Raw genomic sequence first — 144,179 nt, forward strand, 5'->3', positions numbered from 1 at the left:
AACAAGGACGATAACCTTATTCTATATGCTCCCTGTGTAGGTTAACATATGAATATAAAGAAGATGGTAGGCAAGACAGGCGCTTCCAGTTACCCAGTGGACCAATGGACAAAAATAAAATATTCGCAGGTGCGTTATGTGCAAAACTGAATTCAAAAATCTTAGATATTTTAGTTGTTGTACAGTATGGGCAAATGCAAGAACTGCAGAGTGACTGTATCCTTGAAGATTCTGGAAAGGAAGGTTAGGCTTTGCCTCCAGAACACCTGAATGGAACTATCTGCATGTGAATGACTTTTACTATAAATTTAAAACAGTTCTGCCAGACAAAACTCATAGGGAGCTGCCTCAATTCATGAACTTCAAGCGTTTGAACAGGCAGGGCTGCGCCAACTCACGGGGTGCCTTCCTGTTAACATCACTGATTTCCTTGTTTTTCATTGTTTCCCTGTTCTGAAAGCTAGCTGTAAGGCATGTGACGCTGCAAACAGACAGACCTAACTGGATTAATTTTGCAATTACAATGCGAGGCACTAGCAAATGCTACCCTTCAGTATGGACAAAGGATATTAAAACTGAACTATTTGCTCATGATGCTACATGAGTTCAGCAGTGGTCAATTATGCTAGACAGAACTTGAATTTGTACTTCCTCATGCTGCGTTTGATGTAATCCTGGACAGTTTCACAAGTGATTAGATGAGTCATTTGCAATGAATGCATTTTTTCCCCCAGAAGACTTGCTCACTGAGATCAGTGCATGAGACACGGTTTTAATGCCAAAGCCCTGCAGCACAGATGAGAACAGACAACCACTTATCTATCTCAGATTGCTTTTGTTTTCACCACACGCTACCGCAAACTCATGCTCATTTGTGATCCAATTATGAAGGTTAGAAGGTTAACCCTCCCTACTACCCAATCTATTATTAAAATATACATATGAGCAAAAATAAAACAGAAGGCATAACCCTCATGAGGATGGTCTCATCTACTGTACCACAAATACAATCTGGATCTACCATCAAATTAATGTGGTAGGGAATTTATTACTTCTTTATTCTGCCAAGAGGACTTGGAATTCAGTTCTTCTGATTTTTCTATCACTGAAACACTATGCACAACTGATGTTCAGTATATTCACATGGATGGCAAGCCAAATCAAAGAAATATGTATTTTCTTCCCTTCCCACAAGAACACACTTTAAAATGCTAAGAGCAACCCGGGAACAAGCGTCACACTTGGCTTTCCATAAGACAGCAAGTGAAATCAGTCATCAATATTTAATGCCTCGCTCATTAGGAGAAGAGAAAAAAGTGAATCTACAGGCTTCCTTCACTGAACAGGTATTTGATAGAACATTTATGTAGTTAATTTCCAACCGCTCACTAATTAGCAGGGATTAACCTAAAAGAACTCCCTAAACAAGATTTGGAAAAATCAAGTTCTCAGAATATTCTCGTAACAAGTTTGCATGATTATAGTTGATACCACTCCTGACAAAGAGACACCTACCTGTTCACAGAACGATTAAAAGCTCTGGATGAATAATTCAATCCAAACACATTAGGAAGTCTTTTTACTGCACAAATATCTAGAGGTAGACATTAAATACTTGGTGCTAGGAAAAACACAAACATCCTCCATTCATTGTTGAATAAGAAGCAAAGCAATAGGAAGCAGGATCCTGAAAAGCATTTGGAAAAGGAGAGCTTTCAAATTAAAACAGAGGGGGGAAAAGGATGAATCAATTAACCCAGCACTTGAAAGCACAGACACATCCATTCTGAAGCCCACCTCATTTAAAGCACCTTTGTTTTCACACAGGAACCAAAACACAACAATGAAGTATTTTATTAACTTCCATACTTGAGCCTCTGAACATAATAGGAAAAAAAGTGTCTACAAAACCAGTACTAATGTACTTGAAGCATCTCTCAGGAGGTTGCAGATTGACAATCACTTAAGCTCATTTTGGTAAGTTGAACCTAACTTCATTGTCCCACACAGCAAGATGCTGTATCAGCCTGCAGTGTGCAATTGGCAGGCTGGAAGAGTTACTTCTCACGCCACCCACAGTTATCTGCTAGAATAATTATTCCCTTGGCACACCCAAATGCCTTGTGCCAGTCCTGCTCTTGAGCTGCTGAGTAGCAGCACTGATGACAGCATTCAGCACTCATGCTCGTAAAGATCACTGGTGCAAATCAGGAGGCATGCATTTATTAGAAGTCATGAAAGCAGACAGACCATCTCCATTGGTGAGCTGATGGTGTAGGGTAGGACTGAAAGCCTGCATCTCCATCCATGCCAGGTAATCTCATTACAGCTGTACCTTCCCAGAGATGAAAGAGTAACCTAACCATTTTAAGCATATGTACTGAAAGCAGTCACCCAATATCCTTCGCTCCAAGGTTGTTCAAAGTACAGAAACCCAAGACTGGGAGTTCAGCTATTAACAGGATTTCATGATGGAACTATGCTCCTCACTGCATGTGTCATGTTTTAAGAGTTCTGAATGCCGAACTCCACCCTCTGATAAGGAAACAAGCAGAAAATTACAGAGTTCAGTGCTCATCAAATTCTGCATATAGAATGCAAATTAAGAGCATGAAGGCTCTAACAGTAACTGCTGCAACATGCTGCATTTGTTTTTGACAGTATTTTATAATACACATACCAGTACTCTTTAAAAAAAGAAATGGTAGCACAGTTAAATCCTTAAATTGAAAACAGACCCGATGAAGATTTCCCACTCACCTCTTACCTAGGATTACTACTGTTAAACAGTTGTTGAAGTCATCTAATAATCATCTATAAAGAATTTAAAGATAGCTTAAAGGTGAACTTGAAAGCTTGTGTTGTCAAACTTCAGCCATCCTTCTTGGTTAAGCCATACACTTGCAGTACTTTCTGCAGTGCAACAAAACACATCCTCTGCCAATGGTATAAAAGATGTTCCTATTTAGTTTACCAACAACTTATTTTTAGGACATTTGAACCTGTGTGTATGAAATCATTTTGTTGTTCTGTACAGAATACAGTCCACAAATTACTGATGACAGATTAGGCAGTACACTGTTGTAGACTGCTTAATCTGCAGCCTTTACTGCCCTCTCCCCACAGGGATGATGAGGCAAGGCAAATTGATACAGGAACAGTCAGGAGATACTGACAGGGAAACACACAAGCTTCACTGCCAGGGGGCAGCAGAACCAGCATGCCTGATACAGGGTTCAAGCCTCACAGTGACATTTCAAAGCTCTGAAGCCCAGTTCCCAGCTTGTTTCCATTTGCACATTGCTTCGTTAGGCCATCTGGTCTATTCATAACAGTGACTAGATGATGGAAAGCATTTCTGAGAACCAAGTCGTTCACAAGCTTTAAGGAAAACAGCCATTGCTTTCTGTATCAACCAAATACAGACAGATTTCTGCATAATTGATCATTTTATTGGAATCTATTAAAATGTTTGTTCAGATCACCTGTTCAGCAGGCAGTTATGCTATTTCTATTCACTGCATACATACTGAGCAGGTTTCCAAGCAATACATAAATACTATTGTCTGACCCCATACATACGCATCTTTACTACAAAAAGCAGCTTCTCCTCAATAAAAGTTCTATACATGGAACCAACAGTCAGTCCTTCCAGCCATGACTTGTCCCAGATCCATATCAAGAAACATAGGTTAAATACATCAATACATGTAATAGAGATTTAACAGTAAAAAAAAAAAAAAAAAGTAGGAAAGTTAAATACTGTAACAGCTTAGATACATACTGTATTTGAATGATAGAAGAACAAAGTCTATTGACCTAGCTAATGATAGTCACCAGAAGACAACATAGAAGCAATGTCAAAAGCCAGTACTAGTCTAAGCATTTTAGAGTTCCCCATTCCCCTTCAAATAAAGAAGGGTTGTTCACATCTTCAATGTGAACTTCAGATATCAATAACCTTATTGCAAAGTTGATTTTTTTTTTTTTTTTTTTAAAGTTGGGTAAATAAGCAGACATGTTAAAGCTGCAGGCCACTAGGTACACACAGCACTTCTGCATTTGAGGACCCAATGTTTACTACAGCACAGGATCACTGTCAGTATTAAATATCCTGTATGTAATAGTAGCTTTAACTGGCAATATTTTTAGTTAGTGGAAAATGGCACATTACTCAAAGTAAGCTAGGTTTTTAATTTTTTTTTTTTGTTTGTTTGTTTAATTGCTGTGTTGAAGGCTAGGAAGTTATTTTAACTGAAGCACCTCCATGAAATCAAATATGCTGACCTACCACTGCTTAAGAGTTTATCCAGAACACAGGAATCAAGTTACAAGTGTTCTATCAGTCATCAGGGACTGGTATTTCAGATAGCACTTGGGTTTTTGAAGTAAGGGCAGCTGAAGAGTAAGCTACACAATGCAACATACCTAAAACAGATGCAAAGATGATCATTAGATTAGTTGTCAGTCCCCACTTTTTACAGTTATGAGCCCAACAACTTTAGGCACACAAGTTACAGCCCAGGACACTACCTTGTAAGTTCAAATTCAACCACAAGCCAGAGACTCATCCAAGAGACTGTTGTGATAATACATTCTGGACTGTAAGAACATGCATACACCAGCTGTCCAGAGATAAAAAGCTGCTAATAAAGTTGCTAGAAAAAGCCATTAAACATATACATGCATGCCAGTTGGCTTCCCCAACTGAAATTCTACTTACAAACCATACTTCATTTTGTAATCTGTAGTTTTCAACCTGACATACTTACAAATATGTGTTCAAGTGCAAAACATCCAATACGTCACTATTTGAAATAGCCAAAGAAAATGAGTGCAAATTACAAAGCCACAATGAGGTTAGCAATGATTTCCTGATCTTCTCAGGTGAAAATTTATCCTCCCAGATAAGAAACACCAGACAGGGATCGAGTCCATAAAGAACATGACCTTTAGGAAACACAATGGTCTTGACCAGCAACGCTAACTCTTTAAAGAGTCTGAAGCTTTCTTCACACCGAGGTCCTCCACAACTTTACTTGATATCTTACTGCACGTTGTAATGTATTATTGCCCCACAAGTTGTGCAGGAACCTACAAGCCAAGAAGCAACTGATGCACAGACATTTAGAAGTTACTGTGTATAGGATACAATTAAGCAGTAACAGAATCTCAAGTACTGATTATGGCTTAGACCTGCATTGAAAGTCAACACTTAAACAAATATTCTTAAGTGAACGACATTGTCTATATGAGAGCAAGACAACTTTGTTACACTGAAGACCTACATGGTTAAGTTATCCTCCTATTCAGAGGAAAAGGCTGACAGAATATACTCACAGGTAACCACACTTATTTTGAATTCCTACAGGGAGAATTCTTGCAACAATATTCCTTGTTACTCATTTTTTTTAAGAGTGTGAATATTTTCAGATGTTAACAGGCTTTTTCTTGAACAACCAGATGCTTGATATTTAATCCTTTATACTCCTTCCCTCCCTCATCCAGATCTGCCAAATTCAAGGCATTGTTCTAGCAGCATTCATGAAATCAATAGTGCAAAGTTATTACAGAAATCTCTTTTCCCAGACATCCTCTTCAAGTTTATATTAGGTCAATAGCACTTCTCTTGTATTTAGAGCTCTGGGGGAAGGCAGAAACAATAGATACATTAAATCTAGCAAGCAAGAAATTTGTTTGCTTATTGAATTTGTCTTTTTCCCATCTGCTGCTCATACTGGCCATTGTTACAGCTTTGGTAAGTAGTTCACTACAACAAAATTCACAGTTCCCCATTCTGATATGCACCTATAACATGCGAGTTGAACTGCACCACGATAATTGTGATGTCATCTCTATACATTCGAGCCAGCTCTTCTGGAAGACTGAGCATCTTGGACAGCCGCTCGTGATCCACAGTGCCAAACTCGTTATTGCCCACTGCGTGGCGTATCAGGTGAGTTGCTGCATTCTGATCTTCAAAAACTGAAGAGATTTTTGCTCTTCTTTCTGTTAAGAGACCGTGCATCTGTCCCAGAGTTACCTTATAACCACCGACAGCTATCGGCTCTTGATGGTGAACACCGGTGAGATACTCCCCAACAATTCTAGCCACATCTTGCCTGTGCATAGTTTCCCACAGCCCATCCGTGGCCAAAACCAAAAACTTATCCTGTGGCCTTAACTTGTGATGTATGACTTCTGGTTCAGCTGTGAGGTATGGGGGAGTGTGATAATTTGGAGGAATAAACTTTGTATATTCATTGTCGTTTAGCTGATCTGGGCCCGATTCAACTACTCTCTTCTGCAGTTCAATACTCCACTTAAACTTCACGTCACCAAAAGCTCTGAAAGGCATCAGAAGGCCTAAGAGACGATCTTGTTTCACAAGGCTTTTTTCTTCAGACTTTGGATGCTCTGTTTTCACACGTTCCACTTCACGTTCATTTTGCGCATTGTGGTCATAGGAGAGATTAACTGCAGACCAAGATCCATCCTCCTCCTGAACTCCAAGCATGGCCCTACTGTCTCCTGTGTTTGCCACGTGCAAGTCAACACCATCCACATGGGCTACACAGGCTGTTGCACCAGAAAACGCTACTCTTAGTACTAAGTAGTTGAGAAAAGAATTTGGGTCTCCTACTTGAGCTTCCAGAGAAATATCGTTATCGAGCCTCTTAAAAGCATTAACTAAAGCCTCTTTCACATCTGTAGTCTCTCCACTATTGAGATCAATGAGCTCCTGCCAGTAAGTTCTTAAACTGTTGAAATAAAGCTTGGAAGCTTCTTTGCTGAAGTAATCATTGGGGTGCTTGTGCCACTGTAAAATAGGTAAGAGAGCTCTACCACTTTCCACAGCATTTTCTATTTCAAGTAAAGTCTCATGAGGTAACAAGGAGACAGCAATGTAGTAAAACAGTCTTTCACTGACAGCTTGAGCACAAGCACAACCTGCATGGCCATCAAACACACCCAGAAGCATCCCTCTTGTCTGTAAGCAAGTGGCAGCACTCCTCCGGTCTTCTATTGGAGCATTAGCAGGCAACTGGTTGCTGTCAAAGCCAAGGACAGAACTTACATTTTTACCATCAAACTCTGGGACTTTAAAACTGTATTCATTTGCCTTCAGAATGCTGTTGACCTGCGGAGGAGTGAGGTAAAACCTCTGTGGTGTAGAAGCATAATCCCTCGCGTGAATAAACTGATAGAAGTTCTCCTTTGGCCTATAGAGTGCTGCAAATTTCTTCTGAGGTGCATATCTGAAGTGACCGTGAGCAAAATGAGACGATAAACAACACAGATGTTTATGGTGGCAGTAGCACATAGTACTGCATATTCTGCTAATCTCACAGTTACGAATCAATGGGAACAGATGAGTTGGTGCTGGCATGGCATCAGATAACAGTGGTAGCCTGGAGCTTCGGACTGGAATTGCTGAAAGGCAAGAGAACAACTGCATTTAGAGAGACAGCTAACAGATATCTCACAGAAGTCTCTGTTAAAGCATTTACAGTCACTGAACAAAGTTCCTCATAATATGAAGTACATAGATTTAGCATGTCTGGGAACAGAAGAGGAAGAGGCATTTGTTTATATACAGTGTGTTGGGCTAGAACAAAGCTACCATACTTTGAACTTCAGCATAGATATGGTAGCTTTTACAACCACTCAAATAGTAGGAGGGCAGTGGAAACAAAATCCAGACAGAAAACAGTTTCAGATGCAAGTTAAAGCAACAGTTAGCATACAACATGCTATAGCTGTGCTACACTCTGCAAGTATTTTATGGAGATTTCTCTTCCTACTAATCCTGAGATTCCAGCTGACAGAACCAGATGTGACAGGAAGAAAATAGTCTTTCTGTAAGGCTGAAGAGATAATGTGTCTAACAAAGATTCCAAAACAACTGAGATAACAGACAAGTGGTTTTAAAAATACATTTTAGGTGATAAAATGCAAGCAGTAAGTAGATCTCAGACAAACAGAAGCCAGCAGCAGGTTGTTTCTAACAGGATGTTTCTTCTCCCCCTTTTCACACACACAATTTCATCACACTTGTGAACATATATGCTATGTTATATCTACATATAGCCACAGGAGTCTAGGCAACAATTTTCTGGCTTATCGGATAAAAGTGGCAGAGAACATCTCTGTTACCAACAGCTCATCAATCCCAATAAGTTTGAAAGATTATAATTTAAAGGTGAAGAACTACACAAGCTGTGTTTTCCTTCATCAATAGAGGAGAGCCATGTACAATAAATCAAAGCTACATCAAAATCCAAGTACTCAAGAAAAATATTAGTACTTTTTCCTAAACCTAAACCTAAATTTTTCATTTAAGTTTTCACTCCTCTGATAACAGAGTACTCTAACATCACATTCCTTATCTCCACTTACATACCCAGTTACAACGTCTGTGCAAGCACCGCCTAAATCTTCTCCATTATGTTTCATTCTCAGGAAGACTCTTACAACACCATACTTCAGAAAAGCAATTCCACAGGGCAAAGAAAAGGGAATTATACTCTTTTGTGGGAAGTGTACAGCTAATGGCCATTTACTTTTTTCCATCTTTCATGATGAAGCTTCAACTTCTTCCTAGAAAGGATCATGACAAATCATAATATACAAGGCTCCCTGGAGTCCTAAGCATTATTCTTCACAGAATCATAGAATGGCCTGGGTTGAAAAGGACCTCAAAGATCATCCAGTTTCAAACCCCCTGCCATGTGCAGGGTTGCCAACCACCAGACCAAGCTGCCCAGAGCCACATCAGCCTAGCCCTGAATGCCTCCAGGGACTGGGCATCCACAACTTAAATTCTTATTCTTAAGCACTAGCTCCATCACTGCTCCTCCATGCTTTTCACAGATTCTGTCACAGAATTCAGATAATCAGCCAAGAAGTATCCAGAAACAGAGGAATATACTCCATTCTTTGTGTTGTAAGAAAGCAAGTGATGATGCTCTAAGACAATTCTAAGAGAATCCTGCTTCTCTAATACAAAGTATGTAAAGTGCTGAAAATCAGTTAAAATAACACTGTCTACTACTCTGGAAGCCTTCTAGCACAATATCTTCACCCCTTACAAACCAGTGTTTATCAGTCTTGACTTGTAGTGACAGAAGATTTTCCACTGACTTATCCCACGTCTCCTATTGACAGCTAAGATGCCTGACTTGCCAGTTTTCTGTTGTTCAGCTACCAGGGAGAGCTTTGGCTGCACTACTGCCAACTCTCCCTATGCTCTGGCTTGAACTTCCAAATGCGTACTAAATTTATGCTAATCATTTGCTTCCCAGAAAGTATATTTCTCTAGCCCAGGCTTCACATGCATACAGCATGACAGAAGTGAAGTGCAATACAGATTTTTAAGGTCGATTACTGCCTTCTAATTATAAAGCAGCTATTTTGGTAACAGTCGTTGCTTTTAAATACCATATGAAGAAATACACACAACTTTGCTTACAGAATGTGAACCTCAGCAACTTACTGGTGTGTCAAGTCTACAGTAGTACCTTGGATTTCACACTGGTCTCCTGCTTGACTCCTGCTGAACCAAGCTCCCCTGCCCACTATATATTCCTGTTCAGGGATGACCAATGGATGTTTCCACAACTGTTGTGACAGCTTCACTGTCAACCCGTGATGAAGAAAAGCTGCAAACATACTGTTGTTAAGAGTGGCTCTTCAGGAACAGAATTCACTTTGCTGATTTTTAGTTATTAATTTAGTAATTAGGCAACCTGATCTGGCTGTGGATTCACTACAGGGGAGTTGGACTAGATAGCGTTCAGAAGTCTCTTCCAACTTTAAGGATTCTATGATTCTTTACAAATCTTCTACAAATCTCATGAGGAGTGTCTGAGGGCGCTGGAATTATTTAGTCTGGAGAAGAGGAGGCTCAGGGGAGACCTCATTGCACTCTACAACTTCCCGAAAGGAGGTTGTGATGAGGAGGGGTTTGGCCTCTTCTCCCAGGCAACAAACAGGACCTGAGGAAACTGGCTACAAGTTGTACCAGAAGAGGTTTTGATGAGACATAAGGAAAAACTTTTTCTCTCAGAGAGTGATCAGGCACTGGAATGGCTGCCCAGGGAGGTGGTGGAGTCGCCATCCCTGGCAGTGTTCGAGAGGTGTCTGGATGAGGAGCTACGAGATGTAGTTTAGTTTGTGGTAGCAATGGTAACGGTTGGACTGGATGATCTTGCAGGTCATTTCCAAGCTTGTGATTCTATGATTCTATAAATATTACTGGAGATGCATAAGGATGCAGCCTCCAATCTTCTATCTCTTACATTCCCTCACAGCAACTCTCTGTCACTTTAAGCTGTCAACTTGTTTTGCATAGCAGATTTAAGTCCTGCTGATCAAGTCGAAGAGAAATTCCAAGTCTGCCAACATCAACTGAAATCATTCCAAGTCTCTCTCATTTATCCCTGCAACATGGATGCCTCTAAATCTAACCACTGCAGTACCCTTTCAGTACTTCAAATCCCCTTGCTAATTACAGCTGATCAAGAGATGAAAGAACACAAAAAGGATGTTAGATAAAAATCTTTACTATCTAGTCAACATCTGTCAGGTGATTAGTATCACAGCAGTCTTAAAAGCCTCTTCAATACTAGAAGAGGGTACAAATACACAAGCACCGTAAATAAAGAGTTGGGTAATTTAAGGACTCAGTAGTGCTACCCTGATGAAACAAACACACAATTCCTTGCTTTAAGGCGAAGCATTATGGCTATACAACGCTAAGGACACTTGATGCCACCGACAGGCTTCTCCAGCACCCGCCTGAGCTGTGCAACGACACCGGTGGCTTTCGGGCACCTGACAACGCTGGCGACACGGGGTAGAAGGAACACGGGCCAGGAGCGCTGAGCCCTCCCTCGTGCCGGGGCTCGGCCCTCCGCCCCGCCCGGCCCCTCCGCCCCCCGAGAGCCCCGCTGCGAGATACGTACCGATGCGCCTGGGCCCGGGGCACACACACATTCTCCTGTCACAACAAGAAGCCGCCAACATCCACAAAGCAGAAGCCCGGGGGAAGGGGGGGAGAAGCAAGGCAGAGAGTTCGTTAGAGAGGACGGACGGACAGACAGACAGCTCCGGCGCTGCGGAGGGGCGCAGAGAGGAGGCACGCACATACGCAGCCGGACTGCGGACACACAGATCCCTCACCCCGCCCGCCGGGCTCCGCTCTCCTTCCGGCGGGGGCGAGACGCCGCTCCCTGCCTGCCCCGCCCCGCCAGCGCTGGGCGTCGCCGCGGCGGAGACCGCTACCCCCCGAGGCGCCGCGCGGGCGCGACATGGCCGCCCCTCCAAGCCCCCCTCCTCCCTGCCGCAACCCTCCGAGGAGCCCCTCCTTCCTCCCGCGCAGACACAGACCTGGCCCCTTCCTGAGATCCTCAGCCCGGGCACCCCGGGAAGCGACTGCGGGAACCGCCCTGCCGGACGAGCACACCCCCCCGCCACCACCACTTCAATGCCGCGGCCGCTGTGCTGCGCGCCGCCTTATAAAGGCCCTGCCGCCCGCGACGCACGTCCCATTGGCTGCCGCGGAGGGCAAGGAGGTCACGTGACGCGGAGGTTCGGCGGCGGCTGAGGGAGCGCAGAGCGGGGAGGAAGAAGAACGGGGCGTTGCGCGCGCGCAGGGGCGGGAAGGCGCGAACGCGACGATGGCGCAGTGCCGCCCCCTCCCTCTCTCACCCGCGCGGTGCGTGAGGCGAGGCCACGCCCCGCTGTGAGGGGCGGGCGGCGGCTGGGCACGGTGTGGGCACGGTGGTTGTGGCGGAGCTGTGCCCTCGCCCCGGGAAAGGGCTTTCCGTCTCCCCAAAACGCTCCGCAGTGTTTTGTCATCACCAGCCCAAATCCGGACAAGGGCAGGGGGCCTCAGGCTGGTCCTCTGCGCTATGCTGGGGAACGCCACGGCTGTGGAGGCTGCTGGGGCACACGGCCCTGCCCAGAAGAGAGCTGCGGCCCCCTGTGTGTTACATCCATCCGCGTTCCACATCTCTGAGTCAGCGTTCACTTTTGCATAAGCTTCACGATGCTTTGAGCAAGCCTTCGTTGTACACATTTTTCACAGCAGGGGGTTGGAGCTAGACTATCTTTAAAGTCTTTTCCAACCCAAGCTATTCCATGATTTCGGAATGCAGAAAGTACATAAATTCAACAAGGTTTAGATTTCCTTTGTCTTCTCTGCTTACAGATGCATGTGCTCTCATGGCTTTTTAATCATCGTGTGGCCAGGATGCCCGCTTTGCTGTGGTGCTGGCAGCAGACATTCACCTGTGAGGTATTGCAACCAGCATTCCATTCATGGCTATAACAAAACCTGGGTCTTTTACCATATTTATGTCTTTACCCAACAACGTTAGGTTGTTTACAGATGTGTGGTGAAATGAGCAGAGAAAACAAAGGAAAATGTCTGTGCTTATTTACCCAGAAGACTCAAAAGGCACATCTGGGATACAGGAAAGTGGGAAGTACTGCCTGATGACCCCGTGTGTGGAAACTGGCTGAGAAGACACTGTGCCATCCTTCAATATACACCTCTCCCACAGCAGCAGTTGAAAGTACAGAATATTCAAATTATCATTGATTGATGTTCGGAGTGACTTTGTTGATATTTATTTCTCTAGAAATGCACATCATTTTCTCTTTGCACCACGTTTTGGAATGAAAAGCAAGTTAAGCATATATGACAGGCACCACTGTACATAAAATATTTCATTGTATGCAATGGAAGATGAGTAATTTTTTAACAGTAGCACATGGATAGAAATAGATTGGCAGAATACTGTAACAGCCACCATTTACATAATTTTCTACTTGCAGCAAGAGTGACTATGAAGCAGCTGAGATTAGAAATGTTCCTAAAGACTGTGTAAGAAGGTACAATTAAGGCATCTTCTTTCTCCATCAGAAGGTATAAGGCTGTGGGAAGATAGACCCATGCCTGGGTCTGTTTAAGTGATAGCTGTATGAGTAGGCATGCAGAAATGGATTGGGATGAAGTCACAACTGATTGCCTCCTATTTCCAATATGGTTTTTGGAGGGTGGATTCCTGTTTCGTATCTGAAGAAGTCTCTTCCTATAGTTGTCTATGGAGGAAAAAAACTCTCAAATTAATTAGCATGTGGCAGTCTTGGTCTTCAGAACATCTTGTGACCATTAATTCAATTCCCCATAACATGCTGTGAAATTGCAAGGCTAGTGTTGTAGCCACCCTGTTTATCTTATCAATCCCCCCCTTGTTTTTTTCTTTTTTTTCCTGCTTTAAGGCCAAAAGAGCTGATACCTGGGTCTGTGGCTCCCTATCTTATACCCTGCTCATAACACAGATATTAAAAACAAAATAAAATACAATAAAACTTGAATTTTAAAATACTGTGTGAGAATTTGGCTTTAGCCTCAAGTCAATCCCACAAATGAAGGATGAAATAGTAAAACTTGGCTGACATTTTGGTCCTAAACTGATATGAGTGAGCTGGTGCGCCAGGAGCTACATGTTGCAGGCTGACTGGAAAGTTATGTGGTTTCTTTTTTCCTTCACATTGGTGCTGCTAAAACCTTTTCATGCACTTTGAGCAACTGTCCATTTTGCTGATTTTAAAGAAAATGTGAGTATAAAAGCAGATTGTTCACTCTTTCATATTTACATCAAGTGTTGATAGAAAAGCAATTGCTTGTAGCTACTCCCAAAACTGTGAAATCTCACCCTGAAAGGTTTACCATGTGAGTTTAACAACACACATCATTTCTTGTTTGCTTTGTCTGTGGCCAACAGTGTGTAATTCTGCACTGCAGGATCAATAAAGCTGTGTATTTCACTGCAGCTTAAGTGCTGCAGCAGTTACTCTCAAGCTTTCTTCACAAGCTTTCCAGTGAAATCTGCATTACAGGTCATTGGAATGCATTTTTGTTTTAAATACAATGCTTATAATAACTTCCTAGTTTAAGCAAGTTTTTGTGCCCAATGAGTAAGTATTTTATCAGCTTAGTTTTACTGAAAGCAGGTCCAGGAACAGAGAGTAATTCCTCCATTGATTTTATGTCCCTAGACTTGTTAACATTTTTACAGTATCTCTGCCCGCGGTGTTCCCAAAATGCTGTTTTGCTCCTGAGCCTGGTGAAAAGAGCAGTCACCTATGACAGCTGGCTCAAAGTTGTATGCACAGATCAAACACTCCCAGCTGGCATGCTGCCTTACCAACCGGGAGCATAAAAGAAGAGTCATACAAGTTTTGAATGCCAGAAGAAAAGCCTAATAAGGGGGAAAACAAGGGAGAGAATTATGGCATGCACTGAATAAATGGGAGGAATAGGACAAGGCTGAACTTACCTTGTCACCTTCCCTGAAAGCACTGCAGAAGCAATGATAGTAATGTAAATCTGATCCAGGATTTATTTTTGACAAAAATCAGGAGCATTACATGGCAAAAAAGAAGTTTGTAATCAGCACTCAAAGCAGACAGAATACCTGCAAGCAGTGATGGCTTGTGATCTTCATTCAGTCTTGCTTCAAAGAAAGGCTTAGGTTGCACATTCATGTATTCTGCTGCCCTCTTAGGGAGTGTTTGCTGTGTATGGTGCAGTCACCCTACTGCATTCCTCCAACACAGCTGGATTTGGCTTTCTGAAGTTTCTGAAGTTCTAAAGTGCTGCAAAAGGTGATGTTTTAAAAACATCTCTTAAGAATGTCAACCTGAGAGTCAAGCAGCAGCACTGAACCACCTTCTGCAGGAGTGTCATAGAGACAGCTCCTCTTTCCCTGCTGTCTTTTTTGATACAAGTGTGGGGAAGCTAATGGGGAATTGCAGAAGGAGTTGCTTCCAGGGGGCATTTTGCTGTCACTGTGGGACCCAAAGATAGTTTGATTTATTTTGTCTCCTTGGAGGCTTTGTATCTTCACTTTTAGTTCCTTTCCAAAATGAAGCCGTGCGTCTGGCAGCTTTTTGTTTTTTGAGAACAGCTGGGATGCAGCATCCCAGAGTCAAAGAACAATCTAGATGGGACCTCAGGAGGTCGCACAGCCCCACTCCCTACTCAAAGCCAACTTCACAGCTCAGTGAGGCTGTTTGGGATCGTGGCCTTTCCAGTTTAGCACATCTCTGAGGACAGACTGCAGTCTTCCTGAGCCCCAGGTCTCATGCTTTCCCACTTTTGGTGTGAAGGGGGTTTCTTTTCCTTAAACAAAGCTTTCCTTGCTCAGAATGAGTCTGCTGACTGTTGCCCTTTCAGGGCTTCTTCTCACTGTCATATTGTACTCCTCAAATCTAATTAGCATGTAATTAAATGCATTTCGTGCATTTGATAGGTGTTGTGCACTAGCTTATGTACTTCCTCTGAGTAGATCTTCCAGGATTTGTTATCCAATTTGAGGAATTCAGCATTCTGGCAACTTGATAAAGAATATACTATACTGAATTGTTAGTGGAAAAGTCTTTTTGGCAAGCTTCAAGAATGATACTGAAGTTGTCATCACTGTCTGTTCTACGTGGAAGAAATCTGTTGGCTCCAAGAATTCTCTTGGCTCTGAAGGGGCAGATCCCTTTTCCAGCTGTTGTTGTGTGCATTTTTACAGATTTGCTACAGCCATTTAAAAAAGCATGAGCATTTACAGTTATGGTGGCTGCTGTGCAGCAGATTCTCCAGGGGAAATAGTGGAGATGAAGTCTGGGAGGGGAGGGGAATCTGCCTGAATTTTGCCAGAAGGAAAATAGCTCACATTTAGCAACAGATGAAACATTTTTTATCTGAGACTGCTAGAACAATGATATCCCAGTTTCATTCTATCATCCCCAGTATTTCTGAAATTAAAGATTTTTTTTTCAGAGACTAAAATTGAAGATGCTTAAGATCACTGCAGTCAAGAGACAGAAAGCCAGTGATGGTGGGTAGAAACAGCCGTCTGATTTTAGATCTCACTAGGCAAATATGAATGTTAAAGAGCAGTAACTTCCCCAGTGATGAGAAAAGCAATCTGCTTCAATGACTGCAATCTTCTTGGCACTAAAGTGTACTTTGGAGTGGGAAGTAGCGTTGGAAATTAAATCAGTTGCTCAGATTTAGAACCAGGAGCAGACTCTGAACTACTCTCTAAGATGTCTTAGGGCCCTGGGTTACACTTCACATTTCCTCGTCTAACAGGGAAGGTTAGAAAGACCGCCAGACAAAAGAGAGCACTTTCACACTTTCCTGCAGTTTATCCTTGCCTAAACACTGGGAAAATAACATCCAGCTCTATCCTTTGGAATTTAAAATTTGTATGTGATGCAAAAATAGAAGCATTTGTTCTTTTTTTCATTAGAGGAAAGATGAGTTAGGTTACTGTTTTCCTTGATAAATAGAGTCACTGTCTCAGTCACAACCCACCTACATAAATATTTACTGATTGTTTTATACCGTATGTTTAGTTTGTATTTGTTTTTAAACAACAAACCAAAGATGTGTTTGTTTCATCCTCTTACCTTCTGCTTGGCTTATCTGCTTGTCCCTGGACAGTGTGCTGCACAAAAGAGAGAAAATACTTTGCTGTTGGCTGTGGAAAGGATTAGCTTAGGTCAAGCCACAGACAAATATCTGACAATATAGTCTAACTAATAAAAACATTTGAAAAGATCTGAAGTTGTAAGGCTAGATCCAGTAAATTACTCAGTTCTTCCAGGTGAAGTACTGTCAGCAGAAGGTCACAGAGCCCTGGTCACAGTCCTGAGTCAAGGAGTGGCAGATTCTTGTGTGTCAGAGACCAGTCTTCGTTGCTGGAGTAAGGATTACCCTCACCTCAGCTGACCTGTGGTCACACAGTCAGAATAGCCTCCTGGAAAAACAGTAAGTCTGGGCAGAAGGTAAAAATTATACCAGTGTTTTCCAGTTAAAGGGAACTGGACGAGGGGATTGAGTTCTGAATGAAGGTATTGAGTGCACTCTCAGTAAGTTTGCAGAGGACACCAAATTGTGTTGACCTGCCTAGAAAGGCCAGGAAGGTAGGCTGGATAAATGGGCTGAGGCCAATTGTATGAGCTTCAACAAGATCAAGTGCTGGATCCTGCACTTTGGTCACAACAATCTCATGCAGTACTGCAGGCTTGGGGCAGAGTGGCTGGTAAGCTGCGTGGAGGAAAAGGAGCTGGGGGTGTTAATTGACAGCCAGCTGAACATGAGTCAGCAGTGTGCCCAGGTGGCCAGGAAGGCCAGTGGCATCCTGGCTTGTATTGTCAGCAGGACTGGAGAGGTGATCCTCTCTCTGTACTCAGTGCTGGTGAGGCCGCACCTCGAGTACTGTGTGCAGGTTTGGGCCCCTCACTACAAGAAAGACACTGAGGCACTGGGGCATGTCAAAAAAAAGGCAATGAAGCTGGTGAGGGACCTGGAACATGGGGAGTGGCTGAGGGAACTGGGATTGTTCTGTCTGCACAAAAAGAGGTTCAGAGAGACCTTATTATTTACAATTGCCTGAAAGGAGGTTGTGGTGAAGTGAGGGTCGACCTCCTCTCTGACCAGTGACAGGATAAGGGATAATGACTTTAAGTTGCACCACGGGAGGTTCAGGTTGGATATCAGGAAAAATTTCTTCTCAGAAAGAGTGGTGAGGCATTGGCACAGGCTGCCCAGGGAAGTGTTGGAGTCACTGTCCCTGGAGACATTCAAGAAGCGTGTAAATGTAGCACTGAGGGACATGCTTAGTGCACGTGGTGGTGATGAGACGATGGTTGGGCTAGGTGATCTTAGTCTTTCCCAACCTTCATGATTCTATGATTCTCTAAGTGTTTGCCACTGGGCTGTTCCGCAGTAAGTTAGGAACTGGAGGAAGGAGCAAAACCTTGCCATAGAAGAGAACTCTGAACTTCTTTATGGTGTTGAGGAACTGGAGATGATCATCTCTGAGAGATCCTGTTGATCTCAGCAGAACAAAGCTATGCTGCTGAGCAAGATTTTAATTGTAAAATAAAGCTGGACTGTGACTATTTCCACCAGGCTTGCTTTCAGAGTGCTGTTCTTGTCCTCAGGAGTTTTTCAGAAGGTCACTTAGGAATCCCAGCTGTTGTTTTGCCACAGACTGGCACCTCTGTGCCACAAGATTCCAGCCCAGTACTGGATTTATTTTGGAACTCCAAATAACCTGACTATTCAGCTGCACAGATCAATGATGCCCTGGTGGCAGCGTTCAGGGAAGCGGTGCAAAATGACAGATTTCCCCATGGATGGACTGTGCCTGTGAGGATGCTCCAGAAAGATCCAGAAGCATCAGAAAGACATTCAGTAAGGCGTCTGGTACGGTGTATTCTGGGAGGAAAGATTATTTCTCCTACTAGCTCCAATACAAAGCACCAAGGCTAAAGAACAACCGCAGCAGGCTGTTTCATTCAAACTTCTTTGAGCTTTGGGTGCATCTCTGCAGCCCACAGCTTTGTATGACTGCAGAGATTTGTTCAATTTGACTGGATGTTATATAATCAGTCTTTTATTTTCTTTTTGCTTGTGATTATGCTATGTAGGCTGCCTTCTTAAATTTCAGCAACCCTAAGGCAGCCTGAGTCATGTGTATGGGCCTCTTTTTTGCACTGTTGTGTAAGTTAGTGAGTTGCAAAGGTCATGGGAATGAGTTATTTAAAAACTGAAACATGCTGGGCTCTATCCAGCTTAGAATAGATGAGCTCAGAAAAGCATTTACGTTTTAAATTACAGCGCTGGTTATCAAGGGCTGCTGGACCTGAAGGCAGTGTTACTGCTTCCTTAACTGCACTGTCACAGTATTCCTGTTTCTTTTATATGCATTGCTGTATCATTTGGTATGTATGCATTATGTAAATACACATCAGACAGTGAATAAAAAAATTACTTTCAGTCTTCAGAAAACAAGTTCATTCACAAATATTTCCATCATAGGCAGTATCAGTGCTTATTCATTTTCAGTGCTCACAATAATTACTATCCCTTACTGTTTTTTCTCAACAGCAAACATGAGGTCCACAGTCGAGGTGTGTACTTGAGTGTTTCGTTCCACCCAATGGTCAACTTGCTTGCAGTGACCACTGTGTCACTACGCTCATGGGTAATCTGGCTTAGTCATAGCAGTGCTGGTAAAAGGCACAAAACCAGAGAACAGAAGTCCTTTGGGCAGGTTTCTGTTCACTCTGTGGTCTGCCTGCTTTATGCCATCCAGCTGTACCTCATCCATAGGAAGCTCTTCCTTGTATCCTCCTTCATGTTCCCACCCTGGCCCTCCAAGTCACCACCAGAGCCAGAGTGCTAACCCCAGTGTCTGCCCATATTTAAAGTATGGCCAAAAAATACTTTCAGGCTTGGATTGTTTCACACAGAGCAGCTGAGGGCATGGCTCCATAGATGGATCAGCAGGCACCAGCAGGGAAGAACATGCACCAGAGCCAAGGGAGCAGGATCTGATATAAAATTAGGCAATAGTAAATCCCGTGCAGATTGGTTCTACAGTGTGCTGGTAGATGGCACAGACAGAAGGTGGTTAAGCCATAAATATGAATCACAAATATGCATGTAAGAGGAAAAAAAGGGACAAAACAACAACAACGAACCACCATAAAAAATGAAAGGGCAAAGTGAATTCAGGGACATGTCACTAAAAACGACAGAAAAAAGGGAACAGTAGGGCAAAGGGCTTCCTGGAAGGGGCTTGAATGTGAGCACAGGTAGGCTCTTGCTGTTTGCCTGGATGTTTTTTGCAGTGCTCAGAAAAACAAGAACTTTGTACGTGTCTTGTTAAATTGAGGGACTGTGTAAAGTTTGCTGCAGTGTAACCAGTGCCAGAAACACAACTAGGGGTGATTGCTAGGATCACACAGGACTGGCCATAAAGAGGGGGTGGTGAAAAGGAGACCAGGGGCTACCGAGCCTTAAGAGATGATAACAAAGAACAAACATACAAACAAAAACTGTTAATTTTCCTAAGTTCAAGATTTGCTATTGTATGTTTGCACATCTCAGCAGGTAGAATATAGAACTGAAAGGTTTATATCTTTCTTGCATGTTGATAATGAAGAAAAACCTTACCCAGGGTCAAAAAGCAATGCCTTGGGTTAATCTAGAAAGCACTGCTTGAACCTGCCATCACTTGGAAATTGGCAACAAACTCACTTTCCTCCAGAGAGCTATAAAACCAAGCAAAAGAGATCTGCACAAAGAAAGCCTGTTCTCTCCCACTGCTGTTACCCTCTTGAACTATCTCAGGTCGAGCAACTAGAAGACGGCATGTTCTGTAGGCAGATGGCTCCTGGCAGGCACTCAGTACAGCTGTGAATGCGACACTCCGTGCCAAACATGAGTCTGTAATTTCTACTACTCCCCAACTGTCATCTTTTTGAGGACACCGTTTAATCATTTCCTGAGAAGACAAAGGGTGCCCATCAGACCTAATGATACTTTACTTGCACGCACATCGATTGTAGGAGGCTGTTATAACGCACCCTTGGAAAATGAGCACTTCTAATTCAAAATGACAGCAATGATACTGCTGTAGGAATGTGCAGTCAGCTCTGAGATCCCACACCCTTTGTCAAACAGGGAGGAGTTTTCTTCTCACTTAATTTCCTCAGCCATCTAAGTGGGAGAGCGTTTCTCTCCTCAGGAGAAATGAGAAGCGTGTTAGTTTTCAGTAACATTTAATTTGAAACCCGTGTAACTGAATGAAGCCACTGTGGCCATCTGGAAATGGTATCTGAATGCCCTGTTGAATCAGAGATAAATCCTTCTCTCTGAAAAGCACATATGAAAAAGGTGCTTTGTGCAGAGACACAGCGCTGGCAAAGAGCCTTCCCTGACTTGAGCAGCAGCAACGGCTCTAGGAAGTCATTTCAGGCTGCTGCGACATTCCCAGGGCCGTAGGAAAGGTCAGTGCGCTGCGTCCTTCAGCCACGCGGGGCTTTGATTAGCAAATCCTCGTTGTCGACAACTCTGAACCGCTTCCAGCCTGCGATTTATTTGGGCTGCCATGTGCCCACAGTGTGGGCTCCCCGTGCCCAGCCTGTGCTTGCAGGCACGGGGCTTGCCACAAAGCAAGGCTCACACCCAAACATTCCGATCGTGTCAGGAAAGAAAAGTTTTCAAATGTTTTGCTTCCTCCAAAAGAAAAAAATAGATAAAGAGGGCTGGGTTTAAATGCTTAAGGATGACCTGTGAAAACAGCCTTACCTCCTGGTCTCAAATGCTGCATGACCCCGCATGCTTGTAACCAGCAGTGCCAACCCACCTGTGAGCAGTGATGTTGTATATGAAGTGAGGAAAACTCAACTAAGGGATAAGGGACTGTAGTATCTTCCAACTCTGCAGGGCTGTTCCTTAAGACCGTTCCTTAAAGGCCACAGCACCAGACCCTCATGTTTGCAGGGTCTGAGCATGCCTGCAGCAATCACAGTGCCTTTTGGACCTCTTCCTCAGGTTTTGTGACCGTGTCTAAGGCTGTTTGGCCTTCCAGCCAAGGCCAATTCATCAGATGAGGTGCTGGGAAGCTGTGACTCTGGCCCCACAAGGGCACTGCTGTTACACTGTGGAGAATAACAGTGATAAGAGCCCTGCCACCCATCCCTGAGGAGTAGAAATCCTTCTTTCTTGCATCCAAGCACCGCTAGTCAATCCTGTGGGGCTAACTGGTTAAGGAGACTGTCACTCTGCTGCTGTTCCACGCCATGCATTGGTATAGTGAACATCAAAGCATCCGCAGCGTTCTTTCTCTTCTTCTGAAAGCTGATAAGCAGCAAGTGAAAGTACACTCAGTGGCTGCCTAAACCAGACAGCTTCAAATAGATAAAGAGTTTTGATTTTTGAAAACTATTATTTTTCTTCCTTTTGCTTTATCGTCTTTCAGCTACAGCCACTTTCTGGACCAGCTGCCTGCAGCTGTTAAAAGCCTGTCTCCTGTAGAGAGCCCACCCCGATGCAAAGGCTTGCTGAATTGCACAAATTACTTCTAATCCCTATTTTCCCTCCCTGGCAAGGTAGCTCCCACCATCTGCTGAGTTTGGGAGCCTTTCAGAAATAGTTCTCTCTGGGAGCTGCCCCCACCAGCCCATCTCCATGTCTGAGCAGCGGGGCAGGACTGGCCATGTAGCTCATGTTGTAGTTGGTCCCAACCTTGGGTGCCACCACTGTTGTGACATCTTGCTGCTGTGGTGGGCACTCCAAAACGTGATCTCATCAGAAATGAGCAGGACGAAGGCCACCCTATGAAGCAGAGCAAAACAATTGTTGTCCACGTGTGTGGCAGCAGCTGGCAAGGGAAGCTGCCTCCTGGCATCAGAAGTTGGATGTGGAAAGGAAAAACATGGAGTGAGAGGAGAATCTGGCTCAGTGCCACCTCTAGCTTTTGTACAGTCAAGGAAATCTGAAATCATTACTGCTGGTAACAATGCCAGCTTTTAACACTAGCTGCACAATCACAGCACATTCTACTAAGATTTATGTTAACACTGAATTTTGGAATTCGCTTTTTTTTTTTCTTTTTCCTTTGCTTGTCGTCTTGAAACACATTTCTCAGAATGCCTGGCTGTTTGGTGAAGATGTGTCCTGTAGCCAATGTAATCAGGGAATACAGAGGTAATCTCAAGTGCAAATTTATGTTTATGCAAATTTAAACTTCTTACCGATTTAATTTTTGTGGAAGTTCATGTCTTTGGAACATTTGTCAGCCAGTGCTGTAGATAATTTCTTCAGGCTCGCCGAGAGCACCATCTTTCTGTCCTCCCCATTAAATACTGTGAATGAAGGTTACCATAGTTACAGCTCACTTCAGAAGTAAGCTTTATTGTAGTGCAGTTCTAGTTTTTTATCTCTCCCCTCTTGCTCAGGTACAATGGAGGACACGTTTCCATCTCCGTAATTAAAAAATTCTGCTCATTCATTTAGAATTGTCTGAGGGGGGACATTTTTCACCCTCATTTTCAGCAGAAGCAGTGAGCTACATGATTTCTTCTGCACCCATAAATTCTGTGCATAACTTCTAATTATTTCTTGAAATTTAGCTTGCTATTTTAATGTGTTGCAGTAATAAGAACTATAAAACAAGCAAGTGAACCTTGACTTCCTTTTTTTGTGAAGGATATGTTGTTTGTAAAGACTTATATAGTATTAGCACTTATTTTGGCCAACAAAAAGAGATGGTAGTGTGACTGGATTCAGTCTGAACGTGGACTTCTGTGCAGTTTGGATTGGGTCTTGAGATGGTGGGTGGTACGAAGGAATTGTCAAGGACTTCATGTAGTATCTACCAAGAAGCAAACAGCTCCTCGTCTAGATGAGAGCTGATAAGGTATCTGTCTGACTGCCAGAACAGTTTGTCTCCAGGAACTGTTTGCTAGCACATCCAGAATGCCACATGAATAATTGGTAATGGTTTGGAGGTTTTGCAGACGCCTGGGTCATTGCAAAGCAGATTGCAAGCCAGGTCAGAGTGCCCTGTAGGCGAGGGCTTGATACAGCCAGGCCTGTCCCCTGCTTGGGGGTCACCCCCTGATGCAGTGCCCTGGAGCTGTGCTTGGGGCTATGGCTGTGCCCAGGTCTGCACTAGGAGCTGGGGCAGCATGGCTGGGCAGACACAGCACACAGGCAGTATATGCTCACTGCACTCCTTCCTTCTACCTGCATCTCCCACTGAGGGAGCCCTGCCCCTCCCTTGTGCTGGCTTTTGCTCTCTCCAGAGCCATTACTGAGAAAGTGCAATTCCCAAAGCTGGAAACAGAGCTGTTCAGTGTTTGTCAGTGTGTTAGATATCATTGCTTTAGTGAGCTGCCTCTGCCCAGCACTGGCACGCACTTGGCTGAGTGCTGCTATTGTCAGGTCCCTGTATAGGGATGTTCTGCACTCTGGGCTGCACTGCGTGGTGAGTCAGTGGAGTAGGATGCACAGCAAATAAGCTCATTTCCCTGGTTACTCAGAGGTAAAATATTTTTGGAATTGAGCCTTATTTGTGTTAGGAATATTAAGGATGTCTCTGTTTTTCTGATAAAGTTCAGTTTAAAAAGGGAGCGAGAGAGAGATCCCTGCTTCAGTTAGCACTGGGTTATCTCAGAAAGCCTACAGCTGAGTTTTCCTTTCTAAATCAGTTTGCACAGCTCCAGAAACAGCACTGCCAGCTTCTGTATCAAACACAAGGATTGCATTTACTCTTTCATCTTGACTTTGTATTAAATACCCGTAGCAAACTGGCATAGAGCCTTCAGCTGAAATGCAGACCGTAGGAAATCGGATTTTCCAAACCTTCATGGAGTAATTAAAAAATGAAAAGTCGTGTGATAAAAAACAATTTCAAAAGAATAAGTGCATGTTTACCTCCATTAAAACTGTTGAAGTTCATCAGAAGAATGAGTAGAATTGAAACTGTTTGTTTTTTTAAATTAAAACCTAACACTGGAAATAATTCCCCTGTAGTGCAAATCTAATGAGACGAAGAGCAAAGTGACACTGGACCTAGAAGTGAGCTGCTAATGTGAGGCACACTGTATGTTCAGGTACATGTGCATGGTGCTGGTGGGCTCACCATGTACCATGTGCATGGGAGGGATTTGAGCAGAGCTTGCCCTGCTAACAGCATATGGAGCAAAAGCAGAAAGAGATCAAGAAGAAGGGAGTGAAAGATTGATGAGTTGTGTCTCTGAGCTCAGAAAACTTGTGTCCATCAGGGTGGGAGAAATGCAGGATGGTCCACCGACCAGCTTATCTCTCCATGTACTGCATCTTGGCTCTTGGATGCCCCGTCCCTGGAGGTGTTCAAGGCCAGATTGGATGGGGCCCTGGGCAGCCTGGTCTAGCATTAAATGGGGAGGTTGTTGGCCATGTCTGTGGCAGTGGGGTTGGAGATTCATGATCCTTGAGGTCCCTTCCAACCCTGGCCATTCTGTGATTCTGTGATTCTGTAAACATTTTCTTTTGCATCATTAACTAAACCATAAAATGTGAATGAACATGTTAGGGGAGTACATCGCCTTGCTGATGGACTTAGTGACAAGCTGGCCAAGTCTGGTGGGAGAACAGACACACCTGTGAGGGACTGTAAGGTACAGTTGCTTTGTACATCAATCACTGTGGAGCTCACAAAGCTGATCTGTGAACTTCCGCAGCACCTGGTGATGAGATGAAGTGCAGTCTGGTTCTGTTTCTAGGGGGCAGCTGCCTGTTTGCAGAGGTAATCGTGTTTTCTGAGCTGCATGTGGTTCTGATGGACCAAGACATAGCAAGACATTGAATGTATGTCCTGGTTTCAGCTGGGACAGAGTTGATTTTCACTGTAGTGTTTGCTACGATGCATGTTTTGGCTTTAGGAGAAAAACAATGTTGATAACACACCAGTGTTTTAGCTGTTGCTGTACAAAACTAAGGACATCTCAGTTTTCAGCTTCTCATACTGTCTTGCCAGTGAGGGGGGCACAAGGAGCTCGGAGGGGGCTGACTTAAACTGGCCAAAGGGATATTCCATACCATATGACATCATGTGAGAAACCAATACAACTGAGGATGCTTGGCCGGGGTCGGGCAGACACTGCTCAGGGATTGGTGATCAAAGTCTAGTGATTAAGGAAAACGAAGTGATAGACCAGGCCAAGATATGTGATGTCATATATCATATATATGTGATGTCAGAAGGTGTCTCATAACCCTACTGTAGGCACCAAGCCTCCATGGTGACAATGGGAAAACTTCTGAAATCTCTTTCCTCATGTTGTCTGCCATGCTCTACATCACTCACTTCCTTTACTTTCTGCAGGCAAAATAAATATGTTTAACGCCTTCCTCAAATGGATCCAGAGCTGCGAGACACCTCCTCAGCTCTCTGCCACCCCTTACAGGTGTGCAGCACCAGGTCTGGTCCTAAATCAGGACTCTCAAGGATCTTGTTGTAGAGAAATTCAAGTCAGTGCTCATAACCAAGTGGTGGTGAGGCATCAGAAGGGCTCTGCTGAGGTGAGGAGGTGGGGGCTGTGGATTTGTTACATGGTGTGAAATGCCTTTAAACTGTACAGTATAACTGTTGCTTCCTTGATCTATTTTACACCTGTCCAATCTGATGCCTGGTTGTGCACTGAGTGATGGCAGGAAGGATCTACCGAGAGGAAAAGAGGGAGCCACAGCCACAGCCAGGTCTCTTATTCCACCGTATCTCTGGATCTCATACAGGCAGTTTCACTCATAAGAGAAGCAACACCTGCTATAATGACACCTTGGACATCATCAGGCAGTAGCTCTTACAAGCATCAAACACCACGGAGAGAAGCAGCTGGGTAGAAAGAAGGAACGTGTGCCCTCAATACAGCAAAGGCTGTGCTGAGGGAAGAGCACTGTCCCATAAGAAATCCCTGGGAAAAATGGCAGTTCCTGCAGTGAATGAGGGGGAATGGAGAGTTACAAAGCCAAAGTGCTCTCTTTGCCCAGCAGCAGAAGGATGGCTGGGTTTGGTGCTCACAGCTACAAAGCAGAGTTTGGGCTTCAGACTGGGAGTTTAGATAAAGCCATGGGCGCGTGTGAGATTTAAACAAAAACCTGGGCATCAGGTCTGTTATTTTGGGTATAGTGTTCCTTCCCTCAGGAATTTCCTATTGATTTATCTGGGTCCTCTTCAATATGTCTGGACTCCTTGCTCCCTGGAGGTGGGCATAGGAATCCTGATAACCTTGGTGCAGAGTGGTGTGAGAAGCAGGATCAAGTGCAGGCTGGTGGTGGTTCTCCCTCCTTCCCATCTCCTGGGCTGGCTGCTAGCAGTGCCCAGCCCTCTGGGCCTGTTGACACAGAGGGGTAGGCAGGGCTCCTGACTCTCTGAGCACCTCCTAATTTGTTTGTTGACATTGACAAAAGCACATTTTTAGTTCTGTCAGCAGTGACAATGCAGCTGTAAACAAGCAGGCTGCTTTGCCTCCGTGTTATCAGCAGAACTGCCAGCTAAGCACTCATTCCTGAGCCCTTTTGTGGCTGATGTTTGGCAGTGATATATGGAGCAGAGCAGCAAAACAAGTCTCCTACTTGCATTTTGCTGTGCTGGTGGTTAGAAAATGTGACTTTAACTACTGAAGTGATTACACTGCAAAAAGAGAGAGTGTATGTACATGCAGGTGGGTATGTGGCCTCAACATACCATTTCATGGATGTGTGTTTCTGATCAGAACGAGTCTAAGAGAACTGAGGGTTTGGTAATATCTAATTGTTTTGCACCAGTGCATACTTTCTAAGTCTGGTAAGATGCAGATGGCAGTAATAAGGAGCTGATGACAGTGATTTGTGTGTTGCTGCATGTAACAGCAGATATGTGCAACGTATGCATGTAACAGTACAATACAACACCTTTGACTCAGAGTATTGTAGGCCTAACATTAAAAAATAACATTAGCTTGAGATCATTCCAGGGAGATTGGTTTTGGTTAACTTCACGACCACGCTTTCTCCCCTGGAAGCACCAGCTCTGCTACTTTGTTCCTTCACCCTCCTCTCTTGGCACCAAGAGAAGGGAAGCAGTGGCTGTGACTGCTGGCTTCACAGGAGGGCAGGGGAATGACACCAGAAAAGATCCCAGAGGAGCAGCACGGAGCAGGCTGAATCAAATAAACATAAGCAAGTTTGTCACAACAAACAAAACAGTGAATATTTAAGGTCATTTCCTGGCAGGGGGATGTTTAAGCAACAATCCTTTTTTTACCTGACCTTTTGCAGTTTTTGGTATGCTTTTTCATCTGCTATTCTCTCTCAGGGAATGATCTTTCAGTTTTACCTCGCTCTTCAGTACCAGACAGAGTCAGTCACAGACAGAAATGGGAGTCGTGCTCTTTGGCATCTTCCAGACTCGTCCCTAAACAGCCAGCTGTGACAGCAGACGGGTGGGACGGTCAGAGGACATCACAGCTCTGCTCCTTTTGAAGCAGCCTGTGTGCTGTTAGCTCTGTGTGGCTGAACTGCCACCCTAATGCTCTCAGCTCTTAGCTCTCAGCCCAGGTATTGTTGGAGAACAGCAGCAAGCCTCCTGCGTTCCCAGGCCGCTTTGCCCTCCTCCCAGCAGCAGCTGCAGGATGCGCTCTCAGCTGGAGCAGCTCAGCCGAGCTGACAGCAGAGCTGCTGCACAATACGTTTGACCCAAAGGGGCTGCGTCTGCCAAAAATGCCTTCCTGGAGGCGGGTCGGCAGCTCGGGGGTGTGGTGGTGCTCGCTGGAGCAGCAGCGAGGCAGGGGTGCCAGGAGCACCTACCCTCCTCCCGCACCCTCGCTCTATAGAAAGGGATCCTTTGTGCCACGCTTTTACACGCTCCCAAAGAGGCTGGCTGCCATAAAACCACCCCTGCCAGCGCTGCCCCACACCCAGCGCCAGCCCCAGCGCTGGCTCAGCCAATTGAAGCGGCTTCCAAAATCGCTTCTGTGAGCTGTGCCTCACTTAGACCTGCGTGCTTCAGAAGAGACAAGAGAGTGAGTGGCGGCTTTGCTGGCACTGCTGGCCCAGCAGGTCCGTGTGTTGGCCACAAGCCCGGTGCTGCCAGACAGGTTTGGGTTTGGAAAGGGCTTTGCAGAGAAGGATATGTAAACTTTTTGAAGAAGTCAGCAGCCAGACAGCATTCTGAGGTGACTGCAAACGTCTTTGCTTGAGGCTGGGCTGGAGTGCAGGTTTCTTTCATTCTGCATCTACAAATGCAAAGGAAAATCATATTTCATTCACAGCATTGTTCACAAGGGCTGCACGTAACTTCTCCGCTCGGTAAATATTTGAGGAGCAAACTGTGTAAGAGCCTGTGCTATCAGGCAGCAATGGGAATTGGCCGTGCTGTGCTGTCAGCATAGGCTTAGTGTTTGTTGATTTTTTTTTTTTTTTTGACCAAAGCACCTACAGGCAGCAGCAGCCAAAGCAAACGGCGATTTTGCTCTAAAATTGTAGCGTCACAAGACTTTGGACTGGGAACGTGAGCTTTGGGACATTTTTACAATTGCTTACAACCTTCCTCTTAAGCAATGCCTTGGGGCACAGGGAGAGCTGGGCCCTGCTGGCTCTTGGGCTTTGGCCATAAACACACTGGGGCCTGGAGCAGTGTTTTTTGGGAAGGCAGTGAGGGGCAGCCTGGGCTGGCGTGCTGGGGCTGGACCTTGTCAGTGGCAAACCAACCCAGCTGGCTGTGTTGTTTATGTGCATGTAGTCCCTGCTGGCTCGCATTCTTTAATCAAAACAATGCTTTTTCCCAATAAATATATTTTCTTAAGACCTGCTTCAGCACACTTGTCACGAATGTGGTCTCCTCAGCTGATCCAGGGACAGGCAGCATCATGCTTTGTGTACAGTTCTGTGAAGCTGTGCTGTTCACCAGGACTGTGGCCACACCATGCTCCCCTCAGCCCTGTGTTGTTCACCAGAGGATGAGGAAAAGGCTCCAGGATGGCCCGGCCCAGGGCTGCACCTTTCTGAAGGAACACGGAATGTACAGGGGCTTCCTGCAGTCTGGGGCTTCCTGCAGTCTAGAGCTTCCTGCAGCTTGTGAGGCTGCAGCCATGCTTGGCTCCAGCCCAGCAGCATTTCTCAGGTGAGGGTGCTGGCTGAGGCCCCATCCCAGCCGTGTTACTGCCAGGATTTATTTGTTGCCTTTTTGGTATTTATTTGTGTATCCTATCTCCAGCCAAACAGGGTTAGGTGGAAAGCTGGGACTGTGGCCCTGAAAGGCTCACAAAATAAAAGCCATTCCCCAGAGGGGATGAACTCCTCTCTGCTCTTCTAGAAATATTTAAGTGCCTCTACTACTTAATTGTGTCTTTAATAGTGCCAGCCCTTCCAGTAAAGACAGCAGTGCCCTTAATGACAAACCCAGCAGTGGAGGAGACCGGGAGCTGAGAGCGCTGCATGGCACACAGTGAGGCTCAGCTGCCTAAAGGCCCCCACTGCCACACAGCCCAGCACTGAGTATTGTTATTTCCAAGAAATATCCTCCAAGCATCGCTCTGCATTTATTCATGTAATCAGAAATAAGCCACTGGAGAGCAGTGCAAGCTCTAAACAGCAAGAGTGGTTCAGGAAGTTGTGGTTTCCTCACAGTGTTGGGGGTGAGGAAGGAAAACTTCCAAGCTGGTAGCTGTTTCATGAAGCAGATAACAACAGCATTGCTGTATGCTCCTGCTGCTTCTGTGGTCAAACCAGATGGGCTCCAGCTCTCGGCTCAGCCTTCCCACGCCGCCATCCTCATCAAGCCCTGCAGTCCACTGCAGCATTCCCAGTCTTCACGTCAAGTTGGAGATTTTGCCTTCCAACCAGAGCATCGCTGGCTGCTCTGCAAATCCACATACACAGTGCCACATAAGAGAAATAACATGCGATCAGGTCAGCATTAAGTCAGGGCTGAGGATTTCAGGTGTCTGCAAAACATTCAGCAATATTCTCTCTCTTTTTTTTTTTTTAATCAGGTTTTGTCTGCATCTGTATGGAGAGGGATACTGCCCTGATTCTCCATGTTAGGGATGCTGTTGGGGGAACTTCAGTGGGTTCTGCACCAGGCTCGAGTATTTTGTGTTACAGTTCACCTCCACAGAGCAATCTCCTCATGGAAAATAGTTCCTGCATATTGTGTCATACATCTGTCCATGCTGTAATGTTTTGCAGTGTTTGTGAGGATAACAACTGCATATAGAGCGCAGATGAGCAGCTTTGGCCTTTCCAGTGGTGAACCTCCTGAGTGTCTGACGAGCATCCCTGCTCCAGGGGGCAGCGACAGGAAGGCGTGAGGTCAGGCTCTGGGAGGCAGCGAGCTGTTGGCCAGGGCCAGAAAGCAGCACAGCTCTTCTTGCCCCAGAGATCAGAGCTTAAAGCTGATGTCTTCGTTTGGCATTTGCAGGGAGAACTGGTGACTTACAGTGCGAGTGATCAGAAGGGCTTTGTTTCCTATTGGTTGAGAAGCAGGGTGAGAAGGCCACAGAGAAGATGACATTACAGGTTGTTGGCTTTTTCCATTTTGGTTCCTTCCATCCTTCGTGAGCTCGCCAGCTTTTAACTTGCTATTTTCTGTGAAAAAACAACCAATAACTTCACACTGTGGCTTTCTGCCACCCCGATGCAGAGCTCAAAACTGGGGCAACAGCAGTGAGCTACGAGAGGGACTGCTTTCCATGTGGCTCCCTGCAGAAATAGAGCCAAGCTGCTCCTTTCCTGAGCAAGCTGCCAACTTTTATCAAAGAGCCAAGGTCCTCAGGCATAAGTAGCAGCAGCTGGTGCAGGAGAGGCTGTATTAATTTAAATTAATTATTAATTCCTGTTGTGATTTAATCTGGCAGGTGGCTGAGTGAGTTGTTCACTCACTCTCCCCCCTTCCCAGTGGGATGGGGAGAGAATCAGAAAAAAAAAAAAGAACTCGTGGGTTGAGATAAAACTACTTACTAAGATAGAGAAAAGGATAAAAGTTATGACTATATATATATATATGTACATATATATGAATGTATATAACAAGTGATGCACAAGCAATTGCTCACCACCTCTGATCACTGCCCAGCTTGCCCCATGAGCAACAGGAAAGAGATGAACTCCTATCCCCTTCAAAACTCCTTTCACATGATGTTACCTGGTATGGAATGTCCCTTTGTCCAGTTTAAGTCCTCATTCTATTCCCTCCCAGCTCAGCTTTGCTGAGAGTGGCCTTGGCTCTGCGCAGCAGCAATTACATTGGTGTGTTATCAGCATAGTTTTCCTCCTAGAATCAAAACACAGCATCATTCCAGACACTCTGAAGGAAACAGTTCTGTCCCAGCTGAAACTTAAACAATACCTTTGCTGAGGACAAGGCATCCTTTTTTTCTTTCGGTGGCCAGCAGCTGGCCAACAATCCGCCTGTGTCATCACAAAAGATGTCTGGAGGTGTCTTAGCTTCGTTCTTTTCCCTTTGTACATATGTGGAAATCATGACCTCACGCTACTAAACTGATTTCTGATGCTGTATTTGGATTTTTATTCTTCCCCCTGTAGAACAATATGTAAAACACACCTTGGTATGTAACTCATTGTAAGGGAATTTCAGCAGGCTGTACAGCAAAGACCTTTTCCCCACTGCCTTCTGGCCAGCCGGATTGCATCTTCCTCACTTGCACAGAAGCACAGACAGGCGGTAACTGCCCAGCCCAGCCGTGCTGCCCAACGTGACATGAAGGGCTGGGTAGGAGCTGTGTGTCTATTGATGATGTGGGGGTGAAGTATGAAGCTGCAGCAAGATCACATGTGGAGGTATTGGTTTGAGGTGCAGGACCTGGGAGAAGTGCTTTTAAACCATGATCAGGCCCCGACCTGGGTTAGAGAAAAGCAGAGATGTAGGAGGAAGCCGTTGTTGAAGGAGGCTGCTTCACAGGGTCTTGCTGATTAACTTCTTCTGCCATCCCAGCTTACTCGGGGTTTTCTTATGAGTAGATTGCAATGTCACCCTCCCTAAGTCACCTGTTAGTCATACTTTGCAAATAAACACACAGAAATACTTTCATGGCATTGCCACTGTGCCTGTGCTGCAGCAACCGGACAGAAGTTGAGCTCTGTGCCAGTTGTACTTCTCACCTCTTGGATGGTTTACCTCAGTGGGCATAAAAGGCAAAGATACAACCAGACCTATCACTGAAATGATTGCCTTACTAAAATAAAAATCAATCATGTCCTCATTGGGAAATGAAAGTGAATTTTAATGATACTGAAATTACTGCAGCTGTTCATGATGACATGTCTGTATACGTGAATTGTAATTATTTATGGAGTTTGCTATTTTGGCAGCTAGCCCAACAGACACCCCTCAATAACCCTCAATCACCCCTCATTCATTCCATCATCCCAAACCCATGTCCCTCTGCTGCCACACAGCCCACAATGTCCCTTTCCTACACTTCTCCCCAGACAGCCTCTTGAGCCAGCAGAAGCCCCTGCCCTGTTCTGAAAGCCCTTGTGGATATGAATGGAATAGAGTGTCATAGGCTTGGGTCTGGTCCTTGGAAAGTCCTTTAATTAAAACATTTATAAAGTTAAAAAGCATTTAATACATAAATGACATCCTGCAACTGCATACTAATTTAAAAAAGCAGAAAACAAAACTGGAAATTCAATGGTGAGCTATTTCTCGAACCCACAGGAGATCACAGGGCAGCCAACCCAGTTCAAGCGCTCAATACACAGCAAGAATGAAGGAAAGCTGCTATGAATTCCTGGAGCTTTTGTCTCCTGTAATTATTTCCTAGATCACATAGAGCAGCAATGTTAGTTACATTAACATCTTAAGATAAATGGCCTGGAAAAGATAAAACACACAGTAGTGTGTGCATCGAGGAGAAAAAGGAAGGCAAGTGACAGAACTGTTAGGACAAGTTCACATTAATTTATCTGTAACAAGAGTTGCCTTTAGCAGTAGGTCCTTCAAATTGCAAGGCCATTCTGAGTTAAAGGCATGTCTAAAAGTGAAAGCACAATTGTGCGTAGAAACAAACCAGCTGAGCAAAAGCACTGAGAATTGGGTATACAGTGAGAAGTGACATGAAGCTGTACCTTCCCTTGTGCTGTTAGCAGACCAATTAAATTAGTTACAGGGCTACAGATGGCACAATCACATCTTCAGTTTGTTTGCAGACACTCCCTATTTTACCGGGGTCTGATTCCTACACATTACTTATTCTGACTGAAGTCGGTCATAAATCAGAACATTGGGGAGGACATATGTTTGAAGTGTGGTTCCATTCCCTGAAATAACTTTGTGACTACGAACACATCATCAGAATCTGCACAGAGAAAAAGCTGCTGTTATCACTGGTGCAGTTATATTGCTGGAAAGCCACAGGAAGACTTCCATCAGGATCAGTTGTAGTCTACTTCCTCATCTACACACCACAGCCACTTTCTACATCCTTCAGTCACCCTGTGGTACATCACCATTTCAGTATCACCTGCAAGATCTGGAAACTGTACTTAGACATAGTTACTAAGCAAAAGCATTAGAGCAACTGTGACCCTGAGATTTAAGTCTGTATTGCTGAAAGTTTGAAATTGAGATATGATGTGGTATCAACACAACACCTTCCTCTTCATGAAGCCAAGAAACAACTGAAAAACAGTACAGTGCTGCTTCAGCTCAGATAAGCGTGTCTGCATTCCAGACGTGCAGGGTGCAACCAAACACATCCTTTGTCTGTGAGTGGAGCAAACACGCCATCCTTGGTTTACATTTTTCTAGAGTTTCTGCTGGTGAAAGTCTGTCGTCGTTATTCAAAGACAAGAACAGTTATGAAAACCAGTGAACTTTAGGAAAGTATGGAAACTTCTCAGAGATACAAATGGGAGGCAGACACCCCACTTCAAGGTGTTTCAAAGGCCATTCGTGATCTCCTTTAACACTCACTACATGGCACTTGAATAATTATTATCTTCTCTACACTCCAAAATAAGAATGAAAGTGAAATGATATCAAAGCCCAAACATTAGACAGCCAGAAGTGCATGATCATATGTAGGCACTTGTGAAAATGCTTCCAACAGATCGGAATAATGCTGCTTTTTCACTTGTGTGGAAACAGCAAAGAATTACTGCTCTGTTTCCCTGGGCATCTCACATCAGGTGAGAGAAGATCAGGACTGAATCCAGAAGTACCTATAAACACCTCTCTGCAATTATGGTTAGACTGCTGTTCTGCATCACTGTAATGCTACTGTATCTCAAACACAAGGAAACTTTGACACATAGTCTACACCCAAGAAAAAACAATGAACTAAATAACTAAACTTGAAGAGAACAGACAGAATCATACAATGCTACGACACAGTGAAGTTGAAAATTCAAGTAGGAAACCCAGTGAGCAAGTGATTTTAAATAGTTCTCTTGAAATATTAATTCAATTCAGAACAAATTCTGGACTGAACAAAACTGAAGTACGGTTGCTAAACATTATATCTCAAAACAAATTGGAAGAAAGGAGGAAAGAAAGAAAAAAAAGGAGGAAAGAAAGAAAAAAAAGGAGGAAAGAAAAAATTTAAGGGATTTTCAGGAAACCTGTGAGTTGACAACCAAACTGCCAACCACAACACTCAAATTACTGCCTCAGTCAGCTCTCCATGTCTTAGGAAAAGCCATTAATTTTTTAAAAATCTTACTCTAATAATAACAAAACTATGTATATTCTTGTCTTATTTCCATGTACCTTTTCTTTTAAAGGCCTACAGTTTGGTGTTCCCAACTTCAAAAGCATCTGTAAATATACCAAAAATAAGAATGAATACCAGACAATATCAAAATGATACATTTCAAAACCATCCCACTATTACTGAGAAGTGCACTGCAGTTAATCTGTAGGTCTGAGATGCTTTGGTCCTGGACACAATCTCCTCCATTAAGCGCTCAAGGTCTGCAGTCTTCTTAATTAAATGAGAAATCTTTCATCCACCAAAGTTTTAGAAGTCAAATTCTTCTGTCCAACTGTATTACGAATGAACCTAAAAATCTAGCAGCAAAAGCAATATGTTAAAGAGCAAGTAATTAAACCAGCATGCTTCAATACCTAGCGCAGAATAACTCCCTACTATATTTAAATCCTAAGGGAGAGAATCAAGTGTTTAATTGTCTTTAGTGATTTTGAAACTTTTCCAGTATCTTTCCATCTTGAAATATGATTCAATTAATTGCAATTAATTTTAACTGTTCTTTTGTGTTTTCCAGTGAAAGCGGATCGTCCTTCTCTTTGTTCATGACATGCATATGAGCTCACTTGGACTATTTAACACCACATACTGTGTCCAGGCTTTCATTATCCAACTATTTAAGCTCTCAGACTTCCCCATATTATTTAAATAGAAGAAGTTTACCTCCTGCTGCAAATAGGTTAGAACAGCCGCTAAAACAAAACTTTGGGTAGCCAGATCCACAACAGAGAAAAACAGGATATCAAAGATGAGCAGCGTCGTCTCATTGCCGTAATACAGAACTTCACTGAAAGAGTGTCCTTCATCTACGGGAAGACAATGGTTTTTGAAGGATTTTTACTTCATCTGCTCCAGAAATCTCAATTAAGTCACTAAAAAATGATGATCAGAGGGCTGGAGCACCTCTCCTATGAGGAAAGGTTGAGGGAACTGGGCTTGTTTAGCTTGGAGAAGAGAAGGCTCTGGGGAGACCTCATTGTGGCCTTCCAGTACTTGAAGGGAGCTTATAAACAGGAGGGGGAACGGCTGTTTACGAGGGTGGACAGTGATAGGACAAGGGGGAATGGTTTTAAACTGACACAGGGGAGGTTTAGGTTAGATATTAGGAGGAAGTTTTTCACACAGAGGGTGGTGTGGCACTGGAACAGGTTGCCCAAGGAGGCTGTGGATGCCCCATCCCTGGAGGCATTCAAGGCCAGGCTGGATGTGGCTCTGGGCAGCCTGGTCTGCTGGTTGGTGACCCTGCACATAGCAGGGGATTGAAACCAGATGAGCATTGTGGTCCTTTTCAACCCAGGCCATTCTATGGTTCTATGAAAAAAGGCTGCTTTGAGTATGAAACAGACAAAACTTCCTTGTCACAGATTTACGGCAAGTGCTAACTCTGGCCCCAGGTCAAAAAAATCAACAAAACGTGCTTAAACCTCACCTAAAAGGTGCTTCAGAGCTTAATGGCATCTTTGTTCACTTAGTAATTAATTTCTCCAGAAATGGGTATTTTAACCTTAAAACACCATTTTCTGTAGCCAAATTAGATTACTTATCCATCCCTTCCTTTTATAAGCAGTGCCTCTCTTAAAAGAGAACATTTAGCAAGTACAGAAAGTGCTCCTCTCTCTCTTTCTGCTTTCTTATTAAAATGTAAAATGAAAGTATGGTGTTGCCAATAAAACTTTCATTAAACATTGCTTATGTTCTGCTTTTATGAAATCCTGATTTGTATCTGAACTTCTGGAGACTGCTGCAGTGTAACCCATCAAGCAAAATATTTATTTCAGTGCTTACACGATCTTTGAAACAACGGCAGTCAAAAGATTAAAAGCTGAACACTGCATGGTTTAGAGACGCCTTCTTGTGCTTCTGCATTTAACTCAAACATGAAGTATGTGAGTAGACCTGAGGACTAGAATAGGGTTTTGGAACAACTGTATGGTGGGGACTGGCAGCCAGAGGCTGCGGAGAGTTCCTACTGTTATCTTGTAACATTCATTACTAAAGATAGTGCTTCCATGTAACAGGGAAGGAGAGCCCAGTCCTTTGATGAATTATACGCAGCTCAGACATCCAGACTGCAAAACCATCAGGCTACAGCCATGGCTTCTATCTGGTTAGAAAGCATGTGCTGTACTCCTGATTACAGAGCAAGGTTTGTGATTCACATGAGGGGTTCAATTTTGTAGCCTTGGTATCGGAGACAGCAGAAAAAGTTCTGCTCCGCTCAATAATCTAACCTGGGGATTGGTATTATATAAGGATGGCATATTTAGGTGTTATGGTCATTCTGTTAGTACCAATGGATTAGATTATGGTTCTGATAAGGTTTGATGTTTCTGAAGAGTGAGACTGGAGAGTCAAGTATTTAAGGGGCTCAAAATGAGCCCCCATCACTGGTTGCTCGTCAATACTTAGTTTTCACTGAAGTGGTGCCCATATTTATGGTTAGGGGTAGAATAAGGGTCTGAACTAAGTTCAGTAGAGTCTCCAAAAACGTGTGGTATAATATATAATCAATTATTATTGATTATATAATCAATATAATAATATAATAATATTATAATCAATTAACCATATATATAACCAATAATATAATCAATTATTTCACTAAAACATCCTAACTGTGATCAATATCTTCTCTAGAGAAATTGTCTTTCTGCTCTTTTAGTTTTTTCCACAGGAAATTTAGTTCTCTACAAAAGCATAGTGCTGAACTATTTAAATACTGAGGATCTCCTTTCCATTTAAAAAGTGGATATCAAGGCAACACTTCATAAAAAACTGCACATCTCTACACTGCATCCTTTCAAGATGCCTACAGGAAAAAAAAAACCACATTGCAATTAAGTGACAAATAGTAAGTAGGACTTCTCTAACCTAGAGAAGACCTCTTAGATACTTCCCTCACAATCATTTTAAGGCCTCTCTTGCTGTAAAGCCCAGTTTAGGTTGGAAACCCTGGAAGTAAATCTACGCTGAAACACGTGTAGTTATAGAAGTACAAATCCCAAGTCACACATCCTTTTACCATTGTAGAAAATACTTTTGTCGATTGGTTCCATGAACTCCATGCCCAGAATCCGCTCAAGCAGCAACTTCTCTTTGACAATGTAATCCATTTCTTTATGAACCTGTAAGAAAAGCAAAGGTGCAACTTCTGTTTTACGACCTCAAAGGAAGTGTAGCTTTTCCAAAGTGGAGCACAGCCACTCAAACCCCTACGAATGAAGAAAGGATCGGTCCATTCCAAGGTAAAAATAAACACATAACAAGAAAGGATTTGTCTTTTTGAAGAGCGGGCTGCATTGTTGCACAGTACTCCACTTTTTTATTTGAATGAAGCACTGTTTCAGTTCCTATGAAATCCTGAACAACGGGTCCTTACGGACATATGCTTAAACAGAAACTACAGGCATGCAGATTCACAATTTTTACTCTATTGTAGTTTTCTTTAATATATTAATATCAATGTACATACGTGATCAATAAAAGAACTGAGGAATTTGTTCATGGTGTTGTATGCCCTCGTGCTCTGTTCAAAAGTATTTGCAGATGAGTCCAAAAACCTAGCAGGACCACGTCTCTGAAATACAGCATGGCCTTGGCTTTAGTGGAAGAAATACAGACTTTAAATAACATTAACAGAATAAAAATGCCTCACTTACTCTCATCAGGGTTTCGTGAATCCTGTCATACTGCAGCCTCATTTTTCTTGAAATGGAAATCTGAAATGTCTGGCCATCTGTGTTTGGTAGCAAACCTCTCTGACTACAGAGGTTTTCCTACAAATTAAAATAACTGTAAGTTAACATTATTCTTGTCATATATAAGCAAAAAAAAAAAAAAAAAGGCAAGGGCTTTTCATTTATTCTCTTTTATGTAGAATCATAGAACAGCTCAGGTTGGAAAAGACCTTCAAGATCACTGAGTCCAACCACAACCTGACCATGCTACCCTAACTAACAGCCCTCTGCTAAATCATGTCCCTGAGCACCACATCCAAATGATTTTTAAACACATCCAGGGATGGTGACTCAATCACCTCCCTGGGGAGCCTATTGCAGTGCTTAACAACCCTTTCCATACAGAAGTTTTTCTTGATATCCTGATATATACATACACAACATGGTATCTCTAAATCTTTGAATTCACTGCACTCCTGATGCTATTACAGCAAGATTTTTTTAGGACATGAAATCCTGACCCCTGCTGTCACAAAGTCATATTCATCTTTTTACCTGTGTTCTATTCATTACCTTTTAAAACATCTTTTAAGGTTCATTCTGAAGCCTTTTGTTTTGCATTTATCATTTATTCTCTATTTTTCTTGCTTTTTTGCTTATGCCTTGGACTCCTGACTTCTCCATACCTTTCTCAGGTCATGCTTCATAGATCTCAGAAAACCCAAGAACACTGAAAATTCATTAATTACATTGGGGAAAAAAATTCCTTGCTTCTCCCAGTATTATGCTAAAATTCAGAAAAAAAACACACAGGGAGACACAAAAATAACCTTTAAAGGATTCCTCTACATTTCCATATTTGAATGTTAATTTTCATGTTTAGATTTTTTTTCTTGTCAGTTAGCATTAAAACAGACACATCCTTTGCAAAGGCACTTTCTTTCTAGTTATCCATACAACGAAGCAAGATGTCATGGAATTTTTTGTGCTCCCAATCATATTTGATATTTTACACTTGCTGCAAAGATACAACTAACGAGAAACATGAAAAAATAATTACTAGGTTTATTAAAATGAATGCTTGTAAAGGGGAGCTGATGTCAGCAGAGGAGGAAGAGATGCAACAAAATAATTTATTAGAAGAGTAGCTGATCCTTTTTTTTTAATATATAGTTTTTCAATATAAAAAAAGATGGTGTAGAAATGCATGGAAAAAAGTAACCTTGTTAGAAAAACAGGAATTTCATGTGTAAGAAATCTGAAGAACAGAAAGAAAAGAGAAAGCAAAGAAGAAAGGTGAAGAGCTAGTTAAAATGTCAAGTCACTTATTTGCAGATTAGCAGCTGGTACCTTTTAAGTACCTTAACTCAGTGCAATATAACATGGGAGACTAGGTCTGTAACTGAAAGCTTTTAAAATATACCAATATTTATTAATTAATTAAAGGAAATAATTAAGAGTAGGTGTAAAACTTCCCTACTTACTGCTTCTCTCTTTAGGTTCATATTCATCTCCTCCATGTTGGTGTCTGCATGTCCATGCACGGAGCGGCCATGGATGTAATAACCAAAGCAGCTGTGTGACAGGAGGAACACTGAAATCTAAGAGAAGTGCAGGAAGAGAAGAATACTTTCAGTAGATACTACCATTTTTTCCACAGTGTAAATCAGCAGATTGAGAACGCAAAGTAGGTACGTATCAAAAGATGTAGGAAAACATTTAGTAACATCTTCACTTATTTCTCTATGCTTAAGTAGGGATGCAGAACAGCTTCAAGTTTAGTTCATGAATGGCAAGGATCACAGAGTCAAGAACTTGAAGAATTTAATTCCACAAACAAAAAAATGAAAAATTGAGAACAAAGTAATCAACTGGCCTTCATTCTGATTCTGTGATACATAACACACATGCGTGATTTCACTTGAGTTTCTAGGAGACTGCATGCAACAGTCAGTATGAAATAATGCTTATGTATCACAGAATTAACTTTCATTGCAACCCATGCACTGCGTGGTATTTTCATGGGAAAGGAAAAAGCAAGGCTGACAAAAGGAGTTTGTACCTATATTTTTTTAAATTTTTGGCCAAATGACTGAATCTCGTGTGTTCTCACTTGGTCTTCCTGTAATACTTCAAGTCTCATACTTAAAGTACTGGAAGTAGCTCAGACATGCATGAATGGTTTTGAGAAAGATGACAGCTATTTCAGGCGGGGCAGTCATCAACATTTGAGGAAGAACCAGAAGATAAGAATGGAAATGGGACATAAAGTTGAAACCAATACGGTTGTGTCTAGAAGAAAAAAGTACTCAAATGCAAAACTAGTAGAAAAAAATGACAAAAAATTACTCCCTATCAAATTTCTGTCACCATTTTCTACTCTTGAATTCTGTATGAGCATTATAACTGATATGATTTCAAACAGCAATGTAAAAATCATGTCTAGAAGTACATACTGACATGGATGATTCCAGAATCGTTTTCAAATTAAAGTAAAATCATCTTCTTGGTTACACCAGTAAATTGAGGAAAAAAATCACCTCCTTTGGTTGTGATCTCTGAACAAATTACATGAATAAATATTACTTAATGCTCTTATAGTGAACTTAAATGTTATTCTAGTGAAAATGTCCCTGTCCAAGTGAGACAAAGGAATACTTACGTTGCTCACACAACACAAATCGACAAATCGGCTCAACTTATCTTCAACAAATCTTTCATAAAACACAGCAAAAAATATAATCTGAAATAAATCAACCGTATTTTATCTTATTATTCCAGCAGATTTTACTTTATTTTCTGAATTGTAAAGCAGTTAACTTCAAAGTTCAGCATCCACAAATTACGGACTTCTGCAGTGGTTATCACTGCATCAAGCTCTTTGAAATAGGACTGACATCCTTCCTCTACAAAGTAAGGATGGAGCAATAATTTGCTTTTCATTTCTTGGTCTTGGTAGATGCTCTAAATTTGCTTACAACAAAAAAAAGGAACTGAGTAAATTCTTCCTTTGACAGAATTAAAACTGCAACAAAGAAAGATCTCTCACAGTTAGGCAGGTTCATTTTTTTATTCTAATCTTGTACCACACTCCACAAGCTGCAAGTCCAGATCAAAAAAGCAAAAAAAAAAAAAACAGCAACGAAAAACAACCTAAACTCCAATACTTCCAATATTTGAAGGGGCATATAAACAGGAGGGAGAACGGCTGTTTACGATGGTGGATAGTGATAGGACCTTGGGGAATGATTTCAAACTGAGACAGAGGAGGTTTAGGTTAGATATTAGGAGGAAGTTTTTCACACAGAGGGTGGGGATACATTGGAACAGGTTGCCCAAGGAGGTTGTGGATGCCCCATCCCTGGAGGCATTCAAGGCCAGGCTGGATGTGGCTCTGAGCAGCCTGGCCTGGTGTTGGCAACCCTGCACACAGCAGGGGGTTGAAACCAGATGATCATTGTGGTCCTTTTCAACCCAGGCCATTCTGTGATTCTGTGATACCCACTGCCATAGTAAGCGGTGTTATTATCACTAGGATGCCGTAGGGATATATTTTACTTTCCAAGAACCAGCAAAACAAAGACCTGATCATTCTGTAGGTGCCTAACATACCTGCAGGAAGGCAATGGCTAACCACAGCGCAGCAGACACACCGAATCTTAAAATGCGGCTCCATGGCGCTATGTAACTCTCGCTGCTTCTTGTAAGACTGGAAGAAGAATCCATTAAAGCCAGGTTTGAAAATCCCACCACCTGAAGAGATAAAAAGGTTAATATAAAAAATGTGAAGTAATAAATAGCATTAGTTATGGCTCTGTCTGTTTCCTCAAACAGGAAATAAGAAAAGAGCTGGGAGTAGCAGCACGTTCATTGTGATATAGCCCAGTCGTGGGATCCAGTATTATTACTGAGAAACACTAAAAACATGATCTGTGCACAGATGTATATATTTATATTATCATATATAAATATTTACAAATAGAAATAAACATACACAGCTAAATCTCATGACAAATCAAGATTTATTTTTCCTCAAAAAGTCTAGAAGAATCTACTGCTCAACTACAGAGAGATCTTATTTCTGCCAAATTCTAGCTTTCTAGTCACACAATCATAGAATCACAAGGTTGGAAAGGAAAATCCAAGATCATCCAGTCCAACCGTCTCCTCATCACCATTGCCATCACAACACTAACCCATATCTCACAGCTCCTCATCCAGGCGCCTCTTGAACACTGCCAGGGATGGCGACTCCACCACCTCCCTGGGCAGCCATTCCAGTGCCTGACCACCCTCTGAGAGAAAAAGTTCTTCCTCATGTCCAACCTGAACCTCCTCTGGTAGAACTTGCGGCCATTTCCTCAGGTCCTGTTTGTTGCCTGGGAGAAGAGGCCAAACCCCTCCTCCTCACAACCTCCCTTCAGGCAGTTGTATAGTCCTACATATATTGAAGAGATCACAGATTTTTGTTTTTCAAGTGTAAGAATCTGAGATGTTTTTTTGAGCAGAAATATATTTTCCTCCACTGTCCCATACAGCTGAATCTATTTTAAATAAACCATCTAAACAAAGTTCCCAAATCAAAATAATGAGAGAAAAACTTGGTATTGAAGCACATGATGAAAATTTGTGAAAATCATTTAGAAGAAAAACTACAACGGAAACATATTTGTGGTGGGATAATCCTCACCACAGAGGATGGGACAGAGAACAGGACGATCAAAAGCAATGCAACTTGTGGGTCAAGGTGGAGATAATTTAATAAGCAATGACAAGGGAACACCAACAACATCCCAAACAACGAAAACAAGTGATAAAAAAGTAGTTGCCAAATACCTCCCACAAATAGACTAGCGCCCAGGAACAGTTACCTGATCAGAAAAACCTATCCCCCTCAGGGCTGGTTTGTTGTGCATGATGCTATCTGGTCCCTTTGAGCATTTTGGGTCAGCTATTGAGGTTCTGTCCTTTCCCAATTTTTTGGGAAGTTGTGTCCCTTTCCCTGCTTGCTAAGGGCCATATTGTGCAAATACTGCCGAGCAACAGCTAAAACACCTTTATGTTATCAACACTGTTGCAGCCACAGATCCAAAATACAGCTCCGCATGGAGAGCTAGGAGAAAATTCAACTCCATCCAAGTCATACCCCATGCAATACTCAAAACCTTAGTGACACTGCCAACGTTACCTTCAGTACCCATAGAGTCACCATTGCAATGGTGACCAGTGCCAGCCACAGGCTGCTTAGGTGCCAGACACAAGCCTTAGGACAAAGGAGACTCCTTTAGCACTTTCCAACTTCCTCCAACCAATACTTTGCAGGCTTCTATACTAATACCACACAGCCTGTAATTGTGATGAATGAGAACTGAACAGCTTTTGACCAATACAGTTTTCTTCTGATAGCAGCTGATAGCTCTATCTATCCAGCGCGTTTTCCTTCCAGAGAAACTACATTTCAAACTCCAGAACAGCAATGAAAGACATTAAAACTACTGGAGGTTTTCACAAACACCAATTTTAGTCTATTCAGGTATCCTTCACGACTTCCATCACTATCAGTGTCAAGAAAGGGACTCTTCCAGAGCATACTCATAGCAGGAATTATCAAGTAAAATGTAAAAAAAAAATAAATAAATTAAAAATTAAAAAAATAAATAAATAAATAAATTAGTCTTTCCCTACTAGTAATAACAGGAGCCTAAGAATATTCAACAGAGGCTAGTTAAGTTTTGGGAATACTTGCTCTCCTCTCACTCCTTCCTCGTATCATAGCGCTGAAGCTGATCTGGCCAATATTTACCAAAAGTACTGAAACAGTTAATGAAGAATTAATTTGTTAACTGGCTTTAAGGAAAAATAGAACATTAAAAATATATTAAAATGAATTAAAGTATTTAAAAATAGGTCAGAAATCTCACATAAACAGCTATATGCCTTAAGAGTACTTGCCAAAATAGTAGTTACTAAACTGCACTGAAGAAACAAGCCCAAATGATTTTGAAAAGCTAAAGCATGATTTCTCACATATCCCTGAGCTGTAACTGAAGCTGTAACACTGCCTTATGTGATGACATCAGGAACAGAATTGGCACATTTCATTTCCTGCTTTATAAAAGGACACCAAATAGCAAATTAGCAGGGAGGAAACTCCAGTTGAGACAAATATAAAACCAGACATAAAGCTGTAGACTGTGGCAGCAGGGAACAAGTAAGCAAATACAGAACTGAGCACGTACATAAATGTATCAGCCTCTTAGCTGCTTAGGGTAACTCATTAGCTTAAGAACAAATAAAACTAATGGAGCTTCCTAAGGGCTTGTTTTTTCTTTGAAGACTTCCTTAGCGAAACAGCACAGTGATGTGTATGCCTGTACATAAGAACAGAAGAAGGTAGCAAAACAGTTATTCACAAAGCAGCATTGATGCAAGTGGTCCGGAAAGGCATCCGCAGAGCCTGCAGGAATTAAATACAGACTGTTACATTTTGGATGTGAATAATAAAAAATAACAACTCTAGCAGTAATACCTCCAGAAAAAAAAGAACGGCGAGCACTTGAAAGAGAGGGTTTATCTTCCTCACTGTCTGAATTTCATTCCACTCATTGGCTATAAAATACGTTCTCCATATGCTCACAGGTGCAGCAGCACTTTTTACATCACCTTCACCTAAAAAGAATACACACATTAAAGCTCTGGAGTTTAATATTTTGGATCAATATCAAGATTTAACAGAAGTTCTGTATATTAACAAGTACAGCTGGAGTTACCTTCAACTGCTTTAACAACTCTGCCCTTAGGTCTTTCCCAGTCAATAAAGAAAATATCTACAGTAAGTTGTGAAACCAATAGCTGCAAGAATTGCAGAGCCTGTAAAAAAATAAAAAGAAAATGAGAGAAATGGAACTCATAATAAGTAATACACTTTACTACACTTGAGACTGCAATTTGGTTACTAAGTTTTGATATGTAAATATAATTAAAAGCTTGGAAGAATGGTAAGTCATGTGATGATGGCCAGAGTTATGAACAGAATTCAGCAAGATAATAAATTCCAAGAAATCAGCCCAGCATTTTCCACAACATATTAACCAGTGGTATGAATTCTGATTCAATACACTTCCACGGAGACAAAAAAACGACCTCTTAATTCTACATGAATGTTTGAAGATAATTATTTTAATCTGAATTATGCTCATTTTTAATCAGGAACTGACTGCAGTTTCCTGCATTAAAAGAAAGCATTGGCTTTCTTGATATGTTGTTAATTTATGTGGGTTTCCTTAACTTTCCTCCTTGAAAAAATAACTTTCCTTAAAGTCCTTACACATTTGTTTTCCCATTAAAGCTCCACAAAATAAATTTCTATGGAAAAATAACATAATTCTTAGAATAATTGTTCACCTCTACACACAAATAAAATGCACTGCTCAAGCCTACTGAAAATACAGATGTGTATGTTAAAGTGTCTTCAATATAAGAGGAAAAATATTTACCTTTAAGCTAAAAGCACATGCTATGTATGTAACAAAAGCTTTCTCTTGAGATGGGAGTGGTAAAAGGACAGACACAAACTGCTGAGCCTGTAATTAAGAACCAACATTGAAACAGTGCAGAAGGCAAACGTAGCAATATATGAAGGGCTCAGGACTGAATGCCTTTTGCAAAAAAGATCCATATTTAACATGCAGTGGATTCAAGTTCATAAAATATTTTAGTTGACTCTTAAGCAGACTGCAAGCACAAAGGAACCTAAGGAAGAGAAACAGGTGATCACAAGAACTTAAGCACACAGAATAGAATATCATATACGAACTTGCCTCAATGGTCTGATCAGAAAGGCAAAAAAAAAAAAAAAAGAACAATGAATTTTTGTGTAAAAACGATAATATAAAATAATGCCATATTAATAGTTATTCATATAACACCAAAATCTGGGAAAACACTTACTTTGAAGAACACGAGCCAATAAATCCCTGTGCCCACTGTGATGATAAAGAACACGTTGGCAAGGTCTCCAGCATAAAATAGTAAGAACTTGAAAACTGTCTGCAATTATAAAAGCACACTGTACAGGTTTGCAAATATAGTTAAGCCATGCATGTGTATGTTTGTATAAGACATTTCAGGAATCTCTTAGTAGTGAGAAGTAGCCCCAGACATCAATTTTGTACCGCAGCCATAATATAATAAATATATTAATTATAATATAATAAATATAAAAGAATGACTTTGAAAACAAAGCCACCCAACTGATCTGAATAGCTTCTGATAAATACTTTTTTTTGATCTCCAAGCAAAGCTATTTCCTGAATGACAGCATCAGAATGCAAAGAATGCAAGAAGCCTACTTCCTCAAGTGACCCTAACTCCAAGTCATAGCTCTGTGCAGGCAGGCTAGAAATTATATCAGTTACCACAGGGAACAGAATAGTTACATCACAGGGAATGAATGACAGCAAAGGTCTCCTTAAAGAGAGGAAAACGTCCTTGTTTGGTTTACAGTTATTTATACCTGTAAGTCAATCACAGAACTGCCTGTACGCCTCTTCCAGCCTGCAGTCCTGAGAAGGGACCATAACACTGCGAGCCCCCCCAACACGCCCAACGTGATCTGAAATAAATGATACACTCTCTGTAGGCATTTTTAAGAAGACAAAACAGAAGCAAATCATTACACTGGTGAGTTAAATGGCAATACAACTTACATCTGTCTGAATCTGAGCCTCCGACTGATTCATCTCATAACGGACTGAGAAGGAAACCTGAAAATTCAGATAGAAAAAGTAAATATCTGTAGAAATTTTTAGATGCCACGATTGTAACCAGTGGGGGGTCCCAGTTGTTAGTTGATAGGGATCCCCATCTAGGGTTACAGTGTGGGTGCAACACCAATCTTCTCCTGCACGCATCCTCACCTGATGTGTTACAGTACCAAGCACAGAACAAGCATGTGTGCTTCCAACTCTTAATGCTGGCTTTACTAACAATAACCCTGGGGATGAACCCCTACTACCTCCAGGTTCACAGCTGCACCCCATTATAACCTTTTCAACTTTGCATGCATTTTTTCCACCTGAGAGTGAACACCACAGGTTTGATACTTTCCCCCTTACCACTGTTGATTAAAAGAAGATTTAATCTAACTACATCAACATACAAAATCATTAAGTGAGCTCTTATGTAGCTCAGACACCTTTCTTTTCCAACTTGAGTGAAATAAAAACTGCCACACAACACCAAAACTGCTCTCTCTAGCTATTTACCTATTCTAAGACCTAATTCTGTGGTTAAATAAAGACGTGATATTGACAGAGAAGAAAGCTGACTTTTGTTTTCCTATTCTTCTAATTCCCCATCCCTTCCTTCACTTCGTTCAGCTGATACAGAATGTGAGGAATGGTTCCAGTACCAGGAATTCCCAGTTGAATGTCTACCTGAACTGGATACCTGAACTGCAGAGGAACATTGATAAGCAGAAAACATTATTATTAGTATTTATTTGTGTCAGAATCATTGTTGTGTTATGTTAAATTCAGTATTTTCATTTATTTATAAGCAGTGTGATCTAACAAGCAAACAAGGCACTTGTTTCTGATTCCCTCCAGATACAGATTATTGAATTATTTCACTTTAATTCTTAAGATCTGTTGCAAATAATTAACATAAGCAGACAAAAAAAAATAAAGGATGTTATATATGCATTATCAATATTTTAACTTAAACCACAAGTGATCTGATCTGTGTCATAACAACTTCCTCCTAATGCACTTCTTTAAAGAAAAATATTCAATTTCTTGCATAAAATGCTGCTTTTAGTGCACTCCACAAGTCAGACACACTTTTAGTATTTCCTTTGCCCTACAGTCTAATTCACTATTACAAACCCAATTGTAAAATCCTACATATCTTGATTTAGAAAAGACTTGAGACGAAAGGAAGAAGCTTTCAACTGCTTCATCTTCAAAGCTTTGTTTGGGTGAAAACTTGTAACTTCACAACTGAGCAGAACTACGGACTGCTTTGCTTTTTACAACCCTTCCAGCATGCTCAGTGAAGCAGAATTTCAACAGAACTAAAAGGCTGATTAACAAAACCAGTGCAATTGAGATAGCACGAGGGTCTCACCGTCACGCTCTGGGTCTCGGGGTTTTGGACAAGCACATCTGTGTAAGCAACAGTAAGGAGAGGTGGGTGGATGGTTCCTCTCTGAGCGTGGGATACCAGACGAATACTGCAGAAATACAAACAGTATTATTTAACCACAGCAAAAGGATGAGCTGCTTGGAAGGTATTGATTGAAACTTGCACTGACAGGAAATGCTACGTAAAGAGAACAACCTGATCAATCAAATGTGCAATGCAAACTCAGAACTGTGGCAATTCACATTTTAAAAGCAACCCCGACACAAATAGATAAAAGGAAAAGCTGGGTGAGGGCATTTGTTTGTAAGGTGGTGCTCAAATCAATCCTTACATACTACCCACTTTCTGGCAGTCAATTGCAAAAGGTGAGTTTTCTCAAAACACAGCAGAACAAGTTTTTCTATACTTGTTTAGAATTTATTTCATTATTCTGTTTTTGAAAGGGGGAGGAGGAGGGGAATAGTACTGTTCTCTTCAGGTCTCCTAATAAACTAATCCTTACCTTTTTGAAAAGCATTGTATGTACGTCATAACGACCAGAGCTGGTACATTAAATTAACCTTCAAGATGCTTACCTCCATAGGTGATGAGACACTGCTAATCAGCAATCTTTTTAACTATAATTTCATACTAAATTGTAAAGAAGCGCTGATAAAAGATCTCAATTTTGTTTAGACACCGATCTCAGAGAAATACGTTACATAAAGAAGGAAAGAAAATGTTCTTTCAAAACAGATTCCACTGCAGATTCACAAGCAGTGATGACCCTAAAAGGCAGCCTTCCTCTACAAGGCTACTGTACGTATAATGACTACAAGACCATTCTGGACTGTATGACAACATTTATAGGCCAGAGCTTGTAAAAACACTGCAAAAAGAATATGGAATATGAAATAGCACCCTTATACAGTCAGCAGTATACACATCAAAAAACCACAGAGGAGTTCTGATGACAGTTGCTCATATAAGATGACTGAATGCCCATTAACTTGCATTATGCATACATAGATTGATCCATCTTAAGTGAGAAGTAATCACAGTGACTTTAAGCCCCACAGATCAGTGTAGGTATTCTCTCTCACTCAGGAGAATAACCTACAGAAACTCCTGCTACTGTCAAGTAAGCAATGGAAAAACAGCACAGAACACAGGAGAAACAACATAACAAAACAACTTCCACTTAAGACACCATAAAATGCAGATTGCACAAGACTGTATATCCCATGCATTTAATCACCTTATTGTTATTTTGCTAGCAACTCGAATTATTCTTGGTAGCTTTCCCAAGTCATTTTCTCTTCCACTCAGTGTATCCACCAAAAAGAAGCGACGAGTCAAAAGCCAGTTGCTCATACTGCTGCCTTTGGAAAGAAAAGGAGAGTCTCAATACTGAAGAAATTAACTCAGTGCACAAGCAGGATGAAATCTAATAAAAGCAGTACATACTCTTGTATTCAGGATGGAGAATTACGTATTTCCAATTTAAACTGGTATATAATAACACCAGATAACCTTTTTGTGCATACTATTGATTGGACCAGTATCTTCAATCAAAATTTGCACATAACACTATCAGAACATGCCATGAAAAATGATAAATTCACGAAAGAAAGGAAGGAAGGAAGGGAGGAAGGGAGGAAGGGAGAAGTTACAGTGGATGAAGGTATATTGAAAAACAACTTGGAGACTGCAATTAATACAAAGCCTTGGCATTCAGAGTTATTCAGATTATCGGAATTCAGAGAATTGTTACTGTGATATTCTTACCTTGATTCACATACATCTCACTGTACTGCAGATTCAGATTTAACACTGGCACAGCCCAAAGGTATTGCTGTCCACTGTTACCGTTATATTCATAGAACAGGTCATAAAAGATTGGATTAGTAAAATCCAGTAAAATCTTGGAAACGGAAATCTTGCACTACGAGGAAAAAACCATCAGAATGCAAAGGTCACTTCAGCCATTTCATGATTTTCTCAACTCGTGGATTCTTCCCTTATAAAACTGCTGTGAAATCTGTTCTGCCCTTTGCAAAAGACAACGCATTCCAGCTACTTGCAATTATGGCATACTAATGATTTCATACGAAGCCCAGTTCTGGGCTCCCCAGTACAAAAAAGACAGGGATCTCTTGGAAAGAGTCCAGCGGAGGGCCACGAAGATGGTGAAGGGCCTGGAGCATCTCTCTTATGAAGAAAGGCTGAGCGAACTGGGTCTGTTCAGCCTTGAGAAAAGAAGACTGAGAGGGGACCTGATCCAGGTCTATAAATATCTAAGGTGTGGGGGGCAGAATGGTGAGGCCGGACTGTTTTCAGTGGTGAGTGGAGACAGGACAAGGGGAAACGGCTGGAAACTGCAGCATAGGAAGTTCTGCACAAATGTGTGAAGGAACTTCTTTACAGTGAGGTGACGGAGCACTGGAACAGGCTGCCCAGGGAGGTGGTGGAGTCTCCTTCTCTGGAGATGTTCAAGACCTGCCTGGATGCCTACCTGTGCGACCTGCTGTAGGGAACCTGCTTTGGCAGGGGGGTTGGACTCGATGATCTCTGGAGGTCCCTTCCAACCCCTACAATTCTGTGATTCATAAAAATGACTGCAGTTGAGCAGATAACCAATGAGAATAAAGCTCTGCTAACGTTTCTTCTGCTATTTTTCAAAAGACCAGGAAAAAATATTCTAGCAACTTTCAGACACAAAATTAGAAATAGCACAAACACCAGTCACGTCTGGTTCTCTGCTCACCAGCACGAGAGGTACATTGCTACTTGATATAGCCCAGTGCAAGGCCATGAAGGTGATTAAGGGACTGGAGCACCTCTCCTATAAGGAAAGGCAGAGAGCTGGGACTGCTTAGCACTGAGTTATTGATGATACATAAAGCAATTAAACTTAAATAGTCAGAAAAGCATTTTCTCTCTTACTTACACTTTGTTCATAAGTTGTTCCAAATACGTAAGCTGCACTCAATTTAGTCTGGGTATCAGGACAAAGCTGAACAAAACATAATAATAATTAGGCTAATTCAATTAGGCTATTACTTTCTGACACTAAAAGTTCACAGGTACCCCAAGCAGCTTATATAATCAGCAGGTTCATGAAATATACACCGAGTTTTATTTTGTTCTATTTTTAAGGATTGGTTTTAAAGAGTAAGCAATAATATTTATTGTATTAATGTAGGTGTTACAATGCTGTTTGAATTTATTCTCGCACAGTATTTTCCAATGTCATCACTAACTCATTTTCTCAAACACTCATTTCCTTAAAATCTGGAAGGCAGAAGCAAGACAATTCATCCTGAGAAGGTACCAAAACAAACAGCAAACCACCATCTAAATCCTGAACGTCAGCTATTCTTCTGCAGATACTGAAGCATTGAAAGCAAAGTGCACTGAGAGTGACGTGAAGGGCTTAGACAAGAGGATGGACAATTCCTGATTGTTTTTGCCCGTCTTCCTCTTATTGCCAGCCTAGAGAATTGCTGAGAGCCTACATCACTGCTGGACTGCTGACCGAATTATGCTTTGTTACATTCCATAGCTTCCAATTTCTGCTGTTTCTCAGAACTTTTAGGTATTTTAAGCAGATATTGGACCACTGGATGATGGGTTGCTGAGATTACACTCTTCATTTTGGAGAGATCATCTTGAGGCTCAATCGAGGGTTACTTTCCCTAATCTACCCACGTTTACCTTATGAACTGTCACTACTGTAGTAATGAGACACTTGGCTTTTGTTTGAAGGCTTTGCCTACAGGCAGTCACAACACCACCGCTATCCAAAAAAGGCAATTACATCAAACCTACCTGTAAGAGGCCTCCTTCCAAACTCTGCCATTTAAGAAAGTTTCCTGCTGCATCATACGAGGCTGCAATAAACTGCAGTTTCACATCCTGATGATAAAAAAAAGGAGACAAACAACAAAACACTTTAGGGATTACTGTGTCATTGTTCTATGCACTCTAAAACTTTCAGTAGGATGATTTATTTTCCCCCTTAGATTTTATGCTTTTAGTTTTGGTATTTTACTTTTTTTGTTTGCTTGTTTTTAAACTTAATTATCTTTATTTTCTTTTATAGCCTCACTTTTTGCTTGTATTTTTTTGCCCTCAAACCAAAAGCTTCCAAGAGAATAGAAAATGGTTTCTCTTGAGTGCACATCCATAATTGTATATTAGATATATCAGGCATTTGCTCAACTCAAACTCACAATCAACACAAATTACCTACAACCTAAAAGCTACAAAACCATACCACTGCTATGCTTCTACCAGATCATGCTTATTCAACTACTTTCACATTTGGTGGAGATTTGGTGGTGCATGAGACCCTTAGGTCGTGGCCTGAACCAATGTTTGAAGCACCTGGTGAAGGGGCACGGCCAGGCCTAGGAGCACAGCTGCAAACAGTTCACCTGTGCAACCAGAACCTCCCTAACCTCATTTAAAGGCTGGCAGCCTTAAATGACTGTAAAAAACACTTATTTAAACTTAGTGAAAAAGAACACGACTCTTACTTCTTGATTTCTGCTGAGAGGCCTCTGACCTCCTGTATTTATCTCAGTACTGGCAGGTAAAGGTAAACCTAACAAAAGTAATAAATACTGAGATATTTTAATTGACAGTGACAAAACAGCTCAGTTACTACGTGACTTTTTCTATTTTGCTGGAATGGATTTTGTATACCTCTCCAGCCTCTTATTTCCATTTCCTATAGATATATAATAAGTATTTTGTTTTATAGGCCTCTGCTGTTAGAACTGGTAGGACTGGAAAAATCTATTCACATTAAGAAAATTATACAGGTTGATATGCCCTATGTAATCTGAAATCTATGCAGGTTTCTAACATACAGCAGCCTCAGAATTTCAGCCTTACGATGAACACTTCTTACTTGTTAAAGCAGAAGCTGAACTGCAACACTGCAACTTTGTTTAATATAAAACACAACACAACTTGGCTAAAAAGCCTAATAGTTTATTTTTGAGTCAACTGGAAGAAAAGATAAATATAGCAGTACAAACAACAGGTTACCACTAAAACTATTCTCTGTGATCTACTTAATCTGTATGAACTATTCCAATTTTACTAACTTTACAACAATTTCATAAAATAAAACACCAATTACTTATCTAAAGAAAATGAGATTTCTGAGCTGGAATGATAGATTGAATCAATTTTTGATAGAACTCAGCTTGTTCAGACTTGTAACACAAGAATGAAAATTGATGTAATGGACATATGAATAGAAATACGTGCGTAAGTGCCAGAAACAAGAGAAGGAAGGGCTTAAATAGTGTAACAACTATGGAGAATATAGTTCCCATCACTGCAACTGAGGAGAGGGCTGAGGTAAAACTACAGGTCAGACATGCCAGTAAAAACTCTGCACCCTGACACCAGGAGTACAGCAGCAAAGTTACAGCACACCACTTACACCCTTATTTTTCTCATTTGCTCATGAGGAAAACCGACAGATCTGTAAGGATGTATGCATTTCAAGTAAGGGAAAAACACATGTAACAACTTTCTTAAGACTTAGAGAAATTGAAGTAAAGAATACTAGGAGTGAAGGACAATGCCTAACCTTCTATTAACTTTGTAGGGGTATAAAAGATCCAAATTCTAGTTTATCACTGCCAATCCAGAAGAATCTTGGAGTCTTACTGAGGACTTACTAGCTGGCTTGTTCCCTGTGTTGCACACAATTGGTCCTGGTCAGATCACTTAGGTATGCTTATCTCTGCATTATGAATGTGGGCACACAAGTATGAGCAACAGAAATGTGTTGCAAGTGTGAGTTAGTAAAATAATATTTTCCTGGAGAAGTGTTTTTAACATAAATATCACTCTCTTCTTCCATACAGATCTCCCACTGAGTTTTGTTACACCAGCTGCCTAAAAATCATCTTTAGTGGACTTGGATCTGCAACAAATTGAAAACTTTTTAAGTGATGATGTCCTCTTCCTAACATCCAATTCCCCACATCTATTGCCTCCCACTTACCTCACTTCTTCCTTTAAAACTGAAGACAGTAGGGAGATGATTTGTCTCAAGCACTTGGGATGCTAATCCTGGTTGATCACCATAATACAGCCATGGCAGATTATGCCTCCTGAAAAACATCACAACGTTTTCTCTACAGAAACACGGCGTTTTAAATCAAAGAACACTCAGAACAATAAACTCCATGAACACAATTCAAGACAGAATGTAATGGAAAAGGTAACTTACCAGAATGCTATTGAATGAACAATGCCTAGCCTTGCTGTGTTGGCATAAATATATTGAAATAAACTGCAGGCATCTGTACTTGAAGAACTCAGTGAGTTCATATTCATCACACACATATTTCCAAGAGCTTGGCATGCTGTGAGGTTAGAGTACAACTGCAGTGGAGAAACACAGGAACACAGAAAAAAAAAATCTATGAGCAGTTTTTTGTGAGATACAAAATTTGTTACATTTAGTCATTCCTAAACCTCATCTTCACTTGAAAGTGATTTCTTTTTGCCAACATCTAATATTTTCCTCAAGTTATTCTGGTTCTACATTTTTAAAGATGTCTTTTTTTTTTTTTTTTTTTTTGCATTATTTGGATTGTTATGATTAAAAAAAAAAATAAAAAATTAAATCAAAATCTGCACCTGAAAAATGAGGCTTTATTATAGCTACATGCTTCGTAAATATCCTCTCTTCAGCTTAGTACTTCTTGTAATCTGCTGTTTCTAAACCTTGTATTTACATGATTGTTCAATTTTGGCAAACAAACTGCTGCCATGTGATGCCAGAAGTGATTCCTGGCAGCTGCACACAGGTGCCAATCACAGCACTAGTATTAACTCGCCAGCACCCACTGCCTTTGCATGGGTCAGATCAGCAGCTGCACAAACATTCAGGCAGCACCTTGGAAGAGCTCAGCAGGAGAAACAGGATTAAACTTATCGATGGGATGAGAACAGATTCAGTTGGTGAGAATGAAGGGAATGAGGAGGAGGATGCATCTCAGAGCAGTGTGTGTGAAATGGGGAGAAAACGTGGGTCATGAGAAGTTAAAGCGAGGTTGAGAGGAAAGGAATGTGGCAAAGCAAGAGTGAGAAAAGGGGGCTGGTAAACGAGGCAGGCTTATCCTCTTCGCTACTGTGCGTGATTCTGTTGCTGCAGCCACTCTTCATGGTTACTGCCACCCAGAGCAATATGCAGTTAAATAAATTAACACGTAAATCAAAACAGAAATAAAATGGAAGGTTCAGTGGTTATCCTTCTCCATCACAAAACAGAATTATCAACTGAAACCATTGAAGACATAAAGACCGGCTGCCAATTTTTGAGCGGTTCCTCCCCCAATATACTCAGTAGAAAACTGACTATTGCAGGACTTTCACACTATTCACCCTGTGAAGATTTCAGCCACAGAGAGTAGCTGAATGCAATACCATTCATTAGAGCTTAATAGCCTTTCTAAGCATTCTGGATATATATTTCTCTTATCTATTGTCTTCTCAACATAAAGTTATTTAAAGCAAGCCAACTTCCACAAACTAAAGCCCCAATGTTAGAGGGGCTTTTATGCACAGTTCTTGTTTTGCATAAAAAAGCAAACTGCAAACATTAATGAAACTCACCCAGCAGGCAGAGGCTGAGGATTGCAGGTTTTTCAGAAACCAAGCCGATGTCAGTGTTACACCCTGTAAGTAAGGAACAGCTTCACTGTCTTTGTTGAAAATGTCTAAATCGAACCAGCTCCCTTCTAAACTCAACCACCAAAATGAAATCCTTTGTTTCACTCCAATAAGTTAGACAAAATACACATAGTAAGAGTGGAACTACTGAAGTTTTGAGTACAGACTCTGTGGCAGAGGAGCTCTTTTTACTGTACAAGGAAGTACTAATAATTTCAACAGTAAAGTGTTGACTGGATGGTAAATTTAACTTGCAACCACATTTGCCAAATTCATTTCACCACTTGCATTTTACAATTGGATTTAAACCAAACTCTTGAACTCTTCTTCCAGAGTCCAACTCCCCTGTTAAAGTAGATTCCCTACAGTAGGTCACACAAATAGGAGTTGAGACTGAGGTGAATGAAGAAAGGATAAGATGTGCTTGCAAAATAAGGTAAGACTGACAAATGAAAACTGAGGAGAACTATTTGAACAAATTTATCTTGGGTATATGACAGGAGATGCTGGTTTAATACCTGCTTATACATCTTGCATGACTAACAGGACACAAAGTTGGGCAACACAGCAAACACTGAATTCAGATTACAAAGTTTGTAAAAACACAGGTAACAAAGGGGGGTATCTAGTGGGGAGATGAACACGTGGTAGGTGAACTGAAAAGAATGTGAACCTTGAGTACTGGGGGGATAAGGGGACAAGCTCACTATAGCATCAGGGTATGGTAGTAGAAAGAGGCTGGGCCTCTGGTGGATTGAGAGATCCTACCCAGAAATGCCATCAGGAGACTCTCCCTTTATTTGAATAAAGAAAGCTGAAGACTCCTGTGTCTCTTTTTGGGATAACTGAGCAAGCCTATTGGAGCAGAAATCTTCCCAACAAGATGGGTCTTGAATATTCCCAGAGAAGGAGATTCCACAGCCTCTCTGGGAAGCCTGACCCGGTGCTCCATCACTCACACAGTAAAGAAGTTCTTCCTCGTGTTATTATGGAATTTCCTGTCCTTCAGGAAGCTTTCTGCCCGTTGCCCCTTGTTCTGTTGCTGCATGCCACCAAAGAAGTCCACACACAATAAATACAACAGACCACATACAACTTTGTTTTGATACCAAACTTGTGTAGATTACCTCTGCTTTTCAGCCTCCAAGATGTTCTCAAACCTATCCCAACAGTGCAATGCTTGCCAGATCTACATATCTACTCCTCTCTCTATGCTGATGCAAATTACCACACAATCACTGTGACTGGACAGCAAACTACCACCTTCATTTTCCAGGAAGAGAATTTAAAAGACTTGCTGGATACAGCTTGAAAATGCTTCAGTACAAAAATACTTACTAGCTGTCCAAACCGAACAGTTGCAATTCCCTTTGGAGGTAAGCTTTCACGAGCGCTGAAACATAAACCTCCACTCTGAAAAAGAAATGAAATTTACAAATGGAAATGTTTGTATTTTCCAACACAACTTTTCATTTTTCTGAACTTTGATGAAATAAGCATTCCTCTACTTACTAAAATATTTGGGGTGCTACAGTCACACGACTTGCTTACATTGATGAATGTCTGTTCACATCTTACACACCTACGGATTGCAAACATGAAAGAAACACTTAAAATGCAGTTAAGTATGATATTAAGTGCTTAGTGAATGCTGATTACATAGGATGCCTTTTAAAGAGGTAAGGCCTAATGACACCATGAGCATCTTCAACAATTCAAACTGAAATCCAAAACTCCTTATTAGTTTGTTTCTACTGTCAGTGAAGAAGCAAAGAAATGATACAGACATCAAAACAAACAACAAAAAAAGCCCACAGAAGCAAAACACACAAAAAAATCAAAAGAACAGTGCTGGGAAGGTAAGGATTTTATCAAACACAATACATATTAAGTTTGATATTGGCTCGAGAAATTCCAACTCATTGCTTTTAAAACTCTCACCAAGCTTTAAGGATGTATACAGTAGAAGCAAAAGAGAACATTTCTATTATTCATAACCGTTTGTATCCCATGGATACAGACTTTATCTCAGAAATATTCCATTTAAACAGAATATGAGACTTCCAAATTTATCAGTAAAAAGGAAGAATACTTACCTGCTTCCTGACGCATCTGAAGCGGAGAACGACTCTGCGCTCCCATTACAGACTGTGCACAATGCTTCATTTAGCAAAACGCCATCAACACTTCTTTCCACTGAGTTGAAAAGAAAAGCAGCTGTGATATAACAGTGTGATGCACAGTATGTCATGCAGCTTAAAAAAAGTGCTAAGAATGAAAGCGTCAGTGCAGAGATCTGAAATAAATGCAAAGATTTTGTCTCCTCCAAATCAAAAGCACAACTTGCACAATACATCCACCATAAATGCATACTCATATTTATTTATGTTGGGCTGACAGTTGGACTCGATGATCTTAGAGGTCTTTTCCAACCTTAATGATTTTCTGACTCTATATATGTACGTATGCCAATGTGTTGTTTATACAGTGCATACACACCACTGTAGTCATGAAGTATTTCATGTATTGCTGCTTTGCTGTTTCAAACCAAAAAGGCTCAGAATAGATATATTTTTTCACGTGATATTAACATTTCTAGAGATTCCTAAAAAAATTAAAATTAGTCATCCTGGAAAGAGTGACTCTCTAGTAGACTATGTAAGAAATTAAACCAAACTGGCCATTAAATATTTAATCAGAGAATTACAGACATGTGAGAAGTTTTTTCCATCCTGTGTCTTTGCAAATGGAGAAAATTAGAGCTCTCAGAAACTTTTTTAACTACTTTTTTAACTCTCAGAAACTTTTTTAAGAGCTGCAGATTTAGGCAGGCGTTTGTCAGGGAATCACAGATTCAGTGCATTTTAGGGAAGCGTGGAATCCACAGATCTGAACACACAACGGCTTGCTTGGTGCACTCAGGCTTCCTGGTTCCACCTGCCCATGTATCTGTAATTTCCATACTGCAAAGTGCCCACGCGTTATATTCTCTAAAACATGTGTGTGTTTTTTCTTACGTCTGCACTGAAGTTGGTTTTACTCCCCATTTCACCACCTACTTCCATGTGCCAACCATGGAAGCTTCAGGAAAGTGATATAGTGTTGCAGTATTCTTTTCTACAACTCTTTCTCATTAGTTTTCATTTCTAGGAACAGTGATAAAGATTTGCTGTCTTTGAGGAACGAAGTTTGGGATCAATAGCAATGCTAAATCGTTACCTTACAAATGCAAACATATGTTAAATTTCCTTTTTTATTTAAAAGAACTCAAATATCTAAAACAAGCAATAATATCGCATAACTTGCATATATTTCTTACCTAATATTTCATTACTGAAGCATTTACATTTTCCTTCAGAAGTCAGGCCCTTAGGGCAAGTAATACAATTCCATCCATCTTGAGTAACCCCACTCTAAAATTAAACATAAAACTATTAACTTTTGCAAAATCAATCATCAAATACCTGTGACGAATGACTGATCCAGATGTTCTTTACTAGAAAATTTGTTCAGATACACCATAATTCTATCCAAAGACAGACCAAAAAAATTATTTTTGAGTTTTTCTGAAACATTTGTTAACACCTGTAGTAAAGACTAGAGTTCACTGAAAGTGCTGGGTTTAAAAAAGATACAGAGTTTTTCTGCTAAAATATACATGTGTATACATATATATAAAAGCAATCAAAATACTAATGCATAAAGTCATATTTACATATACAGAACTAATGGAAATGAAGAAGTCTTAGAGTTGATCAGCTATCGTAACTGCACGCATGTATCTGAACAGTTCACAAGCACACTTCTGTTATATTAAGGAATAAGGGCACCCCAGATCAAAAACAATGGGAGAAGTGAAGATAAACGACCATCTTTGGGTGATACAGATGTTATTCCCTTCTCCACTGCCATGGGATCGAAGAAAATTACTACCAGTACAAGTGGAATGACAAAAACATCAATAGATATTTGCCAAGGACTTGGTCTAGTCACAAGATGAAAAGAAGAGAAAAACTACTCACATTACCCAGTTAGTTGCTAAACTTATGCAATTCAGCTCTTCTCTTGAGATGAGAAGGAAACTATTCTAGAATCATAGAATTGTGGAATGGTTTGGGTTGGAATGGATCATTAAGATCATGTAGTTCCAACCCCCTGCTACAGGCAGGGACACCTCCCTGTAGACCAGGTTGCTCACAGCCCCATCCAGCCTGGCCTTGAATGCTTCTAATGAGGGGACATCAACAACCTCACTGGGCAACCTGTTCCAGCACCTCACCACGCTCATAGTAAAGAATTACTTCTTAGCATCCAGTCTAAATCTACCCTCTTCCGGTTTAAAGCCATTTCCTTTCATCCTGTCACTACCTGCCCTTATAAAAAGTCCCTCCCCAGCTTTTCTGTAGCCTCCCTTCAGGTACTGGAAGGCTGCTATAAGGTCCCCTAGGAGCCTTCTCTTCTCCAGGTTGAAGAACCCCAGCTCTCTCAGTCCGTCCTTGTAGGGGAGGTGCTCCAGCCCTCTGATCATCTTCATTGCACTCCTCTGGACTTGCTCCAACAGCTCCATGCCCTTCTTATGTTGGGGGCCCCAGAACTGGACACAATACTCCAGGTGGGGTCTCACAAGAGCAGAGTAGAGGAGCAGAATCACCTCTCTGGACCTGCGGGTCACATTTCTCCTGGTGCAACACAGGATACCATTGGCCTTCTGGGCTGCAAGCACACACTGCAGGCTCACGTTGAATTTCTCATCAACTGACACCCCCAAATCCCTCTCCTCAGTCTCAAGCCATTCTTTGCCCAGCCTGTATCTGTGGTTGGGTTTGCCTTGACCCAGGTGCAGGACCTTGCACTTGGCCTTGCTGAACTTCATGAGGTTGGCATGGGCCCACCTCTCAAGCCTTTTGTGGTCCCTCAAGATAGCATTCCTTCCCTCTAGCGTGTCAGCTACACCACTCAGCTTGGTGTCCTTCTAGAATTTTTTTCTCCTAGAGAAATATTATTTTTCTGTTTACTCTAGAGGGAGAAAGATGGTTAAGGTTGGTGCCTCCAGCTCTATGCTTTGAATATGACACTGAATCGTACTTTAATTTGTCAAGACAGGCTGAAAGAATTGAGCAAACTACAAGGGCACATAGGTATAATTACAGTAACATAAAAGCAGCAGCTCATTTCAAAGCAAAGTATCAAGGAGTAGAAAGATACAGCCTGAATATAACAATCTATAATAGGATTTATATAAATAAGACACTAATGAGTGGCAATTCTTCTTTAGCATTCCATAAAACAATGGTTGGTGTCTGCGCAAGGGTAATATAACATGAGTAATATAAAGGTAATATAACATGAGACAGATCTCAACAGCACTGGAGGGAAATTGAACATTTTAAATCCTCTTGCTTTGATCATGCAGTCAAATTTATAATGAAAAGATGCCTCTGAAATAATATATCATTCTAAAGAGAAATATATTCTTATTGATAAACATTGTTTTAAAGTAAAAAATTTCCAAGTAAAGACTACCTCTCAAAATTATTTTAAATTAAAAACAGCTCGCAGTCAGATGGAAATCTAGTATCAGTTTTATGGCAAAGTGTGCAAAGTTCAATACTCACCATATTTGCTGGGCATTTTTCACAAACAACAGAGGACCCACCGTTATTAGAAACCATCCGATACCCTGGCAGACATACACATGAACAACCTGAAAACAAAAACAAGCTTTTAATCTATACAAAATTGATTTTTTGTCACAGAATACTAAGAACAAATGTTATTTTTTCCTCAAGGAATCAATATAGTTTTTCAGATGTATGCATAAAACACAGAAGTAAGATGTGAAAATTACCCTGTTTTTTAAAAACATGTTCATGCCATTGTTTCTAGGGATAGGTTTTGGGAGAATGTTACAGGGTTGAGTGAAACATGAGGGAGCTAAGGAGGAACACATAAAAGTTGCACTTTTGTGATTTTCTCCAACTCTATCAGTTGGTTTAATAATACCACAGTGCCATCCTTAGCCCGCTCTCTACATCGTCACCAGCATTATGTATCTGAATTCAGTTTTTATCCTTTGAATATGATGAAAAGTAAGCTGAGGGAAGACCTTATTGCCCTCTTCCAATATTGGAAAGGTGCCTACAGTGAGAGCGGGGCTGGTCTCTTCTCACTGGTGACAGGATGAGGGGAAATGGCCTCAAGTTGTACCAGGGTAAGTTCAGGTTGGATATCAGGAAAAACTTCTTTACAGAAGGGTTGTTAAGCACTGCAATAGGCTCCCCAGGGAGGTGGTTGAGTCACCATCCCTGGATGTGTTTAAAAACCGTTTGGATGTGGTGCTCAGGGACATGATTTAGCAGAGGGCTGTTAGTTAGGGTAGTATGGTCAGGTTGTGGTTGGACTCAGTGATCTTGAAGGTCTTTTCCAACCTGAGCTGTTCTATGATTCTATGTTTACCTGCAAAAGTTCATAAAAATATAAAAGTAGTTTTAAAGCTATTTTAAACACTTAACATTTTCCATGTGAACTAAGGCTTATCTTGAAATTTCAGTGAATAACATTGAAATTCATGTAAACACTACTTTCATGGCACTTGCTAATGTTCAATAGCTTTTTTTTTTCCATAAACTTTTTAGCCTCTGTATCACAGACATTTTGCCATATGTTTAAGCACATACTAAAAAATAAAATTGATTCTAAGTGCTAATGAACCGTATTTATTATGTAAACTCCTAAATTTGGCTGCGTAAAAATCACGTGCAAGGATGTGATTTTGCAAGAACCACTAGCATCCTTACCAGCCCACTTTTACAGAACCAGCATTTGTCAAAATGGTGGGTTACCCTGACAGAGATTTAGACGGGACTTGAGATTTCTCACTCAGAGGGTAGTGAGGCGCTGGCACAGCTGCCCACAGAGCTGTGGCTGCCCCATCCCTGGCGGCACTGAGGGCCAGGTCAGCGGTGCCCTGGGCACCCTGAGCTGCTGGGCGGCGTCTTTTCCCACAGCTGGAGCTCGGCGGACTTTAAGGACCCTTCTAACCCAAGCCGCTCCGTGCTTTGGTTCCGTTCGCCCCCCCGCACCGCCACTCGTTGCCGCCCCGCTCACCGCCGGCGCTCCGCCTCTGGTGCGCCCCGCAGGGCCCGCAGGACAGCTGCGAGATGTCGAAGTAGCGCGCATCGCCGCAGTCGCCGGGACGCTGCAGGGGCAGAGAGAAGCCGCGGGCGGATGGCGGCACCCGGAGCAGCGGGAGCAGCCGCAGCAGCAGCGCGACAGCGGTCGCCATGGCTACGGGCGGCCTCCAGCGCTACCCGCCCACGGCTGCCTCGTACGGCGGCCGCGAGGGACGGCGCGGGGCGGGAACGCGTGGCGGGGTGCGCGGGGGGGAGCTACGAGGGGCTGCGCTGGGGGAGCGCGGCTGGGTCAGTAACAGTGCGGTAATGGGGGTTGGCGGCTCGCTTTCTGGGGCCTCACTTGTAGACTGGTTACATAGCACAGTAATCACAGAATCATAGAATGGCCTGGGTTGAAAAGGACCACAATGATCATCCAGTTTCAACCCCCTGCTATGTGCAGGGTTATCAACCACCAGACCAGGCTGCTCAGAGCCACATCCAGCCTGGCCTTGAATGCCTCCAGGGATGGGGCATCCACAACCTCCTTGGGCAACCTGTTCCAGTGTGTCATCACCCTCTGTGTGAAAAACTTCCCCCTAATGTCTAACCTAAACCTCCCCTGTGTCAGTTTGAAACCCTCCCCCCTTGTCTATCGCTATCCAAACGTTAAAGCATGATAAGGAAGTGTAACAGAAGTGCTTTGTGTGTTATTTTTCTGAGAAGAAACCGGCAGCGCAGCTACTGAGGTAACCGCGATGCCAAGGCACGGCCCGCGCCGCCCCGACCGCCTTGAGAAAGCTGAACGCCGGCTGCACGCGCAGAGCCGCTTCTCTCGGGGCTGCCGGACTCCGACTGCGCGCCAAGGCGTCACGCACGCGCACACGGTGCCAGCTGCAGAAGCGCGCCTTACGGAAGAAACCCCGCACCGGGTGCTGGCGGAGTGAGACGGAAGAACTTGCGGGGCTTCGAGGGCAGGGGAGGGGGTCGCGCAGGCGCAGTTGGGTTCCTACGCGGAGCGTTGTGGGAGGGAGCGACGGAGGGCGCCATCTTGGCCGTACTGCGCCGCGAGCTGCGGGGAGCGGCGCTCGGCGCGGAGGCTGTCCCGGCGGCCTGTCCGGTGGGTGGATGCCGTGAGGGACGGCGCCCGGGGTCCCGGGGCGCTCCGGTCACCGAGGGCGCGGGGTTCCCGCCGCGAGCCGGCCGCGTGTCGCCGCTCCTCGGCAGCCCGGCCCTCTCGGAGCCGTTGCGCGGCCGTCGCCCGAGGCCTCCTCGCGCCGCCGGGCTGCCTCTCGCCCTTCCCTCCTCGGCCCCTCCCGTCACCCTGCTCCGGGGAAGCCGGGCTCGCTCCTTGCCGGGCCGGCTCCCGGACGCGGCCGCGCGGCTCCCTGCTCGGCCGCCAACCCGCGGCCCCGAGCTGCGGCCTGCTGGCGGGCGGGATCTGCTTCCCCTCCGGGCGGGCGCTGCGCTGGCTGCGGGCGGAGCTGCGGCTCTGCGGCGCTGGGATCGGCGCCGCCAGCGGCCTGCCCGCCTGCGGCGGTCATCCGCATCTGGCTTCGCGACGGGAAACCGGTGTGCGACAGCCCGTTGCCAGTGCTAGTGCCCGTTTGTAAGACGATTGGAATAACAAATCATCATCACCCCGCCAGCTGTTTGACACTTCTCATACGCACCGGGTTTTGCAGTTGTGACATTTCTGTGAACGTGCCTTCTGGTTTGCACATTCACTGTCGCCAAGCCATTGCAATCTCACTACATTGCAGCAAGAATGTTAGTCAGATTCAGGCTTAGTTTCATAAAATGTTACTTTCTTTTTTTCTTTTCTTTTTTTTTTTTTTTTGAGAGAGAAGTGTTAATTTAGTGAGGTTTTAATGGTATTTGAAATTTGCTAAGATTGTGGAAGTATAGATGTGGCACTGCTTTCTAGCCAACCCAGTCAAGTGCAGAATCTCTTAAATCATTGGTGGGTGTACTTCCATGTTTTTAAATGGGTGGCATGAGGTTGTCAGTCTATTTATGATGTAAATCCCCGTTCTCTGAAGTCCTTGTTCAGGTTATGAATTGGCACGTACATCCTGAAAGTCACCATATTCATTCAGTTAAACAGTTGGATGGCTTGTCTACAGGTCCTGCTGCTTCTTGGTTGTTTAATGTGCAGTGAGTAAAAATGTGTTATCAGATCTTGCTTTTCTGTTTAAGGACTTCTTGAAGTGTCTGGTTTTAACCAGTGAAGGTTGTACATTGTATCTGTGATACATCATACAGAACTTGCCATTTATCATCGAAGAAGTTCTGAGGAGATCTGTTCTGAATGCTGTTTAAGGATTGGGATGAAATTCAGAAATACTACAGATTAAATACATCGGCAAGTAGCAGGGCAGCGGATTTGACTTTTCAAGACATGAAGGCCCTACAAAGAAAATCCTGCCCTTGAATTTCTCCTTGCTTCTGGCATTGCTTTCACATCTGTTGAGAAGATAGATTAAAGTGGGTCCAGCTGGAATGGAGTGAATGGAGTTAACTTTCTTCATAGCAGACAATATGGTGTTCCGGATTTTTGGCTAAACAGTGGTGACGACACCAGCGTTTTGGCTTTCCCTAAGCAGCCTTTGTACAAGGTCAAGGCTTTCTTTTTCCCAGTTGGTATAGACAGGAAGTGGCCAAGAGGTGAGAGCACCCAGCCAAGGCAGCTGACCCAGGGTAACTAAAGAAATGTTTTGTACCATATAGCATCCTGTTCAGCAGCAAAAACTGAGATAGAGGAAGATTTTTGTTCTCCGGATTTTTTGAGGGAAAGGGAGGCAGGATATGTTTTTGGCTTCTAAGGTGGCTATTGTTCTGAGGCAGATCTTCATGTAGGAGTTGGTGAGTGATTTCCTTTGTTTTCCTTTTTTTTTTTTTTTTTTTAAACTTTCCTTTACATGTTAAACTGTTTTTATCTTGACCAAGAGTTTTCTTGCATCCATCTTACTTTCTTCCCTGTCCTGCTGATGGGGATGTGGAGTAAACAATCAACTGCATGGCTGCTGGCTGGAGTCAGTTCACTGCAAAACTGCAGAGGGCTGATGATCTTCAGTACAAGTATTAAACAGGCATTTGTTTTGGTTAGTTTTGTTTATAAAGTGGTGATGTAGAAGTGACCAGAATGTGTTAGTTACAGAATTTGGTCTTTGCTGTTGCTTTTCTGGACTTTGGTGAAATGAGAGTTACTGTGATCAGTAGCTAAGTTGACATCAGGATCTAATGCTTTATACTTGTTACTGAACAAGGGTTTTTGCAGGAGATGTTTGCAAATGCTTGTTAACAGGGCCTTGGGTTCTTGTTCTTTTTAAAGGGATGTAGTTGTGTGCTCTGGAAGCTTATCTTTGTTCTGACAGTATTACACTGTGTGTTGCGTGTCATTAGATGATAATGTTGACAATTTGGATGTGATCAAGTCAGTGTATTAAGTGATTTTGAAAGGCAGTTAATATTTAGGGAAGACACTGAATTCTGCTTTGTGAATTGAGGAGCTCATTGAAGGTTCTTCTCACTACATATGTTTGCTCTTTTGATTGTCTTCACTCCTTACATTAAGTATGGTGCTGGACTGGTGAGTAGCATGCTCTTGTGAACTGTGAAAGAAGGTGGATTGTGGAAGAATGGACAAGTACTATAATCTTGAGATGGACTTACGCATCTTTCAAGATCTCAAAGACTTGAGGGTTATCCCCGATATATAGTCGGTCTGTTTGATTTCAGCGGTTTGGTATGACACAATTGATGAACCTCATCATGTTTTCATCATTTGCAGAAGTCAACTTTTGAATATCCTTTGCTTTGGAAACACAAAGATGTAATGTTCCTTGGAACGTGGAAGGAGGCCTTCATTTTATCACCGATTGTGGTTTCATTACATGCTTGGCTTTAATATTAGCCGCTGCTATGGAAGCTGCAGCAATGTAGCAAAGTTTGTAAACCGAAGTACAGATATCAGCCATTAATTATGTTTCATTTTCTTTCCACAGTTAAGTTGATTTTACAGAATTTATCAGGTCTTCCAAGCAGAAACAGGTAAGCTGCCAAAAGCTTAACACTTCTCACTGAGTATTGTGACAAGATCGTACACGGCAGTTTATTCGCACAGACTTGTGGCTGGGAACTAGGATATGCTCTCCTGAGTGCATGTGGCTGCTGCAATTAATACTCTGACTACATGAAAGAGACAACATTTCTGAACGCTGAGAAAAACACGTGGTTGCAGAACTGATCACTGGTTAGAGCAACTTGTCAAAGCAGTAAAGTCATCACTGCTGTTGAATTACTTCATTTTCCAGTGTCGCAGTTACCCTTTTTCTTTTCTCCTTTTTTCATCTAGTATTTTTAGTGTTTATGTTCACAAACGTCCTGTTCAAAAGTAAACAGGAATTTTTGTTCCTTAGGACTGGTCTGAGCTCTCTGGCATACAGCAGCTGTGCCGTGAAAGACTGTAGGCGTTCTTCAGGTATCATGGATGGAGAGGATAACTGAGGTGGATTTGGTTGCCCTTAGGATAGGGAATGCTGATAGACTTGTGCAGGTGGAGTAGCTAATTGTTTTGACTAATCAACTTTCAGTGAATCTTGTTTTAATCCTATTGTGAACTCGCGAAGGTGTTCTTTTTTATTTTGCTATCTTTTCTCTTGATTGAGACAAGGACAGTCATTTAAAAAGGCTCTAGTTTAAGTGTTAAGATACTGTAATAGCTGAGTACTAAAGACGTGCTATCATGTGTACCTTTTTGTCTGCAGGTGATTTTTGCTGTGGGTTGAGCTCAGCATGGCTGTAGTCATCCGTTTGCAGGGGCTTCCTGTTGTTGCGGGTCCTGCAGATATCCGTCGTTTCTTCTTGGGATTGAATATTCCCGATGGAGGTGTGCATATTATTGGAGGAGAAATTGGGGAGGCTTTTATTATATTTGCAACAGATGAAGATGCACGGCGTGCCATGAGCTGTTCGGGAGGGTTTATCAAGGACTCGCGCATAGAGCTCTTTCTCAGCAGCAAGGCAGAAATGCAGAATACCATAGAAATGAGCCGGAAGCGATTTGACCGTGGGGGACGAGAAGCTATGCCTGGGTCTAGACGAACAGGTCCTAATGGTTCTGGTGGATCAGGTGTTGGAGATGTTCCACATTTAGTTGCAGCATTTACAAAAGGGATAAATAAACCTGGTTACGGTCCACCAAATCATCCAGAGGCTGGCTTCCACACCAATGGTACGAGACAAGGTGATGTAGGTATGCCTAAATCAGGCTATCAGTCAAGAAAGGATTCTCATGCATTTAACCCAGATGATCTTTACTTATTTCTACGTGGTATACCTTACTCTGCAACAGAAGATGCAGTACGCGATTTCCTTTCTGGGATACGTGTGGATGGAGTCATTCTGATTAAGCATCGTAATGGTTTGAATAACGGTAATTGCTTGGTAAAATTTGCTACGCCTGGTGATGCCTTAGAAGGACTTAAGCGGCACAGACAGTACATGGGTCAGAGGTTTATAGAAATAAGTCCAACTACGGAGGAACGGTGGATTGAATATGGTGGGAGGGTAGACATGCCAAATGAAATGGATCACTTTTTCTGCAAAGAACATTCTCCAAGAAGTTCAGGCTACATGCATGCAAGGAAACATTCCCATTCAAGATCACCTAGGAGACAAAGAACACGTTCTCGATCGCCTTCCGGCCAGGAATATTACATACACTTAAGGAATCTATCAACTAATGTGGAAAAGAGAGATTTGAGAGAATTTTTCCCTGATCTGGATATAAGCAACAAACAAATAAAGATTTTATCGGAAAAGCATCAGAGGAGGACTAGAGATGCCTTCGTGATGTTAAGGAACGAGAGAGATTATCAGGCTGCTTTGGAATGTCATAGAAAGGTTCTTCTCAATCGTTCTGTTTACATTTTTCCAATTTCAAGAAAGTCAATGTTGAAAATGCTTGATTCTTACGAGAGGAAAAGATCACAGGAAAGAGGTCATCCTGGGCAGGCCTTAACAGAAAAAAGTTATCGGGAAGGTCATTCTGGCCTGAAGATATGTGCTTATGTAAGGAATTTTCCATTTGATGTCACCAAAGTTGAAGTGCGAAGGTTTTTTGAGAGGTTTGATATTGATGAAGATGATATTTATTTGCTCTATGATGACAAAGGTGTTGGGCTGGGAGAGGCGTTAGTGAAGTTTAAATCTGAAGAACAAGCCATGAAAGCAGAAAATTTAAATCATCAACGGTATTTGGGAACAGAGGTATTACTGAGACTTATATCTGAAGAGCAGATGCAGAAATTTGGTGTAACTGCTCCATTCTCTACACCCAATGAAATGCAGGGTCACTCACATGCGTATAACAGAGGTGAGCTGTCCCGTCCGGTCGGCTCACCTGGACCACCACAAGGGCCACCCATGCATTCATTTGGTCCCCCTGGGAACTTCAGGCATCCTTCTGAATTTAGGCACCCCCCTGAGAATTTCATGGGCCCTCCTAAGGATTTTAGAGGTCCACCGCCCCTCATGGATTTTGGTGGTGACAGCAAACCTTTTGGCAGAATGGAATTCGGGAATAATAAAATGGGAAATTTTCCTGAAGGAAGATTTATGCCGGACCCGAATTTCAGTGGTGGTTCTGACCGGATTGTTCCTATCCGCTTGAAAAACTTACCTTTTAAAGCAACTCCTAATGAGATTCTGGATTTTTTCTATGGCTACAGAGTTATACCAGAGTCGGTTTCTGTACAGTACAATGAACAAGGATTACCTTCAGGTGATGCCATCGTCGCTATGACAAACTATGAGGAAGCTATGACTGCTATTAATGAATTGAATGATAGGCCAATTGGTCCACGGAAGGTTAAGTTGAGTTTGCTGTAGAGGAAGTAAGGATGCTCTAGAATAAAACGTTATAGATTTGACAGTATTGACGGTTACATTCACTTTTTTAATTACTAGAAGATGCAGAAGAAACGGTTTTCAACAACGGTTGTAAATAGTGTCTAATTCGGTTAAGTTCCTGGTTAAAATATCTGTATTGTTAAGATGCGAGAAATATATAGTGCCTACTTCTTACAACGGAGAAGAGCTTCAAAGTTCTGGAGGACATTCAGTATCTTACGTCGAGGTATAAAAGCATGGAGTTTTAATGGTTTTTTTTTAAGGAAAAAAATGCTGGGTTGTTATGTTTATTTTTTTTTTTTTCAGTTTGCTTTAATTCCTCGTTCCCTGACTTTGCATCAGATAAAATTGTAAGTGTTGGTTGAATGACCATGCACAGTTCAAACAGAAAAACTTCAGCGCTACCTGCATTAGTGAAAACAGTTCTTATTGAGGTTAGCTTAATAAAACTAAAAAATGACTGGGCTTTTTTTTTTTTTTTTTTTTTTTTTTTTTTTAATAAGCTGTTCGGTTTTATGTGGTTCCAGGCCTCGCTATTAGAAGAAAAAAGATCTTCCTGTTCACATTAGCTGGGTTTGCTGGCTTTTCAACTTTTTAAAATAAAAAAGAAATTGCTATTAAGTGTCTGTCCTATTTAAAAGTTGTACGGTTACTGATCTCAGCTGTTTCTTAGCACATGTGGATCTTAGTGAGAATGATCCTGGCTGCTTTCTGTGGAAAGACAGATCTGTTAGTATTTGCCAACATAGCAATGAATATATGGTTTATAAAGACTCCAAAAATCTATACAAATGAGGTTGATAGGCTTTCTTTTCACTCAGTGTAGTTGTTCCTCTGAGGCAGAAAATGGATATTGGAGTTGGGTCAAGAATTTTGGCTTCAGCCAGAACTTTCAGTAGCCTTGTTTCACCTTTACATGCTCACAGTATGAATGTTAACTTGCTGATGATGGTGTGGATGCGTTCTAGGTCAATATATGATCAGTTTGAAATAACATCTGTCACGGGCAACTGTGCTGGCAACCAGCTATGTTATTCTCTTACATAGGAAAATAATCTCGATTAGTATTCAGAATGCTGTGACTGGTTTGGTAACAACATAAGTAAATTTTAGTAAGAAATAAAAGCTAGCCCATTTGAGGAAAAGGCACTGCATTCAAAATTCAGGCTTATTAGGGAACCAGTTCTGTGGATAATACTTCTTGTTGACCTTAATTCTTTTATAAAAAATCATAATCACTACATCTCATGTAATGTCTTTAGAGAAATGAACAAGACAAACCCCTTTTGCTTCCGTATCCTTTAAAAAGATAATATAGTTTCATTTCTTGAGGCATACTATTTGTCTTGTGCTAGGAGAACTGTACTTTCTGTGCACAGATTTCCTGGAGCAAAATCTTATGAGGAGTGGCTGAAGGAGCTGGGTTTGTTTAGTCTGGAGAAGAGGAGGCTCAGGGGAGACATCATCTTCTCCCAGGCAACAAACAGGACCCAAGGAAATGGCTGCAAGTTCTACCAGAGGAGGTTTAGGATGGACATGAGGAAGAACTTTTTCTCTCAGAGTGGTCAGGCACTGGAATGGCTGCCCAGAGAGGTGGTGGAGTCGCCGTCCCTGGCAGTGTTCAAGAGGCATCTGGATGAGGAGCTGCGAGATGTGGTTTAGTGCTAGTGGTGGCAATGGTGATGAGAAGATGGTTGGACTGGATGATCTTACAGGTCTTTTCCAACCTTGTGATTCTATGATTCAGTCAGAATGCTAATGCCAGGTGTGTAGATGAGGGTTCCTCAGAGCAGGAACTTAGATGGGGTCAAACTTTCAGACTCTGTATATACTTATCTTCTTTTGCTGACTGTTAGGAATTAACTTCAGAGGTGTTACTGTTCTGTATACTAATCTGAATTTAAATGCAATTTAAAAAAAATGATGCTTTTACTTCCTAGTTGCTCACAAACATGCCTAACAAAGCCAACAGACTTTGCAGGGAAAATAATAGCATGAATACAAGAATCCTCAAAATAAAGTTGTTTGGTCTAATTGTGCTACTGAGAACTTAATCATGATTATTTTTGTAAGCTAATATCATTTGTACTATTAAGTCTTGCCTCTGCTGCCAGCTGTTGTGTGAAAGAAACAATATTCACCTTCACTTTTACATGATCTGTTCTTTCTAAAGTTCTTCCATCTACACAGTAGTGACTGTCAAGTACTAAATACAAATAGATAAAATTTTTACCGTGATTCTAAAGTAACGTTGGTACACTCATACTGCTGTAACAAAAAGGATTTGGAGGCCAAAAGGGTAAGAAAATTGATTGCTGGTTAAGTGTGAGATTCGTGTCGGAAAATGCCTACTTCATTGGCATTGCCTGCTTACAGGAAAGTCTGAGTAACCGCTGATAAGGGACTGCTCATTTTTGGGTTGGTAACCTTTTCTTGTCCTAACCAATTAGTTGAGAATTGATGTAAACACTTTCCTTCCTTATTAATAATTCAGTTTTGAAAGCATAGTTATATACCTTTATGCATATAGCTGTACCACACTGGTACAGTCATTATTAACCAACCATTTGTTTAGGAAATGGACAGCAGTGCATGACTGAATCTGAAATGGTAAAGTGGTGGCAGCAATGGTCCTGATGTGATACAAATATATATCTAAGTGCCTATCTGTTGAAACGGAGACATCAGTTACCTTGGTACTTCTTAGCTTTTGTTCATTAGCACTCCTTGTCAGCAGTAGTTAAATGATTATACTGCGCTGTAAAACTAATGGCTGGGTTTTTAACCAGAACCCCATATAGCAACGTTTTCACTCAGATTTTTATCACAGCAGTTTTTTGGCAAAACTTACATACTTGTTCTGTCAGGTGTGAGTTGCACACTTGATGTCAGTGAAAAAGGATAGCATCAATATTAATGGTTTGGTTTATTTCCTTAACTGAGGGAGTATTTGTTTATTAACTTGAAACTGTTTTCCCAGTTACAGGTTTAAATTCTTATTTATACACATGCTAAACACCTTAAAAACTTTAAAAAAAAATCTTCATTTTTCATAGAATTTATGAAGATCCGTTTATACATTTAGCAAATAGAAAAGTTGAAAATTACACTCATAATGTGTAATTTCTTACATGTCTGATGGAAATGGTAACTTAACCAGTTAAATACATGAAATTGAACTATATATAGGGAATCTCAACTAACACAAAAAATGTCAACTATATAAAATGTCAACTGGATTCAGTATGAAGGCACTTTTAAATACAAGCAATGCAGTACTGGAAGAAGATACTGGGCTAGATCCTTAATCATGAATGCTTCATTCTGTATGTGGAATGGAATCAGAAGTCAAGTCTCAGGAATGAGAAAATTGTCAGCTGAGTGCACTTCTTGAACATTGTGTTCTAGTACCTGAAGGGGGGCTACAAAGCTAGAATGTCTTTTTATAAGGACATGTAGCAACAGGATGAAAGGAAATGGCTTTAAACTGGAAGAGGGTAGATTTAGGCTAGATACAGGAAGAAATTCTTTACTGTGAGGGTGGTGAGACACTGGAACAGGTTGTCCAGTGAGGCTGTGGATGCCCCCTCCCTGGAAGCATTCAGGGCCAGGCTGGATGGGGCTGTGAGCAACCTGGTCTAGAGGGAGGTGCCCCTGCCTATAGCAGGGGGTTGGAACTACATGATCTTAATGATCCATTCCAACCCAAACCATTCTATGATTCTATCTAAGCTTAAATGAACGACTACGCTATTAGAACATCTGAGCCTGTTTAATACAGGGTTATATTTAAATTTTTCATTTTCTAGCTACTGTAACTGCCCACTTTCACCAAGTTAACATTCCATTCTTTGAAACATCATTTGTTGTCTGTACACTTTACCATTAGTACTAACTCTCACTCCTGTTGCAATTTTTAAAAGTACAACCACAGTGAAGTTCTTGATTAATACATAAATACCTTTATGTAAAAAGATGTCTTTTCTATTTGCCATTCAATTAAGACACTCAGACATAACAGTTTAGTTATGTCTCTTTGTTCTTAGCATCTATATTTCTTCCTCCTCTTCTTCATCTTCCTCCTCTTCTTCTTCCTCTTCATTTTTCCTTGTGGTACTGCTAGAAATCTAAAATGAAAATGCAACATAAGTATGTTTTTAATCATACAACAAAAACTTCTCTGTTGGCACTGAAAGTACTCTTATGGTTTTATTGATGGTGGCGTTTATCCCTTAATCTGCAACTTACAGCAAAATGCACAATGCCAACAGAAAGATAAGGCACAAAATAGAAAAACAGCATATGAATCTTAAAAGCTTAACATTCCCATAGTCTTGAGAGCTACTTATATGATAAGGAAAACTACTGATTGAATTAATATTACATGCTGCTGGTTTTTAAGTCAGGTCTTTGCTAGGTTGGCTGCGTAGAGAGCAGGTTGAAGGTGAGTGTTAGGGCATGATCTTATCTTGAAGACATCAGATCTTTTCAGTCAGCTGAGAAACTCAGAACTGTGCTGCTCTACGATATTTCTGACTAGAAGTCTTGATTCACATATGAACATTTTTTTCCAATACATTTTTCCCATCAGAATGATTTAAGATTCTGCCATCAATAGTTCTTTTCTAAGGAGAGCTCAATCCTGTTAGATTCTGCACAAAATATGGAGTATTTGAAATTTGAGGTAGAGTGCAGGTGTTTGTTCCCCCCTTCAAATAAAGGAACATTAAACTCAACAAAGACAGCTCTCTACCTGTCTGTGTCATCTGGAGTGTTTTTGAAAGATGATTCTAGTTCTGGCAGTACTCTGAGAGAAGCTGCTGCTCTAACATTGTTTCCTTAGTTTTCTCACATGCACTTGAACTTACAAACTTCAGTACTGAAGACAAAACTTTTTTTTCCCCCAACACCCTATTTAAAAGCTGGTTATTCTGACTTTTGAAATGTCACAGTTTGTACAGCTGTGTATGTATTTTTGTGCATAAAAGTAAACTATCAAAGCAATGAAAGCAGAAGAATCCTCAGTTGTGTTGACGCTCACAAAATGCATTATCTAGGTCTACACAAATGCTTGGTTACAAATTTCTGAATGTAACAGGAAAATTGAGTTAATCATTAGATAGAACTGCATGGAGTCTAAATGCCTAAAATACCAATCTTTCATACTGTGAAAGAAGAAAGACAACAATGCCAATCTGTAATCAGAGATAAAGGAGAGCTGCAAATTGAGCCTCTTAAGGTAGCTTTGTTTCAATAGGTTAAAAAAAGATTGGAAAATTAAGTCTTAAGAAATTCAGATGCTCTAGAAAGAAGAGAGCTCAAATCACGTTTCTGAATAAAAGCTGCTTTCCACTTCCTGCTAATTTTAGCTTTTTCTCCTTGCTAGTCACATACAGTGTTAAACACCTTGCTGTGTACACTTCTAACAATGGTTAAAATACTTTGCTGCCCACAGAATGGCTATCACATCTAGCTATATGCTTAAGGATCACTTCTGATTTTCTATGTAGAAACAACTGCAGAAAACCAGTTGCAGAACTAGAAATTAATTCTAGGATGCTATGAGCTAAATCCTCTGAAAAACAAATACTGTATTATTATAGGCACAGTTCATCCCACCTGATACGCAGTGACTTTTTTTTCCCCTCCCTACAGCACTGGTCTGTGTTGTTCTACAAACTAGTATTACTTATATTGCTTTAGATCAAAAATTCCAAACTTGTGGTCAGTAACAGATTACTGTGACGCGTGAAATCAAACAGTTGGGAAAACTTCAGGAGAGAAAGATCTACAGAAAGATCACACCAGTCAGCTGAAGGTTTTCCTGAAAGCAGCATGATTTGCTAGCGAGATGTCTGGTGGTTTTAAGAGACTGTAGCCCCTGGTGCAATTCAAGGAGCTGATGGCAACGCAGTATTTGCAGAACCAGAAAGAGCAGTGTAGTTGGAAGGTACTGAACGGGATGTCTGCGTCTCTTTACTGCTCTCTAGTGACTGTGTTAAGCAACGTATTCCACCTTTTTTTTTTTCCTCCCAGCTGTAGGATCCTCCGGTGTGGATACATTGCATAACAGTGACATGGCATTATTTTCCCCTCTGGGTCTAGGTGACTTTCCATTCCGCTCAGACATAAGAATAATAAGAGAACATTAAACGCTAAAATACATAGCCAGAGGAGAGGTTGGGGAGAAAAGGTAAACTTGCATGTTAGTCCAAACAGAGTCTGTGCCATCTCTGACCACATGTATATTCAGATTTCCATTTTTCTCAACACAGATCAAACATACAGCTGTTTCACCTGAAGTTACAGGTACTTCCATAACGCTGATAAAGTTGTACGGCACTGCAGGGAATTCTCAAGGACTGTGGCAATGGATTTTTCATGGCTTTCTCTGGTCTTCAAAAAGGAATGGTTAAACAATTTCTGAAATAACTTGAACCTGAAATTTGCTTGTTTAAAGAGGAAGGGCAGCCTATCTAAAGTCAAAGTTGGCCATCGTGCCCTGGAACACAGCTTGCTTTCATTGTTTCAGATGGCACAACTCCCGCTTTGATCAACAGAGTAACTCAACTGTAATAATCCTTTAAGTTTTGAGAGCAGAGAAGGGGTAATGCAGAGTATGGAATCAAGAAAACCTTCCAGTGTTACACTACCAATGCATGGCTATCCAAAGAGAAGAGGTGGGATGCATACATTTTACATTTGGCCATCTCTGTAACTGAAACACTAAGAATCAGTTTAGCAATAAAAAAATTAGTTATTTAGTGATGATGACTGCAAGTTCAGTGTTGCAAACAACAGAGATTTTTGCAAGTTAGCAGTTCAGAAGCAGTGACGCTTGGTTCAGTTTTTTCACTAATTTTTACCATCTTCCTTTACCTCATCTGCTGTGAAGTTTTGGAGTATTGGGCATAGTTTTGCTTTGCTGCTAGGAGGTATCACTAGTCTGAATCAGGATGTGGTAGGGAATTCACACTGGGCTCTGGAAACTGACTAGTAATACACAAGTGTTTTTTAAAGAACATCACTTCTGTTTCCAAGAAGCTCCTATGTCTTTGCACTGCAAGATGCCACTGTTTGTTAATAAAAGAAATGGTATCATTGGAAACGGCAGTTTCAAAAGTAAACAACATTGCTTAAAATTAAAATTAAAAATTAAAATGACTTCGTATTTTTTCCTAAAAAAAAAAAAAAAAAAAAAAAAGGAAAAATTGAAGCTGCATTATTTAAAAGTTAATATGATCTTCATGCCCAAACTTTTTGACTTTTCTAAACTGACTAAAGGTAGTGGATTAATGTCCATTCACATTGGCTAAGGTTTTCCTTAAGACATTCTCTTTATACAGTGATCTAACAGTTAAATTTTCTTACCTGGACTGTCTTCAGTGAAGATTTTAAGGAGCCAGTTCTTTGCAGGGGGGACTTGGAATTTGCACGAACTATGTCTAAGCGAGACTGATAGTCTGGTGGATAAAGTGAACTCCGAAAAACCTGTTCAGATGAAGAAAGCTGTTACACTGATGCCAGGATACAGCTTGCAAGTTAAGTTAACTGCCACCAAACCTGACGCTAATAAAAGTGCAGCATTGGACAATTAACTCTGCTCTGCATAGATCCATTGACTGCAGTTTGGAGTAATTGTTTTCAGCTGAAGTGAAACAACCCTACTCAACTTGAAACTTATGCACATTTATGTGGTCAAAGTAGCCACTTGTCGGATATCTGAAGGAATTTACAAAGGAAAAACTGTAATGGTTTCCCATTACCACATGGCCAGTTTCAGGCTAACCTATCCCAGCAACACAGCAACCCCAGCAGCTCCTCTCAGGCTTTCCAGTTGAAACATTCAAGCAATGTGCAATTCAAGAATAATTCTGGAAAACTCTTATAGAACAGGGGAGAACACAGTATCTGTTATATTTAATAGCTCCTTCCAATAGCCAAAAAGAGTACATGACAGAATTAAGCCTGATATGAAAAATAATAGAAAAATTTGTGCAAAACTTTATTAGTAACATCAAAGAAGATGTAAGAATTATGGTAAGTCAGGATTTTCATGGGAAGTGTATGCTGTCAGATTAACAAGAACTCCAAAACGAGATTAGAAGCTTGGTTGTGAAAGGTAAAATACTGACTTAAAGGTTGTTTAAGCGGTGTTATACACCATTTTAATTCTGAAACTAGAACAGCACAAAATTGCCACAGCATACAGCCTCACATAAAGCAACTGAAAGATAAAAAATAACAGGACTCAGAACAAAAAGCAGAGATTTTTAATGGAATAGTCTTTAAATTATCAGTGTAGCGCAACATTCTCTTCTGTGTATCTATTCTGTAAAATTCACTGCAAAGGTGTTCTTTAAAAACTGTGAATAGCTGAGCATGGAATAACAATTAATTTTGGAAAAGTCTCTCATCTGTATTTTGTGGGCAACATTAGATGATCTGGATGGTTCTTGTCTGCTTCTAAACTCTCTGTGCTTATAAACCTACAAGCTCATTGGAGACATGCAAAAAAGGGGCTTCGTGTAAATGAAAAGTTCTGGGAACCAGAAAAATAACGTTGCATTTTGTGCGTGAGACGTAAATACTGCTGAAGAGTGAGAGCTGTCTTTCTGTAGCGAGTAAATTGAAAAGCAAACCTTCATCACTCTTACCTCTAAATCTTCATTTTCATCAATATTTTGGATATTTTGGTAGGCAGCAGTATAAATCTCTAAAGCTTTCCCATGGAATAACATTTCAATAGTTATAAATTCAGAAAATATGTTCTAAAAGGAAATGAAAATAAAGTTGTCTTAACGCAATAAATATTTCTATTTGAAGTGCCAGGAACTACTGAATTCTGTACTTGGTATCTGTATGAGACAAATAACTGCACAGTACCTACTACATTCTTGTAACAAGTGGTCAGACCTGGTTTTCAGAAATTACATGTAAATACTAGCTGGGCTGTCATCTAAGCAGTCATCATTTCATACTAAATTCTGAGGAAGCACTCCAACACTGAAGATAAGAGTTATAAGGAGTAAATAAAACGTCACACTAAAAGCTCAGATGATTTTCTTCACAATCCAATCATAACTGTTCACTGACTTACTTATTCATTGATAGGAATCTTTTTAACTCAACAAATCAGTGGTAAACTTTACACACATCTATAACTTACAGATAATTATCTGTTTTTCTCATATATATATATATATATATATATTAACTCTCAATGGGTGATACAGAACTCAATACAATTTTTTTTCGTATATCTAATAAACATCACTGTTCTGTTTCTTTTCCCCTCCCCAACCCTGTCCCTATTAATCATTCGTTCCTATTTAATCTTAATAAAAACTATCTCATTTTTGTTATTATATCACACAATTTAAATGCTTTTCAATTACTGTAGTTTTTGGGGCTACTTCACGTCTGAGATTTAAGAGGGAAATGAAACCTTTGATTATTTGCAGTCAGTAAGGCTTTGGTGCTTTCTGCACTACATTAGCCTACACAAATCCCAGCATGGATAAATACATTTTTAAGTTACAAAGCTCATGATGTTTAGATTATGAAATTCTCAATATCCTAAGTTTTGTATTTATACAGGTGTAAATCTTGCTGAAGAGTAACTATAGCAAATGTCATGCAAGGAAAAGTGTGGTGTTACAGGTATGGGAGCACACGTACTTTTATGTCCTTTATTTTCTGCTTCTCAAAATTATCAATGGTTTCCTCTAATTGCCGGGTTGTTCGTGTTGCATCCAGTGAAGCTCTTTGCAATTCACTTTCAGCCTGGTGAAGTAACACAAAGGTGAAATTAGTCCTATATTTGATACAAATTTATTTGTTATAATTGCTATGAAACCTGGTTTTCAAAATACTACACTTCTGATTACTGGGTTTGTAGTTTCAATAAAGATGTCTCTTATACTGTTGGGATTTTGATGCAAAACATGAAAAGTAAAAGGAACTCCAGGCAGTCAGGGAAGTCTCACTGTCCTGGCCGTCTTCCTTAATACTCACCTGCTAGTAGAGCTGCTGATAATGGAGAGAGTAGAAATGCACAAGCCAGAGTGGTGGATGAGCAGGCAACATTTTGAGCTCCAAAAGCATTTTGTCTATTTTATAATACTTTATATTAGAAACATTTGATATAATTATTTTATAAAAATACCTTAAACAGGGCGCTGGCGAGAAGGTTGCACAAACAAGTCTTAATACGTAAGCATCTTTTCTTATTACATATCCTAAAATTTTTTTGTAGTATTTTAATTAGACATAACTGTATTATGTGCACAGTACTGCTTTAACATTACTGAAGCTGGTTAAGTAATCCAAAGTCTGAGAACTGTGTACTATTACAATTAAAAAAATGTGAAGTTCTAAGAGCTTGCACTTAAGCTGCAACATTTGGGTTGAAAATTGCTTTATTTTCCATAAATTACTGGTCAAATATCACAGACTGGTCCTTATTTAAAGACTAGGTCAGTGAGTATCATTAGGAATCTGTTCTGTCTTGGCATTTGGAAATGGTATATGCAACAAACAGTCGTATCTTATCAAGATGTAGAATTCTTCACATCTCTCCAAACTACCTTAGGAACTTTTTTTCCCCCTTAAATGTGAGTGCTAAGGCATGGAAACAGACATCACAAGCCCAATTTCTATGATCCAGTTTTTACTGTTACTTATACATAAGGCATGTTCTGTTGCTTTTCTTCAACATCTACTAAGCTTATATTACCAGCTTATCAACTTCAGACAATCTCCATACCACAATGGTTCTAAGTCTGCACAGATATAATTCTGACATTACTTGGGATATAAAACTAGTGGTGATCAGAGTTTGAGTTGAAAGGGACTTTAAAGAGCACCCAGTTACACCTCTCTCCACCAAGGTCAGGGCTGCTCCCTACCAGACCAGGCTGCCCATAGCCCCACCCAAAATGGCCTTGAATGCCTTCAGGGATGTGGCATCCACAGCTTCTCTGGGCTGTGTTCAGTGCCTCATCACTCTCTGAGTAAAAATTTTCTTCCTGTCTAATCTAAATCTACTCTCTTGTAGTTTAAGTGGCTACCCCTTGTTGTAGCACTACACTCCCTGACAAAGATTTCCTACCCATCTTTCCTGTAGGCCCCACTTCAAGTACTGTAAAGCCACTGTAAGGTCTCCCCAGGGGAGACCTCCAGGTAGGGTCCCACGTGAGCAATCACCTCCCATGATCTTCAGGCCCCACACTTCCTTTAATGTAGCCCAGTATAGTATGACGTGAGGTCATAGGCTCACTTCCCTTTCTTGATCTTGTCCAAAGCACAGGAGAAAAACTGAGTAAGAAAATACATTTTGTGCTTTTCTCAGATACTACAGTGCCATCCTTTGTCAAAGCCAGCTGTTATGCCTAAGCAGCCATTACACATGAATATACATATGTTATATCTATGATGATCAAATGTATCTTCTTGAGTCATCTTAAATAGACTGGCAGATACATGCAGAAGCTTTGGGAAATTCCTTTGTTGTAAAGTGAAATGTTCAAACTTGAGGCACCCGCATAGTTTCCATAACAGCGGTTGGATATTTTCTTGTCTGAAACACTCACCTGTGACTGGAAGTAATAGTAAAGGAAACAAATAGCAAAGTAACCAAGAGCCATAAAAGTAGCTGTTTCCAGTTCCACATGTTATATGTTGTGAAACATTTACCTCAGATATTTGACAACTTCTCCCTACTTGGCAGGAGTTACTGCCTGAAGCTTCCTGTTGCAAGACATTACTTACAGTTTGTTAAAGCTTTCTTACAACTTGTTACAGAATTCAGACATCGAGGCTGAAGTATTTCAGGACAGCTGTTTGTTCTGGACTGAAGGTTATTTACTTTTTGTTTTTTAAATTAATTCAGACAACCTATGTTGACCATGTCAGGAAAAGTTTTGATTTTAAAGATGCATTTTTATATAGAAAGAAATTTGGCAAGGTTTTCTTTGCTAAGCTGAGCTACTCCCATGGTTTCTAAGATGGACTTAAAATCTGGAGCAAGTACAACTCCTTTGCTATCTGTGGCCAAAGTTGTTAGCTGCTGGAATATGACAGATGTGCATGAAGAACAGAACCACTGCTGGAGCCTAACAGCTGTGCTATCATCAGTGAGCATGGTGAAACCTCACAGATCTAAAAGCTGGCCTGCACGCATCCTCAAAAGTAACTTAACATATTCCAGCTCAACTGAAATGAAACAGATGTTCTTTCTTTGGCAAGAGGGTGAGGGATTGGAGCCAAGCTCTCCTAACAAGTGCTCTGAATACTGTTAGCTGGTCCTGGGCAGTGTGGAGGAGAAGCTGACTGCAGCATCACAAAAGACAGACTAAACAACAGAGACTGTGCAGGGCATCAATAGAAAAGACTGAGACGAGACACGACATGCAAAAGGAAACAAGCTCTTTTCAGTCTGCACTCATTCGAATGCACTGTACCCACCTCTCACCAGAATTTGTCATAGCCACATTGCCACAAAACTTACTCAACTGCAGTGTTCTTTTCTGTCTCAAGGCAGAGTTTAGAGCGCCGAGTCTCTTCCTGGTGCACGGAAGCCCCACCAAGTTGCACAATGTTTTCCTACTCCCAGTAGTTCTTAGAAATTTTTTGCTGATCACTTTAAATGCAAATGCATGGTGTTTGGTGTGCATATGCCTTTGGGTATATGTGAAAATAGACTTAAGCTTTCAGGCAAAATCTTAAGTACAAAAACACAGGTTTTACAAGAAGGTAGGCCATGCAAGGGCATTTGGAAGTGCAAAGAGAGAAGAAGAAACAAGTTAGTTGCCAGCAATCTACATGTGAAATTAAATAGGAATTAGATCAAGAGAGAAGAAAAAAGCAACAGCTTCCCTGCAGGGACAATGTATTACTGTTAATATTTACTATCTTAATCTTACTGGAAGAGAACTCTACATCACAGCTCAGGTTCCAGTCCTACTGCTGATACCCACGTGTCACACGAGGAATCTGATTAGTCATCACTTAGTTTAGTTATTTCATTAGAAATAAACAGAAATTCTTTGGCACAGAGAAAAACAGAATGTGGTTGTCCTGGGTGGCATTTGACCATTGCAATTATTTTTCTCCTTCTGCAGTACCATGCCCCACTTGCTACAAAAGTCTTAATTTATGAAATAAGTAGATGAAATCCTACAAAGGATACCACTGTTTTACTGTGCAGCCCTGAGTCCAACTCCAGTGTGCAAGAAAAACAGGACATGGAAATGAACTTAAATGCTGTGTCATAACATAGAGGTGCATAGAAACCAAACTAGGATCACCTTTAAGATCTCTATTCTGTTATTTTCTAGATTCTCATTGTTACAGAATTTGAAACTACTATAAAATTTTAATAGAAATTCAATTAGAGGCTTGATTTTTCCCTGGAATATACTGGGAAGGGTCACTGGTCTCTTCAGAGAAAGAGCGGTCTGACTTGACCACAACTAGCAGAATTGCAACTTTTCTGATAACACATCACCTCATAGCTAGAGAACATTCATATCCTGCTCAGTGACAAGGAAGCAGAACTGCCAAAATTATGGGAAAGGAAAGCAAAAACTGCACAGATGTAAAAAAAAGTATCTACTTATTTTCAAAGCCCATCAGTACTCCAAATGTAATCTATGCTTACCTCTCCTGTATAAAAGCATCATCTGCCTCAGTTTTTTTTTTTTTATCAAAAAGAGATCTGATAACAAAGCAACTATTATATGCTATGTTATTATAGCAATAATAACTTCTTATTACCAAGTTTAAGAAAAGTTGCTTAGATCCAAAATCAACATAGGCCCTCTAAAAACCAATATCCCAAATAGTCTTTCTAAAAAGCATTCTATTACTTTCTAAATACTTTCTAAATACTTTAAGTACTGGAAAATTTAAAAATAAAATCTTATAGTAATTAGAAATACAGGATACAATAATGTGTCGATCCGATGGATTCCGCTGACGTGTCTTTTCCAGCTGAGATAATTGCTTGGCTTCTCGATTCTTTGCTGTTAAAGTTGCTTTAAGATCGTCCTGGAAATAAAGATATTTTAGACACGTTGAAACAGATTTAGGAAAATGTGAAATATACATTTTATCATAAGAGAGTTCCCTGGAAAACATTAATAAAACTTCTGGTTTAAACTAAACTGTGTTTTACTGAGCTTATCTCCTGTTAAATGTTGCCCTGAAAAAGAAGGCAATGGGGAACAAGAGAGTTTAGCACCTTGCACAACTCTACATAATGCACACTGCAATTTAAAGAGCAAAGAAATGTATGACTTTTCAGAGAAAGTACAGTAGGCAGTCAAAAGCTGAGATCCTCAAAGCAGTAAGAAGTCCATTCTATTTGAGCAATGGAATCAAGTTGACATCCAGAACTAAAAAGCAACATCTAAGAAATCAGTAAGAAAAACAACAAACAAAAGCAACCAAACAACAACAAGAAAACACCAGGCAGCAGTAGGCTCAAAATACAAGTTAAGAAGAAAACTGTTATAAAGAACTTAAGATGACATAGAAAATTCACGGATAAAATGATCAACTAACTGCGTATTCGTACATGCAGTAAAGTGCTTAATTACATTTGGAATAAAGTACATCCTAGTAATGATGGAGCTGGAAAAGATGAAACTTGTTGATCACAGAATCATAAAGTCATAGAACAGTTTGGGTTAGAAGAGACCTTAAAGATCATGTAGTTCCAACCCCCTGCTACAGGCAGGGACACCTCCCAGTAGACCAGGTTGCTCACAGCCTGGTCTTGGATGCTTCCAGGGAGGGGCATCCACAGCCTCACTGGGCAACCTGTTCCAGTGTCTCACAGTACACTCACAGTAAAGAATTTCTTCCTAGTATCTAGTCTCAATCTACCGTCCTCTAGTTTAAGGCATTTCCCCTTGTCCTGTTGCTACTTTCCCTTCTATGAAGTTCTGCCCCCTTCCCCCCAGTATAATTCCACCTCCATGCTACAGTAAAGGCTGATGAAGTACTGTGCGTTTCTTCAATAATAAGCCTTTAACTGAGTCAGCATCACAATGTGCAGTTTCCTCCTACTTTCTATCCTTATTGTAATTTATGTGTCTTTGTGTATACGACTGTCCTTTTGCATTGTCTTCAGAGAACACAGACAGAGCCGGTTTGTCGTAATAAAAACAACCACTCCTTTAGACTATCAAAACTAACTTTGCTTCTGTTCTTGCAAAAGGAAGTCACAGCAAATTAATGCCATCTGAAAGACAGCTGGAAATGGCTTTCTCCTTTATGAAAATCAAGCAACTATAATAAAAAGAGCTTTTTTGATGCTTTACATTTTAAAAGTACAAAAAGAGAAGAGGCAAAAGGATATTTATTTCTGCCATAGAGCAGGGCCATTTTGTATCTAACAGTAACAGCTGAATGTCTGCTATTACTGTGTAACAGGACTGGGCACTTTTTCCAGCAGTGACTGTTAAGGGCCATTTGAATCACTCAGATGAATTTAACACTTGGCTCAAAAGGGCTCTGACCTTCATCCTAGTACACTTCAGAATGGGAGGAAAAACATTACTTACCATTATAAAATTCAGTATTTTTTTTCTAGCACACAATGGCTTTGGAAATGTCTAAAAGGAGCTGGGGCTGACTGTACTGTTCCTTTCCCCACTTCTGTTCCCAGTGGCAAGAACAGCCAAACTTTTTTTTCTTTTTTTTTCCTGTGCTAGCCAGAGACTGACAAAGATTTGGTGATGCTGTGGTAGTGATATATTGACATTTTGGATGCATGTGTATGTATTTATATACATACTTTACCTGAGATGTTTGAAAACTGAAAAGGAAGAACAGCCATATAAATATTCAAAAGAGGGGAATAATGTTAGTATGATGAAAGAATTAGGAGTCTAAATATTAGCTTACCAATGAAAAATTGGTTTTTATTAGCATCTAAATACCTTCATCCAGAAAAAATAAATAAATATCATAGAGCTCTCTAATCTCAGTGGAAGACAGAACAGGCACCAAAGAGTTGGAAAAATGTTTCATTTAAAGCACAACACCACAAACCTCAGCAAACCACTCATTAGACATTACAGACAGTCACACGCGCTCCTCCAGTGTCTGCAGACCCAGACTGGATGTGTTTTTGAAAAACATGCTTTAATTGCATCCAATGGGAAATGGGATGGAATGTAATCACCAGTGAGATAAAGGAGACATGCAGAATATTAAATTGTTCATAGTTCCTCTGGATTAAGCCGTGAATTTAAGAAACATTAAGACTGTTCAGCCATCTCATTTCAAACCACACAGAAGTACAGCTACAGCCACCAGAGAGCTGGCAGATCCCCATCACTCTACTGTCACCTGCTTTAGTCTCTGTGAAGTTATTAGAGCAAACCAGTTCTTTCTCCTACAGGTGGATCACCTTGACTTTATGATGTCCTCTTTTATACAGAGAAAAGGAACCAGGAAGAGAGTTGCCAAAAAGAGAATGAAGACTGATGTGTAGAACAGTGAAACAGAAACAAATCCTAAACTGAAGCTGCATTGCAGGCCAAGACCACTAAACTAGCTTCCATGGTGGCTGCCAAACTCTGCCCCAAATGTCTACTCAAGATAGTAAAAGTGTAAACACCTCATTCAAACAATTTTACTGCATTAGCAGTTAAAAGATGAATGTACTCTGATTGACCTCAGTCTCTTTAAAGCATTTATTATCATAAGAAATAGCTAGTTATTTTTAGATATGGCACAAAAGTAGTTTGTGTATACAATTGAACAGATTTAATAAAAAAACCACCCTTTTAAAAAAGGGTGATATGATGATACATTATGCCAGGTTTATTTAACCAGTGAAGGTGAAGTGGTCCTATAGCCACCCTGTGCTAGTTTTACATGAGTGACAAACTTTGTTTTATCATTAAAAAACATCTCACTGTTTGAAGATGATAAAAGACCAGCCAGGCAAAGTTTCAACCAAAGTCTTTAAAAATTAGCAGGAAAAAAAAAATAAATTGATGGCCTACATTTTTAGTAACATCTCTCTTACTTCAAAAGTATCTTGATGAATGCCAGTTACACTTCAGCAATGCTCCTGGACTCCTCACTGTAGCAAAGATAAACATTATGTAATGCTTTATAGCATTGAGTGGCAAAGATGACAGGAAATGCTGTTGGTTGTGCCAGGCATGACCTGGCTTCAGCTGGTTCCACACCCAGCAAGTACTGGCTGTCATAGCAATGCAGGACGCCTCAAGGCAGTATTTCAATGCTTCCCAACAACTGGTGCAGTGTTCTGCATGTCTCCTCATGTCTGTGTTAACAACAATGCAAAGAAATTGGTCTCTCACCTTCAGTATTTACAACATACAGAATACTCAGTCAAGTTCTAGGTCTCACCAACTGTGCTTCACTGTGACTATTTAGCTATTAAACTCTAGGATCCAGACCCCATAGTTTACTGCCTTGTCAAAGACCACCTGAGTGCAGGATATACCTTCATCATGCCAAGAGAAAGCTATACAGCATAGCAAACGCTGCGCTCGATTCTTTACCATATGAAAGTGATACAAGAACAAAAATGCATGAAAAAATACTGCAGTCTGAGATGCAATGCCTCAGTGTGCTCAAATTAACCATTATGAAAACACTTTAAGATTTTGGTACGCAAGACACTATCTACTAGTATTCACCACTTGACTTTTCTGTTTACATAGACTATGATAAAGATATACACATCAATTACAGATTTGTTTACAGGCTGAAGGTAACCTCTATGTAATACATGTACGTACAAGTATCACAAAGCATTTGCTTTCATCCTCTAAGTCAGTAACTGCATACTGAAATTTCATTGTTCAGGGGAAGCCAGCTATCCCACAAGGGGGAAAGAAATTTACAGCTGTTTTGTGGGAAAATTTTGAACCCTTATATACACTGTTTCCAGAATATAGGGGATGAAGAGATCTCATTATCTGTATATCTTCATAGCCATCCTGATGAAATCATAGGATGGAGATAGATTCACACCGCTACCTACTGGTCAGTTTCAGAAAAGGTTTTCTATGTAATAGGCATCAAAACAGAATGCAATTCTGAGTTAGAGAAGCTTTAAATCCAGCATATATATGACTGAGAGACAAAAACAATAGATGCAGTTCACCTTTTGGAAGTCTGAATAATAACACAAAATGGCATTATTTTAAATAAAACATCTTCCAACTGAATTTGCACTACTCAGGAAGCCTCTCACTATCCACTGTTCTTTTTTTAAAGCATTTGTGTGGGATCCAAGATCTGGAATATCCCTGACCTCACAAACATTTTTTCCTCCATCATGTAAATAGCTTCAATTCAGATGCATTCTCACTGGTGAGTGCAACACACGGATACACGGATACACACACACACACACCACTCCCTCATCACAAAGTAGATATTTTCAATGGAGTGGCCAGAAGACAGCATACTTTGTGAGAGAAAGCACACCTGACTTACCCTTTTCAGTTTCACTATAGTCCCATAACTTTTCAGAGGTTCAACAACTTTGGCTTCAAGCCTGTCAACCTATAAAAGACAACATGAGGCTGCTCAAATCATCTGCATGCATAGTGTGCAGAAACAAGGCTAAAGCTTAAAACAAACAAAATCAATCAACCCCATTAGACTATCCACATCCTTGGATTTCTTATTACTTCTTAAAAACCCAGTTCTGTGTACACCATGAAAGATACAGAACTACAAAATTCCTATTTAGATGCCCTCCTGAAAGAATAGATATGCACACCAAAATTTGTTTTGATCAAGTAAATGTAAATTAATTCTTTCAAATCTCAGCATTTCAAAATCTGGATCATAAATTACCATTTAACTGTAACAGTGACAGTTCTGCACCTAAAGATTTACCGGTGGCACAAACCACTCTCAGTGCATCCAGCAGAACTGTGACCATACTGATACGTGTTGTCTGAGTTCGTATGGGAAGCACTGAATTATAGCCTTATGGATATCTAAAGTGGTCCCCTACAGCACCTGAGACTGGCAGTCAGAGTGAAAGATTCTCTTCTGAACTGCACAAATTCAGCTAAAGGAAAATGTTGCTATGGAACTCAAGTCACAAAACTAATCAAACAAACAATCATCACTTCATTAATCTTAAATCATAATCCAAAATCTGAGGCCAGTAGCAGACTTGCTCTATCTCAAATTCTGTGAGCATTCATATGCACAGTTCCACTGACTTCAGCAGGATTAATTACAGGCAGTTTTCACTAAAGTTATTAGCACAATAAACTATGAGTGATTTGGCAGCTTCTCTTGTTCTGGCACTAATATATTTAGAAGTGGTTTCTTCTATGTTTCTCTTCTGATTACAGAGCATATTTTTCCCCTTTTAATCACAGATAAGTAACTGCAAAGTTCAGATGGCAAACGCAACATGTACAGCTTTCATTTTGTACCTCTGCCTGGCGATAATCCTGAAGTCTGGAAAATTCATCTGCAAAGTTTTTCAGTCCAACTTTTAAGTTTGGTGTCTCTGTGGCTGCATATGCATATATTTCATTTACTAGAAGATCTGCTTTGTCTCGTAGTCTGGCAGTTTTACGTACATATCCAGCAAATATTTGGCACAATTCGCCAAAATGTTTTTCCACATTTGAAACAGCATCTTGTATTTGTCTAGTTTGATTGTCCCTAGATACCAAAGAAAATGAAAAATAAGATGGAGAAAAGTGTTTAGAACACATACAGCATAAAAAAACATGTAATTATACTGTGAATAATTTATACGTGATTTGGATATCTCATTTCTCTGCTAAACACAGACCCACTCTTAAAGACATAACATTCTAACAGTGTTCTAATGGAACACGTTCTTAGGACTAACAAAATAAAGCGGGATTCGTACTTACTGATCCAATAGGGGAAAACCCAAATCACAAAAGTCCTCTCAGAAGCCTTCCTACTGCTGTTTAACAACAAAGTTCAGGATTACTGTTACTGACATAACATCTGCAGGTCTCAACCGAGACAGGGTTACATGGCTTCCTGCAGCACTCTGCAATCTATACAGACAGGTGAAAGGTTGAGGAATCGGGCAACAGTGGGCAAATCAGAAAATTGAGAAAAAAACCAAAATTAATACTTTAAGACTGAGCAACAATGCAGTCACTTCAGACTAAGTACTCCTTTCTTCAAGGAAATATTTTTCAGAAAAAAAAAAAAAAAAAAAGGGAGAAAACAGGGAGAAAACAGGCTGCTTACAGCAAGCTATCTAAAATACGTTTCAAAGGAGACCTCGTGCTTTCATATATAAGAATAAAAAATAAATGCCGGTTACTTTGTTCCCGCAGGACATGCCTGAGCACAGAACCAGCTGCACAGCAAAGCTTCCACCCTGTGCCTCTCCTTTCCCACCTCTCTGAAGGCCTGGCGTTTAAAAACGTGCTATTCCCGGCGGCAGCCCTCGCCCCTCTGGCAATCGTAATGCCGCCGTGCTCCCGAAGCTAACGGTTTGGGACACGAAACGCCGTTTCCTTAAAGGAGGGCGCGATAAGTTTTGTGCTTGTATTTATTTTGTTCCCCTCCTAACTCGTTCTTCAAGACCGCCTGGAGGCAGTGGCAAACTTACCGCCCGACTACGAGGTGAGCGTAACAGCCCAGAGCAGCGCGCACTCCGCAAGGCGGCTGGGAGCAGCAGCGAGGCGGGCTCCCGGACCCATCCCCGGCACCGCGACCGAACCGGGGCCTTCACCCAGCCCGGCCAAGCGGGGAGAGACGGGCAGAGAGCTCCAGCGGTGCGCGGTTACTCCCGCGACCAGGCCTCAGCCGCCCACCCACGGGGCCCGGGACCTCTCCTTTCCTCTCCCGCAGCCCCGAGCCCAGCCCCGCCCGCCGTTACCTGGCGTCCAGCCCGCGGCCCAGCATCATCATGGCGGCGGCGGCCCGGCGGGAAGGAGGCGGGCTCGGCGTGCGCTCGGTTTCCTTGGACACCAACCATCGCCCGCCCCCCGCTCCGCCCCGGGATGGCGGGGGTCTGCTGAAGGAAGGCGTCCCTCCCCGTTCCATCCTGTAACGATTTTTGAATTCATCACGCGTAAGCCTTTTGATTACACGCAATTACAGCCGAATTACTGTGCTGCTTTTTGTCCTCGTTCCTCTGCATAGGTCCAGTTAAGTCTGAGCAGTTCATCCTGTGTACAGGCAATTGACATAACAGAGCAAGGCTTATCCTGTCACATGTTCTCCCCCACTCACCCCCGTCTCCAGCTTTTACGCTTCTTGCTTTTATATACTTAAGCACAAAGCATTGGTCTTGATGTCTTCAATCTCCCGATTTCCTGCGGATGTCCTGTCTACTCAATAGCCCTTGTACTCCAGCAGGACCTTTAGCTCACAAATTCTGATCTGGTTCTGTTGCACTGAGGTCTGAAAGTTGAAAATGTGTTCTGTTACCTAAAGTCTATTTCAAATTGCCACCCAGGAAAGCAGAATGCCATTGTGTAAAGTGCTACATTCTAAGGGAAAATACAGAGTTACTTCATTTTCAAATTAGGAGCCAATGAGAGACAGAAACCGACACTTAATGATAAGGTAAAATACTTTGAAAATAAGGAAAAGTTACATTAAAACCAAAGAAGTGGTTGTCAATGGAACAAGACACAAAAGAGCAATGACAGTTTATTTTCAGCTACTGCAAACTAAATCTACTTTAATTCTGAAGTGTAGGACTTGCATAGACAGTTAAAAATGTAATCTGTATATGCTGATTTTGCACATAATTTTGCTTAACATGATGCTACAGATAGTCCTAGAATGTATGGCCTAGCAGCTCCAGCTGCACATAAAAGGTTGAAAAGAATTACTTTAATGTCATGAGGGCCTGTTGAAATTTTGAGTCATCAGAGTGCACACAAGAGCACAAGCTGCATAAATCACGGAGTGGAAAAATATTTTTGTACTATCATTTAGAAGTAATTATGATGTTGAAAATAATGCCCAATTTCCTGCTTATTACCTCTAAGTAAGTTTCTAGAATAACATACTAAAGATGATGATATCTTACAAATGGCAAATTCTAAAGATAAGAAAGCTTTGAAATATCCAATTGGCAGTGTTTTCCAATATTTCTCCAGAACATAAGCAACTAACAGGGTTTATGATGATGTCTGTTTATACTGTGGTATCAGTTTAGGCATGCTCTCAATGTGAAATCTCCCTGCAGCTTCTCACCTCAAAAGGAACTCAAGTAAATTCTGTGTACTTTCATACTGAAAAATAGTATAAAACTCCAGCTGTCTGCAGCAGCAGTGAAAAATTGTCTGTCATAGCTAGGTATAAAAAACATGATGTACATGATTCTGGGGTAACTTCAAACACACAAGTTGGGACAGAATTTATTCTGTAGTATTCAGGGAACTCTGCAGCCATTGATAAGTTAGAACCCCTCTACTGGACTGAATTTTGAATGAATTTATCTAGTCGCTCATTTAAATTCACTAATGTTGCATATATGGCATAGTAATTCCAAATGGATCCACATGAGTCTGGAGGCTCATCCATGCACATTTCTGTGAAGGAGTCTCCGTAACTGAGAGCTGTGTGTGTGTTTGTGTGACTCTTCTGCTATCACAGTTTGTATCTTTAGAATATTTTTTACAATATTTAATTATTATTTTCAATAATTTTTCATTTTCACCTCTTCCTGTGCTGTCCAATCCTATTATTTGCATAGAAGGGCAATCACTGTATATCTTGTATGTCAAATAACATTAATTTTAACATACACGTTTAGCTCACAATGGATTGGGGTTTATACTTTGAGATTTAATAATTTCAAGACCTTTCTTCTACTGCAGCATTTCTTCTTTTCCTCTAATTCCACAAGTTTGGGTCCGCAGTTCTCTCATTTAAGGCAGGAACTACACCATTTTTGTTTTTTCTCAAGAACAAGTGCAGTTTCTGCAAACCACTTTTCCCTAATGTACAACTCTAATTCTAAGTTCCAAATATCATAATTAAAAATCAGTTTGTTACAGAAAAATATGACAACGTAATTAAAAAAAACCCAGCAAAACATCATTTCCTCAGGCTAATAGCCGTAGGCAGGTATAACCTTCTGTAATCCATTTTGTCAGTATTGGTTAGAATATATAAGCCTCTTGATGATTTATGAATGTCTGTTGTATCCTTAGTTCTTTAAAAGAGCTTTGGCCACTGTCAGAGGTAAGACTAGCAGGATCTCTGATCTCTTTTATTATGGACACGCTTTTATGAAGTTATGTATTTTATAAGCTGAATTCTTATTCTTGCTTCCTTGCTTACCTTGGGGTAAACATTTCTGCTTCTATGCTTCTCTCTGTGCAAACTGAGTTTGAAGGTGAAAGGCAAAATATGCTGCTATATGAGGCTTTTTGATGTCTTGTTTTCAAGTGACTGGTAAGGAAGTACGGCTTTGTCTCAATCTGACTGCCATTTTCTTATGAAGTAAGTGTGAGTCAACAAGAACAAGCAACTGAGAATTCTTCTTTCTCAGTTTCATATTTATACAAAACCGGTGGCAATGTACTTTGTTGCCTGAGAAACACTGGAGTGTAGAAAGTTCTTTTTCTTGATCTGGGAAACTGCAGCCTAGTCAGCCTCCTTCACTGGAAAGGTGATGGAACAGCTTGTGCTGGATGCCATCTCCAGGCAACTGGAAGAGAAGAAGGTTATCAGGAGTAGTCAGCATGGGTTCACCAGGTGGAGGATCGTGCTCAAACAACCTGGTAGCCTTCTGTGATGTCATCACTGGCTGGGTAGAATGGGGGAGAGCAGTGGATCTAGTCTACCTAGATTTCTGCAAGGCATTTGATACTGTCTCCCACAACATCCTTATATTGAAGCTAAGGAAGTGTGGAATAGATGACTGGGCGGTGAGGTGGGTTGAGAACTGGCTGACTGGCAGAGCTCAGAGAGTTCTGATTGGCAATGCAGAATCCAGAGACCAGGAGGTCTATATTTAGCAGTGTTTCTCAGGGGTTGGTGCTGGGTCTGGTCTTGTGCAACATGTTCATCAATGATAGTGTCCACCCTCAAAAAGTTTGCTGATGATACGAAGCTGGGAGGAATGGCTGGCACACCAGAAGGCTGTGCTGCCATTCTGGTGTGAGACCTACACAGGCTGGAGAGTTGGGCAGAGGAACCAGATGAGGTTTAACAGGAGCAAGTGTAGAGCCTTGCACCTAGAGAGGAATAACCACATGCACCAGTGCAGGTTGGGGAATGACCTGATGGACAGGAGCTCTGCAGAGAGGGACCTAGGGGTCCTTGTGGACAACAGGTTGCAGTGTGCTCTGGTTGCTAAGAAGGCCAGTGGTATCCTGGGATGCATTAATAAGAGTGTGGCCAGCAAGTCCAGGGAGGTGATCCTCCCCCTTTTCTCTGCCTTGGTGAGGCCTGAAGTACTGTATCCAGTTCTGGGCTCCCCGGTCCAAAAAAAAGACAGGGATCTCCTGGAGAGAGTCCAGTGGAGGGCCAGAAAGATGACAAAGGGCCTGGAGCACCTCACTTATGAGAAAAGGCTGAGTGACCTGGGTCCATTCAGTCTTGAGAAAAGAGGACTGAGAGGAGATCTAATCAATGTCCATAAATATTTAAGGGGCGGGAGACAAAGGAACCTGGCCATACTATTTCCAGCTCCTACAATTCTGTGATACTTTGTTGCCCCATTCATCAGGTAGGAAACTCCTCCTAGATCCCTCATGACCAAAGTGAGTGAATTTGGAAAAACTGTGAGATGGATCGTGCTCTTCCAAGTGGGCCAGGCATCTGCAGCACATCCTGGGTGTGATACCTCCAATGGAAGTTTCTTCGTGTTTTCTATGCAAGACTTACACTGGAGCTGTGGCAGGGTTCCTGAAAGAAGTCTGTGCTGCTCTTTAGGAATGTGCTTCTAGTCAGGGCATGTTACTAAGCTGCTTCTTATATAAGCAAGTGCTTTCCAAAGATCCCACAGCAAGTGGCAGGGGTAGCTCATGCCCTCAGTGCAATTACTGGCTCAGCTCTGGTATCAGGGCAGACTGGCTGCATCCGTGCTGTGGGCCTGGATGTCTCCTCTGGGCCTCTTCGGCGCCGCAGTGGCTGAAATAATGCAAAGGCACGAAATAGCCCTCCTGAGTGTTTTTATAGCATGGAACTGAGGCTATATATGTCCTGGGATGTGGTTTATGAGATATTTGAGGGGCAAAATTTGCTGTAATAAAGTTGAAGGATTGTAAAGAACAGAGGGAGTCAACTGGAGAGCGGAAGAAGCAGACCTGATGTAGCTTCAACCACAATGACTTTTTTGTTATTCCTTGGAGAATATCGTTCCCAGAACTGTGCACAGACTTTGTCTGAGAGACCAATTTGAAGCTGCCGAGAGTGAGGGAAGGATGAGATAATTCTCCAGTACTTGGTTGTATCTCATGGCCCTACATCATCTAGCAGTCCAGATAATCTTTTTTACTCAGAGGGCCTTTTCCAGATGCACCTGGGGCTGCTCTTGGTGGTTTGCTGACAACAGGACCTGCAGTTCTGCTTTTCTGGGTAGCCTTGAGTTTGCTCTCAGAATATTATAAATACTTTACAAGGCTTCAGACGGAAGTTGATATTGGTTTCATTTAAGTCTCTGACAGTTCTGTCATTAGCAAATAATTTTATCCTCAGCAATTTTTTTTTTGGTACTGTTTCCAACAAACAGCAGGAACAGGAATATTCTTTGCAGCTGAAGTGGCAGACTTAGGCAAGGTAGTGCTGAAGATACCGGTATGTGATAACAGCCACCACTTGGTGGCATCCCCTCCATGCTTTATTTAGCTGTCAAATACCAGCCAGTACGCTCAGAAAACTTTCTAAGTTCCTGGTTTATTGTTCTTTGTGAGTATTTAAAATAGCCAGCCTTGCGTTAATATTGATTGGTATGCTCAGGACTTGAAATATGCGTGATACACCTTTAGTGTTTGAGTATACACATTTACTGGTATTGCAGTTAAATCAAGTGATTAGTTACAGAATGTCTGTATGCTGTTTTTTGGAAGACAGCTGTTTATTCACAGAATGTCTGCATAAACTCCTGGCCCTTTGGTCTTGCCCTTGTCGTGAACCTCAAGTTAAACCTGAAGTTAAAAATAAGCTTTAATGTTAGATAAGTTGATTAGAAATAAAAATAACATGTAGAGCGTGTTTGAAATGAGTTCTCGAATCTTTGATTTGTACTTTTCAAAGGAAGAGGTGCAACATTTAAATTACTAATAAATTGAAGTTTATGAGCATATAAAATGTAAGTGTCTACAGATTCAATTTACCTAACTTGGCAACTTGATAATCAAAGAGTCATTATTAATAATGCTCTAATGAACTAATAAAGATCCCTACAACTTTAGGGGACAAGAAAAAAAGCTATTAATAAATTACACATGATTAGAACTTGCTGGCATATTTTATGATGATTTCAGCATAATCTGATGTTTTCCCCATTCTTCCTCTATGTGTTCTGAATTAACGTGATGAGGGTTGAGCTTAGCAAAATACAGTAATGATTCTCTTTTGCTAATTTTCAGTTTTATTAAACAGGGTAAGGAATAATCTCAGTTAATTTCCACTGGGAAGTTAACTCTGTTTAACAGTCTTAGGAGCAATACCTGGTAACATTCCAGATCTCCGCCACAATAATCAAACATTATCAAATTACTCTGAGTTGAGAGAACACAATTCCCAATACCTTGTAGGTCATCTCATCTCTCCATTCCCTCTGTTTGAAAACTGTTACCATATAGCATCAACTGAATGAACTACAAAGTAGAAATCTATGATCATTATCAGTCGTACTATAGTCATATAGTTTAGTGCTTATGGAGAGGCAGTAAAATGTTTCAGCATTTCTTTGCATTGTTTTTGCATATATCCTAAAAAATGTGGCTATTTGGAGTATACCGAAGTGTGTGCAATGGTCTGCTTGTAGAGGGCAGCAAATGACTGCCTTTTAGCTACAAGAGAAAATCCAAAATTCACATACGGTTTTACTGGCAAACCAAAGGCACAATCCAACATCTTGTAGTTAATGTCAGACTTCCCATTTTCTTTGATGGTAACAGGATAAAACCCCAGTTGCCTTCCTTGCTGTCTTTGCCCCCCACTTTTCAAGTGGATAAATAGAATAATTAGACTCCCGTTAAGCACTCATTATTTATTTATTTTATTCTTTAAACAGAATGAAATGAACAATGGGTGCAAGCGTCACATTTTTATTAACTTTCTATGGCGACAATTCGCTTGACGTAAAAAAAGTATGTGACCTGATTGTAATAGTATTTCACTTCAATGCAATTTTTTTCTTTCTTTAATCCGCTTTATTTTGTGGTATTTAGAGGAATGTGAAAGATTTTTTAATTCTCATGGCCATACATGGTAGATGAGAACTGTGCAGTGTTCCCCACTTTCCAGGAAAAAAAAATCCGAAAAAAACAATAATGGATTTACAAATGTTGCTTAATGCAACTTAAAAAAAAGAGATGATATATAAATGTTTTATTTTAAATATAATCCACTTTGGTTTATTCATACATTTTTCTGTAGCTCCCTTTAAAGTAGCACATGTAAGTATATATCAGTAGTCAATGAAAATGGTGATAAATTGCCTCAACATCTCATAGTCATTTAATTTTTCTTGGTCAGTGTTCTATCTCAGTAGAAATTATTCTAACTTTGTAGCCCTTATGATCCTTACCTCTTCTTCTCTCAAGAAAAAAAAATATACAGTTTCTATTAGTTGAATTCTAGTCAGAGGAATTGGGAACCGATCATGTTGCAGCTTCTTTGGAGGCTGCAGATATAAATTGGTGACATTGTGGAGGTTTTCTAATGTAAGTTTTATTCCTCATTGCTGCATATGCATGTAGAAGGGTGAAAACAGTCATAGCTCAGTTCATGCTGATAATGCAAAATCTACATCGTTGCCTAAGAATGTATGTAGTTTGTCTATCCTCTGGCCTAAAGAGCCTTTTTACCAATTAACAGAACATCAGAAATAACAGCCGATGTAACAGAATCAGGCCCTGACGGTCATAGTTGCAGTACTACACAGGTCAGCAAATGGGATTGCTCACATACACGCTGAGAAACTCTCTTTCAGCTGAGAAACATCTCTTCATTATGGAAAAGCAATTATGGATCGTACGTACAGCACTCTTGCCAGTGCTGGTTGTTGCTGAGCGAACTGACTCCTTTCCAGTGCCGTGAGTCCAGGACCACTGAGAGGAAGGAAGGTGTGTGCTGTGTGCCATGGCTGCTTTGGAGTCTGACAAAGCCTACAGCTACTTTGTCTAGATGTACTGTTTACTTGTTCCACCAGTGAATGATTCCAGTGGTATATCTGGTGATCTCATTTCAATCACTTTTTAAAAAATTGTGCTGGAATTACCTTTTCTAGTTCTGCATTAGTTCTTACCCTTGTTTGCAGTGCTAGCCCTGGCTATCTGTATCAGAAACCATTCACACTTCTGATTCAATTTTCTAATAGAGACAAGTCTAAAGAGTGACTCTCACCATAGTTTCATTTTTTCTTTTCAATGGCTATGAATAAAACATAGTGTAAGAGGGAAAAAAAGCTTTTGTTGTCTCTTCTGAAGTGTACAAAGGGAACATAGAATATTCTGTGCGACTTAGTGCCTGAAAAAATCACAGCAAGGCTTCTAGAAAAGTCAAGAGGTGAAACACTTTAGCTAGATATGATATCTTTGAGATGTCTTTAGCAGGGAAATACTGTAGAGTTTTCACCTATATAAAGGGAATTTTTGTTCTTCTCCAAGGATTAAATTTAATTTTTGGCTATGTGTGTATCTAAAAATGATGATTGTAATGGCATAGTTGCTTCTTAGAATAATTACTCGTTTCAGAAATGTTTGCACGGATACTGGCCCACAGCATGTTGCAGTTTAGGCTTAGTGTATTACTTCTTGGCTGCTTACGTCTTCAGCATATGGTACTTTATTGTGTTGGCCACAGAAATGTTCCATAGTCTTGCAGTAGCACTGAGTGTGGTTCTGTGGCTTTCAACTTTCATTATGCTTAATAATTGTTGCATATACACCAAGTAGCATTTCCCATGTTTAAACTGTGGTTCTGCTCTGAAATGTGATGATTTTAAGACGATAGCAACTAATTCAGCAAATAAGTTCCTTGTGCATCATTACTGACTACTGCCAAAACCAGATTTCACTATCTATCCCTCTGTTCTCAGGGCAGGGGTTGCAGCCAGTGCCCAAGTGTTCATGTGGTGTATTCAGGGCTGCATGTGCTCCTGTGTGACAGCTCTGTGAACTCTTCCCCTGTTAATAAGGTACCATTAAGGATATCTGCTTCAGCTGAGGTTTTTATACAGTTACTGTTTGTTAAACTATCAGTCAAGTTTTAAATAGATCTCAGCAGAAAAACTCAATCTTTTATTCCCGTTTCAGCAATGAAATCCAAATTGGATAATTTAAAAATCTGGGAATCACTTCTGTGTTTTTCTTTCTCGTGATGTAGAATACATTTTCTCTATGATTATATGGAGGTAGGGATTTTTGTTTTGTTTCACGCAGTTCACAAGGTTTTGTTTCCAGCCCTTATAGAATAGCCATGCTTTCATTTTATTCTCTGAGCAGACAAGTAAATAAGTCAGCTTGACAGCTCCAATGCAAAGCAATCAGAAAACTAAAGGCTGAGATAACCAAGCAAAATTTGCGACTGAGTTCAGAGCTGTCAATACCTTTCCAGTTTACAGCTTTATTGGGCATAACTACGCTGTGGGCACAACAAAAAAAAAAAGCTGAGGAGTCAGCTTTTTGTGTGCTGCTTTTGGAGTTCAGTGAGAGGAGCAAGGGATTGCGCTGGCTCTGGGAGCTGCCCCAGATGTGGTGCGTAACAGCTGGGGTGGCTGACAGATCTGAGCTGGTCATGCACAGGTCAGCTCGCTGAGAAACCCATTCTTTGGGCAGGAGATCACTTCATATTCACATAAGGAATTTTTTATGATCAGTTCTCAGTTTATTCATTGAATCATAGAATCATAGAATGGTCTGGGTTGAAAAGGACCACAAAGATCATCTAATTTCATCCCCCCTGCTATGTGCAGGGTCGCCAACCACCAGACCAGGCTGCCCAGAGCCACATCCAGCCTGGCCTTGAATGCCTCCCAGGGACGGGGCATCCACAGCCTCCTTGGGCAACCTGTTCCAGTGTGTCACCACCCTCTGAGTGAAAAACTTCCTCCTAATATCTAACCTAAACCTCCCCTGTCTTAGTTTAAGACCATAATTGCACAAAACTGAAAACAAGCAGGAAGTTAGTGCTTCTACATTGATAAAATTGGCCATCTTTATAAACCACCAACAACAACAAAAGACCTCTTAAGATTGACAGAAATAAGATATGTGAAATTAGCCATTGTCGCTGCTTTGAATTTGGTAAAATATCCATCCCATTCCTCACTCAGAGCACATATGGAGGCAATCTTGCTGTAGTGTAACATGAGCTGCAATAATGTCATCCCCATTTGTTAATGGTCACAAACTCTCCACTTTTGTATTTTGGAGTTTCATGCACACGCACACGGACAGGCACGCATTACAAATCATTTCCAGTTCAAGCAGACATTAAAAACTTATTAGAAATTGAGATTTTTGCTCTATTACATTAGAAATATCTCACTTCAAATTCTCCATGAGATACTGTCATCAGATAAATAAGTCATACTGCATTGCTTTTTCTGCAGATTCCATACATTATTGGGCTCTTATTTGATGTATCACATGAATAAGGTATAAGATCCTCAGTCAAGCAAACCTTTAGAGAGCAATGCTAATGACTGAAACTATTGGTTAAGCCTTGTTTTCAGTGACCACGTCAGCCCAAAGGAACAACATCATTTAACTAAAGCCAACCTCATAGCTAAGAAGAAAATGCCATACAAATTTTAGCTGAAATAACAATAATGTTCACACCCAAAATAGAAAATATCGCACATTATGGCCCTTTTAGGCCTGGCCTCTGTGCTTTTTTTCCACTTAGTGGACATTCAAGAAAAATACTTCTGGAAGAGCGATGCTACTGGCTGTTGCAATAGAGTCAAGATATGCTTACTGCAAAGGTAAGGCTTTGAAATGTGGTGCTAAGTGTGGTTTTAGGCAGACCTTGGAGATTAAGCTCCTTTCGGAGAGGTTTTCACCCTGGCTGCCCTGCTGCCAGTTGGAGCCCAGCTCGAGCTGCTGGGAGGGCAGCAGTATGGGAGTGCTTGAAAAAGTTTCCAGGGAATTGCTCAAAGGTCACCCAAGACTTGCTTACCAGTTCTTGCCATCACTTGCAGAGCTCAACTGGTAATGAAAACAAATTATAGCTAAAATGATTCTTATTATGGTAAAAAAAAAAAAAAAAAAATCTTTTTTCTTTTTTTTCATTGAGAAAACAAAGACTTTTGAAATATGCATGTTTTTCACTTCTAACTAAAATCATGGAAATACCAAAGTGCTTTCCATAATTGCTTTTAACTAAAGTTTAAAGCAGAATCATCCAGCATCTGCATGATTATCTTCAAGACATTAATAATACTCCATTAGTAGTGTCTCCAGTGCTTTGTGAGAGACTCCAGCTTTGAACTTTGGTGATGTATCATCATGATAGTGTACATTTACTGCAGATAATGCGGAGGTGAAATGTATACAGATTAATGGAAAATCAGAAAAATTATTTGTTTTCAACTAATTGCTTAGTTCATGTACTACATAACACAGCAAACTCTCTGGTAGCTGCACCGTTATTTATTCTTAAGGTTGTGTAATTTAGGTTTTCAGACACTGCATCTGTCAAAGAGTTTAAGGGTTACAAAGGAGATTCAATTTTGTCAGCCTCGACAATGAGGAAATAATGAAGCGTGTCCCCACAAGGTGATTAATTCTATATTCTGCAGTTGAACAAATCTTAGTATTTTGTAGGTTATATAAATTACTGCCAGATATGGGCTGCATAACTGCAATTTTATAATATTCCAGAAAAATAAATGTATGGAAAATGCAGAAATGTTTCTAATGAGAGCATACTGCTTACATTTCTTTCAAAATGTGCTAAAAGATTCCTATGGACACACTCTTAATATTAAAGCAATTTGTTCTTGTTTGTGCGGAAGTTCAAGACAAAATTCATTAGTTGAATAGTGAATTACAACAAAAAGCTTGTGACAAACTTTGGCCATAGGCATTTTTGCATAAAGCAGACTTCTTTGAGAAGAGAAAAAACGGAAAGTAGTTGCAAAAAATAAAATAAAATAAAATAAAAAAAGCAGATATTAAATTATAGATGTGGTTGGAGCAATGCTAATTCACAGAAGATGGAAGATAGAAAGATACTGGGTTCTGGGAGATTCATTTGAGTGAATGTACTTGTTTTTGGGAATCAGAAAAACCCTTCTTATCTCTTGTGCAGCAGCAGGAGGATATGTTCCTAATGCAAACATACTTGGACACTTCACAGAAATCTGCTGAAGATTGATTCTATTAAAGCTGAGCTTCATTTAAGATAATTTTAGTTGTATACATAAGGAGTTCTAAGAATTGATTAGAAAGCCAAAAGAGAATGAAATATATTACAACTGTAAAGTATCATTTAAATAATAAATTGATGCTTGTAGGAATTTAATCTTCTGTTTGACAGTAACAGGATGCATACTTCACAGAAAAAGTGCATGGTATGCTAAAATAAATCATATTTTTTCTAAAATATTCTTTAAAATGAAACAGTCCTCCTTATTTTTAAATGTCTTTTTTTTTTAGCTTGCATACAAGAAAACCTTCATCTGAGGAAGATCCTTATCCTCAGACTTCATAACCTGTTATATCTGGAGCAGATTAATGGCACTACTGTTTCTTTTTCTTTCTTCCTTTTTTTTTTTACCATCTCAGCTTGTAAGTTTTTTAAACATTGAAGAATAGAACCAAATAAAATTGAGAGGTTACTTCACCATATAATTAAGTGATGATGATGCACTTGGTGTGCTCTTCAGGTAGAAAAAATCCAGGATCCCTTTTTTTCTGTCAACCCTATGCTCTCTGACTAGGAGCTTGAGGTCGCATTGGTATTTTCATTCAGGTTTTGAATTACGCTGCCTGTTTCATCAATATGCTTAGTTTGTAGGAGTTTTATATTTTATTTTCAAGTTGCAGCTATCTGACTGTGTATTGATTTTTGTCTTTGTAGATAGAAAGCTACTTCCATGACCCTAGTAGGAGCGAGACAGCGAGTTCAACAAAAGAGTAAAGGAGCAAGAGGCCTGGATGGGGAAGAGAGGCTAAGAAGACTTGGTGGTACGTGGAGGTCTGGAGGCACTGGAGAGCTCCTCAGAGAGCCATGTTCTGTGCCAGGCAGAAACTTATAGTGGCATCCCATCAGCTGCTCTTCTTTCATGGAGTCACTTTTTTCCTTTTTCTCCAAATCCAATCAGTCATCAAATTTCTGAGGACAGTCAGGAAGCCCCCCAAGCTCTTCAATTCAGGGCTGATGTCACAGGTCTACAGCCCCAGCCATCCAGGGAGGGCAGAGGGAGAACTGCATGCAGCACCTCCTCTTAGCTTGTCTGAGACCCCTGAGTGTTACACCTGCTGACCATGGGCTGTGTACATACACAGAGGAGAGGCATGCAAGTTATGGGATGCCTGGCACAAGCTGAAGGCAAGGCCTTTGTGTCAGCTGAGTGCAGTGGTAGGAAGATGTGATGGATAACAAAAGGTGGCTGATGTTTGAAATTACAGCTGAAAGCTGAACACACCCAGCTCCTGGGAATTCTTTTGAAGGCAACAGTGTGTAGGATAACTTTGAAATTGAAAGCTGAGCATCTGTTTTTCCTTGAGTTTGTGGCCCTTTGACTTGTGTCAGCCTCAGTTCTGCAGCAGTGGGAAGGTGTGAGGAGAGAAACCACACCTGAGAGGGCAGTGAGCCTTCCAAGAGCAATGCAGTAGACTTCTAGGTTTGCAGGAAACCCTTCCAAGCTGCAGATACACCAGTAAGCCTGGTGGCTACTTGTGGCAGAACTGAGCCTTTAAGGTGGGATCCTACTCTCTTTATGTGGTTAATAACATGTAATTCATAGCTTTAGTAATCAGCTAAGATATATTTTAGCTTCTTGAGAGAAATTGAAGTGATCATTAGCTTGCATAGAACTGGCACCAGAAATGAGTCAGAAAGGATCTTCATCTAAGAGCATTTCTATAAGATATGAACATGTGTTCTTAAGCTTGCCTTTTCTTTTCCTGGAAGGGCTTGTCCTAACTCAGTTCATAACACTTTGACTTTCTGCCTGATGTTGGTAACTTCTGAAAAGTTGCCAAGAGGCAGAACTGTCTGATCCCTGGGAACCTCTGTACATTCTTAATAAAAATGTTATGCTTCTCAGTAAGAAGGATATTTGTGAAATTTCTAAGTACAGTCACTATTATTTCATTCTCAGGCCATGGGAGAGGAGTCATTGTAACATACAATAATTATTTATAATTATTATGTATGTATAATCATACATATTTTGCTGATGAATAATCACTATTTGTTGTACTTTCTTTTGGAGTGAATGAACAGAGAGATACTGAGTAAAAAAAATTGGGGACTTTAAAAAGTTCACTGATCTAGTTACATTGCCACTTCATACGCTGATATGCTAGCCTAATATTTGCCTCCCTATGTTTTTCTTAGGACTGCAATGCGTTCAAAAAACCACAGGCACAGGGCTGAAAAAATCATGAAACAATTTTGTGGTGGAAATAGTTTTGCTGCGGTGATTTCTAATGAGGAAAGGCACTGAAATAGGAGAGTAAGATGACTCAAAAGAAACTGCTGGTTTCTTCCAGAGGCTCCAAAGTGCTTAGAGACTTTTTGTAAAATCATCCGGAGCTGTTAGGAGCAAAATTTACATTTAAAGCTCTCCTTGTTTTCTGGAATAAGCTCTACAGTGAGAGGACTGGGATAAGCAAACTTTGTGCCCCTTTGCATACTTGACCTGTGAAAACACTGAATGAAAAACAGACTTTGCAGGCAATATGAAAATAATTAAAGCAAGAGCAGGTCTTCACCTTTATTTTTGGCATATGTATTGAGTCTCTGACTTTGTAACTGAACCAAATCTTTGATTCTTCCTCTGTTAATGAGTTCTCATCTTCCTCTGAAATCACATTTTGAAAGTCACCATCTTATTTTCCACTTTGACGCAGGAACTTAAGCCATTTTGCTGCCTGAGAGATTTTCTCTCTATGAAGTCCTGGTTGTCAGTGGCTGTGAGCAGATTTTCTCCCCGGGGTGGGCAGGCAGACCACTCCTATCTTGTCATGAGAGGATACTTTCCAAAACTGATCTTCTGTTTTTGTGTGTATGTGTGCCTTCTCCCTGAACTCTCTCAATAGTCATGTGAAAGCAGTTAAACAAAGTTCTCCAGCTGAGACCTATCAGGTTTGTTGTTGAACAGAATTCTTCTAGCACAGCATTGCTTTTAGAGAGGATCAAGTTCAGGGCAGATACAGACAGCAGCAACCTGGCAAACTGACAAAATCCATAGTCCTTAAGCTAAAAATATCCATCTCATTCTGAATCTTTTGTACCTTCTTTTAATGTTTCATGGGAGAGTTTTTTCTATCTACTTTTCTGGAATTTTAGAGATCCAATGTTTGCTGAGGCCCTTCTGAGACCAGTAATCCCAAGAAAAACCTCTGTGTAGCAAGCTGTTAAACATGCCTTGACAGAGAAGCAAGTCAGAGTGCTGGGCTATCCCCAGCAAAGCAAGGTGGCTCACCAAGTGTTGTCTCAGGAGCTGTCCAACCACCTCCACACAATGCTGAAGAGAGAGGACTTTTAAATAAATTACTACACATTAAATCTTCCTATAGCAATCTATTACTCCTTTCTTTCTGCTTCCTTCCATTCCCAGTGCAAATTTATTCTTGGCCATTTACATTAGTGTTTTCTTTTGATTTGTATATCAATCCTTTCAATCTCGACATTACCCCTTTTACATTCCTTGAGAGAAATCTTATCTCATTTGAGACTTTGCTTGCCTGGGTTAATAATCTGAGTTTGTTGACTGTTCTTATTTTCTTTTCCAGTTGTTCTTTTAGCTCTTCTTAGCATCTTTTCTGTGTTTGTGAACAAGGGGAACCAACCTAAAGCATAGCATTCCAAATCAGGATTTACTACTGGCAGTAGAGTCCATGTTAGCAGTACCAAATCTCTTTCTACATCATTTAATCAATTATAAGTTCCATGATTTTTTGTACCAAAATCACCTCTAGTGTTGACATCTTTGGTTAGGATCAACCATACGATCAGTTAAAAAAACTTTTTTTCCCTCTCCTGATATTGCTAAGCTAAAAGTTCTTGTCATTAGTCCTGAAGTACCGTATTTCATGCATCATTCTATAAATTCATTATCATTCCTGCTACATCAGTCTTGAAGCATGCTCAAGAAATTCATGGGCACTTCACAATAAAAAAGGCATATTCATTGCCATGAGGAACTTGTAAACTTATTCAAAACTTGACACTGCTTGATAGTATCAAAACTGAAGCTGAGGTAAATCAATAAGAATACAGCGTAACTGAGAAAGGCAAAAATAGAGCATGATGAGATTAATACTTTTTCATTTAGTGACTAAACTCAAGACATTTTATTTATTTCTTGGATCGATGTGCTGCAGCAAATATAGCTTACAAAATATTGGAAATAATCAGAATGGATATACAGAATAAGGAGGGGATATTATCACTACATAAAGCCTGTAGCATATACACATAGAATCATAGAATGGCTTGGGTTGGAGGGGACCTTAAGGATCATCTAGTTGCAGCCTCCTGCCATGGACAGGGTTGCCACCAACCAGATCAGGCTGCCCAAAATCCCAATCAATCTGGCTTTGAATGCCTCCAGGGATGAGGTATCCACAACCTATCTAGTCAACCTGTTCCAATATCTCACCACCCTCTGAGTAAAAGATTTTTTCCTAACATCTAACCTAAATCTCCCCTCTTTTAGTTTAATGCCATTCCCCCTTGTCCAATCACTATTAGATGTTGTAAAAAGTTAGTCCCTCTCCTGCTTGTAAGCTCCTTTCAAGTACTGGAAACTGCAGTGAGATCTGCCCAGGCCTTCTCTTCTTCAAGCTGAAAAATCCAGATCCCTCAACCTTTCTTCACAGGAGAGGTGCTCCAGCCCTCTGATCATCCTTGTGGGCCTCATCTTGGATTCTGAATGCAATTCTGGTCTCTGCTTACAAGGACAGTGGAATTAGAGAAGATATAGGCAGCTAGGATGAATGAGGATGGAGTAGTTTCCTTATGAAGAGAACTTATAAAGCCTGATCCCCTTCAAATAGGAGGCAAGAAAGATACGAAGGTTTGATTAAGTTTTAGGAAATTGTTGGGTGTTGGATTAGCTGAATATAGAACTGCTTTTTGGAAGATAGCTCAGTACTAGAAATAGAGGGGACTCAGTGAAGTCAGTAAGAAGCCAGTTTACTTTTTCTACTTAAGTAGACAGGTAACTACTCAAATTTCTTGCTTCAAAAACGTGTTTGAAAAATGTCCCACCAAACTGTGGACAGCAGGTCCACATTAGATCCTCACCGTAGCCTTCCAGTATTTAGAGGGAGTTTATAAACAGGGAGGAAATAAATTTTTCACACAGGTAGAGAGTGATAGGAGAAAGAGAAATGGTTTTAAACTAAAGAAAGGGAGATTTAGATTAGATGTCAGGAGGAGGTTTTTCACTGAGAGAATGGCATGGTGCTGACACAGGCTGCCCAGAGAGATTGTGGATATGTCTCATCCCTGGAGCTGTTTACGGCGAGGTTGACAGGGCTGTTGGCATTCTGATCTAATTCTTGATCTAGAAGTTGGCAAATCTGCCTATCGCCAATGAGCTAGAATCTGATGATCCTTGAGGTCCCTTCCAACCCAATCAATTCTACAATCCTATGAAATCCATTGTGTAACTTTAACAGTGAAGTTGCTAATGATTCTGGGATTAAGGCCTTTTTAATCATGGTCCAGTCAGCCCACCAAAGTAAGCAGAGAAAAAAAAATAATTGCCGCATGAAATCTTATGAGCAAAATGTAATTCCTAACGTGTAAATCTGTCTTGTCCATACTGAAAGGAATGTAGCAAGTTGCTAGTATTCCTCCCACTAAAAACATAAAAAAATGTCACAGGTCTTCTATGTATTGATTTACTCCACTACTCCTATACTGAATTGGGTAATAGCTTGCCATTAGCTTGTAGTTCATCATCTGGTGGCATCTAATCAATAGATCAAGTGGTAGTTGCAGTTCGTCTTATTTCTACATCTCAGTGTAGAGATCAGCAGAGAGTTTTGTTTCTTTCTCTTCAGCTTCTTCAAGCCTGATCCAAGAATTCCCATTCTCATGTCAGTATGGATGACAAATGGTATCAAGCCTGCTGTACTCCCTCTCTTCCTTCTGCAATTTTCCCACAACCACATTCAGACTTGTTCAATTCAAATTATATTCTCAATTCAAATTTAATCTTAACCCAGAGTCAACTTTCTTCAGTCCATTTTTTGTTTCCACATTTCAGGAAGACATTCTTTCTGACCTGACTGACGCATTAAAGAATTTCTGCACTTGATTCTCTCTGAAGTGCCATCTTGGTTTCTCTGCCCTTTTGTGAAGTCCCTCTCACAGTCTTCTCTCTGTTGATTTCCCACAAACCTCTTCTTGAGATCTACAATTCCTTGCTCTTCCTTTCAGAAAGACAGTAGGCTTTCTCTTTGTAAGAGGAACAGTTTTCTTCTGGACAGCTATTTGACATTCTTGGCTATCATACTGAACTACCTGCACAAGACTTAATTCATCCCATACTGTTCAGTAATTGGGTTTATTTTTTTAATGCTGTATATAAACTGCACGTAGTACAGCAGCACACCTGCAGTCATAGTCCCTTGAAGGTTCAGATCACTGGCAGATCTGATTCATGTATTCTGGCTTTCACTGTGGGGAAACCAGGCAGCTTCAAGAGTAAAGCAGCTGCTGTTGTGTGCTTGCTTTTGCGCAAGTCTAAAGTTGAAGAGTGCATATTTCAGCCCAAGGAGGCTGGAAGGGCTCTAAGGTGCCCCAGCTTGGACAAAGCCTAAAAGACAAGAACACCAAGGATTCTGTTGTTTTCTATTCATTATTTATTTGTATTTTGGCCCAAGTCAGGCTAAATAGAGAAGAAGAACACATGGCTGCATTGGTGTTACCTGTTTTGGAAATCACTGCTTCAATAATGACACATTCAGGTGTATTACACAAAGCAAAGAAATAATGTTCCTGGAAGTAACTATGACACCTCATTAGCGTTATGAAACATAATCTGTTTGGAAAAAAATACCAACAAAAAAACCCCCCGATTAAAATGAAAAATAAATATCAGATCTTATTTTGACATTTACAACTCATGAACTTGAGATTTGTGTTTGACAGGTCAGTATTGATCCAGCGGAAAAAGTATTTCATTGTGGAGCAAGTGAGATAAAAAAGTATTAGAAGAAAACATGTGAGTCATAGAAAATAACATTTGGACGCACAAATGAGTAGTGTGGGCATATTAACTAAGGGCATGTGAAATGAGTTTTGAAATGATATCAACAACAACAAAAAAAGAAAGATGAGGTGAGAGGGAAGATGAGATGAGAGGGATGCAGTGAAAAGAGGGAACTGAACAATGATTATGCTTGCTTTGGAATGGGCTGCTTGCTAGTGGGAAAAATAATGGTTACAGCTGGATAAATTTCTCAGTTTCAGATGGATTTTGCAGCTGGGATGATGACATAGACCACTTGTCAACAAGAGTCATTTCCTTGATTTATAACCTGGTCACCCATCCATTTCCATACATCACTTCCCCTATACTATACACTTCTGAAATTGTGCCCTCAAAACTGGAGAAGTCATTGGAATAATAAAGAAAAATGCAGAGTCCATTCAAGAACTAATAGTTTTGTTATCTTGTGTGAGTCAGCTTGTGTGGGAGTCGAAGAGCTTTGTAGCACATTTGTTAACTCTGTGCAGCTATTGAGGTTTAGAGTTTAAATGAATGCCTGTGGAAGTTGTCTCATCCAACCAGATCAGTTTATTTTAAGTTTTTTTTGGAACAAATGTATTCTTACAATCTCCTTGGTTTTGGGTTAAATTCCTTAGAATAAAATGAATTGCTTATCAGATTTTGCACATTATGAAAGCTGTACCCAAAATGTTGCCAGGCTTGAATCTATTAATTGGTGGAATTTAAAGCTGAATGCAGATGGTAAGCCTATTAATAAATGATGGGTGGGGAAGTACACACTGGTGCTTAGAAAAATATTATATGTCAAGTGTACCGTATAGATTAAGATAAAACTGATTTTTGTCCCTAAGGAATTTTTATACGTGCAAATTAGACTTAATATATGTACGTAAAAGAAAAGGACAACTGTAGCAGGATGAAATTGCTCACTTTTAGTCAAAAATAGAAATAGTCTCATTAAGAGAGAATATTAGACAAAAGAGAGAGTGTAACTATCCTAAGCTATCCATGGCTGAAGAAATATATTTTAATTAAATACAGCATCACTCTATCTAGTGTAACACGTTGAGAAGATGCGGACCTACAATATCCAGATCTGTATTTCAGAGCCTGATGTGGCTGCCTATGTGCTTTGCAAGGGTTTGCACGCCATGGCAGAGACAACAAACATTTTATGAGCGTACCACAAATTCTTCTGGAAAGTAAAAAGCTGATGTATTACAGAGGTGACATCCCACACTGAATTCTGAACATCTCATCGAGATCTGTATTACAAAGAAAGAAAGACAAGCTCAGATCCTTTCCTTTCCAGTTGATGGGGATGTATGAGTGTGGAGATCTTGCACGATAGCCCTGTACCAGTATTTAAACAAAAGGCTCAGTGACCCAATTCCAAACTTTGCATTTCAGCATGCTTGCTTTGCAGATGTGCAGAACTCCCAGGATCCTGGTATCCACTGCACACCTGCAAAGAGGAAGTACTTTGTGGATAACCTGGGGTAGGGTCAGACCCACATTGGTCTCCTCAGAGTACTGGGGACTTTTATGATAGAGATAACAGCAACAGCTTTACTTCTAGCTGTTTGAAAGGAAGCCTTTCCTGAAGAAGTGAATCTGAGAGATGAAATGAATGAAGCCAAACTTGTCAAATAGAATTTTAATAAAAATGATTCTAAAACCCACAAAATGTAATAAGCAGTAATATTACCAGTGAAAAAATCTGGAGGTTTGGCTAAAATAACCACAGACCACTATTTGTTCATTGGCACAATAGTTATTCTACTAGGAACAACCTGCATATGAAAATAGACACTATGTAATATACTATGAATAATGAACAGTTATACCCTATCCTGTCCCCACTATCTGCCTACTGTTTTGTTTATCCTAGGAAATGACTTCTGGCCCCTTAATTATAACCTCTCTTCTGGAACTGCTGTTGTCACTTGAACAGGCTTTGTCTTAGCTTGATGGGCAAAGATGTTTTTAGCCGAGCGCAGTTAGAAGTTACAGCTTTGTAAACAGCTTAACTAATGACTGTACTTATTTTTATCAGTCAACAATTGGTCTAATTCATTTCTGTGATCAACTTATGGAAACTGTTATTTTAATTATCCATTTTTCTACTCACTAAGATCCATGCTCGCTTCTGAGAATTCGTCATGCCATTTGCATTAAAGATTTAAGATAAAGTGACCAGATACTGCTGTACAATATTGCCACTCATATCTTTTTGAGCACTGAGAATATGGCAGGTACTTTACAAAACAATAACATGTTGTCATCCTATGAGCTGCATACATGATGGCATAAACGTCTGTCAAATGCTAGAAAGCTACATATAAAGGATTGTATGATAAGAGTACTTGCCAAGGTACAAACACAGCAGTGCAGCTTCTTTTAAATACTTTTCTTGACCTCGACTTTTCAAAGGAAAAATAAATAGTACTGAATGCTTGGTGTTGACTTGAGTTGAAGAGGAAGACTGGAGGAAGGGCACCCTTAATATTATGATGCTATATAAAAGCAGACAAGGGAAAGTTAAAGTTGCACATGAACTGCTTTCAGTCTGAATGCCAATGTGCCAATTTCACTGTATATAATAAACACAAAATGAAGTCCTTACAACACGTAAGTTACCAGTCTCCAATTGGCATAAATGTAGCCTGAATTTTACTCATTTTCTTTGCTGGATTAAAATCTCTTAATCAAATCCAAATCACCTATTTAAGACTGGGATAATCCTTCAGGAATACCTTTGTAGTTCAGGGCTTTAGTTTGTGCTGCTTTATGATCAGTCTTTTGTATTTCCTGCACCTAATTACACATTTTAATGAAGCTTTCTTCTATAACTTTCATCTCCCAAAGAGATGATAATTTTCACTTAGAATAATTTTAAAACTCTTTTAGTTGATTCGTATTCTTTTAGAATATATAATTTTTCTACTCTATCACTTGGAAAGATTATTCTAGCAATTTACGCCTTTTCTAGCCCCAAAACCGACATGAATTTAACTAAGCCAGTTTTAAGTCACACTGTTAAATACATAAATCTGTGACAATGTACCTGTCAATATTGACTAAAATTTGTGTTGGATTGACAGATGCCAGTACAAGGAAGATGCAAGCTAAATTTAAATGGCAGTGACAGTCATCACAATACAATTTGCTGTGATTCTCTCACATTGTTTTTTTAACATTTCTTAACATTCGAGTTTCACTCCTGAAATGTGCTTAGGACATTCAGCTTTTGTTTTGTTTTGTTTTGTTTTGTTTTGTTTTTCACACAGAAGGTAGCCTTTCAGCCTGGTGCCAGCAGTAGGTCTGGTTCATATGGATGTTACCACCCATGGTCTCTGCTTTCGGAGGAGGAAAGTCCCATGGTAACAGTGATGAAAAGGTCATGGTGGGGAAGATCTAGTGGTGGTTAGGAGTGATGTGCTCCTTGTTTGTGTAAAAAGAACTGGGAATTATAGAGTGAAAACACAGCTGAACAGCCTAAAGATCCTCCCATAAATTTCTGACTTGGAGTTTCAGTGTCCCCAACTATTTTTTTAATGCTTACCTCTTGGGCACAGCTAGAACTATGCATTTGGCAGCAGGCACAGCTTATGCCTTGGTGTATCCCATGTTGTCCTAGGCCACGGGGTTAGAGTGGAGTCTAACCTGGAGTCCTATTAAGCTAGGTGGGAAATTGGAGAAAGGGGTGATTGTAATGAATGCTGAGTAATTGAGAGCAATGACTGCACGTTTGTTGGGGAGGGCTGGAACAGATGGAATTCTGACACAAATCCTTTGTAATCCTACTGGAACTGTAATGGATTTTCATAATTGGAAGAGTATGAATAACATATATAAAAGGTGGTGGTGATTTACCTTGCTTTTCTCCTTCTTGTTTCCTGGAGTTTTATAGAATAGCTGTGTGCAGTGAGTAGGTCTTCTCATATGAAATATTAATACTTGATCTTAAATTATTGTTTTGTTAAAAATCACCATCTCCAATGAAAGTGCTAAGATTGAATATTACTCACGAGATTTCATTTGTGTATTTCTGCAAAGGTATTTTTATCTTGCTTGCTTAAGCAAATGAGATGTGGTAACAGGAATACATGTGTGTGTTTGTGAAGGCATATAAATTTATGTGCTTTAGTGCCTTAAAGCTCTAACTCAGTTTTGAATCTAATGATCAAGTTCTACCATATTTAATAAGTAAGTGGGTAGAAATCTTACAGTCACTGTGTTCTTCTATTTTGGGTAAAAAATAGAAATCCTTACAGAGGAATGAAGCTCTACAGGACCTCACCATAGGAAAGGCTCTGTCCTTAAAAGACATCAAAGAATTCTCACAGAAGGTTTTTCCATTATCGTATAAATCAGTAGGGGATCTTTAGGTGGATCGCTGAGAAAAGTACTCATTTACTTTACTTGGACAACTTTTGTCCCTTCTTTATCTCAAGGAGGCGATTGATTTGCTAATTTTAATGCCAACTTTAAAGAGACTGTTGAGGAAGAAGAGAGCTTTGCTATGACTGTTTTTTATATTGTTGATAGACAGTGTATGAGTGTGAATATAAATGAGAGATCTGCTGTTCTCCCTTCAAAAGCATAGCTGATTTAACAGGATTTGTATTCATAAAATTTATTCTGGAGGCAAACAAAAATAAACAAAAACCTCAATTTGTGTAAATAACAGAGGCTATTGAAGACAGTATCACTGTCTTCTCTCAAAAGTGATCATGAAAACAGTGATAAAATGAGTGCAACACAGGAATCAATGTAGTTCTCACTTACCAAAGTGGAAATTCAGGGTAAGTCAAGGATCATGCTGGAGTGCCTGAGAAGAAAGAACCAGAGTGTGTGAAGGAGAATTTGCCACTAGTGTCCTCCTACCAATCACTGGTAATGGGAGAAGATACAGATAGAGCATAAAGTTCTTTTTTCTCTGTACCCTGCCATCAGGTAGCTGAAGATAGCTACCTGTAAGGTTCCCTTGAGCCTTTTCTCCAAGTAGAACAAAGCCGGGTTCCTCAGCTTGTCCTCATTACATCTCCTGCTCTTGATGGCTCTTTGGCCTTGCTGCACTATGTCTGTATTCCTTGTATTGGAGATCTCCTACTAGACACAGTCCTCCAAATGTGATCTCACTAGTGTCAAGCAGAGGAAGAACTGCTTTCCTCAACTAGCTGGCTGCTCCTGCTAGAATGGACTAAGTGTGTGTTGGCCTTCTTTGCTGCAGGGGCTTACTGATGATGGTGTTCAGCCATCTACTTGCCTATGTCCTTTTTGGGAAAACTACTGTTGTTTTTTTTTTGCAAATGGTTCTCAGCTTATAGTGTTGCATGGGATTATTACATCTCTGTTGGGTATTTAGCTTCTTTGAATTTCATGAGATTCCTGCCAACCCTTTATTTAAATCTGTTGAAGTCTGTCTGCATAGCAGGTATACCTTCAACCTATCAGCTACTCTGATATCCTCTGTGTATTTACTGATTCTTCCAGGTCTTTAATAAAGGCATCAAATAGTACTTGCCATAGCATCAATCCCCGTGGGATGCCACTAGTAACCAGCTTCTGGCTGGACTTCGTGAACACAGCTCCTTAAGGCTGTCAGTCCAGACAATTTTCCATTCTCTTATCATCCACTAATCTATATTTCATCAGTTTAACCATATGGATACCGCAGAAGTCCATGGCAAAGACATCGCTAAAGTCAACATAAAAGAACATCCTGCTGCTTTTTCTTTGTCCACTGTACAAACCTTTTCATCATGCAAAGCTATCACGTTAGTCAGGCAGAAATTGCCTGTGGTAAATTCACACCGGCTGTTCCCAGTCATGTTCTTGTTTTTCATGGTTTTGAACATGTGTTTACATACTTGAATTGCTTCTTTGTGTTGTTCAGAGTACATACTAATTACAGCCTTACATTTTTTCCTAATTAAATGGAATATGGTGAAACACTATTCAGAGATATTAGCACACACAACAAGAAACCTTTAAGTATATTAGATGTTGTACTAAGGCACATGGTTTAGTACTGATGTTTAGATGTTATACTAAGGGACATGGTTTAGTGGGGAAATACTGTTGGTAAGTGGACAGTTGGATTTAATGACCTTGGAGGTCTTTTTTAACCTTGTTGATTCTATGATTAGGGACAGCAAATGAATTAAAAAAGTGGTGGCCGTTTTACCAGCTATCAAAAAATTGAGCAAACAGTTAAGGTAGGTAAACAGTCTGCCAAAAATTGAATTTTTTTGTTAAGCTCCTCTTTTCAGAAGATGTCAGGAAGTTCACTACATAGATCTCACTCGTGTCAAATAAAGATGGAAAAGTGTCTGGGAAGAATAAGAAGTAACAGAATTCCAAGACTGTATGAGAGAACACCCATGAATTCTGTGCACAATACGAGGCTGCTGATTAGATTATCCAGTCCCAATGCATTTCTCTGATTGAAACTACCACTGAGTAAAACCAACACTCAAAGTAAGAGAATGGTGGCAAACCTGGGCATGATCCTAAGAAAGTCAGCAAAACTTAGATGACTTGAATGGAAGGGTGACTACAAATAGTTATAAAACAGCCAGATGATGTGATATGATGGAACATGAACAGTGATTATGTAAAAGAAAATCCTTCACCTATAGAGTAGGAATCCTTTAAATCAAAAGAGAAAAAAATACAACAAACAACACCCACAAAATACAAACCAAAACAAACAACAGATAAACACAACTCCAGGCTCTGTTGTGCTTGGGTTTTAAAAGCTACTGATATCTATTCAAGTACTTGTGAAGAATTATTAGTGATGAGTTAATATGGTTAGACAAACAAAAGCTAAATTTAAATTATTTTATGATTTACTTTAAGTCAGTAGCCTATAAGCAACAGCTAGCATAAGTAATTTATGGTTGAACCTTCCTCCCCCTCTCCTAATGAAGAGTAGCTGCTGACATTGTGTTATCTAAGACTCCATAAACAAAACAGGAGATAAGGAAAGCCAAGAAAACCTCCTTGGAAAGATAAAGAAAGGAATGCAACAGCTGAGAGAGGAAAAGTGACTGCTGAGGTAAGAAGAGGCATTACCAGCTATAAACAAAGAACTGGAAAAAAATTATAAAAGGTGACCAGAACAGAGAACCTGCAAATGCTTTGAACTTGTGAATGCTTTGAACTTAAAGGAGTTGAATCTACATTATCTCTACTGCAGATCATCTCCAGATCCTCAAGGCTCACAGGACATCTGGGCAGCAGACTGCTGAGATTTTATTGACAGAGACTACATATCACTGCTTAGTGGATGTTCCAGTAGTGGTTGTCTGTTAGACCTTTTATCTCAGTTGCTGAATGCCTGCTACTCACATTTGTCACTTCAGCAACAGATTTGGCATTTCTAGATGAGCTTGAAGGTTGGGTGAACTGAGAGAGATAACCTTTCAGAACTAGAGGTTTGAAGGATCACCATTTCCTTCTCTAAACGTAAGAAAGGTGCAAGTGCTAAGACAACTTTGTTTTGAAATAAAAACAGTTATCTCCTCTTACATTATTATGAAACAGATTAGAAATAACTGAAAGCTAATCATTCATGCTTCAAATATATATCACTCCTGTCATCTATGGCATACCAGGAGCCTGACACACACCTGGTAATGTCTCTGTTATCAGGAAAGACTAATAAGATCATGCATCAAACCGTGAACTAACCAAGTGGTCACTGGCTCTGCTGAACAAAGGGATGCAAGAGGATGTCAAGATCTGTCTCAGCAGTCTTTGATTTCATAGAATCACAGAACCACCAAGGTTGGAAAAAACCTCCAAGATCCTCCAGTCCAACCCTCCACCTATTACCAATAATTCCCATGAAACCATGTCCCTCAGAAAAACATCTAAATGTTTCTTGAACACCTCCAAGGACGGTGACTCCACCACCTCCCTGGGTAGCCCATACCAGCATCTGACCACTCTTTTGGAGAAGAAGTATTTCCTAACATCCAACCTGACTCTCCCCTGGTGCAACTTGAGGCCATTCCCTCTAGTCTTATTGCCAGTTATACGGGAGAAGAGGCAACCCCCACCTCACCAGAACCTCCTTTCAGGCAGTTGTAGAGTTGTATAATGGATGAAGAAAAGCAGTGGCAGACTATGAGTACTTCCTCCCCAAACCAAAACCACAGTTCTTTTTGGATGGCAATGTTAAAGTGGTGGGGCAGAAAAACAGAAAGTGCATTGGTTGATTTGTTGGTGGGTCAAATTTCTATGGAGAGGGAGCAACTCACATGAAGTACGTGTTAGTGAGTGTAATTACTAGCAAAATAATCATGGGAAAGTTGCTGTCACTCTGTGTTCAGGATAACAGATGGCAGCATTTCAGGACGTACCATAGGATCAGCCACTGTGAGGGACCAGTTTCAGATTGTGTGGTGCAGGACCAGTGCTTTGTCTGGAAGGAAAATGTCATGAAGTTAGCAGGCAGTACACCTCCTTCGGCTTCAGCATGCAAGGCCAAGAAACCCTTAAGAAATGAACAGATGCATCATCTTGAAGAAGGAGGACAGAGAGCTTAGGCAAGATAGAATTGCAAGAACAAGACCTCTCTCTGATTTAGTGGAAGAAGAAGAAGGTTTGAGATGGGAAATAGTAAGGTGTCATATGTCTATAGGCTTGTGTAAAATGTGGATAGTGCCTGGACACACACAAATCAGGTTGACAGCGTGAACTCACCCTCAAGGAAATTTAGGAATTAAAAAAACTGGACAAGATTACAGAGTGGAGTGTGATGGTCTAGGATAAAAAGATGTAGAGATGCATGTTAGGAAGTGTATGATTTATATACCAGCAGTCCAGATACAAAAGTAATAAGCTGAGTAGATGATTTCTGGACTATCAAAAAGAAATGGATCCATCTTTCCCAAACTGTGTAAGGAAACAAGGATCATCTTATGATAGTATCACCAATTGCCAGAACTATTTTCAACTTCAAGCGAGAAAGCCAGCACAGCTGCTAGGGCATGGATAGAACAGATGTTTCTCTGAAGGAAACTGGCTATGACTCAGGCTTGTGTGTCATAGGAGAAATTATAAATGATCACATCTGGCATCAGGATTTACCCACAGGCTCCACATTCCTGGACATCCCCAGGGAGAGCTACTGAACGCTAAAGATGGCTCTGAGAGGTAAAGCAGCAAGGGAAAGCCAGAGATGAAAATTCCCCAGTATTCCTGGTGCTGTAGTGATGAACTGCTGCATCTCATGAGATAGGAGAGACTTGAGGATGCTCCTTTTGTGATTAGGAGGGTGGCTGCCAAATAAATTCAAACCATATGGTCCAACAGACAGATGGATTCAAGGTATGTTAAAGACAGTGTCAGCTACACACCACCAGGTAGCCAGGCATGCATTAGAAGCAAATGTTCAAAAGATGGATAAAGTAGCATGATTGCTGCACCTGATAGAATGAAATATTGAAAGCTGAGTAAAAGAGAGCCAAAGGAAACTAAGGAAAACAAAAGAAACATTCTGAGACCTCACAGGCTGGGAGGCCAGCCCTACTATGTTGAAGTGAAAAGGGAGAAGAAAGACCTGAGTAAAAAAGTTCTATTTTTTCAGATCTAAATTCATGGAAGGATTACTAATGAAGCTGAGGATTCGACTTTTGTTTTGCAGAGAAAACAAAACAGAGGCTGATTGTGACAGAAAAAGATAAACCTCACAGCATCTCTGCCAAATTGTTTCAGTACATGGAATCACTTTTGAATTTGTGATTTCAGGGTTTTCTGTGGTTGATGGTAGGTGTATAGCACTGAATAGAGGATGCACCTGACTAAAATTACACACCTGTGAGAAGTTTAGAGGGAAAGGTAATAGATCCCAGTTAAAAATACACTCTGATAAAGTAGTCAGTGATCAGTGCATATTTCAGTAAGGGCATATAATAAAAGAGCAGCATGTATTGCCCAAAATGTGAAGCCTATATTAAAAAATGAAGAAAATATAAAATTAAAATCTGAAGCAGACTTATCCAATGCCCAGTGCTCACTCTACATTTTCTGTCTATCGTAAATTGAGAATATTTGACTTAGCTTCACAGCTGCTTCGTCTATGAAGTCTGGCTGATTTTGACTTCCTGTATAAGGCATTGAGAGGAACAGAAACTGGGAAATTCAAACAAGTCAGTAGCATGAGTGTTGAAGCCATGCTAATTAACTGGAGGATACAGTGTTGTACAAAACCTCTAGATCCTGAACAATAGCCAAGCTCAGTAATACTGGAATGGAAGTTGATAGGAGCTGTGTTGCCTGCTTGGAAATAGACAAATGAAAAAATGAAGTGTTATTGAAAATAGTAGAAATTTAAAGAAAAAATATGTTCCCTTCTTTCTGGTTGCGTATAGCACTTGCAGCAGAAGCACTGAGGAGATAATCAAGTCCTCCATATACTGAGATCTGAAGGACTGTGTTGGATTCAGTTATGGGTAAATAAAAGCAAACATAGACTTGATGGAAACTATTCACCCTTATCCAGGACCATTCTGAGCTAAGTGATTGCCTGGTGTATCATTTTAGATCAATCTGCAGAGGAGTAAGAAAACAACTTTAACTTATGTATGGAAACGATATGTGAGAACAATGTGTAAATATGATCTAAATAATGACATTTCTAATTAAACTTTGTTCACTGACACCAATGTAGTTGTTAGTGGATGACTTTTCTTGTATAAGCCACCTGTGTTTTCTAGTTTCCTCATTAAAAACTGTACCTCGTATCAAAATATAACCCCAAATGCAGCTGATATGAAGTTGTCTCATGTAGAAGAAATATTTGAAAGTTCAATTTTTCAATGACTATTAGAAATGCTATGAAAGCATCCAGATGCTGCTTTATAGTCTTGATAAGTGTACATCACATTGGCAGATACTACCATGAATCAAAAGAAGTAAGAATACTGCTAGTGCAATTTTCTTTAGGTGATCCCACACAGCTGCTGGAACCTTAAATATATAATTGTAGCATCTCACTGCAGTTTTACTAATAGTGTTAATAATGCTAACAACATACTAATTATTTGTGCCTTCTGATGTAAAAATGGTTAGCTAATGGCTGAGGCAAGCAGTGTGCCAAAAGGACAGCCATTTGCATGGCTCAAGTGTGGACTGGTGCTTCTTGCCTTACTCAAAGATGAGGCCCTTGTCTTGGCCACAGCTAAGTGTTGACTTCACTAACCATCACCTATTAAACCTTGAATAGCACAGATACCTGCAGTGGTAGTCCTTGCTGTGGATAATGGTCTCATTTATTACAAGAGGGTCTATGGGCCAAGCAGATGGTTCCTTACATGGGCTATAGTTATCACAAAAACATTTTTCTTGAGCATTTCTCTCTTAGAATCAAAAGCAGATACTGACACGCACCGCTATCTGACACAGGAGATTTGTGAAAAATGTCCTTGAATATATAAAGTAATGTAACATCTGAGAGAAGAAAAGCAACTGCTGAAATAAGCCTCCAAGAAAGAAATGGAATTAAAGTTAAAAGGCAACCAGAAAAAAAGAAGCAGCAAATGCTTTCAACTTAAAGGAAAGAAATCCACCTGTGTCCACGCAGGTGGCCATTGCCAGCCCACCAAGACTCCCAGGGTGTCTGAATAAGAGACTGATAAGATTGTGCTACAAAGCAGTGCTCATGTGAATTGTGAATGTATCTTGTGAAATTTATGTCTCTATCTTGGGTGTGAATGCCCACTATTCAGATTTAGCAACAGGTGTTGATCCTGCTCTCATTAACATTTGGGTCTGTGGAAAAATACAGGCAAAACAGTGTAAGTCATCTCAAAACCTATAATGTGTTTTCTCTGCAAACTTTTGTGAAAATAAATAAGAGATTGAAAGTGGCAGGAGTTTTCAGCAGAGAATACATTCATTTCAATTGATGTATTGGGAATGGACGGTTGATAGTAATGAAGTATTAACTTACTATGTACAAGAAGTCATTATTGCAATTCCTTCTATTTGTTTTTTTTTCTCTGCTATTGGTTTTACAGTCTCTGATTTGCTCTTGGTATTTTGTTCCATCTTAAATACATGGATATTTTACCCATTACTGTGCATTTTTCTCTTTTCTTTAGCTCATTAATTTTCCATTCTTTTAGACCAATTTTTTCCATGTGTTTTTGAGCATGGGTTTTCTGCAAGTTTCTTCTTTGAAAGGTAATTTAGGACTTTCAATACTGAAAGTTCAGGTTTATTGCTTTAAAAAGTCCTTGTTATATAAGAAAAAGAAATGACTGATTTGCCAACCTTTTTCTTTTTCTTTTTTTTTTTTTTCTTTCACTCTTTGGTTATTAACAAGTCTTCTGAGGATTATATAAATTCAGAGATTCTTGAACTTCTGCCAGAAGTGTGGTGCATTTCCAGTGGGTATATATAACTCTTTAATGCCTTGGATGCAGCTGGGTAGGCTGGGTTTACACACACCCAGAGTCTCATGCATGTATCTGCTCCAAAAATGATTCTCTCTTTTGCCATAACTCTTACTAGACTGTTATGTAATAAAGAGCCAGGTGCCAACAATCGTAGCAATGATGCCCTAGCTAAATCTGTTTTAGATAGAAGTGCACCTGCCAGAAGTATTTCCCAGGACGTGCTATCATTTATTTTACAAATTCAAATAATGCTTATTCTCTTGATTAAATTACACCTAGAAGTCTAGTCAGATACATAAAGAAAACATGGTAGATATGCCAAAAATGAATAAATTGGAGTCTCTGATCACTGATACAGATTTTATAGCCCTAGAGCTCTGTGAATTCCAATGGAATTACCTCAAATTTATACCACTAGAGCATGAAAAGATTTGGAAGTGCCTGTACGAACTTTCTATTATTCTCTGGAAGGATATTTGCAGAGATGCATTCTACTGTAATTTTATTGAATCCTGTGCAACAGTAATGAGTATGTGACTTCTGTGTCTGTCCTGAGTCCTAGACTTTGGATTTGGGGGCTAGTTAATCTCAGAAAGATTGTTTCTGAGCAAGTGTGAGACTGTCTGCACTACAGGGGTAAGTTATTGACTTTAATGGATGCAAAATTTCACTACTGACATCACTGTGTAACCATGTAGGGCACCAAGACACAAGGGTACAGTTGTCTACCTTTTGTTAGAGCTTTTATGAAATAGTTATGACTTAAGAGTGGAATATAGCGTTCAAAGCCTAAATGCTTCTTTCTATAAACAAACAGATCAAATGTTATTTCTCAGAAATCACAGGTGAGAAGACAGACCTAGCCTGGCTCCCAGCACCACTACAGAATGATCTCAAAGGATTCTGGATGCTGGCACTCCTCTGTGCTTATCCAGAGCTACTGATCTCTATGCTGCCACTGGAGCAAAATATTTTGGCTTTGCAGCCATGATTTCATCCTTCCTCTGCAAATTCTCCTGTGGTTTTTCAAACAGCAGGTATTTCTTGAGCACCATTTCTGGCGTAAATCACCCTCATGAAGACAATATTTGCTTCCACTAAGCATAACAGGAGTTAAAATGAATACAGGCGGTGACACCATGTTAAAATCTGCTTTAAGAATAGGTGCCTTACAGAATTAGGTAGTAGGGGAATTTTACATATCTGCTCAAATCCAGATTCTGTATGACTGAAAGTTTTTATTGTCACAAAGCCATGAAATATGAGATCATCTTATGTCATTTCCTGCAGAGGTTTCTGCCAAACAAAGTTGTCTAATTATGGCGCTGCGCTACCCAGAAGAAATAAGGTTTTGTCTAGCAAACAGACTGGGTTAGTTTCTGAAGCCTTATTGCCATGATGTCCATGAATGAAAAGTATACCTGTGAACGACTTTGGGGAACGCTTCTCTGCCTTTTATCCACACTGTAGAAGGAGGCTGTGTCTCTCTCACAGGATGGGGTTTTTCTATTTGAATTGCACGGTTTGTGACAGAGTTAATGTTAGAAGTGTAGGATCAGCCTATCTGATTTCAGTTCAACCTCCTTCCTCTTCCACAGGTTGATTATGGGGGATCCGTGAAGGGGAGATCTACTATAGCTGGGTTTCCCTTGATTAGGTCTTAGGCTCAGCAAATGTAACATTGAGTGGCCCTAAGAGTCTTTAGGGAGAGCTGGAACTAAGTGAGGGCTATGAACAGATCCCAAATCAGGGCTCAAACGTGATTTCTTTGCAGCAGCTTTTCCTGGGCTGTACCCAGCAGATCCCAGGCACAGCTGAGAAGATAAAAAGCTATAAAGATGTTAGTGCTGGTAATATTGCCTGTTCTTTTGGCAGTTAACTTCCGTGTTGGATGAAAGCCAGCTCATCTTAGTATTTTTTGTGGTATAGATTCTCCTGAGATGCTGCATACTTCAGGTCAGGTTTTGGAATTTGTGCTAGTGGTGTAACTGAGAGTAAATCTGTTAATTCATTCAATGTAGCAATCAGCACCCTTACTGCTACTGCTGAATCAGTAAACAGTAGTTAATAAATTGTGCCACTCTGTAGAATTTTTTTCTGCAGAAGGGAACCTGTGAAAAACCTGTGTGGCATTAAGTATTAAAGAATTCAATGCATTTTTAAGTTTGCAGTCTTTCAGGTAAAAGTGAGGAAGAAGACAGATATTGCAGTTTTTTTGATTGTAATTCTGAAGCCAGTGACTTGAAACCATTTTTTGAGTGACAAAGTTTTGTTGTCAACACCAACAAGGAGCAAGTGGAGGTTAGGTGTTTTTGAAAAACAAGCATAGCAACTGCACAAGGGTTATATCTGCAAGAGTTATGAAAAATACATCATCTACAGAGGACCAGAAGTGAAGCATCACGGGGATGAGAAAGAAAATGAATAAGCCAGGAATGAAAAAACATAGTTTGATTGGAAACTAAGTGTTGAATGATCTAGGCATCTGCACAGTGCAAGCAGCAGTTTAATGTAAGTTTCAAGGAACTCATGCTTTCAGATATTGTATATATGGAGAAATATTTAAAATTATGACGGGTTATGTGATACATATTTTTTTCTAGAAGTACTGTTGAGAAATTAAAATTCATAGGCAGCTTGACTTGGAGAGAAGTAGATTTGCTCAGAGGCTTAGAGTTATGATGCTAATGGGCTGAAAATCATCTTGCTAAAGAAGGACACAGAGAACAGACAGTGAGTGACACAGTGTTGCAGGAGAGACTGAAGGTGAGCAGGGTGTCAGTGACAGAGTCTAAAGAATGAAGATAATTATAACTATTTTGCCAGAAACTCTCATGTCACCAAGCCAGATTTGGGAGACTTCAGAACAGGTCAGAATAAATGTTAGGTAACAGATCTTGTCTTTCACTAAGGGGAGAAATGCATAATTTACCATTTCTTGTTGCCTGAAGGTAAACACCAAAGAAGTGACTCTAGTGATTTTTGTTATTAGCTGTTACAGGTGTTACAGAGTTCAGATCAGTGGCTCTGGTGCACACAGTGTGTCCTGATAAGGGTTTAATATAAAAGAGAAGCGATGGGGCAAGCAATTGCTACTATTTTACAAACAACCATTTGAGTATTAAAGTCAGGCTGATGTGACTGTCAACTACTTGACTGATGACATAATCTGAGTGTTGTTGTACAATTTGCTTCAGAGAGCAGAAAAGGGAGCAGAAATTAAATAGAATAAAAAAGTACAGGATAAGGAGCATGAATGATTCAGAATGTGGCTCCTGTACTTTTACTGTAACATAAAGCAAATGAAATGTCATTCTGGTTTTTGGAAGGGCTTCGGAGACTTCCAAAAGTTACAGGAAGACAGGGTTTTGATTAAGGAAATGGGATTCGTTATGGCGTAATTGTTGAGAAGCAATGCTGACTTTGCTCAAGTGCAGTATGGATTGAGAGGATGGATATAAGACCTTAAACAGATCAGTATTCAAGCACTGATAGTAGTACTGTAGTGGGGGTATTTGGCTATCAAAATTTGGTAGGATTGTCCAGATTTTCCAAGTGCTACCTGTCATGAAAAGGAAAACAGGGAGGAAAAATGTTTTACAGCAAGAGTTTTATACAGATGCCAGACTCTTGTGAATAAGATTGCTGAAACTAGAAGCGTGTGTTTGGAATGACAGAGATCTGTTTTGTTAAGATGGCAGCTAGAAGATGGAATTAGCAGGTCAGTGGGTTGGGAGGCAAAACAAAGGGAAGGAAAGGTTCTACATTAATATAGTTGAACAAAGTTGCACCAGAATGATGAAAACAGCAAAATAAAAAGCACAGTGCGCATTCTAGTCTTGGCTTATTTCAGAATTTGAAAACCAGAATTTGGTCTCTTCTCTGAGCTGCCATTTTACTTGTCTTAATTCCAGTCCACAGAAAAGGGAAAAATCTAAAGTAATGACTCGCCCACCTAAAGTTGAATGCAATTGCTACAGCCAGCTTGAATGTAGCTAAAAAGCGGATTTTTGTTGTGAAGGAGCATCATTTATATTTATTTATTTGTATTAATAAATAAAGTACATGACAAGGTATTACTATCAAAATCACTAAGAGACTCAGAAGATTACTGATCTATTTTTGTACACAGGTCTCCCTCGTTATCTGTTGCCATGTTTTCAGACAGTCTAGACATAGCAGAAGCCTTTTGGTTCCCAAACATTCTGCGATCCAGAAAAAAACATGGAGACAAAAATCCCAAATGACTGTACACAGTGTTTTACACTCCAGCTCCCAGTATCATACTCTCTGTCTTGTCTAAGGGAATGCACCTGTGCACTGGACCTGAGGCATAGGCTGCTGCTTGGACTGGATTATTGAGAAAAGCAGGTACAGGTGAAGCAGAGAACATAGGTAATCACAGAATCACAGAATGGCCAGGGTTGGAAGGGACATCAAGGATCATGAATCTCCAACCCCCCTGCCACAGGCAGGGCCACCAACCTCCCCATTTAATGCTAGACCAGGCTGCCCAGGGCCTCATCCAACCTGGCCTTACCAGCACCTCACCACTCCCATAGTAAAGAAATTCCCCCTGACATCCAACCTAAATCTTCCCTCCCCCAACTTAAAACCATTTCCCCTCGTCCTGCAGTTATCAACCCTTTCAAAGAGTTGATTCCCCTCCTGTTTGTAGGCTCCCTTTAGGTACTGAAATGCTGCAATGAGGTCACCCCGAAGCCTTCTTTTGTCCAGGCTGAACAAGTCCAGCTCCCTCAGCCTGCCTTCATAGGAGAGGTGCTCCATCCCTCTGATCATCTTTGTGGCCCTTCTCTGGACCCTCTCCAACAGTTTTCTGTCTTTCTTTTACTGCAGGTTCCAGATAAGTTCAGGTGACAGCACGATGGGACAGAAGAAGCTTAAATTTCATGCTGAAAGTGTAATGATAGTGAACAAATATGGAGTGCTAGATACTGTGAAGACAGCTAGCATCCTTCTGATTAGAAAAGCAACTTCTTATGAAACATTCCCACTTTAGAATAGCTGCTTACTAGGTGTGGAGTGTGCAGATTGAGAAATACACCAAAAGAATTACTTTGCTATCTCATAAGCTTATTCTCTTAGTGTTCATTAACTTGTCATCATTACAAGTTCCAGCCTGTCATTAATCGCCACCATACAACTTTATAGTTCTCACACCGGGGGACAAAGCCAAGTTTTTAGTTCTGAACTGTCTTCTTTTGCTCTTTAATGTTTTTGTTAGTTTTGTGGGGAGAAGTAAAATTATCTTTCTGCTCCTCTATCCTTGGCCAAACATGTCACTTACATCACCATCAGTGATTATGTTTCAATCTAAACAGGCACAGAGTCCGCAGGGATTGTGTTATTCAGATGTCATTTGTAAGCAGAGCACAATACATGTGCAAAACAAGACAAGTACAAACACGATAGAAAAGTCTTCAGAGATGGAAAATGTAACTTGCAGGGCTGCGTAGATTCTGCTCTCAGCTGCTCTGTAATGGAAGATGAAACTTGCTTCAGATTAATCTTGATTTTCACCACTGCACTGAACAACAAAATCTAACCCATTTTAAAAATCACTTCCCTTCCTCTTGATAGCAAAATTGGGAAAGAAATATGGCTTTGTTTTCAGAACCTAGAAAATCCTCATCATGCAGAACTCTGCATACAGAGCTTGGAGCTTAGTGCATGACAGGTGCAGATTTATGTGTCTAATAATATTAGGATCTTAGACTGAATTTTCTTGTTGATTGAACTATTTAATATTAAAAGATTGCATCGTTATCTGTGTCATATTTTTTCTTTAAATTATTTTGTTAAAATAATACTGTTAAAATAATTCTGTTACAGTGAGATGAACCTAGTGTTTCAAAGCAACAGTATTATTTTAAGAATGTATTTAAATAAAGCTGGTGTATAAACAGAGTAGAAGATAAAATACGTATTTATATTGAAAATTCTGTTTTTTTTTTTATTTTAAATCTCATATCTGAAACTTTCCCAGGAAGCCATTTCCAAAACCAGTGACATTCTGTGAGTGATTCCAAGTTGAGAGATCATTCCTTCCAATTTCCTGACTGTTCCTACAAAAACTTTGGTAAATTTCACAGTGATCTCAAGATGACTTTCTATTGAAATCCAATCCTTTTTGTCATGTCTTTTGCCCAGAGACTGAGGACTGGGCCAGCCATCCCCCAAGGCAGGGCAGCTAAAAACACACACATTGACTGTAAGTGGATGTGAATGACCAGCGACTGCCCTGGCGTGGGGTGGGTCAGAGGGCTCAGCCTCAGCCCCAGGCACGCTTGGAGCACTTTCTTGTTGTTCCCTGAAGTTCTCCTATGTGTCCTCTCCTCTTGTCCCCCGTTTCCTCTCCTTAATGGAAGGAGCAAGGGCAGGGAATGGCAGTGTGACCAAAGGCAAGAGCTGAAATCACACTGTCTGCACTTCCCTACTGGCAATCTGAGAGGGAACAAAATCATTGCCTTGCCTCTGCTCAGGAGTCAGGATGCTTTTGGGTACACCCTTATGCACACTGATGTGGAGAAAGATACGCTTACATACGAAGATGCCAGAGACATTCTGACATCATCCCTCAGTCCTGTGGATACGGCACAACCAGCAGCAATTTGTCTGCTCTCCAGGCATTGATTTATTGAGTTGAGAGTTAGACTGAGTGCTTGCAGGACAGTAAAGTAGAGAAATTAATAGGAGACTGGAGAATTAATAATGTGATGTGGAACCATTCCTTATTTAGTTACCAGAAGAAATGTGGCTCAATCAAAGAGCCATAAAACTGTCCAATGGGTGGCTGCCTCTGAGAAAGGAATTTGTGTGAAATCTAGTTATGAGTGTACAGATATCAATCCCATTAAGATAATTTACCTAATCAGTGCTGACTATTGTCCCTCTCAAAAGGAAACTAATGATTAAATTGCACCAAAGTCCTTTCTCTGCAGGTATCACCTCATTTTTTCAGATTTTGGACCTACCTAAAAATTCTTGCAGATGCTTATTTTTTAATGCTGTAGATCTAATCTATTAGTGAGGGATGGGGCTTTGCAGCTGTACATGATGTGTGTGTCTTAGCTAGAGACACTGGTAGCCTTGGTGTCAGTGCACTATAGAAAACATCTCAAGATGGTGGAATGAAATGACTTTGGAAAGGTGCAAAGAAGACACGTAGCTCTTTTCAGCATTGCCTAGTGCTGGGACAAGGGGCTGTGCGCACAGGCTGGAGCACAGGGGCTCTCTCTGAGCACCAGGCAGCATTGCTGTGCTGTGTGGTGCCGGAGCACTGGCACAGGTTGCCCAGAGGCTGTGGGGTCTCCTTCTTGGAGACCTTTGGAAGGTGCCTGGCCATGGGCCTGGACCCCTTGTTCTTGGTGTCCCTGCTGAGGCAGAGATGGGCCAGATGGACCCAGAGAACTCTGCCAGCTTCTGCCATCCTTGGGTTCTGGGATTCTGTGGTCTAGTGCTGTGCACTGCCAATTTTGTGTGTGTGTGTGACAGAAGAGGGGAAGTGAGACAGAGACAGCAGCTGCAGCTGTGCTGTTATCTCTGCTCAGTCTTTCACCTTGCACATGTTTACCCTTTTTGTAAAGGCAGTTGTAAAATAATAAAATGTTTTTCTCTCTCTTTCTTCCCCTGTGAAATACGGAGTGACAAAGTAGCACTTGAAGAACAAGCATTTTTGTAGCTGAAGAAGAAGAAAGGAAAGTAAGAGCAGGGAGAACTGTGATGTAGGGGCATTATCCTTATTTCACCTCAGTGTTAACAAAAGGATTAACAAGCCTGGAGTGTGTGTGCGAAAAAATGTGCTGGCAAGCATGTGGCCATCCGCTGCACACCTGCTGCTGCAGCTGGGCAGGAAGGCAGAAGCCGTGCATGGAGATGTGAGTGTACCCTGCACTGCAGCACCAGTTTCCATTACGCTCCACACCCTGCATCACAGTGCCTGTACACAGCCCCAGAATCCTCTGCCGTGGCCGTGTGAGAGCCCTGGATCAACCTCCCACTTGTTGTGGGATGGACAGCGGTTGGGTTGGGGGCATTTCTGAGGAGCTCAAGGTGGAGATCCTGCATGGTCTGGATTCATGGTTAGGGCTGCATGTGTCCGTGTCCACCTCCCTTCTTTTCCTCCAGCCTTACATGGGCACCAGGAGTAGTGGCAGCAGCAGTGAGGGGAGAAATTGGGTACCAGTAAAGAGCAAAGCCCTAGGAATGGTTAGCAGTGGTTCAGAGGATGCTGAGCCATTTCTTTTCCAACCTAAATGACTCTATGATTCTGTAAGGGACAGGGTGTAGTGGTGGGTGCATCAGGCTGATGGTTGGAGTTGATCTGATCCTGAAGGAGTCTATAATTCTGTGAATCATTGTGCTCTCTTCAATCAGTGTTTCTCTGTTCAAGGAATGGGCTTCAGACTTGAGTGCTACTCTTGTGTATGAGACTGTATGGCTGCTCATTGCTTGTTCAGCCAGCAGTCCTGATCATTCAGACAGGATTTGCTTAAATGCCCCCCAAAGCTAGGGAAAGTTTTTGATGTATTCAGGCAGGGGAAGGGGAGCCAGTGTAATTAGAAAAGAAAAAAAGAAAAGAAGCTGAAGGAGAACTAATTACTGCAGTCATTTTTTTCTGGCTTTGTTAATGAGGAAATGGAATTGGGAGCAGAGATACTGTATATGAAACACTTTGACAGTTTAAAAACTGTAAACCACATCTAGTGAGACTGCTTAATTTTTAGTACTAATAGCAAGGCTGTGCACAGCACAGCAGTTCTTTGAGCTTCAGTGGTACTCTGGGAATAAAGCTGCTGTTTGTAACAATATTACTTCTCTTCTTTCCTTTTTTTTTTTTCTTGTTTGTTTTTTAATAAAGCCTCATCACCACCCAGTTATTGTGGAACTGCTCTGTTTGATAATGAAGGAGGTTCGCACATTTGGAGCAGCTCCTGCACATCTCTACACATCTCACCAAGCTCTGCCACGTGCAGAAGAGCAGGCAGCTCCTCCTCCATCACCCCTTGAAGTACACTGGGGTACTTCAGCAGTGCTGACTTTTACCCCGCTTCGAAGGCAGGTGAAGGGCTCACTGCTGATGGCAGTTCATGGGACGAAACGTGTCTAAGTGACAGTCCTTTCCCTGGATTTTACAGTATTCAGTACAGTTGTTTGTAACATCAGGTGGAAGTAAAACGCTTGTAAAGGAAACTCTTCACCTCATAGCATTTTTTTGCATACAGGTTTTCTTAGCAATTTGATTGTAGAAAACCACGTGTCTGCTTCTTACTCTGAAAGAATTAGAAGTCAGGAGAGAAGAGTTGGTACTTCTTTTTTTTGTTTTGTTTTATCCTTTTACTTTATTATCAAAAGTATTTTTAGCTTGTCATGCAGTATCTATTTTCATTTTATAATGCAAGCATCTTCAAATGGATCCATTTGTAACCACTGTTTGGAAATGCCATGCTTACATTGAAGGCAGTTGGATTTGGAGATGTAGGGGCTCCAAAGGATCAAGCCCACTCAGCTGTGCTGTAGATTTACTGATTTACATGAAAACTCACATGCATTTGTTTGTGTGTTGAACCTCTCCCTTTTTTGTAAGCAGATACGGTGTTTCTTAAGTCCATGTTTCATCTTCTCTCATAAATCCACACTGTTGAAATCCTGGCTGCGTCCTGATAGAATGCTCTTTGAATCACAGAACCACCAAGGTTGGAAAAGATCTCTAAGGTCACTCAGTCCAACCATCCACCTACCACCAATATTGCCTGCTAAACCTTCAGTACCACATTCACATGTTTTAAATGTTTAAATGAACACCTCCACGGAGGGTGACTCCACACCTATTGTCTCCTTTTTTTTCCTCTGGAATGAAAAATGTGTTACATGGATTATTATGTATGTAAGTAACCACAGAAAAAGAAAGCAGAATTTTCCATTCTCTGACATTGTCCCGCTGCAGTTGTTTATCCTAAAGGGTGCTGTACGGACAGTTTCCTCTATAACTAGGAACATTTGCACCTGCTCCACCATGGAACAAGTTCAGAGGAGGTGTTAACTCTAGTTTGTCTGTCAGGTTAGGGAAGAAGGTGATTTCATGCTTTGCTAGAGAAAAGTGGATTTGCTTTCAGCTTTCAGGCTGGAAATGCACAGTGACACTGATATCTCTTGGGCTGTGCATTCTGCAAGAGATCTGAATGTGACCCAGTGTCCAAACGTGATTTTCACAGCTTTGGAATGGAAGGTGAAATAGTGGCTTGCTGCATGCAGTTCTCTGTTCTCAGGTGAATGCAGGTTATCCAAGCTTCTGTTTACATTGGTGATGTGTTGTTTTTTTCTTTTCTTTTTTTATCTTTTTTTTTTTTTTCTTTTTGCCCAGCTGTAATGTTTTTCAAGAACCTGCTTTTCTAAAGGCTCAAAACCTTCTAAATCAATTTTTACACATTCAGGAACAATTTACACCCATTTGTTCTCTTGCCAGCATTTTCCTTTAGCTTAAATAGCTCTTTCTTCTCCATGTGTTTACCTCCCCCCCAACATATTTACAGAGAGCAATCATAACCTCCATTGTTTATCACATCTCTGTTTACTATTTTAATTAGAAATAGCAGCCCTGATTTCTCCTTTTTTTTCTTTTCTTTATGAAATAAAAGATTGATTATCAGATATTTGATGCTGCCAATTTTTTTTTTTTTTTCTGGTTCTAATTTTAAATGGCATCAATCTATTTAGCTTGCTGCTCATACTGAAAAAGAATGTTATGCCTAATTGGCTGCATTTTTGTAGTTACACAAAGGGGACATTGCATAAAGGCAAAGCAATTGAATTCTCTGTCAAAACAAATTAGAAAGTATATTTTTGCTTCTTATTAGGATAACAAAAATCTTTGGTTCCTCTGCAGACCGTATAATCATTTGACCTATTTATGATCTCAGGTGCACGTGGTTCACCTCCAAAGACCAAATGAAGTGATAACTGTAGCCAGTCGATAATCCAGGACTTAGCTGGCCCTGGAGACATTAGTATTAGTGTCCTATGGGTGATGTCTAAATTAGATGGCATTCAGGTATGTGTGCACGAGAGTGGTCATTAGAGTGGGCAGATGTGCTCAACTAATGGCTTACAGTGGGGATTGCTGCAGGGGGAATTCCTTGGAAAAAAAAAATAAAGTGAATTAATGTGAGACAATGGGCTATGCAGAAGGGTGCTTTTCCATGAGCTGCTTCAACGAACAGTCTTGTTACAATGACTTGATGGACAAAACATGTAACTTATTAATTTAACATGAAAGATGAAACTAATATGGGAGCGTAAATGCTGGCCAGTAAACCCATTCAAAGCCAGGTCTTTATTCTAAATACGTGAAAGCACCAGACTAGCGCAGGAATGCAATGCAGAGCCCTGTGCACAACAGAATAAAGCTCCACACATGTAAGCAAAAAGTGTCTATGATCTCATTACACCACTGAGAGCTAACCAACATTGCTCCCAAATCGCAGAGAAAACTAAGTGCACAAGTGACCTATGTACCAGCATCTATGCAAATCTCAGGCAGATGTGGAGATTTATACACACTTTACACACCCCTGAGGAAATACCCATTTTATATCACTGATGGAGCAGATGTATTTTCCTCTGTGAAATGTGCATGGAATCTAATCAGAACGAAGTGTTTAATGTATTCACAACAAGCACACACCATCCTGTAACTTTACTAGTAAACTGGTATGGAGAGCACTGTCATATCTGAACTAATTAGAGGTTTTATTGTATGCCACAACTATACATTTGCATGAGTGCATTAGCAAAATCTTGTGCCATTCCAACTGCGCTTCAAATCCTTATCCAGACAAAAAGAACTTTTATTCTGATTGTAATTGGAAGTGTTGATGAAAAAGGCTGCCAGTGTGAGATATCATGATCCTTCAAACATTTTGATGTAGATTTCCCATATTACCTTCTGCCCTTCCCAGACCTTTTAACTTTATGGATCTGGAAGAAAGAAAATCAAGAAAGACTTTTTTTTTTTTTTCTGGGAAAAAAAGTCTATCTCAAACAAAGCTCTTGCGAGCAAGGCCTGCATCTGTATGTTTTACAGTGGAGAAGTGATTATTATGCTGCAGAATTTGAACTCATGTACTTGTTTTGATCTCATAACATTGAAATAAAAGAGCACAGTGCAGTTAATGTCTGTGTAATCCTAAACAATATAAAGTGAGACATATATTTGAAGCGTTGAGGCATTTGATTGTACCCTGTGGCACGGTCATGGACAATTATGTAAGGATCCATAAATAAAACATTTCTAGTACATAAACAAAATAGAAACATGAAAAAAAAGAACAAAACATGCAATATTGTATCAAGAAGGAAATTCATCCTTTAATCTTTCTCAGACTTTGGATCATAGCATTCCAAGTGAAGCAGAATGACTCATAGCGATGTCCAGAGAAATACATAATTTACAATTCATGCATTGCAAAGATTTTAATCCTCAGTTTTTTTTTGTGAGCTCTGCAGATGGAGAAATTATTGTTAGCCTTTCTAAGCCTTTGATACTTCAGTGAGAAGATCCAAAAAGGGGTGCATTAGTGTCCGTCAATTTATACACGGGATTAGCAAGATGTTAGTGTTGAATCCAGGACAATGAAAGCCAATCCCAGAAAGCAAACAAATCACTCATCCTGCTGCTGGCATCAGCTGGCAATAATGTTGCAAGGCAGACCACTCGTTCCTTGGAACTTGTAGCTCACGTAGTGACACAGATATTTGTCAGTATAATGAAAGCCTAGGAGAATGGAAGATACAATTTGGAAATGATTTAGGTAGCTGAGTTATTGAGGGGTTAAGTATAATACAATTATTTCAACATGCCAGATGATATGGTAGCCAATTTTCAGATGTGACGTTATCATGATAAATGAGTTCCTAAGATTATTCAGGATGTTATTGCTGAATGCTAGTGAGACAGGTTTTGGTGTGCGTTAAGTGAAAACCTAAGCTCTGTCAGAAGCAGGGTGCTGAAGAGATCATTCATGCTGACTGAAATGTAGATATATAAAAATGAAGTGTTCTGGTTCTAGCATTGATTCTTATTAATGTCATTAAAAAGTGAAATGATATGAGGAGTATTCGGAATAGAAAACATCTTTAAGGCTGTTGCTCAGAACAATCAGGACTTTCTCAAAGCATGGACTTCTCCGTTTGTGAATTAAAAATTAAGCATTATTTGCTGATCAGGCTTTATTTCAGTGATGACGACGGAGCTCTGATCATTTAAGGCACTGTAATTAGCAGTGAGATTTTCCACTGGTTCATAATTTGGCATCTGTCCAGTGACTGAGCGGAGCTACAGCTGAGAGTCCTCATGCAAAGCTGCATCTGACAGAATTTAAACGCTTTTAAAGTTTTCAAGTTTCAAGCTTTTTTTTTTCCCATGGATTTAGTGCTGTCTAGTGTAGTGAAATGTAGCTCTCTGGTCAAAGCATTGGTTAAATGCGGTAGAATCATGACTGATGACAAAGAGAGAAAGGGTTAGTTGATCAGATTTGTAGAGGGGATTTGCCATCTTCAAGAAATTCCAGGATATGGGAAAATTGCTAAGTTGCTTGCAGAAGTACAAAGACAGAGTTTGAGTGTTTCTCACTAAGGGGAAATCCTGAAGGATTTTGTTGAAAAAGAACAGAAATATTTCATTAAAAAAAAAAAAAAAAAATTGGAAATCTGGGTGTGACTATAATTCTATTTAAAGGATTGGTGAACTGCCTAGGGTTAAGAAATGAAACACTGTTGAGTTCTGTGTATTTACATAGACTGAATTTCTAGATTTTCTAATGGTAATCCTTTCAGTGTGAGAACTTCTGACTGGTCCCAGAAAGGACATGGCATAAGGAACAGTAAAAGAAACCGGGCTGGTGGCACAGAGTCCTCGAGTACAGGGACACTGTGATGAAGAGGTAGAAGAGAAAACTGATAACGGGCTTGAAGAAAGAAAAGCTGGCAGAGGTGAGATGAGACTTATGAGAAATCTGAATCTCTAATGAAGAAGGAAACAGTTTAAGAACTTGAGATGGGATAGGAAATGACATTATTTAGCACTTAAATTTTGCCTATTTCCAAAAGCCCACTATAAAGTCATAGAATAGTTTAGATTGGCAGAGATTTAAAGGCAATATAGTTTCAGCCCTCTGCCGTGGGCAGGGACACCTCCCGCCGGCTCAGGCTGCCCAGGGCCCCATACATCCTGGCTTTGATCAACTCCAGGGATGGGGCACCCACAGCTTCTGCAGGTAACTTGCTCAATCCTCATAGTGAAGAATTTCTTCCTAATTTCTCATCTCTCTAGTGTCCTATCTAAATTATCCTCTTTCAGTTTAAACTATTACTCCTTGCCCTACCACTGCACTCCCTGATGAAGAGTCCCTTTTCATCTTTCCTGTTGGCACCCTGAATGTACTGGAAGGCCACAAGGAGGTGCCTCTGGAGCTTTCTCTTCTCCAGACTGAACAGCCCCAGTTCCCTCAACCTGTACCCATAGGAGAGGTGCTCCAGCCTTCTGATCATCTTCATGGCCCTCCTCTGGACCTGCTCCAACAGTTCCATGTCCTTCCTGTGCTGGGGACCCCAGAACTGAACACAGTACTCCAGCTGGGGTCTCACAAGAGTGAGGAGGGTAATCTCCATTTTTTGTTTTACCTGATCTATTACTTGACTGCAAAAAAACAACACTAACTGAACTTTTCCTGAAAACCTTTCTGACCCCTTGCATCTGTGTGACTAACAATTGCAACGATGAGAGATAGATAGACTGAGAGAAAACATTTAGCCCAGGCTGAAAGGAAGAATTAAAGCTGAGTGAATGAGATTACTGCTGAGATCTTGTCCCTTGGAGATGAAGAGAGTTGTGGCACAAGACAGGAGGAGAGCAGGAGGGCTCCTTTCTCTGTCCAGGCTGCCTGGTGATAAATGAAGGGTGATGATGGTGCTGGCAGGATGGCTTCTTGCAGCAGAAAGGAAACATCACATGCATGAAGGGAAAACAGATAAATGAAAAGAGCACAATGAGAAGCACATGGCAGCACACTAATGGAGGTGAAGCCTCCTGATGGAGCTGGAGGTGAGAAGCTCTGTCTGTCAGCAACTTGGTCATATTTGCTGTCCTGCAAGATCTCTGCTGGTAAAAGGAGTTTTTTGTAATGTGCTGGATATAACAAAAACCTGTAGAAGCACAAACCTGCCTAGTAGAAGCCCACTTTTGTCTGCCTGCAGTTCTGAGCTCCTGGCCCCCAGCCTTGGCCACTGCTGCTCCTGTGCTGGTTCAAGGAGAATTTCATACTTGTGAATATTCAGCTTCCTTTAATGATGTTGAAACGTCTTCATTGAGACAGGCTGTCAATCCCTGGGTCATTCCTGGGACATGAAAAATTCAGCTTTATGACACTTTAAAGTGCTTGTCTTTCTTCTGAGTCAGGCACAACATGTCTGGAAACATGCATACCCAGGTGTCCCGGTGATAAGCTCAGAGACAACATCTTTATTCTCAGTTTGACCAGAAATCACACCCTGCTGTTGAGATGGACTTGCTAGCACAAGTTTTTCTGGGACTCAGATGAACTCCTAGAAAAGTGCTTATGTAGATAAAGCAGTGTTTTTTTTCATCTGCTTTGTCAGAAAACTTTCAATTGAACTCTGTTTCTATTAAGCCCTATTTGAAGGCTGGAGATCTCTTCCAACTTCAACCTAAACCAAAACTTCAACTGAAACTGAAACCGAAACCTAAACCAGACAGATTCCACGATTTCATAGCAGTGTCTCTGTATTGGAGGTTTACAAGAAATTGTTGTGGATTCAAATGTGAAGTGATAAATAAGACTTGGATCCAAAGCCTGTGAAAGTCATGAGGGCTTTCCCTCCAACCAGTCTTCTTCTCAGTGGATTGTGCAGTGTGCTCAGCAGCACCAGCTTGGTGGGAACCCAGAAATTCCCAGTTGCTCTTTGAAATCTCCTTCCCACAACACACATAACTTGCTTGAAATGAGTCAATTAAATTAGCGGTTCATCTCAGTTAACTGCCTTTTAAACTCTCCAACTGTCTTTACAGTCCCTGGGGCAGCTCCGTAGATGCTGATCACACTGGACAGCAGACAGTGAGGCTGGGGTGATGGGCAGTCCATGCCAGAACACAGCACCTAGCTCCACTTGTCAGCATTTTTATCCCCGAGGATGAATATTATTGCTGCAAGTGTAGCAGCTCCTGTGAGAAGAGTTTTCTTCTCACGTTATACACTGGAGGCTCTTTTAAAATTAAAATTCATTCCCCGGGGAGACTATAACAACCCACAAGGATACTGGGGAGGAGAGAGACTATAAATAAGTGCAATTGCCCTGGGAGGAACTGTATTACTAATGCAAACTCCCTTTTCAGTTCTGTGCCCAGCTCAGCTGCCGCAGCCTGAAATTTCAGTGCTGGTACCAGAGGATGCTGAACGTGGTTTTGCACGATCTGGAGCTCACATGGGCCACGTGGGGCTCAGCCAGTTGGCAGAAGCTCAGCAAGCCCCAGTCCTACAGCTGGCTTACCATACAATGGAGACTTCAGCCTCTCTGGGCATTGCAGCATGCTTTAATACAACCTAGATGCAAACAGAGTATCCGGAGTGAAAACATGATTTATAACCTGCTTAGCCCCATCTTTGCATGGGGAATAGGTATGAAGGTGTTAAGCATTCTGACCTGAGCTTGAATTCCTGGTCTAAGACCAACTTCTCCTCTGTTTTTCATGTAATTAGTCTCACCGAGATGTGCTGGAACATTTGAGAAATCTTTGAGTGGATAATAGCTGCATATTCCTTTTGCCCACAGCATGAGCAGAAAATTCTTCATGCTGGCATTCCTGGAAATGTTATCTGAATAATTCTTTTATTCATGTTTGGACACAAATGATCTTTTGAAGTTTAGCACATGTGAGTCTATTGCTATTTGCTTTACTTAGAGGATATAGACAAATAAGGACTCTGTAACTAAAGACAGGACATCTAGAGCCAAATGCATCTATGGGAATTCCAGCAGCACATTTTTGCTGGGACCTTGTCCCACTGTGGTGTTGCAGCTTTTATCTTCTCTCAGCAACATTACACTGGATTTGTAGGGACTTGGAAAATTTCCCTTCAGGCTTGATATGGTGAGCCCTCTGATTATGGAATTGATTTCTGTCTTTTCAAAATTCTTGCTGATCATCCCATTAGTTGAACTGGTGGAGAACACAAAACTCAAAGCTACATAAAGCTAAGGAAGCCATGTTTATTTACAGGCTTTGAACATAAAACTGGGAATACTGTTTTGATCAATGATTCTACATGAATTTCATTAGACATGGAAACCAGTGAGTTTTCTTAGCAGTACCTGCAATACAGATGCTATCAACTGGGAACTGTGATAACGTAGCTCATTTTTTCATAGGGCACTCGACACCCATGTGAACAGTAGTATCTTTCAGGATCAGTACTGGCCCCAAGTGACAAGGTCATGATGAAAGGTGCCATCTCCCTCTTCGTCCTGCCTTTGCTTCGTGAGGAGGAATAAAGGAACAAATATTCCAATCTCTGAATTTGACATATCCCAGAAATGTCCTGTATTCCCCTTATGGAGGGCTGTAAATAAAACAATTTACTAAGACAAAAGAATACTAGATGTAAATATATTTTCATCCAGAGTTTACTCACAAACCTGTTTCTTTGGACATGATGATTGACTGATTCCCTTGCTTACTTCCTGTGGCGTTATTTGAGATTCTTAGCAGATGTATGTTTTTATTTGAACTACAAGTTATTTCTTGCCAATTATGCTGATGAAGTGTGAAGCTCATTCACAATTCCTTTTTCAGATTCCAGTTCAGTGCACAATAATGTTTAAACTACCTACGGCTGGATTGTCAAGGTAGAAGTAGGTTATTTGCTGCTGACATGATTTGACCTACATTAGAAGGTGGAAAGAATAATCTCTTCCCTCTTTGTGGGTTCTGTAATCTGTATTTACAAAAATGTGGGAAGTCAAACTTCAAGCAGAGAATTTGGCACCCAGGTCCAACAGTATGTCGTCATAAGCTAAGTGACATTGAAGTGACTTCAGTGCAGATATAAGGCAAAACAATTTAGCCTGTGATTAGCAAAAAAAAAAAAAAAAAAAGCTTTAATTTTAAATTTGAGTATGCACATGTGTCCTGCAGAGCAGCTAATTGAAAAAAAAAAAAAAAAAAAAAAAAGAAAAGGATGAGCATCCTGAAGGATAGGAATTCCTTTGGGAGTGGTTAGAGTCATGGTTTGAACACTGCTATAGGAAAAAAGACTGAAGTACAAGGTTGTTCCTATTCAAGCAAATGTTTAAACCAGACCTAAGGTGTGAATTTCAGCAGTGCTGAGAGTGTCCATGCTTAGGGATCTGGGTACTTGGAGAGTTCAGAAAGCTTTTTTTACAGTGTGGTCAGGGTTAGAGAGCACTGGAAAGCAGATCTTTTAATCTCCCTTCCAGGCTTATGGCTGCCTGGAACTCAAGCTTACCTTGTCTGCTGTATCTGCATTCTACGACTTAGTGTTATTACACTTTGTGCAGTTGTGTTTTTGGATTGCGTTGTGTTTGCTTTATGACCTGTCTGAGAATAACCCTCTGATAAAATCTTCTCTGAGTACCATCAAAGTTACTCTGGAGGGACATTGGTGTGACTAATGTCAAAATTCACCCCACAGGAATTTAGTATCAGCCTTGTTTTGTAGGGAAAGTTTGTTGAGTACTCAACATACTTTGTTGAGTATTCAGGAAACTCTGCAGCTGATACAAAGTGTGTGCTTTCCAGTCAGATTTTGTGGCTGGTACCCAGCCAGTTACCCAGCCAGCCTTGGCACTAATAAAGCCATCTGAATTTGCTTTTGTTAAAGTTCAGATTACACTCATCTTCCTTTGAATAACATTTAACTCCAAAGATAGGCCCACTACAAGCAGTCAGGCTGTGTGCAGGATAAGGCACTCCTCAGCGTCAGTGTGAGAAATATGACTTACATTATCACACTGAGCATAATTTGGAGATGAGAAGAATTCAAGAAAAAGAAAGGGAAAGAGAAAGTGAAATGGAAATGGAAGGGAAAAGGAAAAGACACAACTCCTAAAATTACAGTACCAATTTCTCAGTTCCCTATCTGCACCTTGTATGTTTCTTATAGGATTTCACCTGGCAAACGGGGCTACATGATCTGCTAAGGGGTTAATCAGCTTGGTTTACTTAAAAATTCTTAGCCACGATGAAAACATTTTAGCACCTAAGAGGAGAGATTGTGGGTGAAAAACTGAAGATACATGATTTATCACTCCCCTCACAAATAAAATTTATTCATTGCATCCACCAGCCATCACACAGATGGTCAGAAAATTGGCTTTGTGTAGGGATGTGGATTCAGGCATGAATATTAATATGAGACAGATGTAAACGCATATTAATATGCATTTGCTTTGCATGGACTGACATTACAATATTTTCATTAAAGAAGCCGCATTTGAAATGGAAAGTATAGGTCACCTTTTAAAAACATAAAATAGTAGGGTATGGTGTATTTACACTTTCCTGAAACAACAGAAACAACTGAGGAAATATATTTTAAATAAGAACAGTGTGTGACAATTCTTGTAGCAAAATTCGCTGGATGCTACGTAACAATTAATAAATCAGGAAGAAATATCTCACTTTGTGCTTAAAACACATTTCCTGCTTTTTGCCCACTCTGTTACACTGGCCGGAACGCGTGCCATATCACACAGGTGAGACAAGCAGGGTTTCAGGTAGGTCTGATAAAGTAAAGCTGTGCTAGGTAGACTTATTACATCCACCTCAAAACGCATCATTCAATATGTTGTTGTTGTTTTTTCCAGTGGCAGCAATGCATAAAACTGCAAGATTTATGAAGTTGCGGTATTTCATGTGTTTTATTTTTTGTGGGGGACAGCATTTATGTTCACAGCAACGTTCACATCTGTGCACTGCCAGTGTTTGCTCATGCTAACATTTGCATTTGCCCAAAGAGAAACAATGTCGTTATATATGTCACATTATAGAAGGCTATTTCACAGATATTAGTTAAGCATTTTTTTTAAAAGACTCGGTAACACAAATATAATTTCAAGGTGGAAATTGTATCAATTTTATTTTTATATAAAACATTTTGGTCAGAGATGGCTGAAGTTAAGATAAAAAGTATCAGCAGTCTGTCCAGAGTCTTGTCAGATCTTTTGCATCTTTTCATAGACTGGCGAGCATCACAGAAAGGTTTGGAAGGGGCCTCACAGACCATCCAGCTCTAACCCCTTGCCATGGGCAGGGCTGCCTCCCATCAGCTTGGGCTGCCTAGGGCCCCATCCAACCTGGCCTTGAATGCTTCCAGGGATGGGGCATCCATGGCTTCTCTGGGCAGCTTGTGCCTCACTGCCCACACAGTGAAATTTTTCAACTTTTTATCCCATCTTAATCTATCACTTCAGGTTTAAAACTATTGTCCCTTGTCCTATCACTATAAGCCCGAGTAAAAAACCTTTCTCTTATAAGCCCCCAGTGTATATTGAAAGGCCGTGATGAGGTCTGCTTGCACCCTACTCTTCTCCATGCTGTACAACACCAAATCTCTCATCCTTTCTGCACGGGAGAAAATGAATATGAGTGTGGGCTTTAAGCACCTGGGCTGGCTTCTGCTTGCTCTGAAGTCAGTAGCAAAGCAGCCCCCTGCATCCTGAATGTACAACTGTGAGCCCAGCAACCTGGTTCACTCCTCTGCAGTGTGGGTCTTAAAGACGGCGCAGATGTTGATGTAAGCAAGACATAACATTCTGTGTGTGTCCGAGTCCTGTGGCTAGTAATGAGAACCCCATTTATACAGTGGAAATAATTATTATGCCAACTGCTGTATGCTGCTCTGAGTGATGAGGATCACTGTATGGCATCAGCCAGAGCCATGCTGCTTGCTGCTAAGTGCTGGAGAAGGTGCTGTAGAACTGTGACATCTTTGTGTCACCCATGAGTTACTCTCCATGGAGAGAATTTCTGTCTTACTTTTACAGCAACTGTGATACCAGGGCAGTTTCTAGTTCAGCAGTGTATTTCAGATGCCTCTAGCAAAACAGTAACTCAATAGCTCTTCAATCTGTGATGGTGTCAGATGCCAAAGGAGGCTATTTTTTATGTCTTGCAGCGGATGCTGGGTAAAAACACGTGGACTTTGTGACCTTTGCTCCAGCCCTCCCAGGTGCTTGAAGGACTCTGAGACACCTGCATGCGTGGGTGTGTATATCAGTTTAATGATGGAAAGGGAGAAGAAGAGTTCAGAGTTGCTTTACTTCTTTGTTTTTCCTTTTTTGCTTCCTAAGTTTAAGAAAGTTTCACACAGAAGACTGCTCTGCAGCTCTCAGGAGCATTCTGCCCTTGTTTTCCCGGTGGCTGATGAGCTCCAGCTCAGCTGTCAATCACACAGAG

General features: G+C 40.7%; 4 protein-coding genes across 9 annotated transcripts; 1 reads left to right on the top strand and 3 right to left on the bottom strand.

Moving 5' to 3' along the window:
- Positions 1–3,430: 3,430 nt before the first annotated feature.
- On the bottom strand, positions 3,431–11,482 carry PDP1 (pyruvate dehydrogenase phosphatase catalytic subunit 1). Of its 2 annotated transcripts, XM_042808855.1 has the most exons (3): positions 11,392–11,482; positions 10,968–11,002; positions 3,431–7,434 (listed from the first exon to the last, which is right to left on the bottom strand). In XM_042808855.1, the coding sequence occupies exons 2-3, from the start codon at positions 10,996–10,998 to the stop codon at positions 5,783–5,785; spliced, it is 1,683 nt and encodes a 560-aa protein (XP_042664789.1). In that variant the 5' UTR covers positions 10,999–11,002; positions 11,392–11,482; the 3' UTR covers positions 3,431–5,782. The 2 variants fall into 2 exon arrangements, with proteins under 2 accessions (XP_042664789.1, XP_042664790.1); XM_042808856.1 differs by lacking the exon at positions 10,968–11,002.
- An 18,654-nt stretch (positions 11,483–30,136) lies between these two features.
- TMEM67 (transmembrane protein 67) lies at positions 30,137–64,841 on the bottom strand. 3 transcript variants are annotated; one of them, XR_006172127.1, is made up of 31 exons: positions 63,744–63,921; positions 62,252–62,340; positions 59,956–60,049; positions 58,733–58,832; positions 58,149–58,218; positions 57,975–58,049; positions 56,580–56,642; positions 55,189–55,343; positions 54,961–55,069; positions 52,761–52,847; positions 51,880–51,945; positions 50,718–50,874; positions 50,188–50,311; positions 48,933–49,038; positions 47,513–47,569; positions 47,320–47,418; positions 46,755–46,853; positions 46,301–46,387; positions 45,575–45,674; positions 45,334–45,473; positions 42,417–42,557; positions 41,467–41,547; positions 40,289–40,405; positions 38,787–38,903; positions 38,600–38,704; positions 38,150–38,252; positions 35,791–35,933; positions 35,130–35,429; positions 31,743–31,933; positions 31,539–31,667; positions 30,137–30,982 (listed from the first exon to the last, which is right to left on the bottom strand). XR_006172127.1 is itself a non-coding variant. In XM_042839880.1 (28 exons), exons 1-28 carry the CDS (start codon positions 64,796–64,798, stop codon positions 35,349–35,351), a joined length of 2,886 nt encoding a protein of 961 aa, XP_042695814.1. In that variant the 5' UTR covers positions 64,799–64,841; the 3' UTR covers positions 32,876–35,348. The 3 variants fall into 3 exon arrangements, 2 of the variants coding, with proteins under 2 accessions (XP_042695814.1, XP_042695812.1); XM_042839880.1 differs by lacking the exons at positions 30,137–30,982; positions 31,539–31,667; positions 31,743–31,933; positions 63,744–63,921 and adding an exon at positions 64,678–64,841 and having other exon boundaries at positions 32,876–35,429; XM_042839878.1 differs by lacking the exons at positions 30,137–30,982; positions 31,539–31,667; positions 31,743–31,933 and having other exon boundaries at positions 32,876–35,429.
- On the top strand, positions 64,797–71,128 carry RBM12B (RNA binding motif protein 12B). 3 transcript variants are annotated; one of them, XM_042839883.1, is made up of 3 exons: positions 64,797–64,868; positions 67,756–67,801; positions 68,170–71,128. In XM_042839883.1, exon 3 carries the CDS (start codon positions 68,546–68,548, stop codon positions 70,640–70,642), a length of 2,097 nt encoding a protein of 698 aa, XP_042695817.1. In that variant the 5' UTR covers positions 64,797–64,868; positions 67,756–67,801; positions 68,170–68,545; the 3' UTR covers positions 70,643–71,128. The 3 variants fall into 3 exon arrangements, with proteins under 3 accessions (XP_042695817.1, XP_042695816.1, XP_042695815.1); XM_042839882.1 differs by having other exon boundaries at positions 68,518–71,128; XM_042839881.1 differs by lacking the exon at positions 64,797–64,868 and having other exon boundaries at positions 65,595–67,801; positions 68,518–71,128.
- A 3,245-nt stretch (positions 71,129–74,373) lies between these two features.
- Positions 74,374–91,729, bottom strand: CIBAR1 (CBY1 interacting BAR domain containing 1). The gene is made up of 9 exons (XM_042808585.1): positions 91,563–91,729; positions 90,121–90,355; positions 89,159–89,227; positions 84,614–84,715; positions 82,258–82,263; positions 80,345–80,449; positions 79,321–79,434; positions 78,035–78,154; positions 74,374–74,790 (listed from the first exon to the last, which is right to left on the bottom strand). Exons 1-9 carry the CDS (start codon positions 91,727–91,729, stop codon positions 74,713–74,715), a joined length of 996 nt encoding a protein of 331 aa, XP_042664519.1. The 3' UTR covers positions 74,374–74,712.
- Between the last annotated feature and the right edge of the window lie 52,450 nt (positions 91,730–144,179).

Source organism: Centrocercus urophasianus, unplaced genomic scaffold (genome assembly GCF_019232065.1).
Source record: "Centrocercus urophasianus isolate 14NV4802_14NV808 unplaced genomic scaffold, USGS_Curo_1.0 seq_11, whole genome shotgun sequence".
Classification (NCBI taxonomy): Eukaryota; Metazoa; Chordata; class Aves; order Galliformes; family Phasianidae; genus Centrocercus; species Centrocercus urophasianus.

Excerpts from the sequence above, each read along its gene's own strand:
- PDP1 (XM_042808855.1), bottom strand. The coding sequence starts at position 10,998 with ATGTGTGTGTGCCCCGGGCCCAGGCGCATCG. Across the intron at positions 7,435-10,967 it reads CCCCGGGCCCAGGCGCATCG|CAATTCCAGTCCGAAGCTCC; the intron begins GTACGTATCTCG and ends CTTGCCTTTCAG.
- TMEM67 (XM_042839878.1), bottom strand. The coding sequence starts at position 63,921 with ATGGCGACCGCTGTCGCGCTGCTGCTGCGGCTGCTCCCGCTGCTCCGG. Across the intron at positions 40,406-41,466 it reads ATTTGTGTTGTGTGAGCAAC|ATTTCAGTGTTCCTCCTGTC; the intron begins GTAAGTATTCCT and ends CACTTCTCTTAG. Across the intron at positions 38,904-40,288 it reads TGAACCTAAAGAGAGAAGCA|GAAAACCTCTGTAGTCAGAG; the intron begins GTAAGTAGGGAA and ends TTTAATTTGTAG.
- RBM12B (XM_042839883.1), top strand. The coding sequence starts at position 68,546 with ATGGCTGTAGTCATCCGTTTGCAGGGGCTTCCTGTTGTTGCGGGTCCT.
- CIBAR1 (XM_042808585.1), bottom strand. The coding sequence starts at position 91,729 with ATGGAACGGGGAGGGACGCCTTCCTTCAGCAGACCCCCGCCATCCCGG. Across the intron at positions 89,228-90,120 it reads AGGATTATCGCCAGGCAGAG|GTTGACAGGCTTGAAGCCAA; the intron begins GTACAAAATGAA and ends TGTCTTTTATAG. Across the intron at positions 74,791-78,034 it reads CTTCACTGAAGACAGTCCAG|ATTTCTAGCAGTACCACAAG; the intron begins GTAAGAAAATTT and ends TTTTCATTTTAG.